The sequence below is a fragment of the Streptopelia decaocto genome (assembly GCF_964273445.1).
Source record: "Streptopelia decaocto genome assembly, chromosome: Z".
NCBI classification, from domain to species: domain Eukaryota; kingdom Metazoa; phylum Chordata; class Aves; order Columbiformes; family Columbidae; genus Streptopelia; species Streptopelia decaocto.
In genome coordinates this window covers 63,826,281-63,947,522 of record NC_138657.1, presented here as the reverse complement: position 1 = coordinate 63,947,522, position 121,242 = coordinate 63,826,281, and the positions used below count along the sequence as shown (strand labels likewise).

The 121,242-nt window shown below is 37.6% G+C and overlaps 4 protein-coding genes across 11 annotated transcripts; 2 read left to right on the top strand and 2 right to left on the bottom strand.

Annotated features, from left to right (window-relative positions):
* Positions 1-1,637: 1,637 nt before the first annotated feature.
* Positions 1,638-42,640, bottom strand: NLN (neurolysin). Of its 2 annotated transcripts, none has more exons than XM_082074351.1 (13): positions 42,483-42,640; positions 28,226-28,482; positions 25,665-25,813; positions 21,705-21,812; positions 20,125-20,227; positions 19,193-19,353; positions 17,724-17,859; positions 12,552-12,918; positions 11,020-11,221; positions 7,835-8,021; positions 6,359-6,487; positions 5,711-5,847; positions 1,638-2,155 (listed from the first exon to the last, which is right to left on the bottom strand). In XM_082074351.1, the coding sequence occupies exons 1-13, from the start codon at positions 42,512-42,514 to the stop codon at positions 2,021-2,023; spliced, it is 2,103 nt and encodes a 700-aa protein (XP_081930477.1). In that variant the 5' UTR covers positions 42,515-42,640; the 3' UTR covers positions 1,638-2,020. The 2 variants fall into 2 exon arrangements, with proteins under 2 accessions (XP_081930477.1, XP_081930478.1); XM_082074352.1 differs by having other exon boundaries at positions 25,764-25,813.
* Positions 42,641-42,650: 10 nt separating this feature from the next.
* On the top strand, positions 42,651-66,517 carry SGTB (small glutamine rich tetratricopeptide repeat co-chaperone beta). Of its 3 annotated transcripts, none has more exons than XM_082074362.1 (11): positions 42,651-42,803; positions 44,051-44,165; positions 49,215-49,318; positions 50,072-50,141; positions 52,933-53,032; positions 55,347-55,451; positions 58,316-58,454; positions 58,544-58,606; positions 61,314-61,351; positions 61,591-61,674; positions 63,140-66,517. In XM_082074362.1, exons 2-11 carry the CDS (start codon positions 44,066-44,068, stop codon positions 63,249-63,251), a joined length of 915 nt encoding a protein of 304 aa, XP_081930488.1. In that variant the 5' UTR covers positions 42,651-42,803; positions 44,051-44,065; the 3' UTR covers positions 63,252-66,517. The 3 variants fall into 3 exon arrangements, with proteins under 3 accessions (XP_081930488.1, XP_081930487.1, XP_081930489.1); XM_082074361.1 differs by having other exon boundaries at positions 44,045-44,165; XM_082074363.1 differs by lacking the exons at positions 42,651-42,803; positions 44,051-44,165 and adding an exon at positions 44,909-45,054.
* Positions 51,206-93,257, bottom strand: TRAPPC13 (trafficking protein particle complex subunit 13). 5 transcript variants are annotated; one of them, XM_082074359.1, is made up of 13 exons: positions 92,916-93,257; positions 84,455-84,523; positions 83,474-83,573; positions 82,802-82,886; positions 81,949-82,076; positions 81,789-81,861; positions 79,410-79,454; positions 76,446-76,463; positions 74,090-74,223; positions 72,757-72,955; positions 69,029-69,129; positions 68,051-68,201; positions 51,206-51,604 (listed from the first exon to the last, which is right to left on the bottom strand). In XM_082074359.1, exons 1-13 carry the CDS (start codon positions 92,959-92,961, stop codon positions 51,572-51,574), a joined length of 1,182 nt encoding a protein of 393 aa, XP_081930485.1. In that variant the 5' UTR covers positions 92,962-93,257; the 3' UTR covers positions 51,206-51,571. The 5 variants fall into 5 exon arrangements, with proteins under 5 accessions (XP_081930485.1, XP_081930481.1, XP_081930482.1 ...); XM_082074355.1 differs by lacking the exon at positions 51,206-51,604 and adding an exon at positions 67,623-67,953 and having other exon boundaries at positions 92,916-93,249; XM_082074356.1 differs by lacking the exon at positions 51,206-51,604 and adding an exon at positions 67,623-67,953 and having other exon boundaries at positions 68,051-68,198; positions 92,916-93,249.
* A 128-nt stretch (positions 93,258-93,385) lies between these two features.
* TRIM23 (tripartite motif containing 23) lies at positions 93,386-120,828 on the top strand. Its single transcript, XM_082074354.1, has 11 exons — positions 93,386-93,563; positions 94,420-94,582; positions 104,808-104,929; positions 105,811-106,089; positions 106,668-106,850; positions 107,369-107,584; positions 108,654-108,788; positions 113,251-113,380; positions 113,498-113,608; positions 115,907-116,031; positions 116,367-120,828. Exons 1-11 carry the CDS (start codon positions 93,462-93,464, stop codon positions 116,544-116,546), a joined length of 1,746 nt encoding a protein of 581 aa, XP_081930480.1. The 5' UTR covers positions 93,386-93,461; the 3' UTR covers positions 116,547-120,828.
* The last annotated feature ends 414 nt before the right edge of the window (positions 120,829-121,242 follow it).

Here is a 121,242-nt window from a genome sequence, read left to right as displayed (position 1 = left end):
GTCAGTGAAATTATCATTATTAGCATCAGCATTGTTCTAAACCTAACTTTTAAATCATCACATAACTTTTTATCATCACATATTTCTGTTTAGAATTACTACATTTGCAATTAGCCACTTTGATCTGAGACTGCTGCTTTATGCAGAGAAAGGTCTCCCTCATGTGGAATTATGCCTACCAGCTGTAAAATAAAAACTGCACTTTGCTTCTTAAACAAGATTCCAAAACTTAGATTTGCAGATTTGTTTTTGGAAAGTATCCCTTAGTATATTTTTTAGTTCATCAGAGCTATCACTACACTGTGAAAGGAAAAAACCTAGGCAAAATTCACAGGTTTTAGGATAATTTTGCATCCGCCAGTTTCCTCAGCTTTCCTTTATAGCTGTTCTGAATACTGTTAAAGATGTTTCAATTTATCTGATTTTCATGTATTACATTTTCATGACCCAGCAGAACTGGGGTCTAAAACTATAACTGCCTATGAGAGTCAGAATTGACTTAATTATGTGCTCTGGTAAGACTACATAGTTAATATGTTTTGGCTACAAACATATTAATGTTTCCTCACATCTATAACTAGTATGGTGCAAAAATAAGTCTTGCCAAATTTTCCATTTCAAAACCCAATTAAGCTCCTCCCCTTTTCCCACTTTAAATGCTTTAAAATAAAAAGACACAGAAATAAAGTTTCAGCTCAACATTCACAATTGTGGGTTTTTTCCCCGTGAAACATATAGATTTGACCCAATGCTTTCAGTTTTGTTTTGCTAGAAAAAGAGGAAGTCATTAGAGTTGACCAAGCACATTTTCTTACTTTGTGGTTGAACAAAAAAAAATATCAACGATGTTTACAGCTATGGTTCAAATGTCTAAAATATATTAGCTAATAACCAAAATTAATGTTTGTTTATATACATGTTTTACTACTGAAACGAACGTAAGGTATGATACCTAAAGACAAGAAAAGTGCACTTGGATTAGCAGTTCTATTTGGGTGGTGGAGAGTTGGCTTGTAAGACGTGTTTTTCCTGACCTTGAGGAAAAACTGCAAAATAATTCCTCCATCACTTTCACACTCCCAAGGCTGAATTCATTAAATCTATGCAGCTTTTTTTTGTAGCACCTGTGCATGCCACACCAGAAAGGAATATGAAAAATCTCGGATTGACTTTCACCATTCCGACTGGTGACATCTTCTTCCCTTCCTTCCTTATGTGTATCTGAAAATACTTCACAAACCACTGAACCCATTATAGTTGTTCAAGTATAACTTTTCAGTGCCGGTGTTGATGTAATTTGGAAAACAAAGATCTGATTTGTGATCATCAACAAAAAAGCAAAAGTGATGGAAGGACTGCCAAAGTCATGGATTTTGGCTGGTTTTCCTCAATGAAGGAACAAAAATGGTAGCTCGAATTGTAGGGTTTTTTTCTTTTTAGTTATACTATTTAAGTTTAGAAATGATACAAGAATTTAACATGCATAAAAATGAACCCTAAAAGTATCACACGAGATGTTTGGAGCAGGTTCTCAGTCTTGAAATTTGTCAGGAAGCTAGACAACTCAAACCATGATGAAATCAAACACACTTCCTCTCCATCAAAGACATTTGTGAGCCATTAATACAACAGAAGAATATGGAATAAGAATGAATGTTTCTTTTATTGCTGTAGTGCCCTTTTATCCCCTTCCAGATTTTAAATTAATTCACAAGACATAGTTCAAGTGTATCTATTAAAAGAGAAACATGGCATCAAGTCCCCATACTGGTTAGTATTATTTCATAACAATTCAAAAAACTCACAATCCAAATCCCTTAGCTTTTGCACATTTCACACTTTTTTCCCTGCTGCGTTGAATTTTGTAGTTCTACGCAACTTTAAGAGTTATTTTTATTTATGCAAGTAAAAAAAAAAAATCATCAAAAAGTGACCCAATTTCCCTTGAGTACACAGTTAAGATGTTAAATACACTGACATTTCCAGCTCATTCATATACCATTACAAAGGAACCATAATTTTACTGAACACACAATCCCTTACTCAATAGGAAAGCTCTCTGGCTCGGTTTACGATCCAAGAAATTTTGTAGCATATCCATCCCATCCAAAGATCCTCCAGGTTTCAAAATTAGATTTCTGTATTTCATCCCAGCCTGATAAAAAGTGAAACAGAACATTAGTATTTCTTATCTTGTGAACTGACTCTTTTCTGTATTTGTTGCATACTTAAAAATCTGCATGAATAAACACCTTCCCTACTTCCAGATTTTCTTAATACCAAATCAGGATATACCACAACTATAATTTAGGTCTGCTGGAAGAACTCAAGAGAGCAGAAGTTTAACCTATTCTTGAAAAAATCCTTTTTCTTGTGGTTTTACACTGTTTTGGAAGCTACAATAATGATTTCTCTGGAAGACACTCTATAAAGTATAACACACACACAACCTCCACATAGTCTTCAGTGATTGTCCCTGTGACTGACTGGTAGGAAAAGGGAATCTAATATCCATCCTCTCTCAACTCATGATTTCTGTTTGGAGAACAGAGATGATAGTTCAGAGAGAGATAGATAGAGCATCGAGGAATGACATGGCAAATACACACATATCATATGCTCAATAGTATATATAATATATACAAACAGATCTAACTCCCCTAATAAAGTATCTTGGAGTAACGGAGACTTAACTCAGGTTTTATTTTCAGGAAGAAACATGTATTCCTTTAAAAAAGAACGAAGCTAGCTTCTGAGACAACAGTAGGTAATGAAGAGTTTCTTAACAGGAGGTCATATTTTAAAAAATGTATCTGGAGAATTTTGGGCTTCTGAGAGATGACTTTCAATGACAAAATATTGTTTTGCATGCAGATGTCCCAGATGCTTTTGATATTGAAGAAAACAATGGTCTTCCTTTTAGTCACTGTATATACACAGATAACACTTCCCCCACATGTCAAAGCTATGAGATTACAGGACTACACCACTTCCTGATAGCTGTACTCCAAAATCAAGCATAAGTCCTTTAATAACTGAGGGACCTTGATGACTTAATTGTGTTACCAATGACATTGTCTGAATTAGCAGCTGGGAAAAACTAAAATGCAAAAATTAAAAAAAAATAATCACCGAAGCATTGCTTATACTTCACCATTTGTGTCAGTTTCCCAAATACCGGCAGCAAATTAAGATATTGTTCCTTGCAGTTTAGAAGTGTTTTCTGAGGAGACTTGAGTCTTGGCTGTTGTCTCTCCACAGCCAGCATATGGTTCAGTTCAAGGGAGAACAGGGGTTATCTCATAAAATGTGCAAGAATTGAGGAGTGTGACAACCAATGAAGTTAGAGTTGTGTGTTTGATAAAGACTTTATAAATATAGTCTCTGAAACTGGTTTCTATAACTGTTGCTCAAAACAGGAAGAAGGGTTTTATTGTAACAGGAAGAGGTAAGCCAAATTTCTAAATGCTCTAGTCATAATACCATAACCATTTTCCTTTCCTGCTGTTCTGAAGACTAGTCTAAATCTACATATAACAAAATATGAGTAACTACAAAAATCATACTGGTATCTAGTATTTGTTTATAAAAAGATTGTTTGTCCCATCTTGTGGAACTCTATTACATTTACACAAAATGCAAATAAGGAAAAATGAGTTGGAGGAGAACCAATTTGAGACAATAGCATTGCTCTGAAGAGGGAGGGAAAATCTCCACCGGGTTACCCCTGAAGTTATATCAGCATTCAAGCGAAGTGTGTGCACACACACATATGCTAGAAAGTGAGTGATATACACACAGAAAATTAATAATTTTTCTTTCTTACTTCTTAGCCTGGATAGCAGGCTTCACATTCAAAGAGGCACTAATTGCTTTTAGCTGAACTGTAGCAAACATTCATTCCTAGCATAATTTAATTATTCTCAGCACATCCCCTACACAGACAAAGAAAACAAAAATCACCACCAAAAAATCAGAATAAAAGGCACTTTCATCCCTCAGGAGAAACACTGGTCACAGAGCCATTCTGGCAAACTATAGGTTAGGGTTTTGACTATATGATCACTCAGAAAAGAGTTTTAAGAGTAGGGAGTAATGCAAACAGAAAAAAGGTCTGTGAAGACACTGGAGGGGTGTGTGCATGTCAGAACAAGGAACTGACACAAAGTCCCACACGTCTGGCACCAGCACCCTTATCCATCTCTCCCAGCTGCAAACAGTTAAAAAAACCCAGCAAGTCTGACCCCTCTTTAAATGCCATTTTTTGACATCCCTATGAACAACATTTTATTTAAAAGTTATGTTATTCTCTCATTTAAATTGGCATTTCTTCTGCTCTTACTTATGAGTGACTATCAAGTTGGTGAAGGGTTTGGGGAGGAAGCCATATGAAGAGCAGCTAAAGTCATTGGGTTTGTTCAGCCTGGAGAAGACCTCATGGTGGCTACAGCTTCCTCACAAGGGGAGGAGGAGGGGCAGGCACTGAGCTCTTCTCTCTGTTGACCAATGACAGAACTTGAGGGAATGGCGGGAAGATGTGCCAGGGGAAGTTTAGGTTGGACATTAGGAAAAGGTTCTTCGCCCAGAGGGTGGTGGAGCACTGGAACCGGCTCCCCAGGGAGGTGTCACAGCCCCAAGCCTGACAGTGTTCAAGACGAGACTGGACAACATCCTCAGACACATGGTGTGAACTGTGGGGTTGTCATATGTAGAGACAGGGGTTGGGCTTGATGATCTTTGTGGGTCCCTTCCAACTCAGGACATTCTGTGATTCTATGACAACATTCTCATTACCTGCCATGAATCCCTAGCATTTCAAGATCAGTCTTGACCTCCAAACCTCTCGTCATCTCTTCTCTGAAACTATTCAGTTTGCTGTTTTTCTACATAAAACCCCTTTTGGGTTCTACTGGCCTTACTACTGCCCCAGTGTTCTAGCCCCTACCCCATCTCCTCTTTGGATTCCTCTCAGTGCTGGCTGCTGAATCCAGAAGACAGACAAGAGGATCAGGAAAACTGAAAGGTCTTTTCCATGACAGAACTGCATCATCTCAACTCAAAACCCTAATACTATAATATCTGAAAAATAAAAAAGGCAAGACTACTAACCACATTGTTAACTACTTTTTCTTTCTCCTGAGACAGAAGAGGATGGAGAATTACACAAGGGAAAAAAAAAAAAGTCCAATAAATCTAGAACATGTCAATGACTTGAATTTCAAAACTAAAGAGGAAAAAAAATTACTAATTATACTGTGTTGTGAAAGGTCAACATAGATTCAGTTTTCTAAATAATACCTACATAAAAGTACCATATATTTGAGGTACTATTAATGGAATTAGAGCACCATTATGATACAGCTTTCACAGCAGCAGAATATGCATCTGCTCTTGCAATGGAGGAATATGTTTTTTCAGTCTAAAATTAAAGATAAAGGCATTAATCAATTTGATAGAATGTCTTAAAAGTGTCATAACATAACATTAAGTACATGACTATGTGAGAATTGTATTAAAATCCAAACGCTCTCAAAAATTTTAATATTATTTTCCAAAGTAATTATGTTATTTATACACCCTTTTTTATTATTACTTGACAGGTGCAGAAGAAGTAATTGAGATATTACACCTATAGATTATAATTGTAATAAATGTGGTTTCACAGACAAAGTGCAACAAAAGTCTTTAGTGAAAAGTATTCATCACCTACCTTTGGATTCAATATTCCTTCTTGCTTAAAGCAGCTATAAAAAATGTCCATAGAAAACACCTCACTCCACAGGTACCCATAGTATTGACCATCATATCCACCTGCCAGATGTCCAAAAGTAGCTGGCATGTTTGTTCCTTGGAAAGTAAATTATCATTAATTTACTTAGATCAAATACAGTTATTTATTTGATGTATACAGTACTTCAGCTTTAAGAATAAATAAGAAATTTGTATAAATGGGTTCTAAACTGTTAGAAGACATTTCTAACATAAAGGGTCTGAGTATACCTCTAAAAGAATTCGCCATACTCAGCTGATCAAAAAGGAAACTCAGTTTCCCATTTTAGGCTAGTTGCATGTCCAATACAGATGTGATAAAACATCTAAAGTGGTATTCAAATCATTTCACTCTAAAATATAACCTGAAAAAGGTTAAGTTTTGTGTTTACCTTCATCTTCCTTCAGAAGAGATCATTAAGATCACCTCAACTTTCAAAGCAATTATTTCAGCTTCATAAAGCAGATTATTTTATAAACAGCAACTAAGGTTTGTTTGTTGTTTTTTTTTAGGCCAAGCATTGGGAAAGAAAGGCATGATTAATCAAAGCTTTCGGACATGTTATATAAAAGCTTCATACTGACATACCTGGGGTGGCATGAATTCCTAGAATCTCCATACAGCATTTGGCATATTCATCTGCTGGGTCAACAGATGGTTTTGTATGCAGTGCCTGGTCGACTTTGCTCAAAACAATCTGACGGAGTGTTAAAAGGCCTATTTGGGTAAGAATATTTAATTAATATCATCAAAGCAGCTGGAGTTTCTTTAGCACTTTTCATTCAAAGATCTCAACATGCATCCTAAATTATTAGAATTTTAACTATGGAAAACACTTGGAGTTACATAATTTCCATCAAACTGCTTCAATTATGAGAAGCTGAGAGGCATATTTTTAATAAAGGAATTGTCATTATAAGTTCCATCTTTCAAATGGAATTTTCCTCACAGAACAAAACCAAAACAAAGCAGATATTTTAAAAGCAAATTGCAGTATTTAAAATTAAAATTTCAGCTATCTTCACTTCCAGTATATAATTTCATTCAGGGCTCGCACAGATAACAGTAAGTATATCTACCCTGTGACAATTCAAGGAACAGCAAAGACTGGTGCTGCAGCTGTGTAGGCTTTTTTGAAGAAGCTACAAGATATGAACCTTTACTCAGTCAGAATGCTTATGTAGCTATGATGTCTGTACAAGCCAGAAGGACAGGAACTTCTGGTTCAGGATAGGGAAGCAGTATGAAATAAACAGCACTGGCTTAATGACAAATTGTACCATAAATGGGTCAGACTATGATATTGGGGGAGTCCTGATTACAGGGGCAGTGGGGTGAGAGTGACAGAATAACAATGAGATGATAAAACATGAGATTACAGTCTCGGTTTGGAGATCATAATGTGGAACAAGACATGGAAGGAGAAGAGAACTGGGACCTCAGTTTGGAAAGGCAGCATATCTGCTGGGAAGGCAGAGAACATGGACTTAAGGTTCTGGATTGAGAAGCTGAGAGGTGGTTTGAACAATGCAGGACTACAACATTTCTGTCTGGAATATGTTATGTATGTTCAGTAAATTTGCAATCAACTTTCATGTCTGTCAAGTGTCATATGCAAATCGAATGTAGATGATACATGTAGAAAAACTGATACTGTGTTCATGCACAGTGCCTGAGCTAGCAGAAAAGAAACAAAAACAAACAAAACCCACCACCACCAAAACAACCCACGTCAGAAAACCCAGGACCTTCCCCTCCACACCTACTTTTAAGTGAGCAAATTCGGTAGGTAAAAAAGTCACATGGAGAGGAATGCAAAGGTATTTTAGTCCTGTGGGCAGCCTGGAAAATCAGAGCTGCTATTGTTTCTGCAAATAGTGCTATCTGTCATCATAGCCCTTACTAATGGTGGTACTCATGCAAATAAACCCAGAAAGACAGTGATAAGTGTACACACAGAAAAAAGTAATGGGGTTGTTATATTTGTCTTTAATTTTTCCCACCAAGGTTTTTTTTAATTTTATTTTTATACATACAGTGGGTGGAGAGACAGGGGAGAGATACCTGTATTAGCCAGTCTAGAGGCAGCAAGTTTCTCAAGCAGAGTGTCTGCAACATGGCTCTCATCTTTATAATGTCTTGACATTTGCTGTAGTGGTTCTTTTTCCCACACCCAGTTCTCAAACATTTGTGAAGGTACCTCTACAAAGTCTGTTTCCACATTAGTTCCACTAAACCTAGCAAAATCAGTCTAAAAGGAAAAGCCATTGTATTAAATGAAAATAGAAGCCACGATTTCTAGAAGAATATAAACTTTCAGATGCCAAAATTTCAGTGTTACTCACAGCAAAAGGAATAATTCGAACAGGTCAATAATAATAATTTTAAAGAAAGGAGAGCAAAAATTCAAATGTTAGACTATTATCAAGCAATGAAATAGATTACTTAGGGGTTATTTACTGCATCCTCTACTGGTATGAAACAGTAATTTGGTTTTCTTAATATTACTGTTTTTTACCTTTCAGCTTATGACAGCAATATGAATGTTTCTGTGCTGCCTTATGGCAATCATATAATTTGTAAATTGTTATAGAATTTTGTTATATTACCCCAAAGTAAAATAATAAACTCCAATTACACACTTACAAAATTGTTGTATTACAGTCTACTGCACTGATTTAAAGATTTTACTTCACCAACTCATCCTATTAAGCTTTGTGTTAACTGTCTTCATTCATAAGGCATATGGTTAACATATAGCACAATTTTTGAGCCATTAATACATGACCTGAAATAAATTAATCCTAGAAACTTTATCTGTGAAAAGTCTCCAAGTCTGACACCCAGTCACTGAGAAAGTAATGTTCTTTTTGAAAGCCAAGCAGATCAGAACTTTTTATTTTTTATTTTAGTGTTGTCAATCACTTAATGTTTAAAAAGCCCCCTTCATATACTAATTTTGAAGAAAATTCTGTGCAGTTAAAGATCTTCATTAAAATATACTCCAAACCCTAAATATTTCTAGAAAGAAACAGTCACTTTAGAAAGACAGTTGTTCAAATGACAATAGAAATTACTTGGTCTCACACCACCCTTGTCTTTTAATAAGCCTACCTCCTCTTGCCAACCCAATTTTATTCTTCTTCCCTTCTCAGCAACATTCTTATGAAACATTTAAAGTACTAAAAGAAAGAGAGAATTCTCAGTTACCCAAATTCCCTCTCTAACAGCTCTAGATATCCTTAGGTTCCATTACCCATCAGGGAATAGATGCCCACCAGAGGACTGGGTTTTGAACTTACTTTCTTGCAGTTTCTCATATATAATACAGGACATATATTGAACTGACAGCTATGTCACATGCATATATCTTTCTCTCATGTCTTCAGAAGAACAGCAGAAAAAGGAGAAAACATTTGCCTTCATTTCCACTTGTGGGCTACTCAGATCCATAGTTCTAACAGGCTAGCACTTCTTACTGTACATGTTGAATAGCAGCTATGAATAAGAGCTAGGAAGTATCAGCTGGAAAGAAATGGTGATAGAAGTGGCTGGAATGAAAGGCAAGAGAAGTGCAAGAGCTGGCCTCCAGATATCCTCCTTTGCCCATACACAACCGCATCATACTAACAAAAAATATTAGGACATTTAGTTCAGGTACTTGAATAGCTTTCCTTCCCTAACACCATAAACAGATACCCTCTTTGCCCTGATATCTCACTTTCCAGTGGATACTCTGTACATTACAAGGAAGACGAGTCTCCAAAAGCTGACCTTTACCAGCAGCTCACAGACTCCCACCCAGTCTGATCCCTGCACACCCTTTAAGTGTCAAGTTTTAACACGTTTAAACAAATAGTCATACGAAACAAGATAGTGCTTTGCACACAGAAATCCCTGAGGACAGGATGTTTTTATGAGGGAGTAGCACATTATTTGCAGGTGTGCAAATAACAATTTACATAAAACACAGCAGCAGTAAGCATGGTAGCTATGCATGCAGAAACAACCTAAGCAGTGGAAGAGACAGCTGGAAAGCTGGCATCGCTGACCTGTGTGCAATTCCACAGCAAGTGAAATACATAAGCAATGGAACTGTTGGCTTGGGCTGCCCAGAAGGGGCTGTGCAACACCCAGGCACATTTTCATTGGTTATCAAAATGTTGTGGTCAATTTTGTACCAATGCTGAATGTGTCTGATTTATAAACTATCTTCTAGGTAGTTTAAAAGAAAGCACAGATTTTATTTTTCAATTTCTGAGCTCAGAAACACCCGACTTAGGGTGAAAATGACCAACCAATTATTTTATTTCTATCTGCAACATAACACAAAAATATCTAAGCTAGTCTAGCTACTTGTTCTGATGTTTGCTTGGACATAACTTGTTTAATTCTGGATTTAATATATGGATTTCTATGACTTTGTTTCTTTATTCTCCAGTTATAGTCTCTAGGAACAAGGTCAAGAAGTAAAATCCAATGTGTGTCATATTTCTCTGATTCTATTATTTGGTACTTGTTTAAAAAGAAGATTAAAGCAGTACTACATAAAGTCTGGATTTGTAGATAATTATGCAAATTTTTTGGTGCATGAATACTGAGACGTGTCTTTCTGAAATAAAAAATTTTCATTAGGCCAATAATAAATTTATCAGCTGGCAGAATCAACTTTACATGTATGTAAAAACGATAACAGCAATTTTATAATTTTATTGAGACCCTGATGCAAAATCTGCAGAATACCTTCAGTTCTTTCTGGTCACTATGAGAATGCCAGCTGTCAGACAGGAGAGCAGAAAACACAGTAGCTCAGGGAAGACATGTTTTATGCTTTTTATGTCAAGTGTGACAGCTCTCAAGAGTACGAAATAACTTATTTTTGCTTCTAATATATAGCATGCTACTACAAGTAATAAAAAGCCTCTGACAGCTGTAACAGAAGCCACCACTGAGCATCATCTTCACCTTACACATGGATTTATTAACTCATCACAGGTACTTGCATGGTGCAAATGCAAAAGTATATGTTCCTATCAAAATATTTTCATAAGAAGATGTATTCATTGCTATAGTTTCAAATAAAAATTAAAACCAATACCAAAAAAAAGCCAACCTGCCACTTTGAAAAATAACCAAAAAACTGTATATGTGGTTTACTAAAATTAGAAACCACCAAAACAGCCTTATACCTTGCTTTGAGACAGTGAAGAAAGAGACAAATCTTACACTGGAATTGAAACATCACTAACCTGTGCACATATCTGATGCATTACATGACCAAATTCATGGAAGTAAGTCTTTACTTCATCATGTCGCAGCAATGAAGGGTGATCTGATGCTGGTTTTGTGAAGTTGGTTACCAGAGCAGCTACAGACATCATTCTGCTGCCATCAGAGAGAAGACAGCCAGGTTGGAGACCAAAGCATGCTGCATGCCCATACTTTCCTTCTCTGTATGAGAAAATATATCAAAAAGTATCTTCAAATCACAACCTTGCTCACCAGAATGGTGAAGCCTATTCAAGAACAGGGACAATCAGTCAGCATATTTTTAAAGCTCTACACAAAGAAATTACATCTTTTAATGACTTCTAAGACTCACTAAGTTCACGATCCTGTTAAGAGCACAAGGGAAACAAAACCAGTACTTACATCAGTAAGATTCGCAGCAGCATTTACAAGAATTTGATTTTACTCAAATATTGAAAGTATATATACTCTAGATTTCAATTCCATTTTAAATTGCTACTGTAACAGGAAGGACTAGGTTCCATCTTCTGAAGCAGTAATTTTTTCTTTAATTACAGGAGACAAATGAATGCAGTTTACTCCATATCTTGTGTAATCCAAAAGTTTAAAGAAAAATTATTTCAAAACTTTTGCTCTAAACCTGAGTAGTTAACCGGGTAGTTAAATCAGCAGTCTTATAAACAGATGGCTTCAGCAATTCACATGATATGCAGAAAGTGGGGAGAAGACAAACAGGTGATGGAGATAATGTACCTATCTTAAAAAGAACAATTTATGTACTATTGTATTGATTAACCTGATTTTCTCAACCAGAGAAATCGTAAATGAATTCATATCTAAAAGGGTATCAGCCAATTTCTTAATTACTAAAGAATAATTTTAAAAAAAAGGTGAGAAACAGTCAAAAAGAACTAGCTAAGAATAAATCCTGTAAAATCAGTCAGTTCTCCTAATCTCTGACAGAACACAGGTGATGCTGTATTTAGCTACAAAGAGAGCTGGAGAGCTACAGAGATCAACCTAGAAGTACATTTCAAGGTCCTGATCTTTTTGATATTTTCTTTAGCAGCCTGGACAGAGTACAAAATACACATAGAAGGTGTAAAGAGAAACTGGGAGAAACTAGGATCACTTTGCAAAATGGAATATAACTGATCTGAACAGACAGGAGCAACAGTTCAAAGTAAATGAAAAGTAAAAGACAGTATTACAGTTAGGGAGGAGAAAAATTCATAGAGGCAAAAAATTATTGACAACTGACTAGACAGCAATGCTGCAGAAAATGAATGAAGTGGTAATGTTTCATAAACCAAATAAAAGCAGGAAACACGGTAGTACTGAAAAAAAAAAAAAAAAAAAAAAAAAAGTGTAAACAACCTGAAAATAGTTCAGAGGAAAACTTAATGAACACAGTAATAGCCTTGTCAGTGGCATAAATATTTACTTCCAAATGCATTTAATTTCAATCACATCAGCAACCCACTAAGATCAATTCAATTTTAAACAGATAAGTAAACACTGTCATAATTACCTGGGGTAAAGGTCCAAATAGAATTGCCCTAACATTTCTCCTGTTGAATTATCCTTTACTGTATAAAGAGTAACGCTGTCATGCCAAACATGAGCACTTTCTACTTGCTCAAATACAAGTCCCAGTAGTTTCTGGTAAATATTCAGTAAGCCCTCTGTAACAGCCTCAATTGGGAAGTATTCCTTCAGCTTTTCTTGATCTATGGAGTACTTCAGCTCTTCTGTCTTGCTCATATAATAATGAAGATCCCATGCATTGATTCTTCCATCATAATCAAAGTTTCTTTCTTTACACTCCTTTTTCTTCAAATCCAGAATAAATTCCCTTTCTTCTTCAACCAATGGCTTTAGCTTCTTACTCAAATCATCTGAAACAAAGATTGCCCTGGATTCAACTTCCATGTTCCTCACTATAATGTGTATTCCTACAAAATACATTCATAACTTTAAGCACATGCCCCAAGAGTGGATGCTTGAGTTTTCCATTTGTTGATTAACAGCAAGCAAACGGTCTACTTTCTTGTATTAATGAGTTCTAATTGAAGGCATGTTAAAAGTAATACAGGAGTCCATATACACCCAACAGTACTTGTGAAGGGCTTTGTTAAATTTAGACTTCTTCTAAGAGATTAGAAATGGAAATTTTGCTAGAAGACTTTGATTTTACCTCATGTAATCTCATTTCTCTTGATGCATTCCTGCAGAAACAGCTGAAAACTAGAACTACTGTTAGTTACTGAAAGTGCAATACAAAATTCAGACATTACTTTTTCTTCCAAGACTTTTCAAAACAGACTATGACCTACTTCTAGCTGAAGTCCTATAAAAGAACAAGAGACTAAGGAGTTCTTGCCTATACGATGTCTAGCTTCCTGACTACCAAAGCCACTGGATATTAATCTCTATGATCCCAATTTTTCCAATATAGCTCTCCTTGGACAAAAAAGGGTCATAGCACTATGAATCTAATATACTGAATATAAAATATTTAAGCTTACTGACACTCCCATTAAGTACATATGGTGCTTACTCTCCTGTATTTCTGGACTACTGGACACTATTTTTTTTCCCTTAAGAATTCAGGTTAATGTTTACTACTGATATCTGGAGTGTAAAATTTAGGAATTGCCACTCTTGTTTCTAGGTAGGCTGTGAGGCAGTATATGCATTTACATGACTAAATAATATTTGCCCCTTATATTATGCTAAATTCAGGATGTTATACGACAGAATGCTTTTCTTCCTATCTGTAAGATCGGTTTATGAACATTGATTTAAAACATGAATAAGTATGAACAAAGCAGAGCAAATCCTACTGTCATGCTTGTAGATAAGGAGCTTGATGTAGGTGATGATAAGGTTGAGTGTATATGGTTAAGAAACAAGGGGAAGGCCAACAAGGCAGATATCCTGGTGGGAGTCTGTTACAGACCACCCAACCACAATGAAAAAGCAGATGAAATGTTCTGCAGGCAGCTGGGAGAAGTCTCTCTATTACCAGCCCTTGTTCATGTTGGAGGACCTGAACCTACCAGATATCTACTGGAAATACAACACAGCAGAGAGGAAATGGTCTAGGAGGCTCTGGGAGCGTATGGAAGACAACTTTCTAACATAGCCGGTCAGCAAGCCAACCAGGGAAGGGGCCCCACTGGATCTGTTGTTTGTGAACACAGAAGGACTTGTGGGTAATGTGACAGTTGGAGGTAGCCTTGTGCATAGCGATCACAAAATGATCAAGTTTTCTATTCTTGAAGAAGTAAAGAGGGCAGTCAGCAGAACTGCTACCTTGGACTTCTGAAGGGCAGATTTAGACCTGTTTAGGAGAATGGTTGGCAGAGGCCCTTGGGAAGCAGTCCTGAAGGGCAAAGGAGTCCAGGAAGGCTGGTCTCTCTTCAAGAAGGTAACCTTAGAGGCACAGGAGCAGGCTGTCCCGGTATGCTGGAACATGAGCCGGCCGCGAAGAAGGCAGCCTGGCTGACTAGGGAGCTGTGGCTGGAACTCAAGAATAAAAGGACAATTTATAACCTTTGGAAGAGGGGTCAGGCTACTCAAGAGGAATAGAAGGATGCTGTGAAGTTATGCAGGGAGAAAATTAGAAAGGCCAAAGCTCAACTAGAAATGAACCTGGCTACTGATGTAAAAGGGAACAAAAACTGCTTCTATAAATATATCATCAACAAAGGGAGGGTTAAGGAGAATCTCCACTCTCTGGCAGATGCAGGGGGAAATATAGTGACAGAAGATAAGGGAAAGGCTGAGGTGCTAAATGCCTTCTTTGTCTCAGTCTTTAATAGCGAGACCTGTTATGCTCCAGGTACCCAGCCCCTTGAGCCAGAAGACAGGGATGGGGAGAAGAATGAAGCCCCAGTAATGCACGTGGAAATGGTTTGCAATCTGCTACACCACTTAGACACACACAAGTCTATGGGGCCAGATGGGATCCATCCAAGGGTACTGAGGGTGCTGGCAGAGGTGCTCACCAAGACACTTTCCATTATTTATCAGCAGTCCTCACTAACTGGGGAAGTTCTAGTTGACTAAAAGTTGGCAAATGTGCCGCTCATCTACAGGAAGGGCTAGAAAGAGGATCCAGGGAACTACACGCTTGTCAGTCTGACCTCAGTGCTGGGGAAGGTTATGGAGCAGATCATCCTGAGTGACATCACATGGCATGTGCAGGACAACCAGGTGATCAGGCCCAGTCAGCACGGATTTATGAAAGGCAGGTCCTGCTTGACCAACCTGATCTTGTTCTATGACAAAGTGACCCACTTAGTGGATGAAAGAAAGACTGTAGGTGTTGTCTCTCTGGACTTCAGTAAAGCCTTTGATATTGTTTCCCACAGCATTCTCCTGGAGAAGCTGGCAGCTCATGGCTTGGTCGGGCGTTTTCTTCACTGGGTAAAGAACTGGCTGGATGGCCAGGCCCAAAGAGTTGTGGTAAACAGAGACAAGTCCAGTTGGCCGCCCGTCAGGAGTGGCGTTCCCCAGGGCTTAGTATTGGGGACAGTTCTGTTTAATCTCTTTATCAGTGATCTGGATGAGAGGATTGAGTGCACCCTCAGTAAGTCTGCAGATGACACCAGGTTGGGAGGGAGTGTTGATCTGCTGGAGGGCAGGAAGGCCATACAGAGGGATCTGGACTGGCTGGATCATTGGACTGAGGCCAGTTGTATGAGGTTCAACAAGGCCAAGTGTCATGTGCTGCACTTGGGCCACAACAACCCCAGGCAGCACTACAAGCTTGGGGAAGAGCGGCGGGAAAGCTGCTTGGCTGACAAGGATCTGGAGGTGTTGACTGACAGCTGGCTGAACATGAGCCAGCAGTGTGGCCAGGTGGCCAAGAAGGCCAACAGCAACATGGCTTATATCAGGAACAGTGTGGCCAGCAGGACTAGGGAAGTGATGTGCAACTGTACTCAGCACTGGTGAGGCCCCACCTTGAATATTGTGTTCAATTTTGGGCCCCTCTCTACAGGCATTCAGGTGCTGGAGAGAGTTCAAAGAAGGTCAATCAATCTGGTGAGGGGTCCGGAGAACAAGTGTTATGAGAAGTGGCTGAAGGAACTGGGGCTGTTTAGTCTGGAGAAAAGAAGACTGAGAGGAGACTTTATTGCTCCCTACAGCTACCTGAGATGAGGTTTGTAGCATGGAAGGTGTTGGTCTCTTCTCCCAAGTAACAAGTGATAGGACAAGAGAAAATGGCTTCAAGTGGCACCATAGGAAGTTTAGACTGGAGATTAGGAAAAATTTCTTCACAGAAAGGGTGGTGAAGCACTGGAACAGGCTGCCCAGGGAAACACCACCATCCCTGGAGGTGTTAAGAAAAAGTGTAGATGAGGTTCTTAGGGACATGGTTGAGTGCTAGAGTTAGGTTATGGTTGGGCTCTGTGATCTTGAGGGTTTCTTCCAACCTAAATGATTTTATGACTCTATAGCAAAGGAAGTAAATTAAAGCTGACAATTAATTTGATGAATATTCTCTCTCTATGAGAATTACCATGAAACATTATATTTGTTAAGAGTATGTGGTATCCTTCTGTAGAAAGTTCAAGTCATGAGGATAACTGATAAATTATGAGGTTTGTCACGTTTAGAAAAAAGGAAAACACACAGTATTATAAAAATCCATTCAGAATTACAAAAATACAATGGTTTGAACGGAGTCCAAACTACTTTAAGTATACTTAAAAATCAGGTAATTTAAAAATTTAATTAAAAATCAAAATTAAGTGTAAGTTCATTGACAAATATATGGATAATTGGTGTTGCCAAATATGGAGCTAAGCTCACACCATAGAAGAAGTGTAACAGAATTACACTTGAACCTCTTTATTGATATATGAACACAAAAAACCCACTACCACCAGACTGTATTGCTGTACTAAATTATTTGGGAGGTTTACTTATATGTTATATCAATATACAATCCTAAGTGTTGTTAGGTGACATTAATAAAGGAACATATACTATGCTGTGGAATTACATAATTCCAGTAAGTAGAGGTTAACTATACACACAAGAATGGGCCCACTGAGGTCAAGAGGACAACTACAATTGATAAACTACTCAGTTTAAAGTTTAAGATATCTCTGTTTTCAGACTGAATTCCATTAGATGGCTTTTGAATTCCAAATTAAATCTATCACTCCAGATTCAATTTTTTAATTCAGCTCATGGAAGTTGCATCATCATATACTGTAATCTTTCATTGTAGTTGTATCAGAAAAAGACACTAAGGCTACTGATACACAAAAACTGCAGTTAACCTCAGGTAATGAAAATCTTCAACAGTGATTTTATCTTGAACTAATAAAATTGCTTAGGCTGCACATATTATTCTTGTTCTAAATTAGGATAATTTTATTTTGGGGCAGAGAAAGGCATAACCGCTTGTCTACATTTGCTGTCAGAAAGCAGTTTTTTTCAAATTTTTATCTTGTGCTTCCCTGTTTTGGAGCAATTGCATTTGTGCAGCTATGGGCTAAATAGATAAATAGATAATTAAATAAATAAATAAATAAGGCAGAACAGAGGCAACACAGAGGCAACAGACAATTCTCTTCCATCTAAACACAATGGACACTGTAAACCAATTATGTATTTACATTTATCTTAGCTGAGGAGTCATGTTGACACACAAAAGTATTGTTTATAAATAAGAACAAACCTAAGAAGGCTGTTACATTATCTGTGCTCTTTGCAGTGTTTACCTCCAGGACAAAGTTGGCATGTGTATTATAACCAAGAAGCTCCGCTACTTTTGCCCTTAGTGGAAGCAACTGCTGAAGGATTTTTGTGTTCTCCTAAAAAAGAAAAGACTCAAATTTGTAAAGTGAAACCAGATACCACATGTTATTGTAACAACTATATGAATAATAGCTGTAATAATAAGAAAGAGCAAACATTTAAAATTAAATGCTACGATATATAGCAATATAAGTTTACCTAGATTCTTCTAATAGTTTTTGTCACAGCATGTAGTTGCAGGTAGCTAGTTTTCTAATCTAAGTCATCACTCTCCCTATTAAAATGTATCTGCTTTAATTAATCAAAAGATGTACCATTTCATTTTAAGATAATAACAAATCTCTGACATAGGAAATAAATTCTTTCCAACAGTCAACCATTTTAATGTGAAAGATAACAGGGAGATGGCTGACAGCAGGCTTAATTGCTTGTTATTCAATGATTGTTTGCAAATTTCCCCCTTTTTTGCCGCTCTGACAACAGCAGTCAAAGAAAGAGATCTGAAGCACAAAACCCCCAGGCCCTGACCTAAATTTAAATTTGGTGGAGGATCCAATTCTGAAAAAGTGAGATTTCTCAGGGACGACGTTCAAAGTTTGTCCCACAGTTTTAACAGGAAATCCCTTTAACTCTGCTGACTTGCACAGTGTTCAGTTCTTGGTGCTGTTTAATCTTATATTGTACTTTTCACATTTCTCAGCACTTCAAGTACAAAAACTCAACTCTGCCATTGTTCTCTAATGAATCCTTGGTACAGCTTCCTGAATGACACTTATTCTATCCCTTCTATCCTTTTCATTATTTTTTGTACCTGTCTAGGTGTCTGATCTCATCAGTATCAAACAACTTACTTGTGAAACTATTTCTTTTAATAAGGCGTGTTTCCACCTATTCTTCACATAATTAAATGAAACTTTTAGAAAAATCATGTGTTTTTAACATCTAATTAAAATTCTTATAAATATGCAGTGCATTAATTTCACACTTAATCACCTGCATTTCATAATTAAAATGTGCACGTAAATAAACTCTCTCATTCTGAAGAATCCCAAAGTAATGCAGAAGCTACAATCAGGTATTCTTCTCTGGGAGAAAGGAGCCAATAAGCAGCTGAAGAACATTATAAGGAAATTTGACAAAGATCAAAATCCTACTTCTATTAACAGCACCGCTGAAACTTTAAGATATGTACACACACAAACGCAGATCTTCCACTTTGAAGGTCTTTAGATATTAGAATAAACTGGAGCAAGGAACTGTTAAAGATCATACTGAGATGTTTTGACTTCATAGTATTTGGCAAGATAGAGAACTCAAATCTAACATTTGAATGTCTACCTCCATTTTCCAACTGTCATTACCCTATAGAACAGTCAATATATCACATACCTCTTTGCATCTTGAGTTAAAGGCAAACTCCATTTTTCTCCTGGTTTCTGAAATGCAGCACTTCTTCATGACAGGATAATAGTGGGGATACTTTAAAGTAATTTTATATTTTTCTTCCTCAGTCTTCTCTAAGCTCTTAATAAAGTCATCAGGAAGGCCTTCTACAGAACACAATTTAATAAACAATTTTTACCAGAATTACCTACTCACCCTTCCTTCTTGGAAGATTGTTGCTTTGCTTTTTTTTTTTTTTTTTGGCTTCAATCTTATTTGACATCAGAAATCCACAGAAATCTAACCCCTCTTTTTACAACTATTTGCTAAAACCTTTTCAAATCGCAACCAAGCACAGTAAAAATTGGAAACATTTGTGAGCAAAAGAGAAATATATGTAAGGCTACGAGACAAAAATATGAGATGAATATGAGAATAAAAAAACCCTCTGGTGTTACTAAAGCACATTTTATCTGAAGGCACATGGCCTTCATATAATGAATTCCCAAATTCGCTGTCACACAAAATCTCTAGATCAGTTTAAATGATTGGAGTAGCTAAAATATATTTTTGGACAGAATTGTTTTTCCTATAACTGCAATTAATATATCAATAATACACAGGGGATTACCTGATGATAGAGAACTCAATAAAGGAGCAGAGAAGAGTACAGTTATATGAAGGAAAAAAAAGTGTAGCTGATATGCTAACTTGATGCAAGGCAAACACTTTAGGGAGCACAAATTTATGAAGAAATCATAAACACCTGCAAAGGATAATTCTAAGATAACTTTAGAGAAGGATTAAAAAGGAAATAGAGAAGGCTGGAAAACAGTCAGAATTTCACTTGATCTAACCATCACTCACTGGGCCAAAAGAAGATTACTTCAGTAAAAGTGGAAGGTTGAAGAAATAGAAAGAGCAAGCATACCACTCACCAAGTTCTTCCTTAGAAAATGTAAGAAATGTGTTTTCCTCATTCAGGTTTTTGTTAAAGTCTATACACAGCTCACTCATTTTTTTCTTCATCATCTTTATTTCCTGTATTGGGTATAAACTGAACTTAGTGGAAAAATAAAAATCAAATTTGTCAATTACTATCCACCACATGAACAGTATTTCACTTTTTCCAGCTAGGCTCTCTACTAGCCAACAGCACATGCCAGCATTGAGCAATTCACACACCGTAATTGACACCATAAGCTAACTACATGTTACACATGTAACACATATGTAACAAATCGAACACATTATACTTTACACTCTCTCAAGCCCCCTTTTCTTTCTTTTGGTCCTCAGCAATATTGTTGCCAATGAACCCAGGGTCTCTGAACAGCATTATATGCTGACATACCATTATTTCCTTTTTATTTGAAAAGCCTAAATTACAACTTGAAGTTCAAAAACATCCACTAAAATTAATGAGAATTGGGGAGTAAAAACACATGCAACCTATTGAAAAATACTTCTTTGGAATTGTACAGGTATGACAAAAAGAAGAGAATACTTACACAAGACAAGACTATTCTGAAACCTTGTTTTAATATCCCAGTATTCACCATGTGAAACATTTTCTACTGTATCTCATAGCATGTCTCTACCCCTTACTGTCAAGTTCACACAAACACAGTAGTTGCCAGGAAAAGAATACACAACAAATACAAAATTTGGCAGAGAGTATCATTAGTCAAGTTTTAATTTAAATGTAATTCAGCTATTGTCTCCCTATAAAATATTTCGAAATTCCTTTAGAGGCATCACTTGCCCTTAAGCAATGCAAATACACATGAAACTGTTACCACTAACTGAAGGATGTGCATTAAGAATGATTATTTTCTACAAAGGGTAAAGTCTATTCAAGAGTCATAAATCAAGATTGTCACACAACATCAGTCAGAATTTAAAGATAATTTTGTCAGCATCTGAGATGCTGACAATTTTACTTCATGATTTTTAGAAGAGTCGACTGCTTTTATATGCTTGAGTAAATCTTCCCTTAATGGGCCCCAAATTTTCAGTGCAGCTTATGCTCCCTTTAAGCTACTGCAAGTTATCTTAGTCAAAATGCTAAAATCTTGGCCACATTTCACCATGTGTAAATAACTGAAATTAAAATAGGTGTGTCGTTGTAACAATCATACATATTTCTGAAGCTTCAACTATAAAATAACATTTCTGAGAAGTCTTTTGGCTAGGAATCTATCTCACTCTGTAATCAGACTACATAACAAAACTGCTCCAGACAGGCTTCTTTTACTCTGGAAGGGAAAGAGAGGTAATGTGTATCATACCACCTTTATCCACTGAGTACCACGAGTGTCTAACAGATTAACTTAAAAGCCTTTAGGTGACTGAAGTTTAAAGGATGGGTCTGGAACTAAGAACAGTTAATTAACAGTAATTAAGCAGATTCAAAAGCAGAAAATTCAAATATATGCTCAGTACAGCTATGCAACCATAATTTCATCCTTTCAACCATTTGTCATCTTTGCTTTATAAACTAATAGTCCATATTTACATTCTGCACTTCTTTAGGAAGATGGAGTCCATTTCTTTTTCCAACTTGAACCGATTTCTCTAGATATCGCTTTGTTTCAGGCTTTACATTTTCAAGATTGCAGGATTGCTGAAATGACAGTATAGAATAATTAAATTTACAATGTGGTGTCAGAAACATGCTGAGCATTAGAAGGGTCTGAACAGAGTTGTTCTTCAGAAAACCACCATAGTAAAAAAGGAATAGCCCAGATTTCAGTGTGAAGAACTTTCCAAAAGCAGTTACCTAATACAACAGTATTCTTATATTGATGTAGTATGGTTTTAAAGTAATTTTCTTTCACCAAGTATCTCAGCATACTTATGTGCTGTCATAATAACAAACCATTTTAGTTTACAGTACAGTGCAATTACACTTTTTATGTAAAGATACCTTTCTTACACATCCTTGAAGAAAATCAGTGCTATAAGGTAACACTGTACCTCAAAATTTAAAGGAATTAAAAAAAAAAATCAAATATGTCATCGAAAGTTATCAGATGGTATGAAATTTGAGCATAAACATCACCTCTTCAGAACAAATTAGCCAGTGACAACAAATAAAATACTATTTCTATGTCTGGTTATGCTCTTATGACGATTCTTGAATGGTCATTTTGTAAAGCAATCAACATTAAGAGACAAGACACTGGTTGTAGCAGAACATGGATCAGTCCTGTGAGGGTCTTCCTTCAAACTACAGCATACATGTTTAATTCAGAAAATTGCCACTTTATCCTAAATTGAAAATAATGTTGTATGCATTCTAATTTTATCTTCCTTCATCTAAAAGCAAGTATTTAAAAAGGTATTAACTTATAGTCCTTGTTAAAAGGGATATAACCTATTTTAGTTCACCTTCAAATATTAAGCTATTGGAATTAGCTCTGACTTGTCTTAACAACCCTCTCGTCAGCTTACCTACATACAACTAATTCTTGAACAGCACCTCAGAAAAGTAAGGATGTTGAAACATGCAAACTTTACCAAAGAGTTACACAACAGTGTACAGCTGTCAACTAATGACCTGTCAGTGCAAATTACCTGTCTAACATAAAAGAGACAGGAAGCTAGTTAAATTAGAAGAGAAAATAACTAATAAAAACTCTGAAATAGAGATTTTTCCTGACTGTAATTTTAAAATTATCCACATAAAAACACAAACAATGTCTACTCCCACCAGAGCAAGTGCCCTGCATCTATGATTAAAAAAGAAAATCAGGAGACTGGATTTTAGAATCCTTAAATATCTTAGAATGGTTTAGCTTTGCTTTTCTTCTGCAATAAACCACAAGTCCCAGCAGCATTATGCTACAGCAAGACTGCTAAGCATAATTGTCCCCAGCACTCTTACGCAATATACCAATAGTCTACACACAAGAATTTTTAATATCAGTGAAAAAAATTACAGCAATCACTTTGTGATAAAGTAACTTTTCTAAAGTAACAGGTAGATTTAACATAGGTTACCAATACTGTCATATGATGAATGAGGAATATTTTTTCTTTCAAATATTATTTGTTTACAAGTAATTTTAAAAAGAATCTATAGACTCATGACTACTCTAACTACCATAGGTCACCAGACACCTAGAGTCAATGGTTATTGAGCCATGTGATTGTATGGTGTACCCTTCACCACAGGCATGATCTTTTTGCAGCACTCAGCTGTTAACCCTTCCTCCCCCCAGCCCCCCCCCCCCTTTTTTTTTTTAAGTAAAAGGATGTAAGGGGCAGAAATCTCCTTTTGTGAGGAAATTAAGTGAAGAAAATTAGGTTCTCTGTACTTTCCAAGTGAAAACCTCACATCTCCATCCCCATCTGTGATAAAAGCATAAGGCAATCCACACAGAATATCTCCCAAAGATAAAAAAAAATCCTATTACTTCACTCCCTGCAACACTTGGGCTTCCTGCTCTGCTTCTGGCAAAGAATAATCTCTGAAATTCTGCAGTTTCATGAAGACTTTATGCTAACAAACACTACATCTAGAAATGTTAATGCTGTAATATTGAGTACAAAAATATTTGTAACAATCAGAATTTTCACATAATGTTTTTCCACTGGTCAACCCACAATACCAGAGTTTTTTTTCTTACTTAAGACTAGTGTCACAGAAAAGGCATGACTTCAAAATGATAGAGGTGAAAATGCAGATACTGTCACTACATTAACATTTATATTGTGCTAACTGTGCTGCAAGGCTTAAAAATAGAAAGGCTGAGAAAAAGAATAGAGTACGCTAATCTCTATAAAAAGATACTGCTTTTATTACAGTAGTAGTTAAGGACAGAGGATTGTGAAAAGTTACTGAGTTATTTAGGCATTGTTATACTGAGTCACTGAGTTATTTAGGCATTGTGAGGATCTCCCAGCATCTCCACTGGGCATATGGAACTGTCACGTCCTTGAAGATCTCCTGGGCCCAAACCCAGCAAAGATTTTAAGCAGAAGAAGGAAATTCACAAGCACTCATTTTTAAGCAGTGAATACTGCCTTGTTCCATAGCTAGGAGATTTTTTTTTTCCCCAGATAAATTAGTGTTCTTCATCCAGCACTTGATGACTATACATCTCTCCATACACTTCAAATAAATCAAAGTTAAATAGCTTCTAGTTTTAATATTAGACTTCGTGAAGTTTATTTGCATTACAGACATGCTTAAGATAAGGACGACACACATTCAGAAAGACCTGTTAGGTCTTCAAAGATAAGCAAGCGTATAAACCCCCAGTGGCACAGGAATCAAGGGTGCTCTGTGGTCATCTCTGAACCTCGGTTTGGTCAGGACATTGTCCTGTGCTTCTTTGATGAACAATTTCCACAACAGTAGTGCTAATTTAGAATATACTACACACATAAAATTTTTGAACCTCCCAGGAATTTTAGAATAGTCATAGTTGATGATACTATATACCATTTCATACTTGTTTCGGACAATGATGGTACCTTATTCCATGAAGAAATCTTCAGGCAGAGTAAGAAGCAAAATCTACTTAAGAGTACCCTGAACAAAAACTGCAGCAGCTGTTTACATCAGGCTGAGTTTCCTGAGGGCAAGTGGGTGGAGAAGATTAGCAACATTCTTAAGCATGCCCCTGCTAGCCAGCATGTGCAGATGTTAGGAGTATTAAAATCTAAAATGATGGTTTCACTACCAAATTCACCTTTATTCCAAATTTCAGACCTGAAAGCAAAACTTTCCTAAAGAAAAAGATCTGGAGTGCATTCAATGACATACATTTATGCAGGAATTTTTTTCCCCTAATGTGTCGGGGAAAGAAAGAGACTAGATTATTGTCAGTTAAGTTTGGTTTTGGTTTTTTTTGTTTAAATACAAGAACCTCACCCATTTTCCATCATCAACACTAAACAGTTGTTAACTTAGAAAAGTTTGGTCCTCATTAAAGTGAGGAAAAACATTCAGGAGTCACTGAGATCAAGCACATTTACCCATCTTTTAGTGAACTGACTGTATTATAAATACCATGGGAATGTGAGGGCACTCACTCTCCTCACCGCATTTTAATTCAGCCCTTGTGCAAGACCAAGAAACTGAATTAATATACCTAAGCTATTAAACCCTCAGTGAGGCCATGAAAAACTTGATTTAATCAAAATGTTTTACTGGCTCATTTAAACTGACAGCATGATTAGACAACAGCCAAAGCCATTGCAATGGAGAGAGAAGGATATACACATCTAGACACAAGAGGAAAAGAGCAGAAACACCAAGTTACATTGGTTTAAGTTTCAGTGGAACCACAGACTTTTTGTATAGTTCTGTCACACTGGAAAGATTAGACTGGTACAGACACAGGGAAACACACACAGTGATGGGGATCTTGAAAAGTTCTGCAGATGCTAACTTTAGAAAAAAGTTTTTCACTGCTGGAATTTTATTTACATTTCCACAAGTTATGCAGATATCTTTGTGGTTTACCTGCAAATAAACAATCTTCTGAAACACATCTTCTCTCATGCTCATCTCCACATCAAAATTAGAAAGCTTTTTGTCAGCTTCTGTACTTGCTAAGCGTACCTCTTTGTCAGGTGAGACATGCTGGGGAAAATCCAACATGCTTCTTTCCACTGTTTAAATAAAAGACAATGAACACTTACACAGAATGCTTTAAGGATAAGGAACTTCCCCCCTTCTGATATTTATAGAAGACATAAGAAACAAGTACCCAAAGCAATCTGACACTTCAGATCAGGCTTGAAGCAAATAAAGTGACTGAAGATAATGTAAAACTGAATAAGCAAAAGGACGAAACTGCACACCATTTTAACAGACATTTTACAGGAACTATTACCCAAGCCTAATTATCTCACCTTCTTACTTCTACAAAGACAACTGAAAGATGTATGAATATGATACATGGTTTTCGAAAGATGAACCATCTATAAGTGAAGTCTGACATTGTCTCATAGCTGACACAAATGCTCCCATGATAACATTTGAGGTAAAAAGCTCTGAATCTTTCAAACAGGCCCATCTGTCCTGAAGTTATTTTTACATTGTTATGTAAACAACGTATCCCCATCTTCTCTTCTGTGTTTAAGAAGAAACAGTAAAGCAAACACAGAAGATGCTAGAGATCAGAAGCTGATTAATACTATTTTTTAGAATACACTATTGAGATTAAGTAAGTCCTTGCTTATTAAAGAAATATTGCACCTTATAACAACATTGAATAGAAGTGTTAAAATAGAAATGAATTAACTTAATTCAAAACCAATTATAATTTCATGCCCTTCCACCTCCCCAAAAGCACATTTTAGAGTAAAAACATTTTAGGATGATTTGAAGTTCTGTAATTTTATGCAATCTGAAGTTGTTTTATCAAACCATGAGATACTCTCAGTCCTTCTTTGGAATGTAAACAGGGGCATATGGTTCTTCTTGAAGCCCACAGGAAACTTGCCCACTCTACACCTCCTGTCCTCATGCCAAAATGTTTCAAAATCTTGAAGTGAGTTTTAACAGCTTCTAAGTGAAATGTAGGGTCTGTTGCCATCCATGACTTTTCAGATACTAAGTTCCAGGTATTGAGGTAGGTCTTTCAAGTATACATGAAAGGGACACACAGGACTTAAAAAATCTAAGGTTCTAATGGAAGTCTTGCTGTCATAATACACCCATATGCCATGGACTGATTCACAGGTAAGTGATGCTAATCTCACATACAGCTTCAAAGATAAGCATTAAAAAGCTTAAATTACAACCCACAATTGCAATAGCATGTAGTGAATAAAAAGTACATTTTGTAAGACACAAGTCTTAGTGGCTATTGCTGAGAAGCTGATGGCCACTATTTTCTGAATCAAACATAAATTTTACTTTTAATTTAATTTAAAGCAGAGTTTTATACATTGGTCAAAAGGCTTACAATAATTACATCAAATACATCAGTGCAATTAAAACCAAATCTGACAGGAAGCTGTTTGGATGAAGATTACTCAGTCTTTCTGTTAGCATCAATTCCAGTCAATTCACTGCATGTACCTAAACTGTAATTCTAAGTAATGTAAAAGCCAGACTAATATTACAAGACAATAATTTGAGCTGCAGGCTTCTCTTTTCCCCAAGGTGAAGATTCTGCTCCAAGCTAAGGTGGCTGTTTTCAGCACCTCTGTTGCTACTGCAGATTTTTTAGAGCATTTAAGAGAACTTAATATTCTATTGTACTGACTACTTTTTGAGAGTCATGCAACCACCATGTCATAGGTTTTTCAAAATAAAACCTCCCAAGATACATTTTAATTTTTCCCATCTCCTCTGACTGACAATTATTAGCAAATTAACTGAATGACCTGTGTTTGACCATTAAACTCCATCCATGTATTGGCATGTCTTGGTAATTCATTCAGAACAATCTAGATCTGGCTGCATGACCAACAGCTCTCACTGGATTCTCCAAGGTCTTGCAGGCCATAACATAAAAGCAAGCAAGTAAAGCAGAATTTTTTAGAAAAAGCATTCAAAAATTCCCCACACTCTCAACCGTCACATTTTCTCCACTGGGAGCTTATCAGCCTTTCCATTACTGCATTTGACTTGCTTGTCTTAGATTCTGCGGTATCTGAAAAAAAAATGCACTGCCTATCAGGTCTGAAGGTGCTGTGCTTACCACAGATGCTGTAGTCTACACTGTTGCACATTGTCCCCTAGTGGTTGTACAAAGTTGGAAAAGAAAATGTTAACTGGGTGGAGCTCCATGCACAAAAAGAAAACCTGTGACCAGTGCAGTTCTCCAGATGTGTCAAAGAGATCAACAGCACAGTTTTGCTAATCCTTATTTTTGACTCTAGAATAAAGCAGCAGAACTTTGTAGCTGATCACGAGACATATTGCTGAGAGGTCCTGAAAGATGTTTATGACCAGAGGACCGTTGAGAGGCCTCTACATGTTTTACACAAGCAACAATTATTTTTTCTCACTGTTTCCTTATGTGCAGATGGAATGCCCGGTGGAAAGAGTCACAGAAAAAATATACTAACCTGCATATTCGACTTCTATATCTGCCAAGGCCCGTACCGTATTTTCATGTGTTACTTCTCCAGTATCAAGCATCCCAACAGTGTCATATACATGCTTTGTTTTCCTGATTAGTTCTTCTGTTCTTGTTCTAATTTGCTCTGGTGACAGGTCCCATCTCAAAAGGTTTCGGCCTGATGCTATGTATGAAGAAGCCTTGAGCTGGCTAGTAATTTCTGCTCCTAATGTCATTCTCAACACAAGCCGTGGCCCAAGGGACCTGGAAATATAAAAATGATTTTTGCATAGCAAAATTCTACTTCAAAAGGTAGTTTGTAGTAAACATCAAAAAAAGGCAAGAGACCTTTAATAATTACAAAACATTTTTCGAAGCAAGAGCAAAGTACTTTTTAGAGCCATAGACTGTCCAGAAGGAGTGCCACTACCCTTATCAACTTCGTCTAATTTTAAATAAATCAGAAGTCTGTCTTCTACATTTTCCATCTAAATAATGACTAAGTTGAGAACAGGCTATAAACTTTGGTATTGATAAAACCAGATAGATCAAGTTACTATTCAGCCTTCTAAGAAAACAAGAATTACAGTTAATAAAACTCTACAAAAACAGGCAGCATTTACATTTTATAAATAAGGAAAAAAACCCAAATGGTGATTTGTAGATTATGAATAACAAGAACTGCAAAGATGCACAAAACAAGACATTTTAAAAGGTCATTTGGTCATGTTCATTACAACAAACAATTTTATCTTTATGTGAGATGTGTGCCACAGAACCATCCACAGGAGGAAAACTTTTAGTTGTTACTCACTTGCAAATATATTCCTTTAATTGTTATGGATATTAAATAGGCAGTTTCACTCTATTGCCAGAAGAGACACGTAAGTTCACTGTAATTTATGTACTACTAATCCTGATTATATAAAACAGCCATATTTCAGCTTTAGCTAGCAGAAAAGTAAAACTTGCTATGGTGTTCAGCATCAGAGAATCACAGGAGCATCATGGGAGGATCTATGGCTGGCAGAGACTTACTATGTGGCTCCTTATTTCAGTTGCATAATTTAAAACAACAACAAAAAAATTGTGATTATTACCATGTACATTTTTTAACGATAACTAAAGAAATACAAGAACACACACAGAGACCCTGCTACTAAAGGGGATGTTTACTTAACACTAGTTTACATTTGTCCTGGTTTTGTTAAAAACAAGACCAGTTTCTCTTTTAGTGAATTTTTCCTTTCCAGCTAAGTTCTTCTAAGTAACTGCACTTTTCTGAAGTTGGATACATGTTTTGGTAGACATAGCAATGAAATGCAAGGTCACTGATAAGAATACACGTGCCGTGAGAGAGGCAAAGAGGAGCGAACTGAACAGGTGACTAAAACTGACCAACTAAGTATTCCATCCGATCCACGTGATACTTCATAGAAAAGTGGGAGATCATGAGGATCTCGTTCTTCCTCGACTATGGTGGGCATCTGGGAAGGACCCTGCCTGCCGTCCCTGTGACCTGAGGCCTACTGACAGACCCTGCATCCTTGAATCCAGTTGTGGTCTGCTGCAGAGTCCAACCCAGGACTTCCATGTGTCTGCCGTGCAGCTCCTGGAGCAGTGCTGAGCTTTGCCAGGGAATTAAAAGATTGGTTTTGTATATTTTATATTATTCTCTCTTTTTTTATTAGTAGCATCAGTAAAACATTTTTAACTTTTTCCAACTTGCAAGTCCTCTCTCTTTGCCTCTCTTTGCCCACCTATTGCCTTTCCTTAGTGGGGAGGTGAAGGCTAGAGGTGGGGGGGAGGGGAGAGGGTTAACAAAGCATCTGCCACCGTTTATTGTCACCCTGCAATTAAGCAGTGACAACATTATATAACTTTTCCTCTTAATGCTAGCCATTGTACCTGTATTAATTTTACTGCAAAACCGGTTTGGTATGCGTGTAAGTGCTAAGATAGGTTTTCGCAAACAATGCAGGGAGCATGCATAAAAGGATAGGCAATTTTAGCCTGAAGGAAATCAAAGCAGAAGAGCAAAATGCCAGGAAACTGAAAAGAGCTGCATGCAGGGCTCCTGTTCAAAAGCAAGATTTTTTATTAAGAGACTAACTTCACTCATCTATGAGAGGAATTCTCTAGAAATAGCATAGCCAAAATTACTTTTATGCAAGGAAAAAAAAAAAAAAAAAAAAACAGACAACACTTCTCTCTACAGTTTATGTTGACTTTTTTTTTCTTGTTACCTCAGTTTCTTAAAATCCTCCCATAGCAATGTAGCCAAGATGTTTGCTTTTCCCTTCTAGTGGCATACAGAAACATCCATGTCCAGTATACTGATGACATAACTCTGAAAATAAAGCCTGAATAAATAATATTCCTTCTACCTCTCTTCTGTCTCTCTGACATCAACTTAGTTCTGACTTAGTAGCTTCTCCACTGGACTATTAAAATTTTGGATTACATTTAGAAGTTTATGATAAATGAAGCTGCTTTCATGAAAGTAAAACCTTAAGTATTAGCATTCTCAGAATGCATTAGTTTCCATTCCCCAAAACCACTGAATTCTACTTTGAGTCTACAATCCATTAAATAGTACTTCATTATAACATGAACAGCTTCCCACTAGACTGCCCTATGTCCAGTTTTTTACACATTACTAGTGCATCTCTGGTACAACCTCATGGGAGCTGAAGGGGAACCTACTCAAAAAGTAGGTTCAAGGTTCTGAACTCTACCCATTCCCCTCTGCTCCCTCTGCCTCCCCTGGAGAATATCAGAAAGAACAGGAAATATGCCGAATTAAGGTAAAAATAAAAGTAAAATAGAATCAAAGGAAAACAACAGCCTGAACAACATAAAAGCTGACAACTATGCTGAAGTGCAGGATGTGAAAAAGATATTATTTTTAAAGGGAACATTCAGCTTTCTGTCATTAATTTTTTTCACCTAGACACGCAGAAAACACAGACCCATCACTGACCAACTACATATTGTTAGAAAAAAACCCACTAAAATAGTCACAGCACCAAGAGATTACACTAATTATTAAACTTGTTAGACAGGCTGAAATTAAAGTTGGCTTTACTTCACAAACTTGAATGCAGGGTCCCTGACTACTGCAGAATGCTACTTTTAAATACCAAAAAAAGACACCACCTGATTTTCTTGGTACATTGGCAAGTTGCACTGAAGAATATGCACACCAATTTGACAGCTGCATACATGATTGCAATAAATACCAGCAGGTAGTTGTCTGCTAGAGACACAAAACCACAGAACTGCCTAGTTTTTAAATGCTCATAAACTTGATTCCTGCTGCTGATAGAAGGAAGCAGTAATTTATGTAGATTAACACAAGCAGTACAAACTGAGAAACCCTGTGTTTCTAACTGACCAAATGAAGGTAGGCCTTCAAAAACTGTAACATAACATTTCACATTACAAAAATGACTACATGCAACTCTTTGAATAACCATTTAGAGCTACCAGTCAATCAGATTGTACTTAGGGACAATGTAACTGACAGATTAATAAAAAATAACTTGCAAGTAAAAACATACACATAGGTGAAATCTTGGCCATTTCTTTCATGGCTTGGTAATTCATATTCTTTGTCTACATAAAAATATAAATAAATTCCCCAAACTCCATGTATCATGCCACAATAAAAATGATAATTTACTAACTTTATCTTAGTTGTTTAAGAAACAAAGAAACTATGCTAAAATTAAGGATTAAATAGACTTCAAAGAAACGAGGAAGAGGATTATAGTTGAAATAGTGTGACTGTTTCAAAAATGCTCTGTATCTACACTTGCCATGTTATTAGAAAGAAAACACTACAGTAAATTGTATCACTGAGGGAAACTTTAACTTCCCAGATATAAACAGGAAAATACATTAAATTAATAATGGTAGGAACCAGACGCAACAGCAAACAGCTTTCATCAAATAGCAACTGAACCAACAAGATGCAGTTATTATTTTAGCTTTGCTTTGGGTAAATAGCAGCAATATTAAAGAAGAACCAACTACTGCCTGGACTGAGCAATCAGAAGCTGATTCAGTTTAAATTAGACAGAAGGATAAACTATGCAGGTCTGTAAACAGTGTTAAGTGCATACTGCAATCATTCCATGTGGCCATGAGTAGGCTGTTGCTAGTGCCTGAACTGACTGGTTCAAACTGCTTCAAGCAATACACTCAATTTTCTGTGGTGCTGTGTAAAATGGTAAACGTATCTAAACAAGCCTTGGTTAAGTATAAGGTTTACATCCAGCAGCAGTATTGTCTTAAGATATTATTCTTCTTTTCTTTTCCTCCCCCTTTGATGCTCATTTCTGGCCTTGTATACCATTCTATCAATAACATCAGCGTAACTGTTGGTAGGGTCATACTTTGGAAAGAGTCAGGGCAGCATACAGGTAGAAAATGAAGTGGACTAAAAAAATGCAAGGGGGACAGGTTTTGGTTTGTTTTTTTTTTTTTTTTAAGCTTATGAGTTCCATCATCTGCTTGATGTGCAACTTCAAAACAGTTGTACTGGTGAAATGAAGTATCAAAAGTGTCAATATCACCTAAGCCTGCACTGCTGTCAGAAACAAATATGAAACACATGGATTTAGTCTAGCAAAAAAAATCTCAATATAATTGCTGTCAATAAGCATACAATTTAAATGACTCAAAGTGAAAAGACCTATTGATGCTAAGACACAATAATAACGTAAGAATGAAGTTGAATAAAATACTTGTAAGCTAGGTAAGTTTGTAACCATGAGGGCAGTCAGATTCCAAAACAGCTGCCCAGTGAGCACCAGGAAGTGCATTGTTACTATGAATATCTAACTGGCCTCCATTGGCAACCTGCACTGGCCTGTTTCTTGGGTAAGGCCTATGGCATCTAATAATAGCAGTGGAATGACATACAGGGCAGATAGAAATATATTATGCATTTGTGCACTGCTTCATCTATTTATGAGAAGTTCAGGAGGAAAGGCACAGAAAGCTTCGTTTGGACTTTCAGCTACAAAAGAGTATTACAGAAGCAGCTGTTTTCACAAATTATGTCTGTCAATCCTAGAAGCAGTAAGAGTGGTCATTTCTACCAAAAGCAGTGTAAGCTGAATAACAACTTAAGCTTAGTAGCTACTTCTAAAAGTGGATTTTTAAGAAGAAAACAAAGCTTCTAAGTTACAGACTGCAATCATTGCTATTTTTGCTGGAATGCCAGGTAATTTACTGTACCATCAAATCTACAACTTGATTACTTGCTGCTTCTGGAAAATATCAATTTGATTTTAGAAAGGAGAAGGATCTTTACAATACTCTAATACAGCAATACCATGGCCAATGTAACTACTGCAGAAACAAAGCAATTAAATTTAGAGACTGATTTTTAGCTTGTGCAGTAAGTATTTTAAACATATTAAACACTTCACAGAATCACAGAATGTCAGAGATTGGAAGGGACCTCGAAAGATCTTCTAGCCCAATCCCCCTGCTGGAGCAGGAACACCTAGATGAGGCTACACAGGAAGGCGTCCAGGCAGGTCTTGAATGTTTCCAGAGAAGGAGACTCCGCAGCCCCCCTGGGCAGCCTGTTCCAGTGTCTGTCACCCTCACTGTGAAGAAGTTTCTTCTCAAATTTAAGTGGAACCTCCTGTGTTCCAGTTTATACCCATTGTCCCTTGTCCTATCACTGGTTGTCACTGAGAAGAGCCTGGCTACATCCTCTTGACGCTCACCCTTTACATATTTATAAACATTAATGAGGTCACCCCTCAGTCTCCTCCAAGCTAAAGAGACCCAGCTCCCTCAGCCTTTCCTCATAAGGGAGATGCTCAACTCCCTACATCATCTTCGTGTCTCTGCGCTGGACTCTCTCCAGCAGTTCCCTGTCCTTCTTGAACTGAGGGGCCCAGAACTGGACACAATATTCCAGATGTTGTCTCACCAGGGCAGAGTAGAGGGGAAGGAGAACCTCTCTCGACCTACTAACCACCCCGCTTCTAATACACCCCAGGATGCCATTGGCCTTCTTGGCCACAAGGGCACAGTGCTGGCTCATGGTCATCCTGCTGTCCACCAGGACCCCCAGGTCCCTTTCTCCTACGCTGCTCTCTAACAGGTCATTCCCCAACTCATACTGGAACCTGAGGTTGTTCCTACCCAGATGCAAGACTCTACACTTGCCCTTGTTATATTTCATTAAATTTTTTCCCACCCAACTCTCCAGTCTGTCCAGGTCTCGCTGGATGGCAGACTTATGCAAGTCTGGTTTTGTTTAGAAACATTTTCTGTTACTGGAACATGTTAAGCAACCCTTTGTACATGTGTTCCATTAACACTATTAAAACACAAAAAGGAAGTCACAATCTATGAAGCAGAAGCAGCAAAAGGTAGTATCAGCTTTAGAAAGTACAAACACAAAAACATGCAAGCTTGTTCACAATATGTTCCTACTACTGAAAGTCACTTTATAACATTAAGATTTAAGCCTGCTGTCTCATTTAACTCTGATTACATATGGATAGCTGTGACCCCATCTAAGACTCTTTAACAGTACTTCCAGTTTTCAAATTATTCTTCACCTGAACAGTATTAGCTACAATGACAGGTACGATTTTACAGAATAAACTGTATTAATAAATGTGTTTCTGGGAAACATATATACAGACCAGTTTATTGTACTGGCTAATAGCTTTGGCAGTTCCAAACAGCCACACAAAAATTGGAGTATATCAATTTCACATAGGTTGGAAAACTATGTTGTCTGCTAAATAAGGTCTGAGGTAACTTCAGGGTTAAAGTGTTAGCCAAGATTTTAAAAAGAAGAGAGAAAAAACAACAGAGAGAGAGGGGTCTCAAATTCAGATTAGTCAGTCATCCTCTAGTTTTTAAATCCTCTAATAGCAAATAAATACAATTAAGTTTTTCTTGCTGCACCATATGTATAATTCAGGGGAGATAAGTAAGAGCAGATTTGAAAATCACAACAAACAAAATTAACAACTTTTTCAATCAGTAATTTACTGTATGAAGCTTTGTAAAAGCTGCCAATTAAAAAGAGCAGTAGGACCATTTTGGTCTTTCTGTCTTTTGAAACAGTAGGTCTCAGTTAAACAACACTTCCTAGTCTTACAGGCTGCAGGAGAACCAGCACTGCACACTGGAAGCACCCTGTGAAAACCACTTCCATCAGGTAACTGCAACCAACGCTCATGGGGTCTCGGCGCCCTGACTCCACCTGGCGGTCCCATTAAACAAAAAACAACTTGAACATCTAGACATGTCCCATCAAAGCAACATAAACACTGACAGTTTGCCTCAAGACAAATTCATAGTTAAATATTATGTCATATATTGCATTTCCCTGAAAGGAAGACTCAAATGCTATTGAATACGTATAAATGACAGCAGACAGGCATGGTCTAAGCAAGGCTTTAAAACAGTCAAGCCTCATATGGAATGGAATACTTTTTATTTTTTATTCAAATGGAGAAGTAGCAAAGCATTTCAAAACCAAATTACAATGAGTATTCAGCAGCATCTAATGTAATGTAAGATATATTGCAACCAGTCAGTGTTCTCAGGATGGATTTTAAGACAGAAATTTAATAGGCTACAATCTTTGTATTATTTAGAGACCCTTAATTCTTGATTGAATTTTACATATATCTCATTGTTCTATTATTGACTCACGGTTTCAGACAAGAAGTAACTGCATGTTTTAAAGTAAAGCAAGGACAAATATTAAGCAAAGTAAGCAAAGGACAGAGTAACCCAAGACAAAAACAGGAATGGAGAGGGTGAGAAAAAAGTCCAAGCCAGACCAAGCAAAGTACAGTTAAATCTCTCCAAGCTAATCAAAGGGCAGCATTATTTCAGTTGAGCCAAAGGAATGAGACTACAGCCTCACAATGTAAGTCACCACTTCTTCCTGCTGGACACTTCTGAAGTCCCTATTACAATTTGCTTCTCAGTCCTTTCATCTATTTTAGTCTTGACAGTATATGGAACATTGAATACATGCCTTGAATTCCCGGGCCATTTTCCTTAGGAAAGCACTTGGCTCTGTTCCATGACTGTGTTTGGCACAGACAGATCTCACTACAGCAAGAAGACAGCATGTTTAGTACATCCTAATTTAAAGCCCCATAACTGCCATTAGAAACTGTTGTGGGCGGGGGTATTTTTGTTTGGTTGGTTTTGTTTTGTTTTTTTCTTAAGCTGCATTTGAAGTAATAGAAGAAAATCTAGCACCTTTTAACACTAAACCATCAATTTTGCCACTACTTCTTTCAGGAAGAAACAATTCTCTACAACTTAATTCACTGTATACTCTACATTGATTACAGTCCTATAATAGATACACTTCTAGCTCTTCAGATCAATGTGAGTCAAAAAAGCTTGCAAGTTACATAAACATTTTAAAATCTTTATTGACACATATATTACCCTCGGTGCTGCTTTTATGACCTTACTATCTGGCAACAAACGTTTACTGGTTTCTCTGATAAAATTAACTTCAATAGCAAAGTAATTTAAAAAGGCACTCTGTGGCAGCTAAAAGAAAATCCAGACCTTAAGCAGGAATACATACATATGCATAACCTGTTACAACTTAAATACTCTACCTTTCTCCGCAGTCCCCTCCAACAGTCTTTAAACATAACAAATTTGGAAACTGGTCTGATTGACTTCCATAAGGGGAGGCAATTTACGCACAGTAATCTGGAGCAGAACACATAGAAGTGTCAGGGTACCGTTTCTGCAGTGTCTGATCTCTAAAATTATGGTATGCATGGTTCTAGGAAAAACAACAACAAACAACAAAACACGCACACACAAACATGCAACAAAACAAAACAAACAAAAAAACCCCAACAAAAAAACAAAACAAAACAAAACCACACAAAAAACAACCAACCAACACCAAAAACCAAACAACTAAAAAGAAACCCAACCAAACACCACCACACCACCCACCAAAAATACCCCCCAAAAAACTGAACCACCAAGCAAACCCAAACCAAACCCAAAAATTACTAGGACGGCTAAACTAGGCTTTAAACCCATCGTTGTGTCACAGCAAATCTCCATCATAGCACAACCTGCATGGAGGATCTTAGAAAGGAAGTTGAGAGAATTTTCAACACTCACATGCAGACAATACTACACTCAATTTAGTGCAGGAGGCACTTAGAGTTACCTTATTGTTTGTTTCTACCATCAGGTGAACTATGGAAACACAGTGGAAAAAAATACTGCTTTCATGGCCCTAGATCTCAGGTTCTGCTACATAAGCGTCTATCATATGTCTATCATGTCAGCAATATAAACAGCAGGTTGACAACCAATGATAGGACAAGCGGTAATGGGCACAAGCTGGAACACATAAGGTTCCACTTAAATTTGAGAAGAAACTTCTTCTCAGTGAGGGTGACAGAACACTGGAACAGGCTGCCCAGGGAGGTTGTGGAGTCTCCTACTCTGGAGACATTCAAGACCTGCCTGGACGCCTTCCTGTGTAACCTTATCTAGGTGTTCCTGCTCTGGCAGGGGGATTGGATTAGATGATCTTTTGAGGTCCCTTCCAATCCTTAACATTCTGTGATTCTGTGGTAAAGTACATACTTTTTAGTGCAAACACCACACACTATTACTGCCAGGATATTTCAGTGCTTGAATGGCATCAGCTAATGCATGAAAAACAGCTTGTTGACTTCAACTAAAAAAGAAATGGTGTTGCAGGACAGAGAAAACTATTGAAGAGGGTTTCCAAACACAAAAGGGTTCTTTGATTTACAACTGCAGTTAATCAGTTCAGCCTGTACCATGGAAATACCCCTTGATTTCCCATTGACCTTTAGTCTCACACAGTCAAAGCAATGAGAAATGTTCTTTGCCATTCCTAGTTAATTGGAAAATTCTATGTCTTTGTGGCAGATGATGCCATAATCTGCCTTACTTGCACCATTTTAAGTCATTGCTCTTCTTGGGAAAACAGTGCATTCTAGCATGTCATGATTATATCAATGCTTGCAAAATCCCAAACAGTGCTCTGTGCCACAGTGTGCCTGCTCGACACCACAAATTAGCCAAGCAAAGCCTGCCTTCTGCCCTGGCTTTTGAGCAACTAGTGACTTAATAACACTGAGTGCCTCCCAGGCTGGTTCTAGCTATGTAAAAGATTGTTCCAGCATGATAAGTATGGCCAATAACTCCACTCATTTAAGACTCTACAATAGCAACAAAAGGTGTCTCTGTTGAAGACAGAATTCTCAGAGAAGGTTTGGTGAACCCATACCCAATTATATTTTGCTCTGAGACAAGCGTAATTCCCCCCATCCTCATCTTGCCTTCCATAATCTAAGTACCTACAATAGGTACCGGAGAAGAATCTCCTCTACAAACTCACAAATCTACTGGAATTCTTTGAAGAAGTAACAATAGACAGAGATCTGTTAATATAATCTACTTGATTTCCAAAGAGTGTTGTCCAGAAGGTCCTGAAGAAACAATGGTGCTGTGAAATGAGAAGGGAGATCCTCTTATGGAAAAATGGTTAAAAGCTAGGAAAGAAACAGAAATGGCTGTTCATTTTTCTGAATGGAAGTAGGTGACCAGTGGAGCTCCACAGGGTCCCATGCTGGGTTCTGTATTTTTTCACATATTTACACAGGTTGGATTAATGAGGTGACAAACTTCCTTGATGAGAAGGTACTGATTATAAAGCACTGTACTAAAAGAAGCCACAAAAATATGTGGAAGAATATCACAACACTGAGTAAAGTTTAATACCACTAACAAAGTGAATTTCAGCCTTAACAAATGTGAAGTGACACACACTTCTGACTTTGCATACACAGTGATGAGCTGTGAGCTGATCTAGTAATTCTGGAGACATAACAGCCAAACACGAGCCAAGAAGCAGCTGAAAAGAAGGAAACTATAGGATTTGGTAGAGGTAGAAGAAAGAACAAAACACAAAGATTCATTATTCTACTCTGTAATGACATGAAGAACACAAATACTATGTGCAGTTCTCATCCTTCCAGCAGTTATAAACTCGTCTTCTGTTCTGCCACCTGCCAAAACCTTCTCCTGTTCTACCAAGTTACAGTGAGTTAGTAACAATCATCTGCAGTGAGGAATGGACTCATTCAAAAAACAATTAACTAGACTGGTACTCTACAGATTGGATTTAAACAAATAAAAAAGGCACAACAGAGGAAGCACTTCAAAGATTTATACAATTATGAAGAAGGAGAGAATGAACAGGGATAAATTTTACCCCTATCACCTCCAGCATAACTCAGATTGAAGAGTTTTAGGAGGCTACTGCTGGACAAGTTTTTGTACAAGATCATATGAGATAACCGCCCCACCCCAGAGGGTTTGTGGAGTCTCCTACTCTGGAGACATTCAAAACCTGCCTGCACACCTTCCTGTGTAACCTCATTTAAGTGTTCCTGCTCAGCAGGGGGATTGGACTATATAATCTTTTGAGGTCCCTTCCAATCCCTAACATTCTATGAACTGTTTCTGTGTTGGGAAGTCCTCAATTCCTAGATAGTTCTGAAAAGACAGTACTGTTCATTCATCCTATCTTGCTTGCTTTCTGAGGTACCCGATCCTGGCTCCTGTAGAAGAAATAATAGAATTCTGAACTAACTCAAACCATTTAAAAGAAATCTTTCCAAGCCAAGCATTTCTTCTCCTATAGAGAGAATGACAGAAAAGTTACGTCCCCGAAAGCCATTACTTGCATTGGTTGGTCTGGTCCAGCTGGTGTTCCATGGGTCAAACTCAGTCCAAAAAATGCTTCTGAGCCTGACACTTTTGTCTCAGCCAGCCCAGGGAACGATTTTATCCTGCAAACTCTGACTAGACTAATTGTTCTTCTGAAGCCTGCTGTGGTTAGAAAGGTAGCAGCTGCTGCTTTTGACCACAGGAAAAAAATGCTGCTGCAGTACACATAGGAGGTTGTGTAGTCCACAGAGCACAGGGAAATAGAAAAATGTACCACGTGTCCTGTCCCGGCCCTTGCCGTTGCTGAGGTATTGCACCTGAGAAGTTTAATGAAAGCATACACACATACTATGGTGATATATGATATAAGGAAGTGACTATAGAAGTTCTTCCTGTTTCTTTGCCTTCCAGCATAATTTCTCCTCCTCCCTCTTTCCTCCAGACCCAGATTCTTGCTGGTTTACTTCTTCATCAAGAGGAAAGCTGGTGTTCAGAGCTTCTTTCCAGTGATGGAAATCCAAAATTAGACCTTAAATATAAATTTTAGTTTTTTCAGAATCCATGTATATATATTTTCCTATTCAAATCCTGATTTTTAAGATCTTTTCAAATAAAGACTCCAAAATTCAAGGATCCTAGGTAATTATTTTAGGACACTGAAATTATTTAAACCAGTGTGTCTACTTTTATTCAGATATTTTTTTCCATTTCTAAGAATATTCTCAAAATTAAACAGACTGCGGCACTTAATCTACATCTTAACCTGCCTTTTTCCATGCATTTTATTGAACTAAATATTAATCTTTGAATCTTTCACATTCCAACAGGATCCAAGAGGAAAAGTATTTAATTGGAAATAGCCTCCCTTAAAAAAGCTGACTACTTTAACCAAAAGAATCAAACCTGTAATATAATTTTTTTTATTCAATGTAAGACACGATACTTGAAACTTGCTAAAAACTGTAATTTTTATCTTCTGTTAAGATGCCCTTGGGAAAAGTAGATGCTGAGAATCTTTGCTATTCAACATTTCTGTGACCAATTGCTTCACTTTTGAAGGTCAGTGGTCACTATTAGGCATTCAAGATCACTCTCTTTTGTGAAACAATTTTATGGGCACACTCAAATGATGACTGCGGGAAAAGTCACAATTAAGAAAGTGATAATTCCTTACTGTATTTAAGTCAATACCCAATTCTTTATTATTACTTAAGGTTGTATCTTTAGTTTTCAAATGCAAATTGCAAGCAAAAGTAGACCTTTTAGTTTTTTTCTAAAGAAAAAAACCTCCATGCTTCTTTTCCTTTCTTTCCTTCTTTTTATTGGAAAAATCTGTAGGACAAACAAGGACAGTAAACACAAAATACTGAGAACAGTGAAAATGACTACACAAAAGGAATGTAAATGCATATCAGGAAACAGTTGTGCACCTTATTCAACAAAATTGCTCAATTATTTTACAATAGCAGAAGCCTTATGAAAATAAAAGAAATCTGGATCTTATTTTCTAACTGCTAGTACCCCTCAATCCCAATTCAACCCAAACAAAGGCTGTGAAATAGGACAAAAATGGTACATTTTATGCAGTTAGCACACAACTGTCATTTCTCTCAAGTCCACAAGAGGTAACCATCTTCATTTTACACTCAAAATTCATCTCCATTCTCATTACCACAGCATATTTATAATCTGACTCCCTACTGTGTCCATGTTTCCTATTAAATCTGGTGCTTTGCTTATACTGTTCTACCCTCTCAGTTTCTCCAGTGATGACCATTTGTCTCACCCATCTAGAACTGCCTACAAGCCTTCTTCCACTCTTCGTTTTCTGGCTTCACTTAGAGCTAGCATTCATTACAGATAAAAATAATTAATGCTTTATTTAAAAACCCCTCAATAATACATTTGTACACACCCCACCCCTAACGTGAAATAGTGACCCATCTTTTTATGAAGCAAAAACACATAAACCCGTCTCATTTCACATGTCTCTTGCCGAAGAGCCCTAGTGCCACAGCTTTAAATCTCACTCCATTGTTTTCCTGCCCATTTCTCCCGCGGTGTGTCTGATACTCCGTGCAAGAGCTACAAGGCGGAGACCTCGCCTCGCTCACTGAGCCCACCTGGAAGTTGTACCTAACGGAGGTTACTTCGGGCAAGGCGGACTGCGGGAAACACGCCGGGAGCTGAGGCAATAAACCGCACGGGCTGTGAAGTTTCCTGCGCTATTGTCTGCGCCGCTCACCTGCCGCCCGCCCCGTCGGCTACTCGGAGCCGCCCCGCAGCCCCCGCCTCGGCCCGGCCGCACGGGGGCCAGTCAGCCAGGCCCCACGCCCAGCCCCACGCCCGGACACCCGCCCGCAGCCCGGGCCCGGCTCCCCAGGGACGAGGAGCCTCATCAGCCGCGCGCGACTCGGGGCTCTCCGCGCTTCCAGTCAGGCGGCCCCCACGCCGGAGACCGGCTGCCGCCGCCGGCCGTGAGATGCCCCGCTCCCTGCCGTGCCTACCTGCGAGCCGCGCCCGCGGACAGGGTCAGCATGAGGAGGGGGAGAAAGGGCCGGCGCTACTCCAGCTGCCGCCCCGCCCTCTCGCCGGTCGCGGGCACAGCCCCCGGCCCCGCGCCGCCGCCCTGCGCATCCGCTTCCGTCGCCGCTTCGTCACGCCCTTCCCGCCGCCACCGAGCGCGCGCGCACGCAGCGGCCGCTCGCGCCGCTCCCCCAACCCTCCGCGGCGGCGCGCGCGCCCGCCCGCCCTCGCGCCCGTTGTGCTTCGCAGGCGGCGGCGCTGTCAGGGACGGGCGCTGCGCGGGGCTCGCCGCGGCGCGCAGGGTAAGGGCGATGCCCCTCTCGGCGGCCAGCGCGCTCCGCGGGGACGGAGCGGCTGCACACCGCCCTCTCGGAGCCCCTCGTCCCTGGAGCTCGGGGGTGGTGGGGCGGAGGGGGCACCCTCCGGGCGTTCGGTGGGCCCCAGGCGGCGGGAGGGGGTGGGCGGCGCGGCCGCTGTCCCCGCGGTGCCGAAGGGGGCCCAGCCCCTGGCCTGACGCGGCGGTGGGAGGTGGGCGGCGGGGGACACGGATCGCGGCGCCCGGCCGTGGCCGTGGCCGTGGGGGCGCGTCCCAGCCAGCGGGACCCTGTGCTGTCCGCCCGCTGGGGCGTGTCGGCGCCGAGGAGCGGGGCACAGCGGCGGCCGCTTCCTCGGCCCTTCCGTGCGGGGAGCCCCAGTCCGGCGGTGGCCGCCGCTGTGCAGCCCCGGCAGCCGTCCCCCAGGCGCTGTTGCTCCGTCCCCGCGGCAGCGGTTGCTCGGCGTGGGTTTGGCTGCACATCGGTTTGCTCGGAGTTGCTGAGAGAAAATGATGTAGAGAGGGCTGGCTCTGGTCTTGCCATTCATTTGATGCTGGTTTTTAACCTGCTTTCCCCTGGCGACTGGATGAGGTTGTGCCGTTTTAAATCGAAGTATTTTAAGGAAAAATAACTCAGAAAGTTGGAACTAAAATTTTCCCTAAAAGTTACGTAACTCCCAGCTGATGCTGAAGGCAAACCAGACGAAACCAGTAGTGCCACTAATCACAAGTGTGCACTGAGGTCACAGTGTTCCAGTTTTTTGTTCAAAGTGAACATAAATCGTTGAGCAGCATAACAACAGAGAATATTATACTTTTTATTAAAGTCATTCCTTATGTCATTACTTTTATCAATGTGTCTTTTTAATTGATTTTGACTTAAAGAAGTGCTCCTGCTTCCAAGTGCATGTGTCTTAGAAATCCAAAATCCAAACTATATTAAAAAAAGAAAAATGAAAAAAAAAAAGAAAAGGAAGTTGCTAAATTATTTTAACCTTGGTGAATACTCCCACAGGAATGAATCTGAAGAAATCTATGCTCATTTGCTGACAGTTAAACTATACGATTGTAGGAGTTCTCCATAATCTATACAATTTAACCACTTGTTTCAAGGCATCATTTTATTGGGCTTTCTGGTGAAGGACTAGCTTTTGTATACTTCTTGCTGAGGTTGGTCGGAATACTCTAGGAATTCATGTTTCTGAAATAAGAGATCACATTGTTTTTAAGGGATAGGAGAAACTCATCAAGATGTCATCCATCAAACGTTTGGTTTATGCAGTCATCCATTTCTTGAGAGAGCAGAGTCAGATGGATACTTTCACTCCAGATGAACAAGAAAGCTTGGAAGGTAAGTGATAAAGGTGCTAATATATGTATGTATAATACCTACCCATATGTTAAATTGCATTATGTATATTATCATAGAAAGTAACTGGAGTGACCTAACTGAAACTGCCACCAAATATTGTTGGTCAAGAAAATAATGATCTTCATATTTCTGAGATTACTAATTTTAAAACATCTCTCATTTAAAAAACGTTCTAAAGTTACAAAATGTGTGCTGCCTTAATTTTGAGCAACAGATACTTTGAATCATATCAAGTTAAGCAGTGCCATAATACTGATTATGGTAATGATTTGTGTATGTGTCTGCTGATTCCTTTTTCTCTTTTAAGTTTGGTTTGTTTCTGCATTTTGTGTTTGATAATAGATGTGCTGGCAATGGAGGAGGTAAAACAATTACCATATATTGGTTTTGGTATATGAAAAGAACTCCTGTTTCATACTTGCAAGATTTCCATGTAATTTATGAGGGAGGCTAAGAGATCCTAAGAATACAGAAAATAAAATAAATGCTTTGCATTTCTTTTACACTTGAATAGTGATTCCAAAGAGCATATAGTAGTAAATTTTCAATAGGGTATAGTTTCTGTTATAGATCCAAGACATATGGACATAGCTACAGAAAGATGGATTTATGTGTGTATTCCTCTGTTGACAGACATGCATTAAGACTTTTTAACTTCGTAGCATCTGTCTTTCTCTTTCATACTGCTCTCATTCCTTTTCCCTAATTCCTGGAGACTTCATGGCAGGTGGTATCACAATGTGGAATTAAGCAAGAGAAGACCAAAAAGTTCTAATTCTGGAGTAAGCTCTTCATAGCATCTATTTAAAAGAACTTTGCACTGTTTCAAGCAATCTTTGTATGACTCAATCAGAGGAGGGATTTGGAGGTAAGAGGGGGAAGTCTAGGACCAGCAGTGCAATGAACAACACCCAGGCCGTTAATCACTGAGTTACATGAAATTTGAGGTGAAGAGAGTAGACTTTACTGAGATGCAAAGCAAGTCCTGCTTCTTATTGGCATACACTTAAAAATCTGAACATGGTGTGTGCTCCCTTCCAGTGTCATGGGGTTTTAGAGTGCAGTTGTTCACTAATGTAAGCAAGGAAGAAACATTTGTATCATGATATTAAAAGGATACTCCCAAAAGAATATAAGCCAAAATATTTGGGTTTACATCAGAATCTGTAGCATTTTGTACATTTGAAAAGTGGTAGTCATCTGTGAATTTAACCTGTATCAGACTATGATGATGTTCAGCCGATGAAAGAATGTTTTTAGAAGTCATGTGAGAGATGAGAGTATTTATTTTTTTTTTATAATAAAACCGATGAACATTGGGTTATGACTGAAATTTACCTGATAATATCTTAGAGCTGCCTTAGCCAATGTCTGTGTGAAGGAATCAACAATTTTAAGATTCTGTTTTCTGAACAAAAAATATTATCAAACCTCAGTTGTGCTTAAATGCTGATGTAGGATTTACCATTTTAATACAGATATGAAATCCTAATTTTAGAGCTGTGCCCTGCCAAAAGCATGGTACCATATGCTATGTGTTAGAGGATGGGAGGTGGGCATTCTGAATAATTGACTCATCTGAGTTGTGCAAAATATCTTTAGTGTGTGTGGCATAGCAATAACGTAAGTCCCACCCTCTGAAGTGTTTAATGTTAGGTGGAGACATAAGGGATAAAAAAATTTGACTAATGTTTTTCATTGGTACCTTGTGTACCTCCTTGGTGTCTCTGAAAAGGTAAAACATTTTATGATTAAGTGTCTGTGCCAAGAAATAATTTAAACAGGTCTGATTCCCCAGAAAACAATAAAAGAGCTAGGACATTACAAATAAAATTGAGACTTTCTCAAAATAGAAGTCTAGCATGTATTACAACTCCATTTATATTGATAACCTGCATTCTGCATGTTTGAATTATATAGCAATGTCAATGATAGTGTGAATTTCCTCTGAGAATTTTGTACTTGCATGATGAATAAAAATGCCTTAATTTGAGAAAGTGGAATGATTGGAAGGTAGACTGGAGAAATATCCTCCTCTACGACCTAGGATCTAGAGCACTGGTATAGATCTCTGGTGGTTAATACTCAGCCGTATTGGATGAATTAGAAACTTCGCTTCTTCCAAGTTATATTTTATACAGTGTGTTTAAATGGCAGTTATTTCTCTTTCCTGTTTATAGTTTCTATTTTTGTGTGTGTGTGTGTGTGTGTGTGTGTGTGTCTATGGCACCTATTTCTGTGGGATTAAAGCAGAATCTCTCTACAATGTGCACGAGGCTGTGATTTTTTTCTTTTCTTCTAAGATCAGTGTACTGCAATGAATTTCTCTAATGCAGTGTTTCCAAAACAGTGGAATGCACTCCTTAAGGCAAGGGATGCATGTACTATTACATGTAAGGGGGTGCAAGGTGATATTGCGTACTAAAGGGGCCTCAGCAGCCCAATTAATTTTCATTATTCAGTGATGGACAGCCTGCATGTCTGTTGTTATACCTTGAACAGCTTGCAGCTTGTGCTTAGATAGCAAAATATCCTGGAGTTGTGTGGGCTTGGGGATGCTGAACTGGGCCCCAGCACACCCCAAGACCTCTTGTTGCCAGGTAATAGCTGTTCATGTGAGCCCCAGCTGTTCAGTAGGGAGGTAGGTGTCTGTACTCATTCACAGGGTAGTCAGCACAAGCTTCAGCAACTGTGTAGGCCTCTGAAAGTGTGTGTGACAGTGAAGGTAATTGGGAGAACAGATAACTTTGGCTTTTGAAATCAGACATGGGAAAAATCTTAGATTAATAGCACATGTGGTGCAGGAAGTCTTTCCAAACTTACTGATGGTATCAAGCTTGCAGCAGTTGACAGTCCCTCACCTTGATAATGGAATTGTGAGATGCTGTCAGTCTGGTCTCTTGGGATAATTTTCAGACAAAACCATGTTTTTAATCCTTTGAGTTTACTGGGGTCACGTTTTTACGTCACATTAAAACAGGGTAGTTATTGACCTTGTCACAACTTAATATGTCTTCTGATTTGGAAAAGTTTCTGGTTTGGCTATGTTTATTTTTACACGTTTCAATTGTTGGCTTGCATGTTAACCAGTGCTCGTTATTCTAAGCTATGGATTAATCCTGTAAGAGCTCCTTATTTTGTTATACCTGTGATAGGTAGATTATAAGGATTATAAATTCAGTTTTTCAGTTAAAGGAGAAATGTGGGAGTTCACTGTAACAACTGATTATTTCACAGAGATGCATACTAGTAATAATACTATACTCAGGATTATTTTTTTTTAGTATAATTTGCACTGCAACACTGCAGAAATCTCTTGTATGATAGAGAATTGGTGTCACAGGCTTAGCGCTTTGAGAAAGATAAAGGAGGGGGCTGTATTTTAAATTTCTGCAAAGCTGAGGTGAGGCATTCAGGACAGGGAATGCCTTTAGCTTAAAATAAGCTTGAGGGGAAAATTTGTGAGTATACTATGGCAAGTGGCTTCCTATTAAGTCATATAAGGAAAAATGAGGTATGTAATTCTACCAATTTTATTATATGCCTGGTGATAAGTACTATTAATATATAATTCAGAATTCAGCATAGTCAGTGCTTACTTTACAAGAATTAAGATTTCTACATAGCAGGAGACAAAGGAGTTGAACCCAAATCCTTCAGCACTCTTACTGGGTAGTTTAGAACCTGGCAAATTGATACATTTTTAGCATTTAGAGGTTATAGGAGCAAGTAGTATGCATGTTTAACAATGTATTCAATTGTTACATGTTATCAACATTAATTTTGTATCATACTTTACTTTTTCTGGATAATTTCTATTGTATGTTATCAGAGTTTTTAAAAAATCACAGCTTCCAAGTTTTAGTATTTATTTTATGTCTACTTCCCCCCCTCCTTTCTCCCAGCTTTGACATAGAAAATAGGGTTCTCAAACTGGCCTTACTATTGTTAAATTTCAGTAATTTTACTTCCCTAATTCTGGCTCAGTGTTAAGGTTCATTATAGTGCAAATACGAATTCAAATTATATTTATTATATTAATATTGGACTGAAATTCAATTTAAATTCTAATATTCAGTTTTTACAGATACTTAACTTGAATTCAGTTACTCCTGGTTATCTGTAGTTTGAGTTTAAAAAGTCATTTATCTGTTCAAACTAGGCTTTACAAAGACTCTTCTGTGTTCCTTCTTGGTTTTCAGTCTAAAATATTTAGATAATACACCTTAATAAAAAACATTCTAGTACATTCTCAAGATGATAAGGAAAATAATTTGAGATATTGTAATTGACAGAATGTGTATATATACAGAATTGTATATAGTAATTGCCATTGATCTTCTTTTGCTGAAAAATATGTGAGCATGTTTATAACTTCATTTAGGTATTTGGCTCTGATTTTTTTAGAATTGCTTATTGTGAGTGTTTTTGCATAATTGCAGGTTTGGGAGGGCCACTTAGTCCTTACACAACAGAACATATGAAAGGATATCACACACACGTGATAGGATAAAGGCTTGTAATTAATGAAGCATTTTATTAAGAGACAGTATCTTCAAATCGCTATATTCCAAAAAAAAATAAGAGTAATAAGTATCTGGCATTTAATCTTTACAGTAAAGATGAGCCATTTTGTTGCAGCTATTGTGTTGCACAAATATATGGCAGTTGTGGTGTTTTGAGGTGGAGTGTGTGAGACATGCATGGTTGTACTATGAATTGTGGAGCTTTTGTTAAACCCCCACATTTTTGTGTTAAAAGAAAAAAAAAATTAAATGTTTGAAAGAATTGAAATAAACATTTTAAATCCATTTAAGAATAATGGCCTAACTGTATTCTGTATAGCTTGTACTATTTTTCAGCAAGTCAATTCTATGAGGACCAGGTAGCCTCTCTTTATTTTATGATCTGTTCCCAGAGCTGCTTTTACTAGCTGAATAAGGAAGTGAGTCACGGCTTTATAAATAAATAAGTGAAATTATACTTCTATTGAGAATCTGGTGACTTTTTTTTTTTTTTTCTTGTAAGTTGCAATTCAGTGTCTGGAGACTGTGTTTAAGATTAACCTGGAAGATACTCATCTTGCACCTCCACAGCATTTGATAGAAATGTTCACAAATTCTTTTCAGAAGGTAAGAGTTTAATTTTTATTCTAGAGTTGCTCTGCCAATATGTACTAACATTTCATGTTGTGTACACAATCTTGAAGAGCTGTATTGGTCAAAATGACATAGAAACTTAAAGAAAACATGAAAAAAGTGAAATTTCCATATTAGCTAGCAGAATGAGAACCTTTTGGGGCAGAGGGAGGAATTAATTTCAGCTAGACAAGGAAAATTCCATATAGAAAATTACTAAACAGTGAATGTCTCATTCTCACTTGAAGGATTTTATCCTTCAGTTAAGCATTTTGCAATTCCCAGAGATAAACGTCTGTGAAATGCAGACCTCAACTCCTTTGCAGTTTGCTGATGCTTCTTATGCCCTTCTGGAAATAATGTAGTTTTCCAGTTTTAAAAACATCTCCGTGAACACTAACCTTAAAATGGGAGCTTTGAAAATGTGTACTCATTATACATGTTATATGGGATCCCGAGTACAGGAAGAACAAGAACTACCAGGATGGCAAATAGGAGAGTGAGAAGGAAGAAAACCAAGACTGTAGAAACATATCAGCGCTTTTCCCCTTGGCTTCCTTAAAGTGTGTAAGCCATAAGGTTTTTTGAGTAGTAGAAAGCAAGTCATCTTTCTCTTCTAAGGATATTTTAGTGATGTGTAGTTCTTTCATACTTCCTGTGCTCTACAGAAAATCTGGTTGCTTGTTGATACGATGCTGCCCAGGGCATATATTTTGTTGAAAAAAATCTTGGTTTGTTTACATACAGAATGACATGCTGCCTCTCTCAGATCCTTTTCCAGAGGATGTTCTAAAGGCTGACCAACTGAAGGATGAAGGTTTGTAATAAACATAGGAATGAACATCTTATGCCTTTATTAAGATTTTTGGTTATCATGGATAGTGTTAGTACAGCAGCTGAGCAACACACAAATTGCACAAAACATTAAACTTATATTCTCTGTTGATTGTTATGTTGTAAGAGGCCTAAGTGATTTACTCCTTCTGGGGTTTGAGAAAATATAGTCTATTCTCTCCCTCACTCAGGAGGTTGCTTAAAAACTAAGGGATAACACGTGAAGTCCTGGGCAACATTCCTGAGTAGCAGAATGAACAATTATTGTTTGGTATACTATAGATGTATATGTTTGTCCATAGAATTTCTATACAAGTTTCTACTTTATATTGAAAAGGTTATGGGATGTCAAGTATTATGTGCCAGCTGAATATTAAAACTTTGGTAAAAAGCCGACCCAGCTGAAGCCAACAGACAAATTCTTGTGAACTTATGAGGGTTAGCATTTCACATATGTGAAGTAATTTGTATGCTCTGTAAAAACTGCAGAAAAGCCATTTGTTTATTTTCCCTTTGATATATGTTATTGCTGTTATGTGAGGAAAAGCAGCTGTACCATAGAAATCTTCACTAATGCTACCCAAGGAGGAATCCATTTTATTTCCCCCAGAAAAGAAGGGGGGGGAAAAGCATGTACTAATAACTGATATGAATTATTATCAGGTGGATTGATGCTCAATAAATCATGTTTTTATGACCTGTTGGATTTTCAGATATTTAAGTTTTATAGAAAAAATAAGTAAGTTTCTAATTGCAAAGAAGATGGAATCCTCTTAGAAATACCTATAGAAATTGGCTAATGAATAGCAAAACAGAATAAGATAGCTGATTTTTTTTCTTGGTCATTATGAAGCCAGGAAATAATATAATTTACTTGCCTATCATTGTATATCACTTGACACTTTGGCTTCATGTAAGCTATGTAAGAGCACATATTATGTGTAAGTTTATATAGTGTAACAGTGGCTTGATACTAAAAAGTTCTGGGTATTACCACAGACAATAGGTAGTATTTTTGTTATAGAGGACACACATTCATAAGTATAAGCATTTGTGGGTTTATTTTGTCTTAAGAATTTTTGTCTGGTGCTAAAATAAAATATTACAGTTGCTTTTCCCTCTGTCCTGAATTGTGTAATCTCAGCAGAAATAGTAAGTCTAGCTATTTTCTGTTTTCCTTTAGCCAATATTGAGCTGGAGAGAGAGAGCAAGAAAGGTACCCACTGATAGTAGTTCTAACTTAGTCCTGTACCCCGGGTCATCTTTAATTCAGAGCAGTATCAGAAATTCCAGCTTTGATAGTCATTGATGGCAGTTTTGTTGTAGAGAAATGTTAACTGCTTCAATCTTGTTGAGTGCAGCGAACTTGCAAGTCTTTATCTGACAACATGGTTTAGTGTACAGACCTTTACCTTAGATCAAAGGAATGATGTGTCGATGGTGGGCCTGTGGAAATGAGACAGATATGGTTAAATTCTGTGTATATTTTTTAATTGTGCAATTACAGTTTCAGTTTGCCTTCTCACTGCCAGGGATTGCTGACTATAATTACAGTCTAGTATACCACTATTGGGAAGAGGTGATTTTGTAATACCTTGATGATAACTTAGTTATTTAAATCTGGTTTTGTTTGTTGAGCTCTCCATGTTCACAAAAAAATTCAAGAATAGTTGTTTTCAGTTAGCACAGCTTGCTCCACAGTCTTTTGCTTTCTATCAGAGACAAAACATTGCACTGACTGAATTTTAGCAGTCTGTCTTTGTGCAGTTGCCTACATGTGTAGTAATCTGTTGACTTACCTCTTCTCTTGCTTGTTTTGGGAGAAGGCTGAAATATTGTACCAAAATTAAAGTAAGTCAGTGGAAGTCTGTCATTTTCCTGATGATTTCTTGTCATTTCTGGGAAACAACAGCTTCTTTAAGATCTATAAGGCTGAAGATCTGTAGTCACAGGATCAGGGACAACCTTAAACTTGGGCATTCTGAACTAGGAATTTTTCTCTACTATTCTGTCATCAGGAAAGAAATAAACTACCAGGACTGCCCTGTATTGGAGAGGAAAGAATGTGTAAGATATCTTTTGTTTTGAAAGACTTTACTCCAGAATTTTCTTCTATAGAAAAGTTATATTTTTCTAGTTTCTTCACCAGACTTAAATAATACAAAATATAAAACTTCATTGGACTAGAAGTTATGAGCTTTGTGGATGAAAAATGTTACCTCTGAATCATTTTAGATTTCCTGTGCTATATATAATTTTCATTATCTTAATGAATGAAATATGTAGCATCACAAGGGCCTTATGTGCTTTGTTTTGCTTTTGTTTGATTTTCCGTGTTATATGGATAGTTACAAGCAAGTTGTTGAGACATGTGAGAAAATGAGACCAAAAAGGAATTGACACATAGCCTATTGGATTATGAGGCTTTCAAAGATGATACCTAAGACTGATTAATCTATATTAGAGTGGAACTGCAATTAAAATTATACTTCTGAACAAAGTGATCTTTGCTTAACAGCAGAAACTACCTGGAAACGATGAAATAGCAAGATGAGAAGGGGAAAGTGTATGTGGTAGACTACAATGTACATTAAAAAATAGTAGATATTTTATTTGCATTATTTCATGCCAGTTCTATTTAAAATAACTTAGCTATCTCAAAAGAGTGCAGTCATAACAACCTCATATAGAGGCTATATTGTGGCTGCTTTATTTCTTTCATGCATAGCACTGTATCTTTTAACTACTTAAGAGCTTTTTATAATTTATTTCAGGTAATAATCACATGAAAGAAGAAAATTATGGTGCTGCAGTGGATTGTTATACTAGGGCTATAGAACTGGATCCAAACAATGCAGTCTATTACTGCAACAGGTAAAAACAAAATAATACACACTTTTCGTTCCCGAACTTCATTATTTTAAAGATAAATTGTGAAGTAATTCAAAACAACATGAGGCTGGAAACCCCCACTATTCAGAAATTTATTATGTTGAATTTGTAAAAGATCTAAAGTGAAAATAAGCTCATTCAGCATATCTGTATGAGTTGAAGGTGTAATATGGGCTTTTAAATTACTTGTAGCACTTGAGATCAGGTTTTTGAGACTTAGGTTGTCCATATCAAATCATTATGTAGGCTATGATTCCCAGTCTCCTGAGAGTGGTAAGAGCCATTTTTTCTGGTTTTCTAGTGACGCAGCTGCCATATCTATCTCCAGTAGTATTTACTTTCCCTGGAAAAAATATCATCCATGTAGGAATATCATTTTTATGATGACATGCTGAAAAGTAACAAGGCTGCTGTTGTAGTTTCATTGCATAATCTATTCTTCACCTTAGTGAAGACACAGTGACATGGGAGCAGATGAAGCCTGGAAGGGCACATTAACCCAGTAGTAGAAGTATGCTCTTTCAGTACACTGACCTGAAGACCAGCGTGAGAACAAAGGCAATATAGTCTATGAGCCCTACTGGAACTATCCTGCCTCTAGAGCCACTCTGCTCTACACCCTTCAGTGAGTCCGTTACCAGAAGGATATATTAATTTAAGTGCTGTCAATCTGGCCTTGTGACACTGTACCCAGTGGATTTTTCTATTTTGGGAGCTGTACTTCCATTACTCTGGAGTTTAGTTAGTGATAGAGGTGAAAGCTTCAGTGTTATGTGGCAAGCACAAAGAGAAAGGAAATGCACAGTTTACTAATATTTTATGTCTTTAAGATGGCAGTTCAGAGTGTATATAACCTCTCTTCCTTGAGAAAACTGATCACATAAGTGATTTTAGGTACAAAATGGAAATGTAAGACCAAATTCAAAAGCCTTCCAAAATCACTGAATGCTTTCTCTGCAGAATGGGCTTAAGCACCAAATCTGTAACTGGCAAGAGTAGAAATACTTCACTCTGTGTGTTGTATTGTCACATATCACATTTGTGAGAACCAAAATGAATCTTGATGTCAGTAAGCACAGTACTGCATGAAGTTATTGAAAAGAAGACAGGCAGATGCTTGGAGTTTTGTGGGTGAAGTGGTATTTGAATAAATATAGGCCTTATCTTTCTTGAGCTAGTTTGGGAGCAATGGAAATATACTGTCTTCAACAGTATTGCTTTTTACTCACAGCAGTGAGAAAAAGAGGGCTGAGATGCTCTTAAAGTTTTAACTGGCTTTATAATCTTTCTGTAAACATGGAAAAAACATTTTCTGTTCAAACACCTGAGAGAATAATCATTGTCCACAGCTTTTATCCATACATCTTCACTGGCATCTGTGGAGCTGGACAACTGCTAAACAACCTAAATATTTAAAATATATAAGTAGTCCCAATTGGAAGAAACTTTAATCAGAGTCAGAAAAACCTTGCAATTTGGAGATTATCACAGGAGAAAGGGTTGAATATAGTTATGATTGTAGCATCTGACTTTCCTAATAAGAATGCTTTATGCAGTGGAAATACTGTTATTTCTACCATAGTTTTTTTAATCAAGGAAGAACAAACTAGAGTGTTTTGAAACCTTCCAAACTGGGCAAGTTTTTATTATTAATCTGTCCAATGTCCTTTTTAATTTGGGCAAGTCTTAAATCTGGTTATAGAAAAGTCTGCAGCACTTAGTAATTCTCTAGTATAGAGATGGAATTGTAATTTAGTAATTCAGAGATTATTGAGAAGTGTTATCCTGATTTACCTGCAAGCATGAGTAGCCTGATAAAAAAATACGTAGGGGAAAATCACAGCATTCCTTTGAAAGGCAGTAAAACTATGCTTCTTGATGGAAAACCCCAACTGTGTAAAATACTTCTGCTTAATGATTTTATGTAAACTACTACTTGAGAGTTTCATTTTTTGTAACAGGTTTTATGTATTTTGTGCCTAGTCATATACTGGATCTAAAACAGTTCCTTATAATTATCTATGCTTTGTGTCCTTAAAGGTGAATGTGTGTTCTCCAGAGCACTGCTCTAGCACTACACTTGAGCACATACTTAATTCAGAACATTTGCCTGTCTGACTTAATTGAGGAAAGCTGAGGCATTGCTTAAATAGTGAATGAAAAGTCAGTAAGGTTAAACAAGTCTAAAGTTAAGTCATGGACATGTGAATATCTAAGCTTGGTCTTTGGTTCTGGGGTTTTTTTGTGTGTGTGTTTTTGACAAAATTCTCTCCCTTCCCTCCCTTCTTGCTCTTAGGGCTGCTGCTCAAAGTAAGCTCAACAATTACCGGGAAGCAATAAAGGATTGTGAGAGAGCCATAGCTATAGATCCGAAGTACAGCAAAGCATATGGGAGAATGGGGTAAGCTAATACAAATCTGAGTAAACACTGAAAACCCAAGTGTAAATCCTCATAGGTGTTCTGAAATAAGTGGACCCAGGTTGTTTTACTTAGCTGACATTCTGGTTCTGAAAGTGTAGCAGTTTTCTGAATATGACCCTATCAAGCTGTCAGTTTTAAGTTTTATAAATGGTTGATCTCAGCATTTTCAGATCATATTTCATCAGTTTATGTTTTTTTAATTTCAGCTTATCAATTTCGCAAATTTAGTTTAGTTTTCTACCTCCTACATAGTTATGAGTAATCAAAATTCTGCGGCTGGAATAGTGGAAGTGTTAATGATGCTGTTAGATAACAGAATCCTGAAAGTACAGGGATAGCAGGAATAGAGGCTTAATTTTTCGGTTCAGTAGCTCTTTGGAAGCAGATAGTTTAGCACTACTAAGCTATGTCTCTTTGGTAGTTTTTCTTTATCCTGTCTGTTAACAGTATAGCCTCTTTAGGCTGTGGGTCTTATTAAGTACTACCTGAAAAAAAAAAAAAGTCAGGAATGTTCTGAATGGTTGTCCTGGTTAAAAACCAGGACAATGGGATCTCTATTTGAGTGAAGGACCATTTTTCTAAGATGTGTAGCTTTAGATTTTCAATAATCAAACACGGCTGCATGCTGTATAAGGCTTTTGAGGTCATATCTACACTAGTAAATTAAAAAATGCTTGGGATTGTTTGGTAGGTCAGCTGGCACAAAATGGCTAATATCTATGCTATGAAAGTCTAGTTTGCAGTATAGAGCAGCCACATCATGTCTATTGCTAAATTGCATTGGTCTGTGTTAAATTCTGAACCATGCCCTGAAATCGTCTGGGTAATGCTTGTTTGGCTGGAACAAAACCATGCCAAGGGACATTCATTGAAGATCAATGATGGTTGAATTCTATCACTTGAAAACTTTTCCCAGGACAGTTTATTTTACTAATACAAATGTAGCCTGTCTTTGAGATGAATAATTCACTTGAAATTTTAGGGACTGTTGAAGTAGTTTTGTTGTATTTAACTGTCATTAGATAGTTTCTTCATATAGGATAATCCGAGAATCCGAGATCCCCTGATTTCTATAAGGTGGAGCGAAGTTACAGGCTGATTTAATTGGAAACTGGAGGTTATCTTAGATTTTAGGTGTAAGACCAGCATGCCTTTTGATACACAATATAAGTGGGATCATTCTTGGGCAATCATGCTTCTCTTTTTTTGATTGTCTAGTTGTTTTATAGAGGATATATTTTGAGCTACAAACCATTGTTTAAATTAGCAGATGGATATAATAATACATTTGGTGTAGACTGAATGAGGAAACTGTGCTTTTTTAGTAATAACTGGAAAAAAAAAAAGTGCAGTATTCACCTTCTGAACAAAAATCCTTATGAGAAAGCTGTGGTTTCTGACTGCATTATGCAGGCATATCAGTTTTTCTCAGGGTTAGACAGAACTCTTTTTATGTCACAGAAAGATGCAGAAGTGCCACAGAAATATGCAGAGAATGGGAGCCACGTAGACAGTTACAGTGTTACTTCCAGCATGACCCCGAGAGAGGACTTGTCTGGGTAGGAATTGTGAGCAAAGAAACTGTCACCCACTCTTCTGACTTGTACTGTGTTCCAAGAAGCACAATTTTACATACTAGCTCTGTAAAAGAACCACTATTGCATCACAGAAATACCTGATTGCATTTCTTGTCTGGTCAGAAACTATTTGGGCAAGTTAATGGGCCAAAAGTGAGAGTGTTTTTTATGGGAATAACTGTGTTAAGACAGAAAACATCAATATTGCGTGGGTTCCTCCAGGAGCTTTACTGGAAACTCTTGGAGTTTCATACTGTTAGTGGGTTCATCATCACTGAAAGTAATGACTCTGACTGATACATCTTAACACGCTGAGGTCTCTTGCCTGAGGTAAGACTAAAGTCTTGTCAGTGGGCATTATTAGCACAGGCTTATCAACGCAGTCTGTGTAGCTCAGCACATACCAAACAGGGACTGGAGCTGAATGTAGGTTACACAGATCTTTCACAAAATGTGGAAAAGATCTGTTTAGTTTTGTGGTCAGTATAAATTGAAAATACGGTAGAAGATAGAACTGCAACTGCAATCAGATGGACTTCTGGAATAGCCCCAAGAAAGATGATGTTTTAAATGTAGTAGCTAATTGAATCTGAAAACAAATATTGTTTCAAAAGTAGTCATCTGTCCTGTGCTCTCCTGAACTGCTGGAGAAGAATCTTTTTCAGAACATTAAGCAGACTTCCTTGATACAAGGGTTTCTTACAGCATATTACAGATGTTACTGCTATCCTGTATAACCCATTTGTCAAGCTGTTGAAGATCCAAAAAGAGAACCTTGCACTGATCCTAAGACAAAAGTTTATTATGCTGAAACTTGTAGGTCCAGTATTTAATTTCTTGAAGCTGCAGAATTCACGTTGAGAGTATCTTCACCCTACTTACCCATGTACCCTTCTGAATAAGCTCTTGGATCAAAAGGACCAGAGGAAACATTTAGAGGAATTCCTGAGCTTAGGCAAAAAGGTCATGGATGCTGGATCCAGCTTGTGCTTTCAAAAACAGACTAAATCACTTGGTGATGCCAAGTTTTTAATATAACTTGCACATATATGGAACAGACAATGCAACAATAATTCTTAAGATATCATATCTTCTGCAAAAATACGTGCTTCCACTAAGTGGTAGTAACACAATAGCAAAACTTCTTTTAACTTAGTTCTTAAACTAAAAACTAGTTTTGAGATACTGTTTTACTTAAAACAGAAAATATCATTATCTTTTGATGGTCATTTATGTTCTACCCAGGGTTTTTTTATTTCACATTAGGTTGGCTCTGACCTCAGTGAATAAATATGAAGAAGCAGTTACCAGTTACCAAAAAGCACTGGACCTTGATCCAGAGAATGACTCTTATAAGTCAAATTTGAAAATAGCAGAACAGAAACTAAGAGACATGTCCAGTCCTGTAAGTTCTCTCTGTATCTTTATTTACAGTAGTTTTAACTGAGATTTTGTAGGTGAACTTATTTTCAATTGCCCTTTTTTTTTTTGTAGACTGGAACTGGACTTAGTTTTGACATGGCAAGCTTGATAAACAATCCTGCCTTCATTAGTATGGTGAGTATATTTAAAGCTTTACATTATACTGTTTTTACAACTGAAGTTTTAAGAACAGTTCTTGTTTAATAACACAAGCAACTTTAATGCTTATTATTATAATGGCAATGGTTTCATTATACTGAATTTAAACTTTTCTAATTCATTTTACACTCAAAACAAGAAGTGAAGTATCAATCTCCTCTAATGTCTCTTATTTCCAATTCATTCTATCTTACTTATGAAAAATAATGCGCATAAATTAGATATGCTGGTTTTATAGATAGCATAATAGTAAAACACTTGTCAACAGTGTGGTGAAAATGTCTTTTCTATTTTCCACATAGCAGTTAACAATTAATACCAAGAAGTCACATCTTAAGTTGATTCAGATGCAGTCTACCCAAGAGTAAAGTAACTCTACTTAGGGACAACTACCCAAGAGAACTTTCCGTTCTTACTCTTTCACATGATTCCTGACATCCTTAAGCGTGCAAAACTTCATGAGATGTGCAAACAGTGAATATAAATAATATATAGTGCATTCTTTTACTTCCAGTATAATGGCAAATTGTGGTTTTGATCCTCAGAAGTTTTTCTTAGCTCAATGGTATGAATTATCTTTGAAGAATGAAATTTGGAGAAAAGAATGCAAAAATAATGTATTTCCTTTGAGAACTCAGTGAAAACTTTACTGCCTCTCTGGCAGCTTCATTAGGTCAGGATATTTCAACTAGTGTTTCTGTGTGGAAAAGCAGTCCTTGAAATCAATACATCTGGTCCGATACCATGGTCCAAATAATTGAGATGGTAGGCAAAGAAGCAGTGAGCGAGTTCTCTACTGGGTTTAGTGATTAAGTAGCACTGGAACTCTGTGTTCACTGGCCACGTAACTTACTCAGTCTGTATCTTTTTAGAGTCCAAGATATACTTTTAAATATGGAGCTAACTATGGAGAAAGGATTTTTTGCATCATTTCCAAACAACGCCTGGTCAAGTGCATATAACACAGAGCATTCAGCCAGGAACAAATGCATTATTTTCCTGTGGTGTAGTTTTTTGGTTTGATTTTAAGGGAAAAAAAATGACTCACTGTATGACCTTGAGAAAGTTATTTCTAGCCTCCATTTTGGGCGTATAAGCTACATCAGATTTGTTACTGATGGAAAGAAATGAAAGATCCTATATTACCCATAGAATTGACCTGAATTTGGCATTTCATATCATTTCATATCCAACTGTAGACCAGAGAAAAGAGTTTATTAATTTTTGAGACATATAAATGTGGAGATATATCAACCAATAAAATGAATATTTGTATATATAACTTTTTTTTTAATTCCCTTAAAAAGTTAGTGAATAAGCAGATACTGCATTGTGCCTATTGATCTTGTATTCACACAGACTCTGATTTCTGTAAGGAATTATGGTACTAGCTTTAAAACATGAATAGAGTAGAGTAGAGTAGAATCGAATCGAATCGAATCATAGAGTTGTTTTGGTTGGAAAATACCTTTGAGTCTAACTGTTAACAACACTGCCAAGTCTACCTCTAGGCCATGTCCCTAAGAGCCTCATCTACACATCTTTTAAACACCTCCAGGGATGGTGACTCCACCACTTCCCTGGGCAGCCTGTTCCAATGCCTGACAACCCCCTCCAGGAAGAATTTTTCCCTAATATCCAATCTGAACCTCCCCTGGCACAACTTGGGGCCATTTCCTCTCGTCCTCTCACATGCTACTTGGGAGAAGAGAGCAACATCCACCTCATTAAAACCTCCTTTCAGGTAGTTGTAGACAGCGATAAGGTCTCCCCTCAGCCTCCTTTTCTCCAGGCTGAACAGCCCCAGTTTCATCAGCTGTTCCTCATAAGATTTGTTGTCCAGACCCCTCACCAGCTTCATTGCCCTTCTCTGAACTTTCTCCAGCACCTCAATGTCTTTCCTGTAGTGAGGGGCCCAAAACTGAACACAGGATTCAAGGTGGGGCTTCACCAGTGCCGAGTACAGGGGGACGATCACTGCCAGGGTCCTGCTGGCCACACTATTCCTGATACAAGCCAGGGTGCTGTTTGGTTTATTTTATAGTATCTGTCCATAAACACCCTTACACTATGGTAAATACAAAGTGATTTTTGAGGTATCTTACGAGAAATTTAAATAGCCTTATGCATACTACAAAGTAAGAAGACCTGTAATTACCACAGAAGATATACATTACCACAAACCGTGCTACAAAAAAAGTCCACACTCCGGTTTGCTCTGCACTATTTTGTGGCTACAATATTAGCAGCTGATAGTCAGTGGTAACAGTAGTTGCAAACCTGATTTATCCAGGCTGGGAATCAAAAAAATACAGACCTTCCTGCAAAAAGCCGAGTAGAACACCTTTGTCCTTAGAAGCTTTAAGTTTGTGGGGTTTTTTTGGTTGGTTGGGTTGGGGTTGTTTTGTTTTTTTTTTTAGTTTTTTTGGTACCAGGTTTTTATGTTTAATGTAATATTTTTCACATCTGAATCTGTAATCACTATTTTTTATCTAATATGTAACAAATTATCTCAGCTTCATATCCTTGAAATATTTTTTGCTGGGGACCATGTATGTCTGTGCACATAAACTAAGCTTAATTTTGTAATAAAACGTAGAATACAGCATGTGGATTTTTTTGTTTCTAGTACAACCTAAGTAGTAAATGTGTTATAATTTCAACTATATATTGTCTATTCTAGGCAGCAAGCTTAATGCAGAATCCTCAAGTTCAACAATTGTAAGTATTTAAATGGACTAATGTCGAAATAAATGTCTTTTAGGAGTTTAGTAAGACGAAAGGTGGATAGTAGTGTATTCCTGAAAATGTAGTTTTAGTTCTGCATGCTGTAAATAAGACTACCGCAGTTTCTTCTTGCAGCTTATTTCTTCCCAGCAATTCAAAAAAGAAGTACAGTTTATTGCATATTGTAAAGGTCCATGTATATCCCAATGCCAACACTGTGCTAACTGTTCCAGGATGTCGGGGATGATGTCAAATGCCATTGGTGGCCCTGCTGCGGGTGTTGGTGGCCTGTCAGATTTGTCCAGCCTGATCCATGCGTAAGTGTCATGAATTGCAGTTTTAACTGTTCCATTTCTAGAAGCATCATTGTTCAACATCTATTTAAAAGGGATAGTGTCCAGCCAATTATACTGTGGCCTGTCCCTATTGTATGCCTGATTATTATTAAAAGAGAGAACTTGAAGACTCATTTTCCAAGATATTTTTTGTTTGCTTTGTACAATTCCGTCAATTGGAATGACTGAACTGTGTGCTCAGTTCCAATTTCTGTTTCTCATACACTGTTTAGTTGCTAAATGCCACTTATTAAAAATGCTCCTTTAAACCTTTAAGTACTCCTACACATGCTTGCAATTTGTGTTGATAAATTTACTATCTGATGTCCTAGACACTAGTTAGAAAAGCTACAGGTTTATTTAGCACAGGTTGCAACAATTTCTGCTTTGGCATTCCTCCATTTTGACTAGGAAGGCTTCAGAGAACTCCGTAGTGTCCACAAAAACCAGGACCCAAGTCTTTTATAGTATAATGATGGTAATCCATCTGGAAAAATCTGTACAAAACCATGCAGTTTGTTTATATGGCATGACTTCTTAAAAGGCATACAATTTTACTTTATTTCAGCATTCCAGTCTATTTCAAACTGTCTTTAGGTTTTGCTCCTTCAGGGCAAGAAGTAATTTATAATTCACATTACAGACAGGAATGTGCCCCTACAAAATCATGGACTGTTTTCACAAAAAAACATGTACTACACCTAGATCTGTGAAAATGGTGGTTTGCCTTCATCCTGCACTGTGGTTTGAAGAAGTCTTGATAATTTGCTATTTGGGCAAAACACAGACGTTACTGAGAAGCCACGCCAGGCTATTCATGAAGTAGTATGTTTTACTTACCTGCTATTTCTAGTAAACTCGTGTGATGCTTGTCTTTTTACATAGAATTAATCTCACCTATTAATTTAACTCTTAAGCTACAACAGTTATGGAGATGATCTATCATTATTTCTGCCATACAGGACATAAAGATGTAATTTTATGCTTGCTTTCTAATGATGTCTTGCTCACAAGTACAAGTTTGCAGCTGCACACTGTATTTCTCGAAAAAATAATAGAAGGTTGCACTTGAACTGCAAGAGTAGTTTTCTTAAACAACTAGAATGGATCCTCTCAAAAAGAAGGGAGCAAATCACTGTGGTAGACTTGTTATTCAATTCTAGTTTGATCAAGTAAAGCAATACTTTGTCCTTCATATGATCAAGCAGAAGTAATAGTCCGAAATAATGAAAATGAAGATCTGATGTTAATCCTGTTTGGAGGGACTTTAACTAGATAAAGTCATAACACTATAGATATCTCAATTAAGACTATATAGCAAGTTATCTTTAGTCTTAACCTCCATATAATGCACCCTTTCTGTTGTATTAGGTTATCCTGTTTTCTAACAAATGCTGCTTGTCAGTTTTTTTCTCCTGCTGACTTTACTTAAAACTGTTCAACACAGGGGGCAGCAGTTTGCACAGCAGATACAGCAGCAGAATCCTGAGCTCATAGAGCAACTGAGAAATCATGTCCGGAGCAGATCTTTTAGTGGCAGCACTGAAGAGCATTCCTGACTTACAGAAGGCATGTGAATCAGAATGGTATATAGCCCCAAAATGCATACCATAGTTAGTAGCAAAAGCACCATTGTAACTCTTCTGCTTGAATAGAAGACAGAAAATTCTTTGTGCGTGTTTTCAAACGAGAATAAATCTGTTAAACAGATCTATTGCACATAACTCAGAACATACCGTTTATGTATAGTTAACTCCTCTGAAAATTAATACACTAATTAGGTGGTTTATTGAAATCTCTTCAAGTAAAAGTGATTTTCAGTATGTGCATTAGATTGATCTCCAGGGCTACTGAGTGTGGAGTTTTGCAGTGGGTGATCTTGCGTAACAGCTTGATTCTAACATCCTAGTGTAAAAGGCATAGTATTCTTATGCTGAAAATCTTTATGGCTGTACTCCCTGTCAAATATTGAAACAATAGGCAATCTGATGTGCCCTTTCGTAATGAGCATAAATCAGTGGTGGAGTACAGAGTGTACTTAAAACTAATGATTAAAAAGTTTTTCTTTAAGCCTGTGGGAGGGGCTGTTGTTAGTAACATGAAATAATATTCAACTTCATTGGGCAGGAGGGAGGGAGATGATTGCATTCAAAGGAGTACCACAAATTGTAGGGAAAGAGGACACTAATCCCAAGTAGGACAATACAGATAAACCAAAATGGAACTTGGCTTGGGAAAGAGTATTAAGAAGTTTTAGGCTTTTCTACTGCCATGTATACCCTCAAATCATGATGGTAGCCCTGGAGGTCAGCATTATGGCACTATTTTCCTAGGCATGGCAAACTGTATTACATTCTGTATGTATGCAGTGTTTAACATAAGCTTAAAATTCTTAACTGTAATAAGCTGAAACTGATCCTATGACTGTACAAATAACTAGTACTGAAAATTTATCAGAAAAATAACTGCCTTAGAAAGAACGATTCTCTTTCTATTCTTGTGCGATAAATCACTGGCTTAAATAAGGAATTTTTTTGTTTGTTTCATTACACATACCCATTTTAAGTGATGGTTATATGGCCAAGTTAAAGATTTTTCCACTCTGGTATTTCTGTTCCTATCTATCTACCTATTTCTGTTCTGGTACAAGGCACATTTGTTTTTACTCCAAGGAGGTTCTCAACACTCACACATTTTTCTTGGTTTATCAAAACTAATTTGAGAAGCTTGCTTTGGTTCCTAAGACAAGGTGACCTCTCCTGGCCAGTTAGACTGGAGAAGGTATGTGGAGAAGAAACAATAGACTGCCAAACGGAGAAACACATAGGAACTCCTGGACCTCTGACATGATAGCTGACTCATCTTGTCAAAAAAAAAGCACCTCAGGTAGAAACAATTGCAAAAATTTGGGGATAACTTATGTACTTGACTCTAACAAATGCTACTTGTGCATCTATTATATTAGTCTTCCCCTACTAAAAAGGGGCAGCAATATTGGAGGAATGCAGCTGGATCAAGAAAAAATGAAAACTGAAGAAAACACAAAAAGAAAAAATCTGTATTACCATCTGTTGAATAAAGACATAAAGCTTAATAGAGCAACTCAAACAACTTTAAGACATTTCATACTTTATTCAATAGAGCTTGCCTACACACAGCATTAAAATACTTTTTAAAATTCTCTATGTAAGTTGATGTAGCTGCCTTTTTGAGGCTGTAGAGATACTTAAGCTTTACATTAAATGCATTTCCAAGCAACAGCTTCTGACAACATGTGAGGACAAAAAAAAATCTTAACAGGCTTTTTTTTCAGAGGTAGTTCAGATCCTGAATCTAATCCATTTAAGAGAACTGCTACTTAAGTTCAGTTACATTTATTAGGACAGGATACGATTTACAAGAAAAGTCTGTGGAGACTGTAGGTGGGATACACCTACTATACTAACATTGTTTGGAGTAGTGTGTTGTGTGAGGAGAGAAGCACTGCTCCTAGCATATCTCCTGTTAAGCTTCACGGTTCCTCTTAGTTCTATTTAACACTTTCAACTGCTCAAAGTGAGCTTTACTAACTTTGATAAGGGGAACCAATAAATCCAGAGTAGACTGGACAGCACTGCAGTCTCTCTCACTGAACTTATCCCTACTTTGTGAGAGCAATCTTCAAGCGGTCAGTTGCTCTTCTACTTTAAGATGAAAAGAGTGTGAAGACCCTCTTGAGAGTTCCTTGAGAACTACAAAATATGGTAATATTCAAAGACTGGCTGTAGAAGCTGTACTGTCAAGTACAAGCGCTATAGCTTACTGGATTTATCGGGTAACTATCCCCAAGGTTAAATGGATGGAAAGCATTGGTTAGTTATCTGAAAACTGCTACTGAAATCAATGTTATAGAGTGATAACTTTCATTTCATGTGCTACAATATTGTCATGTTCAGGTTTTATTCCGGTACAGATAATATGTAACCAGAGTATTTATTAAAACATTGATGGCATTAGCTAACCAATTAGGAATGTGCTGCAACTGGCACAATACTTAACTTGTAAACATTCTTTGTTTCTTGTATATTGACAGAAAGGGCTTTATTGCCTAAATAGAAAACAGTGAAACCAATAACAGGAGCTGTCATTACATGCTTTTCCATTTAAATCAGGAACAGAGGGATCATTTATGCTTAAGTCTATTTTGCCTTGAATAAGCTAAATTGTTTCTCAGTCATGCAATATGTCTTAATCACAGGGTAAGGAAGGAATCTTTTCCTGTGTAATAACTGCACTTTGTTTTGCACTAAAATTTTTCATCCTGCTAGATCAAATGGTAAACCACAAACTCCCTAATTTAATTTTATTTTAAGGTCAATTGCCGTTTATCATTCAACTGAACAAACAGGCATTTAACACCTCGTTAGTTTTGTGTTATCACTGTGCCATCAGCATATAAGTGTGATAATTGTTAGAGAAGAAAATGTTTTGCACTTAAATTGTAAACTCTTGTAACCTACTTGCATGGAAATATATTCTTCTAACTATGCCTGATTGTAAAAACACCTAATGGAATATTTGGCTTAGAAATTGTTTCAGTTGAACTTTTCATTTTGTAACAAGTACAAAGTGAAATCATTCATGCATACTGTGAAAGAACTAAGTCTGCGGCTTTGGATTCATACACTGTTACAAGGCTACAGAAAGTCATACTGGCAAAATGCAACTTGTCTACTATTTCTGTATCTCTCCTACCTCTTAACTAACATGGTTACATCTCCTTCAACTTGTGTCAGTTTAACTTGAAAATAGATTATAAATAAAGTTATTTCCATTTTTTTGTGTGGATAGTTGTTTTACTGTTTTCGTTTGTTGATGTTATCTAGAGTAACAGGCAAATAACATTATTTAAAATACCTGTTTATGTTGGTTGCTCTGTATTTTATTAGATGTGGAAGATATAGTTGCGTTTGGGGGTGTTGTTTGTTGTTGTTGTTTGGTTTGTTTTCCCCTGTATGGACTCATTCCCTCAATTTAGTAAGCTGGTCCTAAATTTATCCAATATTATAAGATTTAATTTTATACTTAAAGATTTTATACACAGGAAAGCCTTAAGTAAAATACTGTCAAAACTAAGGTCACCAGTACGGTAGCTGAGAAATATGACAAGCCACTGAGTAGAATATTTAACGCTAGTTTAACTAGTGTTAAACCTTTGTGTGACCTTAGATATTTCAGAAAAAAATATTTCTGTCTTTTGTCAAAAGAAAGGTAGAGAAAAATCCATTTCAGTGCTTAGACAAGTCCTGAATTCTTTCCTGCATATGCTTTGGAGAACTTGATCTAGGGTGGCCATGCAGGGCTTTTCTCCTCATTTTCCTAAAAACTTACTTAAATGCCTCTGGCATGGGAAGAATAATTTGCACCACCTCAATTTAACAATTAAAAAAAAGGCTGAGTTCTGCCATTTTAGTTTTCAGTTCCCTACTAATTGGGAAGGAACGTGCCTGTTCACAGCATGCCCTGTACTGCAAGCATACACAACTCTGCAGCTCATGGCGACACATTTGCTGTGTCTGAAGACTGAGCCACAACCAGCACATCCGTTGGCTGATACTCCACTTTCTAGCTGCTGGCACCTCAGCAGTGCCAGCTGTACTCTCTCACCTCATGCCTTTATCAGGCTCTGCTTCCTATGGCCATGCATGTATCATGCAAATACACTGCCATACCACATACCCTGAAGTATTTCCTTTAGGGGTCTGGGTTCTAGGAACTTGTCTGTAAAAGGCCATTTCCTTCAAACTGAAGCAGTCTTGTCAGAACCACAGTTTTAAAACTGTTTAAATATTTTAAAAATAACTAAATAACAAAAATAAGTAAAAAATGCTACTATTTTGTATCAATCTCAGCCACCTGCCCCAAGTTTATGCAATACAATTTGCTGGAGCTACACTTTTTTCAAAGGCTTTATTTTCAGTAGACAAAATGCATATGCATGTTTTTATAAGATTAAGAACATTCAAAAAATTATCTGAGAAATTAAATAAGCATAGTTACATTTATAGATGTATACGGATTTGTTTGTACACATTTTAATATGACTTGGCTGCAAAAACATTGAGGTTGGTCCAATTGAAAAAAAAAAAAGCCCAGCAGAAACACAGAATATTTTCTTCAGCTTTGTTTGACTTCTGAAGAAACTACACAGACTTGTGCAATATCATCATACTCATATGTTCTCTTCAAAAACGTGTCTGTAAGTCTTAAGCCAGAGACACTCTAGAAAGGGAAAATATTTGTAAGAGTCATTATTAGAAAGAATTACTAAGCTTATAATACAGCTATTTTATAACAAAACTATGCTACAGAGACTTACTTGCAATCCCTGCACTGAAGACAACAACGTAAGTGCAAGATGGAGGGATGAACTTGGGTGCAGCTTTCCAAGTTGCCTTCCTGAAACTCCACACCAGTGGATGGAATTGGTATTGCACATTTCTAAAACCAGATCCATAGTCCTTTCACTGCTAGAGAAAATTGAAAAAAGAAGAATAAACCTGTGGGCTTTTTCTAAGCATTCAAGGACTGCAGACATGTAAAAGCTTGATTAAGTAATTCAAGTTATTATTCAGGTTATTATTCAGGCGCTTACACATAATTATAAGGCAGCAAGCAGGATTTACTGTGATGCACAGTAGTTCAGTTGCATATGGCTTTGTCTGACACGAGCGTTCATAAAGCTGCTCACATTTTGGATGGAGCACAAGATTTTAATGAGAAGTATCTGCAGACTAGATACATGCTTTAGTCCCTAGCTTCAACTTCTGTTTAAAATTACTTTATTTAAATGTCACTCTTGCAACCCTTTTATAAAAGTTACGGTAGATCCTACTGTAGACACAAATCAAGTCAAAACGTGGGAAAAGATGTACAAAACACTATGGTAACAATGTTTAGCTGGCATCCTAGCAGTGGTCCAAAACCAGCAGTAGAATCAGACTGGATAGAAATGGTGGTGTTTATTCTGCTAAAATGACTTGTAGTTAAGAAAAATTCTATAAATGCATCATATTGCAGTCAGTTCCATGGAATTCCACTACAGATTTTTGGCAATCACCTAGTTCAAATAATATTAACAGATCATGATGGAAGTTTGTTTGTTTGTTTTGAGTTTTTAAAAATAATTGTGGTCCAAAAGATGGGTTTCAAGTAATAGACCGGTAGTTTCATGTTGCTGCAACTCACAATAAAGACCAGGTTTGAGTTGTTTCAGGTGAGAGTATTGAAAAATAAACAAAGACAGCCACAACTTACCCACTCAGGAAAAAGCACAAGAATCACATGACGTCATTACCTGCAATTTGTTATTTTACATGTAATGTCAAAAGGTTCTTCCAAATTTACGGTGTCTGGTATTGTCTCCAAAGAAAGCCTTACATCCCCATAACCAGGAGCCTGAGAAGGTACAAGAACGCATATTCTCACATGCCAGATAGTGAAGTTTTTACTATTCAAGTTTTTGTTTACTGAAACAAGGTTAGAATAACAGGAATTTGAACAAGATTGACTCTTTGTGCTTTTGATTTGTACCCAAATGACAGCAGTGCTCCATCCACTAGTGATGACCACCTTCCTGACAGGTTTAACAATTCATTAGACAAAGATGATCTGTGCAGTTTATTTATAGGAAATTATACAGACTTTATTACTAAGTTTTTCAGATAGTTTACATCCCTAAATTTTCAATACCCATATACAATTCTCGAAAAGATCGGCTTTCTTCTAAGACAACTCTCTCAGATCACAGACATACTGTGGACAATGTAAGTATAGTTTTCCTGCATAAACCATTATTCCACGTTCTAAGTAAGAGATTGTTCATTCTCCTTGCCATTTCAGTCCTCTAAGCCTCTGCCAACATAATTTATTTCCACCAGTTAGAAAGGTACATGATATGAACACTTGTCAACTATCCAATTCTGTCAAGAGCTGAACATGTTTCAGATGGTCTACTAACAGATGTATGATGAATACCCTAATTACTACCAACAAGGGCTAGTTCAAGATGGTAACCTGTACATAAAAGGGTTTAGATTTTCAATCCCCGCAGATGGTCAATTGTAAGGAAAAAAACGAGAAAAATTTGTCCTGCCTGACAAGGCTTAGTTGTGACACACGTTCCAATTCTGCTGATAGAAGGATACTGCAGTAAAAGTTATATTTACAACTTTTAAAAATATATTCCTGAAGAGAAAAGCCAGTGACTGACAGGCTGGGAACAGGTTTTAGTCATATACAGTTCATCACAGACTGAAGACAGATGACATTTTAGAAAGCGTATTAAACTGGACCTTAGGAGGAATAACCCCAGGCATCAGTACAGGTTAGGGGTGGACCTGCTGGAAAGCAGCACTGCAGAGAAGGTCTTAGAAGTTCTGGTCGACAACAGGTTGACCACGAGCCAACAACGTGCCCTTGTGGTCAAGAAGGCCAAGGGTATCCTGGGGTGCATTAGGAAAAGTGTGACCAGCAAGTTGAGGGAGGTTTCCCTCCCCCTCTACTCTGCCCTGGTGAGGCCACATCTGGAGTATTGCGTCCAGTTCTGGGCTCCCCAGTTTAAGAAGGACAAGGAGTTACTGGAGTCCAGCAATGGGCTACAAAGATGATGAGAGGTCTGGAGCATCTTATGAGATAGAGAGAGCTGGGTCTGTTCAGCTTGGAGAAGGCTGAGAGGGGATCTCATTAATGTTTATAAATATCTCAAGGGTGGGTGTCAAGAGGATGGGATCAGAGTCCTTTCAGTGGTGCCCAGCAACAGAATGAGGGGCAATGGGCACAGACTGAAGCACAGGAGGTTCCATCTGAATATGAGGAGAAACTTCTTTACTTTGAGTGTGCCAAAGCACTGGAACAGGCTGCCCAGAGAGTTTGTGGAGTCTCCTTCTCTGCAAACATTCAAAACCACCTGGACACATTCCTGTGTGATCTGCTCTGGGTGACCCTGCTTTAGCAGGTGGGTTGGACTGGATGATCTCCAGAAGTCACTTCCAACCCCAACTATTCTGTGATTAGAGTAAGCAAAGGGATGTCAAATGGATGGAGATTTCAGACCAGCCACGCAACATAAGTTCGGAACCTTTAATGAAAGTAATTATCCAGTAGTGGAAAAAGGCACACATATTCAGCTGTATTAGGTGACAGGAAGGAATCTACTGGAACAATTAAACCCAGCTCCCTAAACAACAGGTAGTTTGCCATAAGTTTAGACTCTTCTTTTAAGAAAACTCTTCTTTGTTAAGAAAAAAACAAAACAAACCACTTCCCCTCTTCCCACGCCCTCCCCCCCACCACCCCCCAACATAAAACAACAATAAAAGCAGTGTTTTACAAAATAAACTTAGCAGAAACTGACCAAGTCAAGACAGGATCAGAGTAGATGAGAAGGCCTAAACCAGCACATGCTTACTGGCCTTAACAATGAGATATTTGCAAGAACTGATGGCTAGAGGTAAAGGCCTTACAAAATACCAGAAGAAGGAATGTAGTTTTCATCCAAAATGAAATGATTGCTCAAGAGTATAGAATCAAATAGACCATTCCTTACTTGTGCTACTCAATAATAATGTTCTTTAACTTCAGACTGGTTCTAATCTAGTCCTGCATTGAATGCTTGTGACCAGGTGGACCACCCTTGGCATACTGTGGACATGCATCTGTCTGGTTTAATGTCACCCAAAAAGAATGTAGCTGTGATTTCCAAAAGCACTCCACAAAAACCCCTGCCAAAACTTGTTTGCTGCTTTTCCGAAGACAGTACACAAAATAGCTCATATTTCTCTGTTAATCACTAGCTCAATACAATGATGAGTGACTAAAACTAATCCTGGAGTGTGGAGGTGTGTTAATCACCACAGTGTTTCTCAAAGGTTCAATAAGAACGAATGCAGTGAGAGACCACTGATTCAGGGAGGGAAAAGAATCTATCTTTAAAGAGAAATGATAGAAAAGGTCAGCTGAAAATGAGATAGCTTATTAATTAAAAAACAAGCAACGAGTTTCAAAGCAACAGGAGTAACTAAGTTTAGAAAAAAGGCAGTTTCTAATTTGATGGGGTTGTACAGATACTTAACACCTCAATTAACAAAAAAAAAAAAAAAAAAAAAGAGAGAAGTTTTAGTGACTTAGCTGTGAATTTCCAGGATCCAAGTTCACTTGCCTAGTTCCAAGTCAATGTGATTTCCTTAAAAAATTGCTTGATTTACAAGAAGATGGAAGTGGGAGGAAGAGGAAGAGGCAGAAACCCACTTGGAAGCTTTGTAAACTCAGACTAAGATTCAGTTGTCAAAGCTTTTTTACTTCTTTCCCACATTACACCATCCTCAATTGAAAAAATACAAGCAAGGTTTAGACATTAGAGTAGACAGGCTGTGCAGCTAACTTAGCGAGCTAGTAATTACAACTTAAAATAAATAAGCAACTGATAAATCAACTACAATAGAATAGTTTGAATCAAAACTGTGGACAAGAAACATAAATAGTGTTATCCTATACATAAAAATTGTTACTTGAAGAAGATTAAATGTCTGTATGAATTAGGGAGCAGACTTCTGTGTCAACAGCTGGCATACTTAGAAGAGTTCTTTTGCCAATGCTTTTTCAGTTTGTTGCCAAATGGCATCCAATAAGTCAGTTTGATTCTAACCAATAATACATAGGTTACTTGATGCTCGCAATTCAAGTGCACAATCCATTAAGTTATGTTTTCCAGTGCTGTGAAAAAAGGAGGCATGTTATGTGCCAGAAAACAAATCCTCAAGAAAACAAAAAATGTTGCCATTCACATGTCCAAAAGGAACAAGAATGCTTTTGTTGAGATACAGTCCCTTGGAACAGTGTTTTTTCCACACTTCGCTGACTAAATGTATTAAATACCTTTTTCAAATATATTTAGAAACATGTGAATTCAGAATGAAGTCCACAAAGGAAGCAGCTTGAAATTTTCCTTCAAGTCATTATTAAATTGTACATTGAGTTGCCTTAAAAACAGATGCTGAGTCAGACTGATGCCTAAGTTACACTTACCATTCTTTGGAGCTGGCTAGTTTGAAGCCTTCCTCGTTCACCCAAATTAGTTTTCCATACAATGTCTAGTTTACCAATCACTGTTACACCTTTTATTACTCCAGCTTTCTCTGCAAATTCTTGCTTTGGTTTTAGGCAGTATAAGTATTGACGTGTATCCATAGGTTGTAAATAAGTTCTTGAGCCGAAAGTAGACTCACTGAAAGAAAAAAAGCATTGGGTCTTAATTTAAACAGCTATTTTTTAAGAAGACTTAGAAACCCAACCGTATTATCATCCATCACCAGTCTTACTGTGTGTGTGTATTTTATTCCTGGCAAAACACAGAATATTTTTGTTTTTTCACATCAGAAAACAATTCTGACATTTATGTAGTACCAGGGACCAAAGCGAAAAAAAGGAACCATCTGAGTCAGAGAGAAGTGAGGTGGAAATCCGCTTTCCTACATCATAAATTATTATCTGGCATCTTAGCATTTAAACACTGCAGGGAATTTTACTTCTACTATTTGGTTCCCTCCCAGTAAATCTCAGTGTCCTGAGCCTAAGACTCCCACTCAGGACAAGAACCATTACAGCAGCTGCAAACTCCTTTTAAGAACAATGTTGCACTGCTCTGCAGGTGAACCATTTCACAGGCAAGGAGCTTCAGCCCACACTGCAGAGCACCCAAACATCACCTCTTCCAAAAACTAAAGCAACTGCAAAGCACAAACAGCCCAAGTTAACTCCTACCCAGATATCATAAGCTCTTGTATCCACAACAGTTTACTGAACACAGCAGACAAGTCCTCTGGTATTTGGCATTTTACTAATTGACCATATTCATTTCAGCATGGCAAATTTTTCTCTTCTAATATCCTATAAGGGCATTCCACTGATTCACCCTGTCTGCTGCCTTCCTAGATCATGATTAGAACAACTGAATGCAGCTACCATTCTACTAGAAAGAAGCAAGGACAAGTCAGATGGGTCCTGTAAGGCTAAATATGTATACACAGGTCAAGTCAGAACCAGATGTGGGCTGAATTTTATATGGGAGATACTGAAGAAATAATACGTTTTCATGTAACCATGTGATCCCTATTATTAATTATTTGAGGCTTAAGCTGGGCATTTCTAGTAGAGGTAGAATTACAAAGTTTTAAGAATAGTTTCTATAAAAAGAAAACTATAACAGCTTTTCCACACGAATATGTAACAGGAATTTGATCTTTTTAACCAACCAAAGAAGTACAGTCCTTCCGTTACAGTCAACCCACTAACTATAATGGTTATATCTCATGAAATTCTAATACAATTTCAAAATCAAATGTCCAAAATCTGAACATACCTTTCCCCTGCTGTGTCAACTGTGTTCAGTTCTGCAACGTTGTACATCATAGATGGCTCTAAAGAAACCTTCTCCATAAACATTGGAGAGGTAGTGATATTCTGAATCTGAGCTTCCAGAAACACTTCATCTGTCTGAAAAAGAAAAAAGTGCGATTTCATGAAAATGTGATTAGTGCTATTAAAAAGAGTAGACAGTCCTATTGTTAAAAAAAATATAAAGTCACATGTGTTTAGTTCATGCCTGCAAATCAAATTAAAGTAATTAATGCAAGAAAAACCTCAATCCCAGTAACAATAGGAGCAAAAGTGTTAGTCAACAGATATCTTGCCAAACAATGGATGTGGGATAATTTTGCTATGTTCTGGCTACTCCTTATTTGTAATGCATCAGATCACCAGTTTCCAAGACTTTTGTCAAGTCAATAGCAACTCAAGTTTTAACCATGTTATTAAAAAAGTAAAAATACAATAAATGGTAAGGAATTGCGGTGCACAACGACATGCCATGCCAGATTACTAGTGCATCAAGCTGTATAAAAAAATTAAAATGTGTGTGGCTTTCTTTAACTGAAGTAAAATAGTTCAGGTACATGCTCTGAGATGTTATGGTTATTCTGAAACATTTATGTACTGGCTAAAAAGAAAAACCAGGCTCCTCTCTCACTCAGTTGCATCATGCCAATGGTTACCAACACTATGTGCATCCAACAATTTAACTGGTGTGCTACCTTCAAAACAGCCTGTGTCTGTTTAATGAAGCCAATGCCTAAGGATGGTACATAGGGACCAATTCTAGTACAGGAATGAAAGCAACAGACTATTAAACTTCAGAAGGTGAAAAAACACGGAACTAGAGGTGTTTTTTTCCTCACTGCTTCTGTGGAATTGCAGACCAGTGAGGCCATTTTGCAGATGGAAAAATCTCAGGATAGAATAATTATGGAAGGCTCAGTCTACTAGAGATACGAGCTCCTGGAGAAGGAAAAATAATCCAAGGAAGTGCCAATTAAAAAAAAAAAGGTACCAAATCTGCATTTACAAGAGAGTTACTGATTGAGGCAGCTGGACTTGATGGTCATTGCAGGTCCCTTCTGACTGAAATATTCTATTCTATAAGTTAAGTATGAAACAGTTTAGATATTTTGATACGATAAATCTAAAAAAAAAAAAAGAAATATTTTTATGGGGTAGATGGAAGAAAGCTTACAGTTTCTTTTTAATCAGTGTAAATAATTGACTTCATTATACAAAGGGAGTCCTGCTTGTAAATTACAAAATAAAAGGGGGACAAAATAGTAAAAATATTTTTAGTCTCAAAAGGCATTGTGTTAGGAGAAATACAGAATGTCACTGGAACTATTTGTTGTGCCTTATAAACATGTTAAACACAAAACAGATTATACTATATACATAGTAATGAAAACTGTGCAAGCTCCACGATTTATGGACAGACCTTACACTTGCAGGAGGAGCTGGAAATAACCTCAACTAAAACACAGCTCTTTGTAATAATTACTCCTACCACCTGACTGTCACTTAAACTGATACTGCTTATATCCCATAAATCCATTGCTCAAAGTGTCCATTTACCCAAGTTTTAGTTGTTTTCAATGCAGCAACCGTAGGCAGAAATTTAGAAAAAGCTAATTTGAAAGTGAAAAGAAAAAAACAAGCAGCATAATGAAAAAGCAAGTTAGTTCTGTGTTATTCCTAAGTTGGTTTAATATCACTTTGTGTTTGTTGTGGTTTTGTTTGTTTGTTTTGATAACCTTAAGTACTTCAGAAGAATGCAGTCTATTTTAATACAGGGCACACGTTACAGTGCAATCAGACTGCTGAGGTAACACACTGACTAAGCAACTGTTCCATGCAGTTAAAAGTCGGACAGTGCGGTTCCAGCCAGCAAAAGGAAGGAAGAACATCCAACTGCTGCTCTCTCCTCAAACCCACTGTCTCCACCAACCAGACACAAAAAGTTTTGTCACAGCTTACACCAGCACTGCTATAGTAAAACCTACATTTCCATGGGTCAAAAGCAGGAAAATTTTAGCAGGGATTAACTCTCGTTTTCAAATTATGAATCTAGTCAGATTTTGATGAGGTATTTTATAGGAGACCACCACAAGCAAGAGTCTGTAATAATAAACTTTCAGTTTCAACAATGGGTATTAAAGAAAGAGCTAACCATTTAAGTGATTAGCTGCACATTTAAAGATGAGAAAACATCAGTTCATGATATGCAGAACAAACATTGCTTTTCCATTATGTTTTTAAAAGAATGTCAACAACAAGCACAGAGACAAATAGGCAATTAAAAAAGCATACATATTTATAAAAAAATAAATAAAAATTACCACAGAACTGAGGTCACTCTAATGGGAAAATAAAAAAAGAACACATTAGAGAAATTAGGGTTAAATGTTAAAGAAAAAAGGAGGCTAACTTTCAAACAAAATGCATTTCTGCATTTTTTTGCACCATCTAAACAAGATAGCATTAGTAAGACAGAAACATAAATAAAAATGGATGCAAACAAAGATGACAACTACATTTCTAATAAGTTATAGCTATTATGTTTACATGGTTTACTAGCTTTGCTTAAGAACCAATCCAAAGTAGAGTCTAAGGTACAAAAGTCGCAGATAAGATATTTCAGAACAAACTAACCCCCAAAAAAGAGTTAGTTTTGAGCAAGGTTGAAGTTTGTCCTGAATTTAAATCCATGTAATGGGTTGTATATAAAATGGAAAAATGGTCCTTGTCATTTTACAGATAATTTGAAGTATTCACATATATAAGGTCTCAAAATAAAAATAATGTGGTAACATGTTCTAGGAAAGCTACACTACTGCAGCTTGTAACAAAATCTAGCATAACATAATTGGGAAAAACTATTTTTTGAATATCCATTATTCAAAAAACCCAACTTTAATTGCAAGCATTGTTTTCTTAAATGTCTGTATATTTGCCTCCCTATGCATGTTTGCAGGAAAATAACCTTTTACAGAGCCTTTTTCAAGTCACACCAGGGTCAGTGAGAGGCTTTCTATAGGTCGAGGCGGCTAATTCACCCTCAGGATTTCAGCAGGTTAGGGTGACAGGGCATGCATTCTATGCACAAATGTTGGTGATCAACTTGATTTGATTACTACTGCAATATGAGCAACAAGCAAGAAAATTAAGATTCAGCATCATTCCTTGTCTTAGAAAAAATGAAATTATGGATTAAAATTTCTAGTAGAAAATAATTTTAGTGACAGACTTCATTAACAGATAGCATCACATCTGTAATATTAATGGTAACAGTTTAACTGGTTAGTGAACTTTTAATGACCTTTAGTTAACTAATAACTGACACATACTGATTTTTTTTCTCCCTTGCTCCCAGGGATAACAGTCCTTCTTACTACTCAGGATTAAGGTCTCAGTGCTTTGACAGCAATGTAGTATCACATACAAACATCTAACCAAATACTAATTTCTAGGTTTTTAAATTTTATTTAACTTCTGTGGTTACACCACATAGCAGCACTTCATATACATATGAATGGTACTATATCAGTTTGTCAGGCGAATTAAAATTGCTCAATTACTACCATCCAAAATATTTTTTTTCTATCAATTATATGAATACTATGGTAATGGGAGTTGCGTAAATTCCTAAACAGGAAGAACAAAAGGCATCAGAGCAGGCTTTAAAAACCTTTACGGGGGAAAAAAACTCAAAACCAAAAAAACACAAGTACCAGCCGAGACACCAAAACTTCTCATAGGTCTTTATGATGAGAAACTGGTGGCTAATTAAGGAATGGAGTTTATGAAGTTCCTTATCAAGGCCAGTCAGTAAAACAATTTTGTAAGAAAAGAATATTTTTAATTTATGCCAAAAGTTTGCTGAGAATTTACCTTAAAGAGATTTTATTTCCATTTGTTACAAAGTGTTTCAGCACAAACCAAAATTTACATATGAAATACAGAGAGACAGCAACATTGAAGATATCTGTCCCTCTTTCCCCTATCACGTATTTTCTACCTGAAACAATAATAGAATCTATTATTTTTTATCTTAAATGACACCAGAAGACATTTCCAGACATTCCCATTTATGGGTAACACCAATTCTATAAAGCACTCAACCAGTGGTATGTGCTTATATTCCAACCCTACTCAGGTATCTCACAGCCGGTCAACTTAAGGACTGAAGCCTGTGGCCCAGATATATGTATCAAGTTATTTTTAGGATTTTTTTTTTCTTCTGTGCTATGGTATTTGAATTGCTTATGACCTATGCCTTGACTTGCCCTACATCCTATATATTAAATGTATCATAATTTACATGCTATTCATTCACAGCAGATATTAACTCTTCGTGGAAAGTTTCCTGCATAACTCTGAACAAGACAGAGCTTTGCATCTGTAGTCCTAATTTGTGGAGCAGAAATTCTTATCTGTTATTTCTCCTTTCTGTTTTCTCTATTGATACTGTCAGGAAGGGAAAGAAACACACCTTTCACACCTCTGCAAGTGTCAGTCTGCATTTCATACAAAAAATACAGATTATGATGCTCACAAAATTAAGCTACTTTCTCCCTGTCATAAAACAGTTAAGTGACAGTGATGGAAACAAATGTCCTAACTCCCTATGTAATGAGATATTGCTGAAGTTTACACTACAACAGGCCTATATAATACATATATCCACAGGGAATGTCTACAAATAAAAATAATGCTGTATATAATTTGTAAGAGATTTCACTATCTGTGTTACCTTCAGCTAAAATTCTTCCCACAAATAGCCAAAGACAGATGCCTAAGTATGTACAAATAAATATATGAGACATATATAAGGTCATTTAGTTTTGAAACACCATGTATAAATTCCACAAACCTAAAAATTAAATTATTGAATTATTATCTGTTCAATAATTTAAATTTAAATTCCCCTATCTGGTAAATTATTATCTGCTTTGTGAATAATTAATGTCCCTTACGGTAAGGACTCTATCAGACTAAATATACAAGCAAAAACTGAAAGCGTTTGAATTCATGGGGAAACAGAAAATATGCAAAATTGACAGTCATTTGCATTAACGTCCTGATGTCTGCCTTAGTTACCATCTCTTTCCACTCTTCATCAAAAGTATATCTATTTTTAAACTAAATTATATAAACCCATCTCCTATTTTTTCCCCTTTAGAATTGATTATCTTTCTCAGAAACATGTATACTTAAGAAGCTGTTCAAGTTTAATCTAACCGCCTAATGTGAAGTAATAAACCCAGGACACAAAACCAAACCCAAATACACACAGCTCTCACCTCAGCATTGTAGAATTTAGTTTTCACATCTAGTGGTTTAAGAACCTGAATGAAATGGAAAAAAAAAACAGATTGGCAATTGGTTTCTGAGACAACTTCAACATAAACCGTTTATAAGCAGTAAGATCTTTACTGAAGTCTTATTCTTCTTTTTGATCTTACACAGGACAGGTGCATGATGGAATATATGATACAATCAATGCAGCTAAAACCTCACAATTCAGAGTATACACTCATTGATTCTTATTTGCATCCTTGACTGCTTTGCTACCAAGCAGCTTTTTCAGATTGAAAACAAATACTTCTCCATATAAACATTGGTCTCTTATGAAACCAGGCAAATCCAGTGCACTAAGTAGATTTACGTCTTTAAAATAACACTACATCCATATTGTATCCTGAAGTGGTCTGCACTTGCTTTGAAGAGTGAGCAAGAATCATGTAATATATACAAGTCCCTCAGTATTCTGCAGCAAACAAAAGTTGCTGAGGGCTTCTCTAAAAATAAATGAAAGAGAGAACTATTCATGTGATTAGTTTAAGCAACAAATCATTATAGGCCTCACTTCCTTCTTGAAAATGCAACAGTTACAAGAAACAAAAAAGCCAAAAAGTAATTTTAATTGCATGAGTTTAAATCAGCAACATAAAACAATTTGATGATATGAAAGGTGGTAATAAAGTGTTGGTTCTTAAGCACTTGAATTTTGTGCATAAAGCTAAGTTAACACATCCAAATATGAAATGGATATATACTGGTGTAACTGAAATAATACTCTGTTATGCTTTTAAGGAAATATATTTAAATTATCTTGCTGGAGACATTTATTTCCCTCTATACAGAGAAAATTTTCCTTTGTTTAAGTAAGTGTACTGCATCCTGAGAGACCACTAAAGGTCCAAGTCATGAACAAATTTTTTAACACCAAAGAATTCAAGATTTAAAACTAGTCTTCACAGATATTTTTGCACTGTAGCAGGCATAATGTTCAAATCTTTCAAATAATCATAACTCTCTAACCAGGAAAAAGTCAGAATATTAATTTCGGTGTTTCTTGGCTGAGTGGGTTTTTTTCCACCAAATATTTTGCTTCAGTGAGCTTCTTATTAATCTCCCTAAATGCCGATGTTTTCTCTCTCTTTCTGATAAGCAATGTCTTCAAACTGATTCCAGTAAATTTTAAGTGGTTTACAACCCACCTCCCAAAGCCAAACAACCACCAAACCCTAGAAAGAATCATAGTGGTGTTAATTAATCAGGGAAAGCTTTGGACCAAAAAGGTACTACACATTATTAAACCACGTATATAGGTTGAAAAAGAAGCTGTTTAAAATCAACTGTAACACCAACTTAACTGAAAAGACCCTAGAAAACATAACTGAAAAAGTTGGAAATGTCCAAGAGAAAATTTTTCTTTTTTGTTGTAAAATGGAAGGTGGCACCTCAATCACTAGCAGCCATCAACTCCCACTGTAAAGACATTGTTCAGTTTTCTGTACTATTTCTTCTTGTTTGTTCTCAGATTTTTAGCTGGTATCTCCATGTCAAATTTCAAAACTAACAAGCAAAATTGCTCAGTGAAGTGCTTTTCTCATAATGAATCAGAGAATCGTTACAGAATGGTGTTAAAGCATATTATACTTTTGAGAAGCTCTTATGCTTCCTCTTTTGAAGGAAGAGCTTCAAATTTGAGAGACAGCTGGCCTTAGCTATTTTTACATTAAAGTTGTATTCAGTTAAAAACCACAGAAATTACAATATGGCTGCAGACCCCTGAAAAATGTGCACAAATACATTTATATATCAAATCTGAAGGAGACAAATCCATATCTTGAACAAGGTAGGGAATGGAGAGAAGATGAGAAGTGGAAGCCTGCAGATGCTTACGTTAGTGACCCAAGAAAGCGTGATGGGGGCAGAAGGGAAGAATACTGAACTCCTTGGGGACAAGGAATGGAGAAATTGAAAGGGAAGCATTTTCACAAGGGGAGCAAGGCAAAACACACAAAGTCGAAAATCAGCTTCAATAAAGATGAAGAAACACTGCAGAGTTTCTGGGTTCAGAGGAGAGTGTAACATGAAAATGGATAAAGAATGATTTTCCCTAGGATTGTCTGGAAACAGCTGCCATTTCAGGACCCACAAGTACCAACAGCGCTCGGGTGTTCTTTGTCAGTAGCACATGGAAATTTAGCCTTCTAAAGACTGAAATTATTTTGTCTGAAGTATTTAGATGTGAAGTTTGAAGCAACGTTTTTTATCACTTTTCAAAGTCAAATGGATTTTTAGTACTTAAAAGTGCTTTTGGAGTATAAAATATTTTAAAATGGTTCTCCAGATTCACCCGTTTATTAAAAGTACAGTACTTTGCGCAATACCTGAAATTTGAAGAACTTTCTGAAGTACATCTTCTCTCCTGTCTGCGTAGTGTAACTTACTGCACAAACTAAGCTGAAAGAAACAATTAAAAAAAAAACAAACTTGAATTCCTTAAAATTTTGTGCTTATATTTAATCACAGAAAAATTTAAAACCTTACATGTGTGTTCCTATCTCCTTTACTTCATGATGGATCACATCATCAATGCAACAGTCAGGTTTAAGTTCTGCCACTGCAGCACTAGAAGCTGAAAGGTTCAGGCGCTGAGAACTTGTCTGAAGATCTGCCTAGGGATGGAAAAATAAAGCATTGGCTAGAACTGCAGCTGCTTAAAGCAATCTAAAGAAAAATAATTCATGTTATGAAGTACTAGGTTCCACTGAGCATTTTGTACCCTGCATGGTTTCATACTTGTAACTAAGATATGTTAAGATGATGAGATACATGTCAAAGCTAAAGACAAATTCTAAAATATATATAAGCAGTCAAATCTTTTAACATGCAGCTCATAAAATCTCTGTCTACTTTTCACATTGAGTTCCACAACGACTTCTGGAATTTCTATTTTCAACATATTATTTGTTAAACAGAAAATGAAAAAAAAAAAAGCACTAGAAAAGAAGCCATTTGAAATATAAGCAAAATACAAGTCAAAGAATGCTTTACAGAGACTTGCTTTGATGACCTCATCAAAAGTGCAAGTAAGTAAATATAACTCAATTTTTTTAGCTGTGGAAGTTTTGCTACACCAGTTTTCCAGAGAAGCTTTATAACACACCTTTTTTTTTAATCCAATCCTAGTTTTTCACTTCAATCTTTAAAAATTTCAATAATAATTTCTATTTTTACAACTTATTGTTTACAATTTCCAGGTATATTTTCTAGACTGGAAAAACTGACAGGTGTTTCCTCAAGTCTATATATTAGCATTAAACATAAGATACTGCCAGAAAACATACTCGACATATTTTATCTTTTTATAAATCCACCAAGTAGATTTATCTTCACATACCTTCACCAGTATGTCCTTGACAACTTGATTACTGTCATTGTGTACACTAATGTAACTGGAAAAGGTCTCTCCGAGAAATATGTTTCTGTGTTTTAAAAAAATATACGTAGGTTTAGTAAGTTATTTGTAAAAATACAGAATATTTCACTGAAACCCCTTTAAGTTCTATTTAGCATATATGTATACATATACATCACACATGTGTTTTCCAGATGCAATCCTAACTTCCATTCGCAATTTCAAACCCATACTTTTAAATGTCATTCTTCTAAGAGAAACAACTTTGAACGAGAACAAACAAATCAGAATTATTGCTAGACAACAATGTGAGAAGAAATATATGATGGCTTACAGTACCCACAAAAATTACTGTAGTAAACTAGTGTAAGATGTGATTTATAGTAAGTGCATTACATTAAAAATTCGCCTACAGGTGCAACTTTCTTTCAACTTTCAATCCTTATTACATTCAGAGTCAGGCTACAGACAAAGATCCGGCAGCACACATTTCTATATGGTGTCACATTACATATCAAGCGACAGATTATCTTAAAAATGATTGAACATCTCAGTGCGTAACAATGAAAAGTAAATGAAAGAAGATTAATAAACACAGTATCACAAAATGAATCCTAAACCTTACGTATTATAGTTATAATAATTCATTCTTACCCAAAATTTTGAGGCAAAGTCAGCATTTCTCCTAGCATCAAAGTTTCTGCTCCCTTTACAGTAGAAGGATCATCTTTCATGAGCTGGTTAAACAGATTACCTGTAAAAATACCAAATTGCTAATATCTAAATATTTGCTAAGTCCAAAGCTTTGTCTACATTTAAAGTTATGACTCTTAATCACTTATTTAGACGTAATATATTTTAGACATACTTACTTTACAAGCAACTTGTTAGAGGATGAGATACATATCTATGGGCCTGCCTATACATTGTAACTTACTTTCAGGCACTTCGTGTCCAATAAATCATTCAGTATACATACTGGATGGCACAATCCCAAAGGCATTGCTCAAATAAACATCAAACTTCAAGTGAAATTCTGCCCAAGTAAAGCACACTACATAACAGAACTAAACAACACAATTTCTTCTTGCTTGCTTTGTATTTCCACATAATCCTCATTTCATTACCTTTCCTTTGCCTCTTTCTTAACCTGGACCTCTAGACTGCAACTCTTACTGGGGAACGACCCAGGACTTCCAATTTATGACTGTACACCACACATAACACAATTCAGAATCAGTGATTCTTGCAAAATAATTTTCCAGAGAACAGCCACATATTGGTTCTAGTTACCAGAGCATTTCCTCCAGATGAAGATGACAGTAACACCAAACTTTCTACAATTACACGCCTCTCACAACTTCTTCTATCTTATCTCACAACTACCTTCTATCTTGCTCAGACTTTGAGCTGACGTGACTGCAGTATCATCACCAAGCTTTCAAGTTGTAGGTCAAGCATTGTAGAGTGCACCTTGGTATTTTGCTATAGCTACCAACAAACATAAAATATATTCTGTTTCAGATTACTGTCTATGGGAGGTCATAAGACTCCTCTGATATCTAAGTCTCAGAGGCTCACATTTCTTAAACCTGGTAATACATACATAATAATCAGTCAGTAGAAAACACATACCTGGCAAATCTCTTTCTTCACAAGTCACCGGAATATTAGTGAATAAAGTAGGTTTGGTTAGCCTCATCACTGCAAAAATCAGAAAATAAAGCATAGATCAATTAAACAAGTATTTTTAAATTCCTTTTTTTTGCAGTGTAATTTTGTCTTGTTCTTCCACCAAAAAAAACCCACAACCACTAAAACTTAGCCTGGAAAAGGGTAGCACCTTTTTGGATCACCTGGTCTTTTTGCAATATAACAAATTCCCTGCTAATCTGAGATCCAAGAGCACTGGTGATGCTATTGTTCCCTCTTGCTTTATTCCCCTGATGCACTAACATCTACTGCTTTCAATCTTAGGTGTTGAAGGTCTTAACACCTGTTAGAACGTTAAGTGCTTTGTGGACTTCAGGAGGAGTGTACTGGTTTCATTTTGTTGGTGGACTTTTCTAGGCTAAGTGCCTGTTCTGTGATCCTGGTTGCGCTAGAACGGGACATGATGACTAGTACAGACTCTTTCAGGCAAACTCCAGGCTATGAAAAGTTGCATTTACACCCTAATCTTCAAAGCGTACACAACATAGAGTCACCAGTCTAAAAGCCTAAATTATTTATGCAACTGCTTTTTCTTTTAGTCACAGAGTTTAAACTCAAACCAGAAAAAAACATCACAAAACCTCAGGAACATACAAAAAGCCTGTTTTATTGATACTGACAAAATAAAAATAATGGAGATCTTGCTATTAAAAAATCTCTACTTCAAGAAAGAGGTATTTTCAAAGGCTATTTTAACCCAGAATACTCAAAATTACATTTTTGTTTGTAGTACAGATTTAAGATACTGCTGCTTAAAACAATTCCTCCCTCTTCATATAAAACAATGGCCCTAATCTTGCATATAGCTTCTCATGAAAGCATGCACATGAAACAATGTTGACCATTTGTAACCTTAGGCGCTGACCTGAATATGTAAAAATCACTGATTTACTTTTCTTTGAAACTCAACAAACATAAACCCGTATAAAATATAATTTCTGAAAACTAAAACTAAAACTATTTCTCTTAACTGCAACAAGTTACTCAACATCCTTGCACTGGCATATGTATTATACTTTTATTTTTATTGTACTTTTGTAAATCTTAAATGTCTGGTCAGCATTCACTATTTCCACTTGTGTAAAATATTCAATTATTTCAATATACATTTGGGTGTAGTGGACTGTATTGGTTCACAAGAAATTACACTACCATACAGCAGACGTATGCAAGTTAACATCAGCTGAAACAAATCTCTGTTTTCACATGAAAAGGGTGATACATTCTCTTTCTTACGGTGTAAAGTTGAAAAACATGACTTCTGAATGCTTAGTTAAATAAAAAGCCCCAAAATATACAAAACAGAGTAAATGGGAAACCAGATTCAAAATCGAAAATGAATTGCACATGCATATGAACTAAGCATTTCTGAAACAATTAAAAATGGGAGTGTGGATTTCAGCTTGTACCTTGGTGCTACCCAGGACCATAATAATTCTGTAGAGAAACCAAATGTGGTGTTCACTTTTCATTAGACAACAGTTAACCAACTGGGGTACTCACAGCTGGCAGCACAGGTAACATTATTGTATATAGGCCAAGACAAAGCAGCAGAACATGGACAGCTGTCACTGAACAGGGACACCAACCTCTCCCTCTATTTAGGAAAATGTTTGTTTAGCTCTGTTGTCAGTATATGAAATAAATATAGTTTTGTATTATTGTATTATGGCAATTACCCAATTTTACTCAATTCTACAGTAAACCCACATAAGCTAGTACTTGTTGACTGTTTCTAAAGGAACACTTACAGATAAAGTTTAGTCACATTCAAGACAATTAATGAATAAAAAAAAATCACTGAATGAAGTCAAAATGTGCACACACACAAAAAGATATGCAGATTATCGTATTTAGTGGGACTACTAAATAAATATTATAAAATATTGTATTTTTGCAGGACAACCTCTCATCTATTTTCTCCTAAATTCCTAGACCCAAAATACATTAGCTAAAACTCAAATCACACTGCATTTTACTACATTATATGTTTTAAAATGCTGATGCACAAATAAACTTTGTTACTATTAGTGTTAAGCTCAGAACAATAATTTCAGTGAAATTATTTGGCTATACATGCTAATAATGACTTTCAGCTACTCTAGACAGCATTTTACATCAGTTTTGCTACGTGGTAATATTAAATGTCACAAACACCTCAAACGTCAACATAGGAACCTCTTAACCTTCAGTCAAAATTTAGAAATACATATCGACGATTCATATTGAGCAACATCCTTAATCTTCAACTACAAAAAGATATGTAATGCCTATAATAAAATATAATTATTCCAACATAAGGATATCACCAGAAGAAAAATGTAAGTAAAAGTTCATGGGGATTTTTAGGTTTTACACAGAGGAATCTCCATTATGCTTATGTACACTTCTATTTGATCACTGTTAATGCAACTACTATTTGCTTATTTTCCCCCTTTTCCAGATGCCACAGATCTTGACCTTCACCTGCTGCAAAATTGGGTGGGAGTAGGAAGGCTCTATAGAGAGAATGTCATGGAGATGTGCCAGGGGAGGTTTAGGTTGGACATTAGGAAAAGGTTCTTCGCCCAGAGGGTGGTGGAGCACTGGAACCGGCTCCCAGGGAGGTGTCACAGCCCCAGGCCTGACAGTGTTCAAGAAGAGACTGGACAACACCCTCAGACACATGGTGTGAACTGTGGGGTTGTCACATGCAGGGAAAGGAGTTGCACTCGAACTTTGTAGGTCCCTTCCAGCTCAGGACATTCTATGACTTCTGTGATTCTGTGATCTGGACAGGATGGTTCGTTGGGCTGAGGCCAGTTTTATGTGGTTAAACAGAACGAAGTGCCAGGTCCTGCATTTGGGTCACAACAACCCCAGGCAGCGCTACAGGCTCCGGGAACAGTGGCTGGAAAGCTGCCTGGAGGTAAAGAATCTGGGGGTGTTGATTCACAGCTGGCTGAACATGAGCCAGCAGTGTGCCCAGGTGGCCAAAAGGCCAACAGCATCCAGGCTTACATAAAGAATTCTGTGGCCAGCAGGACTAGGGAAGTTTGTCCCCTGTACTTGGCACTGGTGAGGCCCCACCTTGAATAGTGTTCAGTTTTGGGCTCCTCACTGCAGGAAAGGCATTGAGATGCTGGAGAGAGTTCAGAGAAGGACAATGAAGCTGATGAAGGGTCTGGAGCACAAGTCTGATGAGGAGCAGCTGAGAGAACTGGGGCTGTTCAGCCTGGAGAAAAGGAGGCTGAGGGGAGACCTTATCATTGTCTACAACTACCTGAAAGGAGGTTGTAGTGTGGAGGGTGTTGGTCTCTTCTCCCAAGTAGCAAGTGATAGAACAAGAGGGAATGGACTCAAGTTGTGCCAGGGGAGGTTTGGCTTGGATACCAGGAAAAGGTTCTTCATGGAAAGGGTTGTGTGGTGGAGTCACCATCCCTGGAGGTGTTTAAAAGATATGTGGATGAGGTTCTTAGGGACGTGGTTTAGTGTTAGAGTTAGGTTCTGATTGGACTCGATGATCTTGAGGGTCTCTTCTAACCAAAATGATCCTAGGATTATCTGTAGTTAGTAGCTGTCCCTAGGAGAAACACATAAGTGTAATCATATAGATCCCAGTTTAACTACTCTACTGACCCTCCAAACACAGAATTGAGCAGAAACAGCATGACCTTGAAACATTTCATGCTTTCAGGTGACAAAAAGTCATGCTGAAGTCAGTCTTTTAGCACCATGAAAGACATTCAAATCCTCAGAGAGCTTTACCTTCCATGACAACGGAGGTTTATGGATAGAAGTTTGATTTCTTAACTTCCTGACCTGTAGCTGGAAGTTAGTGTTTTCTTGTTCCCCAATATAATTAGAGACAAAAGACCAGAAATATCAGGAAAAAGGAAATCTTATTATCCATGTCATAAAACAGCAAATGCTAAGTTGTTCACTTTTTCAGCTGACAACTTCCATTGAAACTTTCATTATTACTTCTGGGAAAACATTGCTAACGGTACCAAGACAGCCTATACATGCAATAGAAAGCAAGTCTGTATTTCATGAGAGGGCTATGCCTTCATTAAAAAAACCCCACACACTAATTTCAGGAAATGATCGAAACTCAAAAGTCTCAGTGTCAAAAATAATTGCAGATCCTTACAGTGATTGTAACAACTCACTTTAAAACATTTTTCCTTCTCCTAATTTCAAACAAAGAAGCACAGTGAGGATGTACTTTGCTGGACCGAAAGCATAAATTTTATTATCTGACACAGCTTGCCTTAATACTCTGGAATTTTTATTTTATTTTTTTTCCTTCAGAACACCAACATAGAGAAAAGCTATAAAATGTACTACTAAGCCAAACAGAAACTTGCTAATCCTAATACAACCATTCATAAGTCTCCTGGCAAAACAAAGTTAAATTAATGCGTTATTACTGTTAAAAAAAACTGTAGCAAAGTAATATTGCGTAGTTTTCTGCTCATTAATTCATCAGTTCTAAAGTTTGTATATTCTAAGCTGCTTAAAAACTCTGGTACTCAGACAGCAATTTTATTGTGAAATTCTATCTTATCATTACAAACTAAATATAATTCCAAATTTATGTACAAGCAAATTCATTTTATCAGTTAGGCTTAGCTTTTCCCTAAGAATATTTCTAACATATTCACAGTATAATATATCACAGAAAATCCATATCTGTCCCACAGATCTTTGGATAGTAGCATTGCAAGATGGCAATTCATTCTGCTTGATGAGTCTATTCAATTTTATCCAGATGTCTTCCAAATTCTGATTATTACAAATAGACTGTTCAATTGTCCACTTTGCTCTATAAAATGCATGTAGTTTTAGTCTTTCCAAATTATTTTGCAGTTCTTGAGATAAAGGAAGAATCTTTTCTTTAAGCTTAGGGCTAGGAACAGAGACACTCCAAGACCTTTTCAACTTTTGTTTTCCATTAGATGGTGGTTGTTCTTGATCCTCCAAGTTAATTATTCTGTGAACAGTTTGTGCTTGGATTAAATTTTGCTCATGTTTCGTGTTAGACTGAAACTCAGAAAGATTTTTTGTGCAGTCATAATCAGGAGATCCTGTAACATATTCTGAAGGTGTAGAAATTTGCTTCAATTCTTCTGCTTCCTCATGAGAAATAACAGGTGGCAGCTTTTTTGGTTTGAGGGGAAGTCTGTACAAATCATTTGGAAACCAGGGTGCAAATCTTGGTAATCGACGAATGGGAAACTCCTTCACTGCTGCTTCTGCAAATTTCTGCAGTTTTATTAGATCCCTCTGATGTGGTCGATAATGCAAGACCACTTCCATGCTTGTACAGTAGGAATCCATTTATTGTTAAGAAAAGGAACAGCCTCTTGATTGGGATTCTCAAATATAGATTGAAACATCTTATTTACTAGAATTTCCTTGCCCCGTGCTGCAAAGATCAGTAGAAAACAGGACCTAAAGCAGAAGTGTTATAAAAAATAAGAGACTACCATATTAAGGAAAACATGACTAGGATATTTTACAAAAGAGCAATATGTAGTAAAAATAGGCTAGAACATTCTGCTTTATTCAGGCTGAATGTAAGTGACTGTCTTCCACCATTACCAGTGTAACTTCAGTACACTGAACATTACCCGTATGCACACAGTCCCTCCCTAGAGTACCCATCATCTCTTACTTGCCACCCGCCATTATTATTTCAGTATTGTTGTGATGCTCATTAAAAGACATACACTTACTACTGCCTAGTTTCTTAAACTTACCAGACAAATCTACCTTTTTAAAGGCATTTTCCTCCTACACTTCAACATTTTAAGGCAGGGCATATAAAGCTACTAGAAAACATATGTGTTACAAAAACCCTACCTGAAATAGTACTGACCAATACAGAAGTTTTTAAAATCACAAGTTAAAAAAGAAGTACTATAGGCACACTAAATTTCTCATATCAGAATTACACATTTAGTTTTAGTCTCAGAGCTTCTGAGTAATACATGTGGCTATCCTTTCACTCCTTAAGGACTTGATAATTCCTTAATTTATTAGACTTTTAGAACGACTAAAGGACTTGCTAAGTACTTAAAGACTTTATACTTTCATACATCAATGCTTTCTTTCATACAAAGATTACATTAAATGGGAGGGAGAGGAAGAAGAACTACAAACACTACAAAACACTACAAAACACTACAAAACACTACAAAACACTACAAAACACTACAAAACACTACAAAACACTACAAAACACTACAAAACACTACAAAACACTACATAACATAACATAACATAACATAACATAACATAACATAACATAACATAACATAACATAACATAACATAACATAACATAACACATAACATATAACATAACATGCATGCTCTTGCTGTCCTGTTTTCCCCCTCAAACAAGTTTGCAATCATTTCAGGTTCTCTGGGAGAGACCAGCGATACACAATAATATTAAAATCAATAAAATCTAGGATTGCTTAATCATTGCACTGTCAAGATTGAGTTTAAAATAGTCACAATGCAAAGAAAGCCTGACACCTTTCTCACTTCTTTTGCAAAATCTACAGCCTGGACACTGCACCAAGTTCAATACAAGCCCAAGGATTCTATTGGTTTCTTACAAATGTGCATCAAAACCTTTTTGCATTGAATTAATTACTATAAAAATGCATTTGTAGTGTCAGCTGCTGATGTTTCACATTCACAGGATTTGTGTGCCAATGGCAAGTTGACCACGAGCCAACAGTGTGCCCCGGCAGCCAAGAGGGCAACTGTGTCCTGGGTGCATCCAGCACAGCATTGCCAGCCGGGCAGGGAGGTGAGTGTCCCGCTCTGCTCTGCTCTGGTGCGGCCTCACCTGGAGCACTGTGTGCAGGTCTGGGTGTCACAAGATAACAAGATATAAAGCTACTGGAGAGTGTCCAGAAGAGGGCTATGAAGTTGGTGATGGGTTTGGAGAGGAAGATGTATGAGGAGTGGCTAAAGTCACTGGGTTTGTTCAGCCTGGAGAAGAGGAGACTGAGAGGAGACCTCATGGCAGCTACAGCTTCCTCACAAGGGGAGGAGGAGGTGCAGGCACCAACTCTTCTCTCTGGTGACCAATGACAGAACCCAAGGGAATGGCAGGAAGATGTGCCAGGGGAGGTTTAGGTTGGACATTAGGAAAAGGTTCTTCACCTAGAGGGTGGTGGAGCACTGGAACAGGCTCCCCAGGGAGATGTCACACCTCCAAGCCTGACAGTGTTCAAGAAGAGACTGGACAACACCCTCAGACACATGGTGCGAACTGTGGGGTTGCCATGTGCAGGGAAAGGAGTTGGACTCGATGATCCTTGTGGGTCCCTTCCAACTCAGGACATTCTATGATTCTATGTGTGTGTGTGTGCACATACATACATGAAAAAGGCCTTGTTGATCTTTGAATTATGGTTAACATTAATTTTTATTGTGACATGCAGAGACCATTAAAAATTCGCTCTTAGAGTGCTTTGAAACTAGTAAATGGGCAGAAGATGGGCTCTGAAACCATCTACATACCTGCACTACTTTATCCATCTGAGGAGCCTCACTGATTTAGAATGCTTGCAGAAATTAGGTTATAACTAACTCTTAATTACTCCTACTTAACTAGAAGCATTTATTTTATAAAGAAGCATGGTTAGAAACAAAGAAAGCAAATATTATGTCTTAAGTGAAACAAAGTGAAAGAAGATTCAGGCTTTTCTGCGTATCATTGCTGACTTTAACTGGTATGCAGCTGCCAGCACAAAAGATCAAATTCTTTACAGAGCTTCTTTAATTTCTGTATTAATTCTGCAGTGTATGCGAGAGACATCCACATTTTTGTTTTCGTGATTCGTGAATCAACGCTGCAAACTCAGTAGTTATGCATTAAGGATGAGGTTAAAGGGGCACAAACCATTAAAGGGGGAAAAAACAACCGAACGAAAAAAGACAGCAGGGAACTGGAAAGTTTTTAAAAATATTTGCTTGTAACTGCTGTAAGCCTTGTGCAAAACTCAAAGGGATCGAACCGCTTCGATGGCCCCACGGGGCAGGACGCACAGCTGTGTGCAGGGCTTTCCCGCGGGCCCCTCCGCCCGCCGGGCGCTCCTGCCGGGCCGCTCCCCTCTCCGCCGCCTTCTCAAGCGGAGCGAAGAGGCGGCCTCGCCCCCGGAACGGACACGACGTTTCACGGCCGGATCGCGCCCCGGATCCCCCGCCGCCTCGGCTCCCCGCTCCCGCCCGCGGCGCCAGGCCCGACCGCAGCGCCCCGCAGGGCCGGCCGCAGGGCAAGGAGGGGGCCGAGGGCAGGGCGGGCGGAGGCGCCGCGGCAGCAGCGGCCCGACAGGGCGGGTGGCACCGGCGGGCCCAGCGGGCCGCGCTGTCCGTACCTTTCAGAGCCAGCAAGTGCTCCTGCTTGGGCTGGTTCACGTCCATGGCGCCGACCTTCACCCTACGGGAGGACAGACAGGCCAAAACGCTGCTGGCGGTGGAAAACGCGCAGCCAGGAGAGCAGGAGTGTACCTAGGCGCAACGCCCGGCCGCGGTGCGCACCGCCGAACCCGGAAACAGCTGTCCCAGCATGCAACTCGGCACCGTCACGGCAGCGTCGCGGCGGGAGAAACTACAGACCCCAGAAGGCACTGCCTCCCGCTCCCCGCGGAGGGCGGGCACCCCGCGGGCGTTCTGAGGAGCCACCGCCCCCTCCTGTGCGTGCCGGGACGTGCGGTGCTCCGGAAACCCCAGGGACGTCTGTGCGGCGCGATGGGAACCGTAGTTCTGCCGTGCGAGGCACAGGCGGCGGGCGCAGACAGCGCCGCGGCGGCGGCCGGGCCGCGCATGAGCCAGCGGGCGGGGCCTGCGGGGCGGGGGCGGAGGGCGGCTGCCGGCTCCGTGCTTCTTCCTGCCGGTGGCCGCTGTGCTCACCCCTCCCCAAGATGGCGGCCCTGGGTGTAAACAAGGTCGGGGCTGGTGCGGGGCCAGACGGCAGCCGGGGGCCCGGCGGCAACGGCCGCGGCCCGGCTGGTGCCGCAGTGAAGGTGAGATAGGCTGCCCGGCCCTTCGCGCCGTCCTGGCAGAGCAGGCTGTGGTGGCCGGGGCTGCGCCGTCTGTGGCCCGATGGAGGAACGGGGAGCGCGGGGTCTTGGGTACAGGAGGCGTCCGCTGAAGTCGGGCCAGGAGTCCGCTTCGGAGGCCCTTGGCCCTCCTCGTCTGCCTGCAGCCGCGATGCTGTGGATGCCTCGGGGCGGGAGGCCTGCGAGTGAGGGGAGGGGAAGGGCGGCTGCCTCATGGCGAGGGGCTGTCTTGGGAAAAACGGAACGAATGGGCTCCCAGAGGCTGCTGGCTTATGGATTGTCGTTTGGATTTTTTTTTTTTCGCCTAAACGGCAATAAATGTTGCTTTTATTAGCGGTTTAAGATGTTCCGGTCCCCCCAACTGATTGTTCCTGCTACCTCGATGATCTGTTCGTAGCTTTGTAAATTGCTAACTTGTTATGACTGACCTTTTTGTGTGCATCGGCTATGAATGGAAACTTTCTCCACCGGCTACCAGTCTGCTTTGGCAAGGTCTTGCCCCTTGTTTCTTTTCCCTGCAAGGACGTTTCTGCTTACTTAGTTGTGCTGCTTGACCCGTGGGCTTTTCCTATAAAAGTGCATAAATGTAGTGGGCAAGAACCAGCGGTGATCAAGGGGGACGCTGAAGAATTAAAATGTTTTGTTGATGTCTCTTTAAATGTCCTTATGGTCATTATTTGTGTGTACAAAGCAAAATTAGTGACTCAGCCTATCTGCTATGATTGCAGGACCTTCTGTAAAATAAACTGTATGACTTACTATATGAAGTTTTGCTTTTTTATCAGCTCAAAAACAAATATAGTGTCTTTATAAATTATAGGTTCTTGAGTGTGGAGTCTGTGAAGATGTATTTTCTTTGCAAGGTGACAAAGTTCCTCGTCTGCTTTTGTGTGGCCATACTGTCTGCCACGACTGTCTTACCCGGCTTCCCCTTCATGGCAGAGCAGTTCGTTGTCCTTTTGATCGACAAGTTACTGAACTAGGTAAGAAAATGTAAGGCTGAAGTTCTTAAAACCTACTTAGCCAAGGATATTAGAAGATAATTCTAGATATAGGTTCTTAATGCTTCACTTGGTGATAATATTTCTGATTAATGAATGTTCAGTTTTCCTTTTAATTCTAGGAAGCTCATAGCACTGTTCAGCACTAGTGAAATAGGTATCTTAGAAAAAGAAAGTCAGGATCTTGTCTTTATTGTCTTCAACCTGGGCTTGCAAGCTTTATACCTTGGAGTCTCCTTGTACACCTATATTTACAAAGGTATTACTCTCTTTTAAATAAGTGTCTAAGGGTTCCTGAAGGGTTATGAGTTTCTTCTTGTCCTAAACACTAAATTAAATATGCAATTAAATAGATAGTTTCTTTGACTAACAGATTGGGGAGTTGGACTAGATGATGTTTTGAGGTCACTTCCAATCCCTAACACTCAGTGATTCTGTGATTTGTCTGGATTTATGATGAAGTGATATAGAGGGAAGTAACAGTGGTAACAAACCTGGTTTGTAAATGTAAAGTAATTCTCTATATGCAATAACTGATAGTGGCAGGCTATCAACAGGAATTCCTCTGATGTAGGAGTGTCTGCAGACAGTATACAAAAGGATAAGATATAGCTTTTATCCAACAGTGATGGTTTATATTAGGCAAAAGATGACACATACTTATAATTCCTTCAGAATAGGAATTGCCTTTTCAATGTAGGATTACAGAGAAGACAAGTTATCAGAAGAATTTGTACTGAGAACTTGTTAATAGCACTGGCTGCTGCCATTTTGAATAGCACAGGGTAAAAAAAGCTGTTGGAAGGAGGAGAATCCTTAGAGGAGATCTGTAATATAGTAATCAACAAAATAAATGTTTAAATATCAGATTCAGTCAAATAAGAATTTACTTTGCAGTAGGAGAATCTTCTAGAGTGTAGACCAAGCTGAGATTAATATTAAGGCACTCTGTGGGATGCTTTCATGGAGATAGGAGCCAGGAAGAGAAATAACAGTCTCATATCAAAGGGGGGTTTGTTTCCGGTGGAGAGGGACATGGTTAGTCTGAGCGTTATGACTGATTGCTGATCTAGGAGATGTGGTTAAAAGAGTCATGAGTTTTACTCTTTATCTATGACTATAGCTGCACAAGATTTTTAAAGTATGCTTTTAAGGAGGAGAATGTTGAAGCATAAGTCCTGCTTTTGTGAAACATTTCTGTCCAAGACCACTTCTTGTATATTGTAAAATAAAAGTAGCATTTTTATTATGATAAGGAACTTGTCAGTTTGAAGATTTTATTGTGCTTCCCACCCCCTGCCCCACTATCCTATCATATTTTTTGTGGGTTTCAGATTTAACAAAAATGAAGCTTCATAAAGACATTTTATTTTTTTCATTTTATGTAATACTGAGGAGCTTCTGGTGAAACACCACGAAATGTTATTAAACTTGTAAGGCTACTACAGAAAGGAAGAAGGAAGAAAAGCTTCAGCTTTTGTGTCTAGGATAACAGACTTGCTTCCTGCTTGGTACTATTAGAAAGAGGAATGATATGTTGTGACCAGCAGTTGCTCAGAAAACTGATACATAGAAAATTTTAGCAAAACAGCTTGAAAGTAAAAATGCTTCTGTGAATAAAAATGTTCTGCCTGGTGATTTGAGCTGGCAGAGGGTTGTAGCCACTTTTCCTCTTACCAGGTCTGTAAGAATTTTCTTAAGAACTATTCTTGCTTCCAGCATGTAAAAATGGGGGTGGGGGTGTGGAGTGTAGCTTGTCATGGCCCCTCTTGGAGGAGTCTGTGCTTTTGTTGTCTTGCTCTAATCACCCAGTAGTTACTACTGTTGGTTAAATCTGCTGTGCTTTTATTTCTGTTGGAGTGGAGCTGTGGGGGAGACATGGAAACTCTGGGCCCAAGTAGCTTCTCATCCTTCCCTCCATTTGAGGGCACGTGAGAAAGCAAGCTCCATTTTCACCCATTCCTGCAATTGCTATTCTGCCATTTAATGAAGCTGTTCAGTATCTGAATCTAGGTTATAGAATCACTGCCAAGAAAAAATACTGTTGAAAGAAAAGCTGTATAATCAGGGCATAAAGCTGCCTGTGTTGAACAAAGTTCTTTAATCAGTAACTGGATTTTACAGTTGTTTTTATTTGGTCATTTAACCTATAGCGTTCAGCAGATAGACTTGCTTGTTTTCCTTTGCTCTTGTTAATAACTCACATAATCCTATATTCATCAAAGTACTCCCTAGGAATCTTGGGAACTTTTTAAAATAAATACTCAGAGATCTATCTATGTATCTATCTATCTATCTATATCTGTTTATTTCTTGTGTTCTGATTGGACACTTGATTTAAACTTACTGGCCTGTCTCTTTTATATATACGTATTTATATGTATGTATGCAACTGTATGAGAAGGTAGGGTTAGAAGTACTTTGTCAATCAGGATTTCTGGGAATATGAAGTCTGCAAGTGAAAATTGACAGCACACCATTTACGTGCTTATCAAAATGTTCTAATAGTTCATAAAATCTTGCTATGAGAGATAGTATTCAGCAATGAACTGGTGAGACTAAAGCCTGCCCAAACCATATTACTTTGCAGAGTAGACTAAACATAGATTTTTGAAGGGTTTTTTTGAGACTTCTTTAATGAAGTTGCCTGTGATTAATCTTCTAATGGGTAATTTTAAATTAGTATATACATGTTGAAGGCACGTGAGCTATCTTTAACTAGGTTAATGTTCTCTAACCAAAAAACAGAAAAGCTTTTTTGTAACAGAAAAGCTTTTTTGATTTTTCAGAATTTTGAAGCCATATATTCTGGAGATTATGTTAACCTGGGAAATATATTTAGGGGAAAATCTATGAAATGGTCTTTGTAGAAGAAGAGACTCCTCTTAAAGCATTCTCCTTAAAGAATCTTGATTTGGGAGAGAAGCTGGATCATTTATTGCAAACTGCTTTCTCTTTTCTTCCTGTGTTAGATTAGTGTTTTGTTTGTTTGTTTTGTGGGTTTGTTTTTGTTTTTTTTTTTTTTTTTTTTAATACGTGGACCAGGGAGCTGTTGGGAAGGATGTGCTTATGTAACAGCTTTGGAGGCTCTGGCTTTTGACTTAGGCTGAGCAGCTCTGCTAAGGAAGTCTTTAACAGTTTATGGCTCAGGTGAACTCTCCCTACCCATCATCACATTACAGGGCTGAAACTATTTTCTGTCATTAGAACTTGTTGAACTGATGTATCTAGGTATTCGTATCCTTCATGGAATCCATCCCATTGGAATTGTTTACATTTATATATTCTATTGCTAGTGTTTGAGTGTTAAGACAAAACTTTAAAACATTGTGTGAGAAAATGTGGCTATAATGTAACATTCTCTCGGAGTTGTTCAGACATTTAGACAAAACTTGCCCTTTTTTTTCCTTGCTTTATTTATAATCCTTTTGCAGACAAGCCTCATACTTTTGAAAATGACATTTGTATTGTTGGCTGGAGTGAGTCTTAATATCTTCACTCTGTCACTATTTCGTTCTTGGCTGACACACTTCCTGCTATTTGTGTCTTATTCTCCTTTTGAGAAGAGACAGTCAGATTGTGTAGTGGTTTTGTAATGGGCACAGACATCCCTTTTAGGCACAAGGATGAGATCACTAGACTCTTTTACATTTGTGAACCAAAGCAGAATTTGAGCTGAAGTCAAAGAGATTAAATAGATCTATTTATATGATTAATCTTTTAATGTTTTTAAATATAAAATAAACACTTTATTATATGTGTTGAGAATATGTATGTTGAGTATGTAGTAATTTTGTAGTAGGCTTAGTGTACAAAGAAGCAAAGTGGCTTTTTCTCAAATATGTGAACTTTATGGTAGATACCAGTGAAATGGGACAGACTTTCAGTATGATAACATATGTTTTGTAGGGTGCTTACTGGTTATAAATATTACTTTAGTAGATTAATAGTTGATGTGTAGGCTTTGCCTTTTTTTCCATCTGTGTCCAAGACTGACAGTGCACTGACAATGTATTACATGTTTTAGCAAATCTCAGCATATATTATAAAAAGTTAAAAAACGTAAAAGCAATGTAGCTTTGTTTCTCCTGACAGCTTTAAGTTATGAACTAGAAAATAAATGCAGAATATCTAAAGGGGTATCTTTTCTGATCTTTTCTGTTGATTGCATGTCAATAAATTAGTTCTGCTTTGACGTTTCTGGCTTGGCTTTCTCTTCATGTTAGACATGGAACAGAACTGACCCGATTAAAATCAGATACAAGAATGTAAACTGAGGAGAGCACTTCTTAGGTTTTTTTTTTTTTTATAATAAATAGGTTAAAACCTGTGAAAGAAAATACCTTTTTAAGAAACTCTGTAGTAATGATTGAATAGCTTTTTTCCTCTCAGCCTTTTCCAACATTTGCTTAAATGCTAAGACAATATTTGCTTAAAGGCTAATTTGCTATAATCTGTTTCATAAGTAGATTTCTCCTTTTGGTGTGTGTACATCCACATATACTCTGCTATTAATGGGTATCTGGATTAGTAGCTTATCTGGAGATACGAGGTCCGCATTAGTATCAACAGTCATTATATTGGTGTTTTGTTAATGTGGTATTTTGTATACTGTAGTAACTGAAGGTTATACGTGGCTAGTTTGCTACAGGACAGTGCTATTCTAAACACTGTAGGAGAGAACCTCTAGCCACTTCTCTGTCCTTTGCTTTCCAGTAGTTACTATCTAGAAATCTGCCTAGAGACAATGTCAGCAAATCCAGACTCCATTTACAAACTGGTTTGACATAATTTAGAAGGTCTCTTGCTCTCTGTGTTTCTTCATCTTGTAACAGGGGGTGACTCTTCCATGCTCTGTGTTATGAAAAACACTGTGATCCTGCTAGGAATGCTAGAGCTAAAAAATAACTAAGCGCTGAAGTCAGAATTTATCAAGGCAGATAGCTGTGCTATTGTTAACTGTAATTGTGAAGGACCAGAACATAACATCTGTAAACTCCTTCAAGATCTGTGGCAAAGAAAAGTTAAAATACTTATTTTCTGTCCTCAATTTATTTTATTGAGTGCACTGAGCTTAGACTGGGTTTTGATAATGCTGTCTGTATCAGAGAAGGCTTTAACTGTGGAACTGATAACTGCAGAGAGACTGTCATGCCTTTGCTTTACACCTAACTTCAAAGATACTAACCAGTACCTTGATAGGCCCATTTTCAGAAACAGCAGATTCCCCTAAATGAATGGTCTTTTACTGGTAAGCATCTTCTAAACCACATAGTCAGTTTGTTTTGTACCAGTTGAGGGTGTTGAAGGGGAGAATAGCTTACATATGCTTCTAGCTATAGCTATCGGAAGACAATATTCATCCATTTACCTGTTCTCTGAACTCTGCTTTTTACCCGTGATGTGCATAATTTCCATTTGGAGTTTAGCTACTGAGATTTTTATGTTTGATGATTTAAACTGTGGGGGAAAATGGCTAGGAAAGAATGTTTCATGTAGCAAAACTGGAAGCTGTACAAACTGGTAATGTATACAGTGTGGATATGTTGATTCCTGTTCATATCCCTCTTCAGAGGTGCTATAGCATTGTTGCATTTGCTTTGCCTAGATGTGGCATGTATCTTGCAAAACTAAGTGTTCTGCTTCCCTTAATGGGAAAACAGCTGGCATGTGGGCACTCAAGTCTTCAACTTATTTGTGCCTAGCTGTGTAATGGAGCTCTGCTATTTGAAACAGTACTGCAGGAAAAAATGTTGTCAGATGGTGAAAGCACTTGAATGTATTTCAAGCAAGTTTTGAAGCCTTAAGATTGAAAGCCAGTCTCATGTTTCTTGTTTCATAACTCTGGAAGTAAAAGAGAATGTTGAGGTTTAACCTCAGTGGACAGCTCAGCTGCACACAGCTGCTCACTTACTCCACTGCAGTGGGACACAGGAGAGAACTGGAAGGGCAAAAGCGGGTTGAGGTAAAAACAGTTTAATAGGTTAAGAAAAAGCCATGCATGCAAGTGAAACAATACAAGGGATTCATTCACCACTTCTCATCAGCAGGCAGGTGTTCAGCATCTCCAGGAAAGCCAGGCTTCATTGCCAGTAACTGTTACTTGGTAAAACAAATGCCATCATTTCAAATGGTCTCCCTCCCTTCCTCCTTCACCCTGGCTTTTATTGCTGAGCATGTTATTGGCTACAAAATATCCCTTTGATCAGTTGGGGTCAGCTGTCCCAGCTGTGTCCCCTCCCAACTTCTTGTGCATCCCCAGCCTATGGGGCAGTGTGAGAAACAGAAAAAGGCCTCAATGCTGTGTAAGCGTTGCTCAGCAATAACTAAAATACAGGTATGTTGTCATCACTGTTTTGGTCATACATCCAAAGCATAGCCCCATACCAGCTACTATGAAGAAATTAACTCAGTCCCAGTCAAAACCAATACAGAGAATAATTCTTAACGAGCTAAAGCTGAAGACAGGAAAGCTTGCAGTTCAGTTTTTGGTTGGTATTTTGTTATTTTGCTTTTGTGTACACTTCTTTAAAAACAATATTGTAACATATCTAGCTCATAAAAGTATTGCCTTTTATGCAGTGAATATATTTGAACAATGTTTCTGTAACTCTGCAAAGAGTCTTTCTAGCAGTGTGTACTCTATGTGTTGCAAGTCCAGACTCCTGTGGTAACTGAAGATCCATGTTCTTAAAACCATGAAAAAGCTGATTGTTGTGTGTACCAAGTACACCTGTACTCATGTGAAACGTGACTATTTGAGATAGCTACTTTGTTTTGCTTGTTTTCATAACTGCCTGCTGGTCACAGTAGTTGATATCTGTTTGGAGCAGCACTTTTGCTGTAATGATACACCAAAGTCTGTCGTGTGTTAGATCTCGGTATTGAAGAAGGAAGACCTAGTGTCTGTATAGGATCATTGGGATGGCCTCTGAATTCCAGAAGGATTCAGAGGGCATATGCCTACTGGACTACCACAGGGCAGCATAATTTAGGAGATATGAAACAACACTCAGGAGAAACAGACAGCTGATGTAGCCTGGTCTTTCTCTTTGGGAAAATGAGTGGAATACATTTTCTGTGAGTTCCTGTCCGATGCAGACTTCTGTCAGACACCAGATATGAGGACTGAAAATATCAAGAGTTTTTAGGCATCATGTGGAACCAGCCTTGGGCTCCAGTTGCTGTTCTGCTGGTCTTTGCATCTGGGTTATGAGAGGCAGCCCAGCCTTTTTCCAGATGCGGCATTGTTTTCTAAAATTGTGTTTTCCAGATCATGCGTGAAGCAAAGCATAAACTGAATAAAGCAGTTACTTGAACTTAATCAAGAACTGTAGGTTGTAGGGGTTTTGTTTGTTTTTTATGGTGAATAGCAAAACTTCAGTGAAGGTTTGGCTCATATTTATAGATGGGTATGTTTGCTTGAAGTATGGAACAAATATTTGAATTACAGAAGCAGCATGCATGAACAGTTTTGTCCAGATAGTGGTGTCCTACACTCCAAAAAGTAATTGCAGCAAACTTTTCTTGTCTTACACAGTTCAAAAGTTCCCTCATTAAGACAGATTAGTCAATTTCAGGCCTACAGATTCTGTTTAAATACAGTGTGGCATTTCCAGTGTGGCACCTTCTTTGCTCTGTAAGTGTATGTCTGTCACTACCTTGGGCACTACGGGTAATGTACCTTCTATCATTCTGCTTAATTAAGTTAGGAGATTCTGTACAGTAATGTAAACATCTGACAAAGAAATAAAGGCAATGCTATGTGATGAAACTAATGTCCACATCTTGCCTTCCTTTCAGTGCAGTAAAGAAGTGCTCTGTTAGTATTCAGCAGTAATGTTGGATATAATTAAGTAATTTCTTGGGCTTGTTTTTCTTCTCAGATATGTTATTTCAAGAGCTGGTAAAAATAATGTTACAAGATTGTAGGCGTTCATGGCGTTAACTCAGTGGTATCTGTTAGGAAAACAGGATGTTTGGAGGTTTACTGAGGATTGATTTATGTATCTATATTCTACCAATTTTGGTGAACTCGTAATAAAATCCCTGTGACAACAACGGAAGAGCTCATCATAGCATTGGGGGTGGAGGAAAAGGTCATGCATTTCTTTACTTGTCCTTTCCAAGTTAGGAATTGTTAGCAACTGGCATGTATTGATACTATGTATGAACAGCCTTGTTAGTGTCAATTAGGAATTAAACTGATTCTAAACTGTGCAGTAATAAGGATTTAGTTTGGGCAGTAAACAACTTCAGAAGTGGTCAGCCTCTGATTTCAAAGAAGGAAAAAAAAACCCCAAACCTACTCATAGAAGTGATACTTATTTTGGAAATTCATCTTGAATTCAACATTAGGCTCCATTTAAAAATAGATCTCTGTTACCAGATCATCCGTCTGTAATTTCTGATTTCCAAAAGTATGTAGTTGTGATTCAGCGATGGTAGTCAGCCTATTGCAGTGTCGAGGGTTTAGATTGCGGAGTGACAACAAAAACCCTGGCAGATGTATTGTTAACCTCCTCTCCCCCCCCCAATTTCCCCCTTTTGCCCCTCCCTCTCCCCCCTTCCCACTAAGGACAGACGATCGGGAGGGAAAGAAGGATAGAGAGAAGAGAGTTGGAAAAATTAAAAATGTTTTACTAATGCTACTAGTAAGAATAGAGAAAATAATACAAAATATACAAAACCAATCTTGAAAGTCTCAGCAACTGCAGAGCCGGCACCCAAAGTCCTGGATTGGACTCTGCAGCCAACCGGAGCTGGATTCAGTCTCTCACTAGGCCTCAGTTTGAAGGGACGACTAGCAAGGTCCTCTCCTAATGTCGGCCATAAGCAGAAGGGAAAAGGAAAAATGGACGAGATCCTCGTGATCTCCCACTTTTATATAAAGTATTCACGTGAATGGAATGTTATACACAGTTGGTCAGTTTCTTGGTCACTTGTTTCTTGTTGCCCCTCTTGCATGATGTCCATTCGTGCTTATCAATAAGTTTGCATTCCATTGCTAGGTTTACCAAAACATGTGTCTGGTTCTCCAGGAAAATGCAGCTAATATGAAGGCTTTAGCTGACAGCCAAATTCACTAAAAGAGAAACTTGTTTTTAACAAAACCAGGACATGCAGTTAATGAAACAGAACTTTCTAGATGTTTTATACTGAGGAAAACCTCAGATTCTGTGCACGCAGTCCTTGAAAATGGCAAACATTTCATTTGAGGAATGTCTGACAGCATTCTACTAAAATATGTTTGTTTTTTTTTTTCTTTTATATATCTTCAGAGGTCCCTTCCAACCTCAGCCTTCTGTGATTCTGTAATACTAAAAAGTGATGATCCAGTACTCAGAGGTGATGCTTCATCTCTTGAGGCACCTTCACCTTGCAACGGAGAAAATGTCTTTATGTTTATGGCAATGATGCTGGTAAAAGTCAAGTGATGATACTTCAATGAAAAAGCAATCATTAGGGTTCTCATATGCTACATGGCCTATGCAGGTAGCATTTAGCAACAGTCATTGGGAATCAGTTCTGGTTTTGTTTCTCACATTGCTGCATGTTAACCTCTATAAAATTAGGATATTGCAAGAATAGACGACTTCAGCTTTGCTCTGGGGAGTATGAGATATATTCTTTTTTGCTATATCAAATAGCCTTGTATGTGGGTCTTTCTTTCTGAGTATTGTTTTAACTCTTATTCCAGTTTTTACTGGACCATGATCTGCAGTAGGTGTTGCATCTTTTGATTCAGGGGAATATGAGGTTTGTCAGTATGAATGTTTCACAGCTTCTGTTAGTACAGTAGAAATGTTCACTGTATGTAGTTATGCAAAATATTAGTTTTTATGATACACATTAGAGTTTGTGTGTTCCTTGTAGTCTTTAGTTATTGCTATTGCAGATTATTTTACAGCTGTTTTCACCAAGATTTTTGTAAATTTTTAATAATACTGGCATCAGTTAAGTAGGGAAAATCTGCATAAATATTAAATAGTTCCATAATGGAAGGAAGGAAGGAAGGAAGGAAGGAAGAAGATGTAAAGATAGTGTGAGATTACATAGAAAAAGTGGTAGTTGTATCTTACTCTAGTTAGTATCTCTGTAGTTTTAATATTTGTCAGAATCTCCACTATTATTTGTGAAACTTCTCATGATGGAATTTGCTTTTTCTTCCTCTTATCCCCTTCATTTAATTCTTCCTCAAATACAGGAGATTCTGGTGTCTGGGGCTTGAAAAAGAATTTTGCTTTGTTGGAGCTCCTGGAACGGTTGCAGAATGGACCTGCTGGGCAGTGTGGGGTGGCAGAGGAAGCCATTGGTCTATCTGGAGAGGTACTGAATTTATAAAAAAAAAAAAGTTTGTTACATTTATTTAAAATTATCTCCAGATAGAAAAAAAAGTGAAAGTAATTTATTTGCCAAATGTAATTTCACTAATAATGCTGTTGTTTCCTTTCAGTATATAATATTAAGGCTTCAAATAATTCCTTCATAATTAAATGCTAATATGTACCTACTAAAGCAGAAAATAAAAAGGTATTGCCAAGCATGCATACTCTTTCTCCCTTTTTTAGGCTTTAAAAGATTTCTTTATAAAAGGTTACTCATTTAGATATTTCACTTACAGTGATTTAAGGACAGTTTTCTAAAACTTAGAAACTCTTCCTAAAGACTTCAACTCTTCTCCCAGAGTAATTGCTTTTTATAGTCATCTGATATCACTACATCATGTGATAGTACTTCATTACCAAAACTATCTGCTTTAATCATTTCAGTATTAACTGGTACACAAAAAGCATCATGCGGTGCCATTCTAGGAGTAGATAAGTGTTCTAATTGCCTATTTGTCTATTGGTGTTTTGTCTGTCTGTAACTTTGTAATTCTTTGTTCTCCGATAGCTGCCTTGGAGGAAATCACTGGAGCTTGAACTATTTTAGCCTCTAAACCTCTACAACTTCTACTGAAGTTTGGATTTATAAAATCGCTGAACATCTCTAGAATAATTTATTGGAATTGACTGTAAATGAAACAGGAATTTATTTTTAAAAAATTTACTGAGACCTTAAAATCAAGTTTTCAAAGTAGTCCAAATTTTTACTAGCATGTAACCTTCTAAGGGAAAGAATACCTTCTAAGGCAGGCATTCTGATTTTCCTCAGTTGTTGGGATTAAATGTTAACCTCAGTTTTATCGTTTTCATTGTTGTTGTTAGAGTATCATTCGTTGTGATGAAGACGAAGCCCATGTTGCATCTGTATATTGCACTGTTTGTGCCACTCACCTGTGCGCAGACTGTTCCCAGCTGACTCATTCTACAAAGACGCTAGCGAAACACAGGCGCGTACCTCTTGCTGATAAGCCTCACGAGAAGACCATGTGCTCCCAACACCAAGTACATGCTATTGAGTTTGTTTGTTTAGAAGAAGGCTGTCAGGCGAGTCCGCTTATGTGTTGTGTCTGCAAAGAATACGGGAAGCATCAAGGTCATAAGGTACTGCCAAAAATCTGTTTCTAGTTATGCCATGGGGTGGCTTGCATAATGATTTATCTAATTAAAGTATGAAATATTATCAAGAAAGGAGGGTAGATTCTTGATATATCTTTATATGAGTAACTTTATACTGTTCTTTCATTAACCCATTCCATCCCATCTTTCATTATCTGCCATTACAAGAGAAAAAACATTATTTCTAAGACCACAGTAAGTTATTTATATATTAAGATGGACAGTCCCTTTATGTGATGCATTTCTGAACTTCTCACAGCATTGAGTCACCAACCTGGTGCAGTCCAACCACCCATCTTTTTAATAGTTGATAATAGTAAACAGACAAATTTGTGTTTACTTGTGTAATTGCTAGATGCCTATCTTAGTCTCAGCATAAGCTGTTACTACTGATGGCGTTTTAAATTGCAAGATGGTTTTAAATTTTTACTTGCATTTCCTATATATACCTATGCATTTGCACATATACATAGACACACATATATATTATATATGTAGTAAACCAGAAAAGATTATTAAGGAAGATATTTATGATTAATCTTTATGTTGCTTTTAATTCATAGCATTCTGTCTTGGAACCAGTAGCAAACCAGATTCGTGCATCCATTTTAGACATGGCTCACTGTATAAGAACTTTCACAGAAGAAATATCAGATTATTCCAGAAAATTAGTTGGAATTGTTCAGCATATAGAAGGAGGAGAACAAATAGTTGAAGATGGAGTTGGAATGGCCCATACTGAACACGTATGCTTGCTTTTTTTTTTGCCAATAACCAAGATAAGGAATTTCTTTGAAAAGTATACATAGGTTTTATAAGACAAGGCCTTAACTTCTTATCTCTACCAAATCAATATTGAGGCTTAAGACATCAGATAAAAGGGAACTTGTAGTCTGTTACACTGGTTTTAGGCTACTCAAAAATAAGAAGGGAGTAGGGAAAGTTGTATAACTGCTAGTACAGCACTGAAGTACTGTAACAGATTGCATCTGTTCTCAGGTGTTGTGGTACTGTTGAGGCTTTTTTCCCTGGTCATTTTTAGTAAGGTGTGTATACATACGGGTAAGGTGCTTGATTATTGGAGTAATTTCTTGGAGGATGTTATTCTCAGGGTTGATAAGACTTACTGTATAATGAGGGCTTGAACTGTGATGTAGCCAAGCAGATGTGAACATAAGTTAGAAACTGGAATAAAATGAAAAATATTCTTCTGGAATTAACTGGTGTCTTTAATCCTCTGGATCTCCCAACTGCAACATTGTAGGTACCAGGGACTGCAGAGAATGCTCGCTCATGTGTCCGAGCCTACTTTTCAGATCTTCATGAAACCCTTTGTCGTCAGGAGGAGATGGCTCTCAGTGTTGTTGATGCTCACGTGAGAGAGAAGTTGATTTGGCTTAGGCAACAGCAAGAAGACATGACAATCCTCTTGTCACAGGTTTCAACAGCTTGCCTTCATTGTGAGAAGACTTTACAACAGGTAGGTTGGCAAGTGAGCTGTTACATATGACAGAATATGTGGAACTGCAAATTAAGTTTAGGTTACAAAGGAAAAAGTTAGGTGGTACTCTTCATTTATATTTCCTTTACAATGTTAAAACAATAATGATGTAACATGAGATTGAAGTATTAATTACAAGGACATATTAGATAAGGGTAATCAGTATGAAAGCATCAAGTGTTCCAGTTGCTGGAAATCCTGTGGCATGATTCTCTTGTCTGGAATAGTTTCTGGTTATTTGTGAGGTTAGTGGGAAGGAGAGATGAAAATGAAGCAAAAAAAAAAAGACAAGATGTGTGGGAAGGATTTTACAGTTGCAGTTACCAGTATAAATGTTTGAAGATAGTTGTCAAATGAGGCTGATAGGAAAAAGAATATTTTAGGACTGAATAACTTTCTGCAGCACTTGCAATATGGTGAACTCAATATATTAGATATGTGAAGAAACCGGCTATATTAAATTATCTGGTTAGTCTGTTACTCATTTAATTTAGTGGCAGCAACAAGTAAATAGTGTATGTAGTGAGCAGTAAATTGTGTGAGAAATCGCCTCAATAATAGGTTATTTCTACCTTTTTTTTTTTTAGAGTGTCTGATTGCTTAGTCAGATGTACTTTTAGCTATGCAAATGTTTCCATCCTTAATGCGTGTATATTAATCTGTGTTAAGTGTGTTGCTTGTATGCTGCAAAGCAGCAGCTCTACTTCAGCTGCTGGAATGATATATGTATGATATAAATAGTCTTGATATATAACATAACTGTTTCATATAATTTATATTCGTATTCCTACAGGATTAAGAGGGATCAAAAAAAATGTTTTTTAAAACTGCAGGACTACTTAGTATCTATTAGTATCAAGGAAGAATGACAAGGCCTTCCCATTTGTATTGCAATTTTAAATAAATCTATTTTGTAAATGTGAGTTTCTTTAACTAGAGCATTTCTGTTTAAAATGCTTTCTTTCCAGCCATCATATTTACATTCGTTTAGTTATTTTAAGTAATTTACTAAAGGTAAGGCATATTTTTGTTTTCTTTGTCTATTTAGGATGACTGCAGAGTAGTGTTGGCCAAACAGGAAATTACAAGATTGTTAGAGACATTACAGAAACAGCAGCAGCAGTTTACAGAACTTGCGGATCACATACAGCTGGATGCTAGCATACCTGTCACTTTTACAAAGGTATTCTTAATCTCGTTAAAATATAGCTAACTACTTTGACATCCCAACTATAATTTTAAAGAAAGCAGGAATAATGTATATTCATTATGATGCTGTATTTTTTGCAGCAAATTTAGGCAGTCCAGTATCAGTTAGAGAGCCAGAGTGTCTTATCATATGATGATGTCATCAAGTATTTGAGCAACAAAACCACTGCTGTTATAATTAGTGTGAGAAACATTTGTTTGACTGCATCCGTAGCTTTGCTGGAACCTTAGCTGCTTTCTTTTAAATATGTAAGATAGTATTTGTGAGCTCTAGAAACACCTTTCTTTGAAAACATCCCTGATTTGTTTTGCATTCAACTCAGAACAGGAATCTATCTCTTGTTTTTCCATGTCTTTTTGGCTTTTTCATGAGGACAGCATAACTTCTGCAGAATTTTTATTATTTTATTTCCTGAAAATTGCACACCTATTTTTAAACGCAATAATGCTACTATAACTTTCAGGTTATAATATTAAAAATAATGTATTTCTTTCAATTAATTAAATTATAATTTGTCTTATAGTTGCTTTGTATTCATTGGTAGTTTAGACACAGTTAATCTTCTAAGTAGGTTTTTTGTTGCTTTAATTTCATTTCAATGGCACCTGTTCTTTGAAAGAGATTAAATTATTTGGAGTTTGATAATGGTGATCCTTTTCACATAGGAGAGTAAATAAGTTTGAAACTCTAAAGAATAGGAGGTACTTTGATATATGGGTTTTTTTGGATCTGAATGGGTGAAAAATAAATAGGATCGTTGCTGAGATGAAACTGACGGGATTTAATTGTTGCTGTTGAAGCTTTTACTATAAGGAAATGGATGCTTCCATGGGGATTCTGTGGCGATCCTTGCTGATGTCAGAAATTTGATTTCTTCCAGATACTTTGTTTTGTAACTTTAATATATTTGAATTTCCATGTAATAACTGCATTGCCAATGCGACATTTTCACCTCTGCCCCTCCTTTCACTATCCAGCAGAGTTCACAGGGTCAGGAAAGCCTTTTCTGCAAGTCCTCATTGTTCCATGAATGAAGCAGCATTTAAATTTCATAGATGATTAATTGGATTCTGTGTATTCAGAGTTTGCTGATCCTGCCATCTGACAGGACTGAGTCAGAGAGGCATTTTGGATGTCTGGTTTTGCCTTTAGGAGCTGTTAATCTGACTTGGAAAAATTCGATTGTGCATTTCTGAGCACTTGGAAAGGGAATGGTTGCAGCCAGCTAGGCTGTAACAGAAGATCTGTAATAGGTCTTGGCTTGGAGGACCCAGAATTCTTCCAGTGTCTCTCTACACCTCAGCTTTCTTCAGAAAGAAATGGGGCTTCTATTGTTTTTCTCCTGTGACAAATTGGTATTTTTGTGAAATCTTCTGAAGCTTAGTTTCTGAATTTCAAAGGAGCCAAAGCAAATGTCATTTTTCACAAAACCCACAGCAGCCCTGAAAAAGTAAGATGAAAATGAGTACTTCGATCTTTCATTTTTTATGTTTTCTCACTTAAATTTGAGGGGTGGGAGAAGTCCTTTTCACTATTGAAAGTGAGTAAGTTTTGTCTACTTTTTTTGTTTCCTTGGTGATGCAAAAACATGGATAGTGCTATGTCCTCCTCCTAAACCATCAAGGGAAATGCCACTTACAAATCTTTGAGAGCAGGATTTGGAGCATTCCAGGACAAGATGCTGAAAATGTTTCAATAAATATGTTACTATAGAATAATTTATTTCCCCAAATGTTGTTAATAGATTGTTTCCAATGGATCCACCTTTTCCTGTGTATTTATGAGGACTTCACCAAAGAAGATTGACATATCTTCATGTACTTAGCTTGTGGCAAGGAAGTGGCTCCTATCCAGGAGTGTAGTCCTTACTTGAAGAGAGAGACTGCTGGTTTTTCCAGGTCAAATGAGAGCAGTGGCTGTGGCATGTTATATACAGGAATAGCAATTGGACATCCTAAATATTTGTGTGTACATACTAGCGAGAAGGAAAATGATTAAGATGGCAGTACCTGAGATAGTAAAGACTGCTTATCTATCAATGTTGAAGCAAGTATGGGGAACTATTAACCCTTACCAGCACCAAGAGTACCAAGAAAGAAGATGGTAATCTGTCAGAGGGAAAGCACTTAACAGAATCTTTAAACCTATATACAGCTTTTGTCACATCAACAAATTTCTTGAGAGAGAGAAAGGGCAAGGACCAAAAAAAAAAAAAAAGACATCACAGTTGCCGCGTGAGTTTTTCTTCTGCACTTTCTGTACTGACATGTAAGAAAACACCAAGTCTTACTTGAACAGAAGTCACAGGTTACCTGTTTTTAAGTAAGCTATCAAGTTATGCACCTGCCAGAAATGCAGACATGAAGGGGCTTTACTGGCCAGATTTTTTAAATAAAATTTTTGATTAAAGGTGCTGATATAGTTGTTGCAGGAAGATTTTTTTTTTCATGAGTCATTTTCTAGCTGTAAGCAATAGTCAGTTATTTCTGACTTGTACTACAGGTGCTATACATTGTTCTGTGAGTAGGAACTTTTCATTGAATCATAGAATCATTTTGGTTGGAAGAGACTCTCAAGATCATAGAGTCCAGCCATAACCTAACTCTGACACTAAACCATGTCCCTAAGAACCTCATCTACGTGTCTTTTAAACCCCTCCAGGTATGGTGACTCCACCATTTCTCTCGGCAGCCTGTCGCAATGCCTGATGACCCTTTTGGGGAAGAAATTTTTCCTAATATCCAATCTAAACCTCCCCTGGTGCACCTGGAGGCTATTTCCTCTTGCCCTATCACTTGCTACTTGGGAGAAGAGACCAACCGCGCTGTGTTCCAGCTCAAGTGGCTGGGTACCTGAAGCACAACTGTTCTGACTATTAAAGACTGAGGCAAGGAAGGCATTTAGCACCTCAGCCTTTCCCTCATCTTCTGTCACTGTTTCCCCCTCCCCTGCTTCCACCAGAGTGTGGAGATTCTCCTGAGCCCTCCTTTTGTTGCTGATTTATTTATAGAAGCAAGTCCATGACCTGCAAGCTGCTAGACACAACGAGAGTATTTAGGGGAGTTATCACTATGTGCTTTCTCTGTTCCTTACTTTTACATGTACCCACGTTTACCTAGTTTCAGACAACATGCTAGATTAGGTGGACCTTTGATCTGACTCTTAATGCTTAAAATCTTGATGTTGCTGACCTTTGCATTGTGCTATTTGCATATTTTAAAATTTTTTTTAGAAAGTAGTTTCTCAAGGTGTTTTTACTCTCTTTGGAGATTGCAATGGCATAAGGTCATTGAATTAATCTGTATTGAGTATTCTGGAAGTATGCTACTTCATCTGTGACAGAGGGTAGAATTGAGTTACATGTCATAATGCCATATATCCAGGTATATAATGGATCCTGTATATATTTCTCTGTGTGTGTGTATAAGTGTATGTCTCTCAAGTCACATGATGTAGAAGTTTATACATCTGATCACAGTGGTGCATGTTGATCTTGTACCAGGAGAGGCTGTGGCATGTTTGCACTCAATAAATGGCATTTCTAATGCAAGAGGAAATAAAAAGCTGTGTAGAGCAGACACAGGGTTTTGTGTACTGGTTGCTCAGCACAGTGCAGTCCAGATTTTTGCAAGGAAACAAATGTATTGCCACATAGTTCTGATGATGGAAAGTCTGGTATTTCATCAGGGTAGCATTTCTAAGTACTTCAAAATATGTTTCAGAGATACATAGTAATCTTTACCTATGTTGTTTATTTTACTATTTATAGTTAGCTGCTTTATATGAGTTGTACCACTTGATCTCATTGTTAGCATCAGCTTGTTCAATACACGTGTTTGCTTGGTCTAAACTACCAATAGGAAAATTATTCTCTTTCCTTGCCTCTAAGCAAGACTTGTGGACTTTTCTTTGTTTTTCTTCACTATTTCAGATTACTGCTTAATGCTAATAATGTTACTGTCATAATGTGGTAAGGGAGTGGCAGTGGCTTTAGGTGAAGAGGCGTAGCTATAGAGTCTCTAGCAAGAAAATAGTTCTGTAGGTGGGTGCATTAATAACGTGCCGAAACACAGTGGAAAGCTACAAAATCAACAGAGTTCTCTGGTCAGAGAATTCTAACTAATTGTGACAAACAACTCATGTGGCTTGAGCCAATAGTGATGAAAGAATTTGAAATGTTATCAGGTAGAGACATACTAACATGAGACTGGCTGTCTTTCAAAAAGGTGTGTGGTAACTCAGGCAAAAGTTACAGGTTCACTACAGAGATTATTGGATATTTTAGTTTAAATTATCGCCTGAGGTAGTTGATAATTGTGCCTTGTGTTTTTGGAGTCCATCCATTTCACTTTACAAATAGTGACAAGGTAACATAAGGATTTTCTATTTTGAATTGCCTAAACCTGCTTTTTTTTGTGTATGCTCTTTCTTCCAGGACAACAGGGTACATATCGGACCAAAAATGGAAATTCGAGTTGTCACTCTAGGCTTAGATGGAGCTGGCAAAACAACTATTTTGTTTAAGTTAAAGCAAGATGAATTCATGCAGCCAATTCCAACAATAGGTTAGTAAGAACAATTTCATTGTAATGATTTTTTTAAATGTTTGACTTAGCGGTACAATGTTGTTATTTTATATTCATATAGAACAAGAGTATAAAACATAATTATTTTCATTCTAGGTTTTAATGTTGAAACAGTAGAATACAAGAATTTGAAGTTTACTATTTGGGATGTAGGAGGAAAGCACAAATTGAGGCCCTTGTGGAAACATTACTATCTCAATACACAAGGTGAGACTAATATAACTTTTAAACTGCATTTGTCTTCTTTTTGGCTTTGAAATGCAACCTAGATTATGAATAGAAAAATTTTATAACTGCAGAAAATTGTTCATCTAATGAAAAATACAGCTGCCAGATTCATGAGCTAAGACATTTTAATACAGTTGGTCATACTGTCCACTTCATGGTAAAGGTACATTCTCCATAAATCCATCAGACAGTTCATGGAGCCAAATAAAATTAGAATCTCCATTGAACTGGTTCTAGCTGACAACAGACAAGGTGCAGCTTTCCAAAGTTTGCATAGTGAGAAGTAGTACTTGCCAGGTATGAAATTTAAATAGCACTTGAAAACAGTCAGCCTTTAGGAGCCTTTATTTGGCCATGTAAAAAAAAATCTACAAAGTTCTGTAACTTCTGACATAGTATTGCGGTGTAATATCTGGTCATAGACTAGATAGACTAGATTTCTACTGATTTTGAAAACTGATGGAAATGGTGCACATCTTCCTGCCATTCCCTTGGGTTCTGTCGTTGGTCACCAGAGAGAAGAGTTTGGTGCCTGCCCCTGCTTCTCCCCTTGTGAGGAAGCTGTTGACTTTGATGAGGTCTCCTCTCAGTCTCCTCCAGGCTGAACAAACCCAGAGACTTTAGCTGCTCTTGTTAAGGTTTCCCCTCCAAACCCTTCACTAACTTCACAGCCCTCTTCTGGACACTCTCCAGCAGCTTTATATCCTTTTTATCCTGCAGTGCCCAGACCTGCACACAGTGCTCCAGGTGAGGCCGCACCAGTGCAGAGCAGAGCGGGACAATCACCTCCCTGCCCGGCTGGCAATGCTGTGCTGGATGCACCCAGGACACAGTTGCACTCTTGCCTGCCAGGACACACTCTTGGCTCGTGGTCAACTTGCCATTGACCAGAGCCCACAGATCCTTCTCCACAGAGCTGCTCTCCAGCCTCTCGTTCCCCAGTCTTTATGTACAGCCAGGGTTGTTGTGTCCCAGGTGCAAAATCTGGCGCTTGCCCTTGTTGAACTTCATGTGGTTGGTGATTGCCCAGTTCTCCACTTTGTCCAGATCCCTCTGCAGGACCTCACTGCCCTCAAGAGTGTCAGCAGCTCCTCCCAGTTTTGGGTCATCGACAAACTAACTTACTATTCCATTGAGCCCTGAGTCTAAGTCATTTATGAAGACACTGAAGGGTGCCGGCCCTGCAGAACCTCACTAGTCACTGATCGTTGCCAGCCCAACATAACTCTGTTTACTAGAACCCTTTGAGCCCGGCCCATCAGCCAATTGCTCACCCACTGCACTGTTTACCCAGCCATGTGCTGGACATTTTGTCCAGGAGGATGCTGTGACAACCAGTAGCAAAAGCTTTACTGAAATACAAAAAGATCGCATTGACGGGCTTCCCTTGGTCAACTAGGGAGTTCAGAATTACCGGAAGTATTTTGGCATGACAAACATAAGTTTGTACTTCACTTTGTGCATTATTTCAGCCTTCATTGTAAACTTTTAATGTTTCAAATTGTTTATCTTTTCAAACTTTTAAAAATTGTATTTTGGGGTTTCTGTTGTCCTCCTAAAACATTCTGTGTAAGGATCGGTAGCCTGGAATCATGTCTGCCTTGAAGAATTTTATGTTGGAGGGAAAGTCTAAGCAGTTAACCTGGTGCATACCTGCAGGAAGTTTTGTTTAGTTTTGGTGGTGGGTTTTTTTTCATTGCAAAAAACATGAGTTTAAATTCTGTCCTCTAGCTCTGCCTCCCTGACTCTCCAGTCTTTCTGGCATCTTGGTTACTCTCTGTCGTGGACACCAAAATCTGCTGCTGCGGTGTCAAGTCCATGGCAATGCTCCTTGGATTGCATAGTCTGTAGCTGAAGGGAGCTGTGTTGATTTGGCTAAACCTGTAAATTTTACAGCCTGTTAAGGGAAACTAGAATAGTTGTGTGGGAGCTGATTGAGTGTAAATGGATAATGGTTAATGAGAGACTCAATCGACACATAGTAAATCTGATTTTAGACCTAAGTATTTAAAATATTACAGCATTTATGTTAGGCTAGACAAAAAGCTTCAGATTTTTTTTCCCTGTTTTAGGATGAATTCTAGATTTTTGTCAGAAGTGTAGAGGTATGTAAGACATTTCTCAGTCCTCCTGGATTTGAAATTGAAGATATGCACTGCTGGAAAACTTCACATAGAATACTGCTAGAAAAAAAAAATAGAATTGTGGAAGTTGAAAGCTAATTTTACAGAGTTTATATTTGAATGTGTGTTAAACATTTTTCTCTTTCTTTCATAGCGGTGGTGTTTGTCATTGATAGCAGTTACAGAGACAGGGTCAGTGAAGCACACAGTGAACTTGCAAAATTGTTAACAGAGAAGGAATTGCGGGATGCCTTGCTCTTAATCTTTGCTAATAAACAGGTACTTGTGATTTTTTTTTTCTTTCTTTCACTCTGTTACTCTTTTCCTCAGTTTGTGTATCAAGTTCCAGCTTTCTGAACCCTCTGCTATGGGTAGAGACTGGTAATGTGTAAAGGATTAAAAAGTAGATGTTTTCCTTATGTTTAATGCGCATAAAATACATGATGCTACAGTTCTTGTTTTGTGGTAAGAAGGAGAGAAGGCGTAACTTCATTTGGCTTTTGTGTTTGGAAAGCTTTATTATGATCTGCAGCTACAGTCTGAGCCATCAGTTGAAAAAGCTTCAGACATAACACAGAAGAGTAATTGAGTCTTTGTATCTGATTCTGTTGCAGGATGTTGCAGGTGCACTTTCAGTGGAAGAAATCACAGATCTGCTGAGTCTCCACAAGCTCTGCTGTGGCCGTAGCTGGTTTATTCAGGGTTGTGATGCCCGAAGTGGTACAGGACTTTTTGAAGGACTGGACTGGCTTTCAAGGCAGTTAGTAGCTGCTGGTGTCCTGGATGTGGCTTAATTTTACAGCAGCTGCAATTTAAGGTTGTAGTTTACTGTTTTGTGTTGTTTGCACGATTTAGGATGTTGTAGCCAGGTCTGCTGTCTGAAGAGGCGACTTTACTTAAATTGGTGGTTACAGGAAAATATAAGCCTTTATCCTAGATTGGATAATTGGTTTAGTAAACTTGTGGAGTTATAGTGGTTTTGAAATTTTATACGTTTACAAGTAATGGAATGGGCTAGTTACAAGGGTGCCTTGAAATTCTTTTTGGTGAAATTAGGTTGTTCCCATTTAAAATTATTTCCTGATAAGATATGCATTAATATAACTACTATAACAAAGTTACAGTAGTTAATTGGCGTCAGAAAAATTTTGTGTGGTTTAGAAATATTTTCCCAGGAAGCTATTCCAAAATCCATCTCAAGTTGTTAGGACAGCTGTCTCTCTCTATTAGTCAGAAATAAATGGTGCTACTCTTTAATATCTAAAGAATTGATCTAAAGGTGGCATTGAAAATTACATGCAAATACACCACAGAAAGAGAATGTTTCCCTCCATTATTTATTAGCTTCCCTGTTTGTTAACAGAAGGCAGCATAACTGGGCAAAGAAAACTTCAGAATGGGAAACAGTGTTACAGGGCTAGGGGGCTGTGGCATTATTTAGCTAGTTGTTTTCTGGTTGTGGGGATAGAAGTTAGTTTTTTGTTGTTGTTTTTGTTAATTGTAGCACATGCTAAATTATTTATGGACAGACTATAGTGATATTGAGATGAAACTGTTTTGTGCATGCCTGAGGACATTATCGGCCTTTAGAGATTAAGCTTACTCCTCAAGAAGTCAAATAAAGAAAAAAAACTTCTTAAAGAAGTAGTGTGGTGTAATGTCAATCCAGCTGTATACTCTTATGTAGAAGTCGTGCTTCCAGATTAAGGTAGTGGCCTTAAAGTACTAAATAACACAATGTAAGAGCAGTGTACACTAACTATAACTCTTACTTAGAAGAGCAAATGGTAAAATGTGGTATAAACCTTCCATAATTAGATTTTCAAATCTTAGATGTTCCTGCTCTGGCAGGGGGATTGGACTAGATAATCTTTTGAGGTCCCTTCCAGGCGCTAACATTCTGTGATTCTACATGGAACTGTCAACAAAGCCTCCATTTTTGAAGATTACTTGTGCACAAACCTCTAAAATATAGGTGTAGCGCTATTCAAAGACAGTTATGACTTAGTGATATCTCTTTTTCTGCTGCACATGCAACTCAGATAACGATTTTACCTGTCTGGAATGCGCATCACAATCTTCTGACCCCCTCTTTAAGTGCACAGCCATTGCCTGTTGAAGAAGCTGTGCCATGGACCTCTTCATGTTGGTAGAGGAGCTCTGAGGAGCATAGCCAGTAGATAAAAACTGCATATCATCACCTTTCTTACTGGAGCAGAGGTGAATAGGGAGGACCAGACAGTGGAAGTGAGCAGTGTGATTTCACAGATGGGGAGATATTTGTGTCATGCTGAAAAGTGTGTTTACCTGTGTGAGCTCTGAACCTCACATGGCAAAGAAAATGCATCCCATTATCTGTGGCTATGGCTTTTATTGTAATGTTATCAATTTTATTATGTTTTCCCACTACATACCTTAGGTAAAGCCAAGAATGTATAAACAAACAATTTAGTACGTTTGCACCTTTCTTCAAGAAGAAGCAGTTAACTATTTCTCTTAATGACACTTATTTGTAGTTTTCTGTTGTTACTTACATTTTGTGCAAATGTTGTTAAATGCAGTTTCAGTTTTGGCCAATCTGTTGAATAGTAGCAGAAAGAACACTAAGTTTTAGAAGTAGTTAAATGTTTGTGAAATGGGATTCTATGCCAACAAAGGGTGTTTACTCTTTCTTCAGACAACCTGATAAATTTGGAAATAGTTTACAGCAGAATGAAAGGTGTGTTCTTGCACCTACTGAACTAAAAATGGTTCATCCTTCCCGGTCTGTAACTTCTAGCACAACAGAGAGCTGGCTGCTGTGACTTGAGCATCTGCTTAGCCTGTACTGCAGAGCAGTCCCAGACCACAGCTCTGTTTAAGATGAACAAATTCTGCTAAGTACAGTGGATACCTTTTCCTGGAATATTTCTACCAGAGAAGACATGCATTCTTGGAAAAAAAATCCTGGTTCTGTAATTTTATTTTAGCTGGCTTATGCTTCAGTTTTATGTGCCTCTCAGTGTAGTTCTACTTTAAGATGTTCAGGGTGACCAGTTTTGACTTTTTGTATTAGGTTGGTGCAAAAGTAATAGTGATATTGGGCTGTGGATTTTAAATCATTTTAGCTAGGCTTAAACACATCTTTATTAATCAAAATAGGAACCATTACAATCAACACATTTTTGCCCACGAGAAATAAGTTTTTTTTATTCCTGTAGCATAAAAATCTGTGCTTTTAGATTCAACACACTCTTGGAAAGCATTTTCTGCATCCTGCTGGGTGTGGAACCATTTTCTCTGCAAAAAGTGGTTGAGAGGCTTGAAGAAGTGGTATTCGGTTGGCAAGAGGTCAGGGGAATATGGCACACGAGGCAAAACTTTGTAGCCCAATTTGTTCAGCTTTGGAAGCCTTGGTTGCGTGACATGCTGTCGGGTGTTGTCGTGGAGAAGAACTGGGCCCTTCCTGCTGACCAATGCTGCCTGCAGGCATTGCAGTTTTCACTGCAACTCATCGATTTGCTGAGCATCCTTCTCAGATGGAATGGTTTTGCTGAGATTCTGGAAGCTGTAGTGGATCAGACTGGCAGCAGACCACCAAACAGTGACTGTGACCTTTTTTTTGGTGCAAGTTTGGCTTTGGGAAGTGCTTCGGAGGTTCTTCTCAGTCCAGCCACTGAGCTGGTCACTGCCGGCTGTCATATAAAATGCACTTTTTGTCACACATCGCAATCTGGTAGAGACACGGTTTGTTGTTGCTGTGTAGAGTAAGAGAACATGACACTTCAAAAGGGTGATTTTTTTGGTCAGTTCATGAGGCAGCCACTTACTGAGCTTTTTCACCTTTCCAATTTGCTTCAAATGTGCCGCGACCATAGAATGGTCGATGTTGAGTTCTTTGGCAACTTCTCATGCAGCTGTAAGAGGATCAGCTGCGATGATCGCCCTCAGTTGGTCATTGTCAACATCCAATGGCCACCACTATGCTCCTCATCTGCAAGGCTCTCATCTCCATTGTGAAGCCTCTTGACCCACCGCTGCACTTCTCCGTTCATTAGCAGTTCTTGCGACAAATACGTTGTTGATGTTGTGAGTTGTCTCTGCTGCTTTACAGCCCATTTTCAACTCAAATAAGAAAATTGCTTGAATTTGCTTTTTGTCTAATATCATTTCCATAGTTTAAAATAAATATGAAATAAACAGCAAGTAGTAAGTAGTTAACAAAAAAAAAAAGGCAAGAAAAGCACATTATGTATAACCACCACATTTATATGAGAATGTATTCAAACATTAAATGGCAAATTTCAACAATACGAAAACTGCTATTGCTTTTGTACCAACCTCATTGCATTTGAGCACAGAGGAAAAATTCTCACTTGTGCATTATTTTTTACTACAAAGGGTTGCATGTAACACATGGAATGCTACCACAAAAGTGTTTTTAAATGGAATTTATTTTAAATGACTTGAAGTAACTGTGACTGTGTTGCATTTGTCTGTGAACTCTTCAGTGTAAACAGATACACTAAGAGGTTTATTTGTATTATAAATTAATACTACATATAAACTGCTTTAGTTGTAAATCTAAGCTTGTTTCACCAGTTTTACTGAACTTTATTTTTTAGTGTACTAACTTACGCTATATGTAATTGGAATATTTCCTCAACTAGGAACTCATTCAAGCATTACTAACTATGGGGATTATTTGAAAAGCCTGAATAACTTTTCATAGGATTTTGACTTAATTGTGAAATTGAGTAAATACAACATCCTGTGACTGTGTTGTGGCTTTCTATAAAGAATTTCAGCTCAGTATGTCTAGACTAACTGAAAAATCATGTTTTATGACTTTATATGGTGTTACTGTATGCTACCTTCAAATTTATTGTGGAATATGTGGTACATGAGGATTGTATTCTGAAACAGTTTTATTCTGAACTGTTGGATTAGGTGTGGATGTTATGAAAAGATTTCTTGAAAGAAAGTGCTCTTTTAGTGGAAACAATTCATGAGCTGCTGCAATTTGACTTGCCCAGAAAATGAATTCTTTTCAATAAAAGTATCTAAAACTTTGAAAATTAATTTTAATAAACTTGCCTTTTTTGTTAAGTTTATCTCAGAGTAGAGGTGTGCCTCATTTAACTTGCTGCAGAATTTTTCTTACAGATCCCTGAAGGTAACCCTTTATCTCACTGAAGCTTCTTAAGGGTAGCAGCTTTTAAGGAACTGAATTTGATTAGTGTGCATTGCATCTCATTTCCTGGATGAAGTTACCAGAACTGTGATCTCCTGAGTCTTTTATGAGTGCAGTAGTTACATGAGCATAAATGTTAATGTATTTAGACTAGACTTAGCCATTCAACATAGTAACAGAACCGTATCTAGCCCCAGGTTCACAACAGCTTGAGGAGCCACATGTGTGAGCTTTCATTGCAGACTGCATCAGAAACACCTGATGTGAATGGCATCATTTATTTTAAGCTAAGTATTTCAGCAGGAAGGTAGTAATGT

Coding starts and splice junctions, on each gene's coding strand:
- TRAPPC13 (XM_082074355.1), bottom strand. CDS start 92,961: ATGGACGTGAACCAGCCCAAGCAGGAGCACTTGCTGGCTCTGAAAG. Junction 82,077..82,801: donor TCAAGGACATACTGGTGAAG/GTATGTGAAGAT, acceptor TTCCATCCCTAG/GCAGATCTTCAGACAAGTTC. Junction 79,455..81,788: donor GAAAGTTCTTCAAATTTCAG/GTATTGCGCAAA, acceptor CATTTCATTCAG/GTTCTTAAACCACTAGATGT.
- NLN (XM_082074351.1), bottom strand. CDS start 42,514: ATGCTGACCCTGTCCGCGGGCGCGGCTCGCAG. Junction 28,483..42,482: donor TCCGCGGGCGCGGCTCGCAG/GTAGGCACGGCA, acceptor TTATATTTCCAG/GTCCCTTGGGCCACGGCTTG. Junction 2,156..5,710: donor AAGGAATATTGAATCCAAAG/GTAGGTGATGAA, acceptor ACTTTTTATCAG/GCTGGGATGAAATACAGAAA.
- TRIM23 (XM_082074354.1), top strand. CDS start 93,462: ATGGCGGCCCTGGGTGTAAACAAGGTCGGGGCTGGTGCGGGGCCAGAC. Junction 94,583..104,807: donor TCGACAAGTTACTGAACTAG/GTAAGAAAATGT, acceptor CCTCAAATACAG/GAGATTCTGGTGTCTGGGGC. Junction 113,609..115,906: donor TTACTATCTCAATACACAAG/GTGAGACTAATA, acceptor TTTCTTTCATAG/CGGTGGTGTTTGTCATTGAT.
- SGTB (XM_082074362.1), top strand. CDS start 44,066: ATGTCATCCATCAAACGTTTGGTTTATGCAGTCATCCATTTCTTGAGA. Junction 50,142..52,932: donor TGACCAACTGAAGGATGAAG/GTTTGTAATAAA, acceptor AATTTATTTCAG/GTAATAATCACATGAAAGAA. Junction 61,352..61,590: donor AATCCTCAAGTTCAACAATT/GTAAGTATTTAA, acceptor TAACTGTTCCAG/GATGTCGGGGATGATGTCAA.